The sequence below is a fragment of the Lacerta agilis genome, chromosome 6, assembly GCF_009819535.1.
Source record: "Lacerta agilis isolate rLacAgi1 chromosome 6, rLacAgi1.pri, whole genome shotgun sequence".
NCBI lineage: Eukaryota > Metazoa > Chordata > Lepidosauria > Squamata > Lacertidae > Lacerta > Lacerta agilis.
This window is the reverse complement of record NC_046317.1, coordinates 20723579-20856409: the sequence shown is the minus strand read 5'-3', so window position 1 is coordinate 20856409 and position 132831 is coordinate 20723579. Positions and strand designations below refer to the sequence as shown.

The following is a 132831-nucleotide window of genomic DNA, read 5'->3' as shown; positions in this document are numbered from 1 at the left end:
GGCAAATTGTTACTTAACTACACAGAGAATTGTAGTGTACTGCTATAAACAGAACAAGATAAGCAGGACAAATAAAATGCCAGTGAACAAAGGGGTGGGGGGTGGGGTTCCTACTTCCACAAGTTCTCACTAGGAACCTTTAGTAGAATATGTCAGCTGCTGCTCTCACTGAAGGTTATGATGATGGCACTGAGGACCCTTTTCTTGCTGGCAGCACCTCGGTAAACTTGCATTTCTGGACCAAGGTGATGAGTAAGAAAATGGAGGCTCTAGCCATCTGTGACTGTACAAGCTGCTTCTTCCAGAAGCTAAAAAGGAGAGGAACCACAGAATGGTAGCCAAATATTGTATTTGCTTTAATTGCGTGCAGTACTTTGTTCAGTTTGGCCTCCCTACACTGCCAAGTGATTGGATTCTATCCCAGCGTAAGTATCTACAAGTTGTAAATATCTTGGAGTGTGGGCTAGATTAGAATAAAAATATTTATGTAGATCTGTCTCCTAGAAATTACCTCAATGAGCCAAACATTAAGAATTATCCCCCCCCCCAATTTCTCTCCACATTTGTACTAATGTACCAAAATTAGTCACTGCCACTGAGCTAGCATGAGCCACCATTTCCAGATGTGGCATAGCGTCACAACACATTGCAGTTCCACAATATACAGAAGGGAGCAGAGCAGAGGCAGTGCTCAAAAGTACAGCTAGTATTTCACTTAAGGAGCAGCACAAACTTGTACATCTCGTTGATAGCAGTAACTTTCCATAACCGGATTGCAAATAACGGGCATCATCGCAAAGCAGACTTCATACATTTGTCTCACACGAGTTGCTTCTGCAGCTACAATAGCACAAACCAGTATACAGAATTTAACACCGAGGTGATAATCTGTAAAATTTAAGCTGAAACTAAAATTTTGAAAATACATAAGATTTGTAAGATAAAATATGTAAGACGCTTGGCCACAGACTGCTTTATTTGGTATGAATTACATTTTAGCAGCTGGGCATATCATGTAACATAAAATGCTAATCTGTGCAATTTAAGCAGAAACCAAACCTTTGAAAATAATACATTTTGCAAAGAGGTATTTGGGGGTGCATTAAAATTAACCTTAGATTTCATGACTGAGGGTACATCCAGAAAAACATACCTAAATTATTTTGAAATGCACGTTCACGCACAGTTGAGCATTCAAGTCCCATTCATTTCAGCTTTCTCTGGTTTGTGCCTACAGAATATTTTCTGTGGCTGCAGATTTTGAGTTAATAATAAACCAATGAAGATGGAAAGGAACAAATCTTTCAACCCAGGACATGATCATATTATGATTTAACTCTTCTAAAAGATTGAAGGTTTCTAGATTATTTACTTTTCTGTATTCACAATCACATAGGACTTTTATTTGTAGCTCCCAATTAAGCAAAATATTGCCTGATGCTGTATTTTAAACGAACTATTTTAGCATGTTTTAGTAACACACATATAATACCATCTTCCACCTGGTGGTGGTGCTCTAAGATGTTAAAGATAGAGTAGTTTCATTATCTGGACAAATAAAGATACAGTACAAGCTTTTTATGTTGATGCTTTATGCTTATGTTTATGTTGATGCTTAATTCAGTGCCGAAGCTACAGCACAAAGTTGGACATCCTTAATCTCATTGATTTTCATTTTTCTTGGATTGTGGCCATTTGTGCTATAATAAAATTACCGGTAGCTTCAAAGGTAGCACTTGATTCAGACTGTAAACAAAATGCCAGGGGAAAGAGAAATTTAACAACAACAACAACAACAACAACATGCACAATGTATGAAACACTGATTTAGTCCAACAAGAGACTTAACTTGTTCTGTCAGACTTCTGAGGACTCTTTTATTCCAAACAATGCTTATGTTAATTTTGTTTGTTTGTTGCTCTAAAAATGTATACATCACACCACCATCCAAAAGTGGATTTCAAGGCAATAACCATAAGGACTGAAATTCCATAATGCAACATTAGAATAACATACATCAATTGAACAGAAATACAACAAAACTGAAAGGAATAAACTATTCAACCAGCTAAAAATATAGGATGTTAATACAGTATTAATGTAGTTTAGAGTTTAATTTATTGGAACAAGGTTAGACATGTCAGACATATATGGTGGCTGTGATAAATGGTAACTCCTGGACCCCTTTGAGCAAATCTAGTCAGTTTTTTTTACTATTTAGTCTTCAGATACTGTACTTGGTTTGTTGTTTATTTTTCCTTACACTTATTTATAATTGTATTGGTTGTATTTGTGTTTTGCAGCACCTTCATATTTATGACCATGCACACCGTATTTTTCGTGCCATAGGACGCTCCGGACCATAGGGCGCACCTCGTTTTTAGAGGAGGAAACAAGAAAAAAAAAATTTCTGGTTTTCCTCCACGAAAACCCATGGTTTTTTTTTTTTTTAAAGAATCAGCTCACAGTTTTGCAGCTTTTTTGCAAAGGGAAAAGCCCTGCTTTTTTGAGGATCAGTTCAGATTTGTGCAGCTTTTGCAAACCAATAAGCACCAGTACAAACCAGTACAGACCAGTAAGCACCAGCAGGTAATAGGAAGCAAGAGGAAAGCAAACCAGTACAAACCAGTAAGCACCAGTACAAACCAGTACAGACCAGTAAGCACCAGTAGAAACCAGTACAGGGACTTCCAGTGTGAGCGCCATTCCGAGCGGTTGGGAACTGTCTCGGCTCCGAGACAGCTCCGGTTTCCTTGGGGGTAGGAGCGACCGCAACCGCGCTGCGGGCTCTGGTAAACCACGGGAAGAGCGTCCCGTGGTCCAGGGTTTCTAGCAGGCTCCAAGGTGCCGACCTGTTCTCAGGCTTCCCTTGTAAAAGGGAGGCTTGAGCGAGCGGGCTCCAGTACGGGGCTGAAGAAGCCATCTCCAACCGAGGAAACGAAGCGGCGGCCAGCTGCCGGATTTTGAGCACTCCGCTTTTTCTCAATCTGGATTTAAAAGAAGGACTCTGTAAGTACGGAGCTTAATTTGGATCTAAAGTATTGCAATTAGGATTATGGAGAGAAATTTAAAATGAGGAAATCTATCTCTCTCTGACAGCGGCAAGATCAAAGTAACGTCAATGCAGCTGCAGCCACTTAAAATTTGCTTGAAAGTTGACTGCAGATTTGGTGTGCCTTAGAAAACCCTGTTTGGGGGTAAAATTGTGAACTTGATTTATTTCTTCTTATGGACTGTAAGAAAAGAGATGGATAATTAACCCTCTGATTAAGGAGGAAATGGCGGCCAGGGTATGGTCTGTGAAGATGGAAAAATACTGAAACTTTATCACTTCCTGCCTACTCCTGCCTTCTCAGTTCCCACGGTCTCCCTGGTTAGACTCAACAATGATCCCAAGCCAGGAAAGAATCTTGCAGGAATTACTCTCAATAAATAACAATTTACAACTTTTGCAACAGAATGTTATTGACAAGTTTACTCAGATTCGAGATACTTGGAAGAACAGTGTTATTTACCCACTCAAAGGTAAAGTTGGAGAGAATGCTAATCCAGAGATACCATCGGAAGAAGAAGATGCACAAGTATGAAAACAAGAGTGGCTTTTTTCAAGACGTGAGAGGTCGGGAGCCGACAAATGGGACAGTATAGGGAGCTTCTTGGGTGGCAGCCCAGAAGCCATAGAACAACAAATCTGGAAAATGCAACATGAAGTGTAGAGCGGAGAAATGACACTTTGTGACAATGTTACTGTAATGATGTACCAAGGAAAATGTAACATTCTGGAAAAAGGAAGAAATTGCAACATTTTGGAAGAAGAAGAACCTGGACTGGGAGAATGCTGGGGGGAAAGGTGGTGGGAGATGGGAAAGGGAAGGGGGAGGATGGTAAGGAGGGGGGTGGGGTAATAGGAGAATTAATAGGATACTATAAAGGCTGACCACGGCGCTCCGACATCAGAGGGGAAAATGGGCTATGAGAATGGAAGAAATATTTAGGTATCTGTTTAAATGAGTTGGTTTTTATATTTTTGAAGTCAGAATCAGCAGGAATATTGGCAACAGCATTACTTGGTTGATGGAAAAGAGGATATAAGAAGTTAAGATTTGGAACTAGATATTTTAATGTTAAGTATAAGTTATATGATTTAAGAAATGATGATTATAACTGTATAATTAAGAGTAGAAGTAAGAAACTAGATTTTATAATGTTACAAAGTTACTAAAGAAGATCAGAAATGAACGCATAAGAGATAACGTGAGGAAGTCCCAAACCTAGGATTTTAATAGAAGAGATGGGTCATTAATTAATTGTTTTGTTTTGTTTGTGTGTTTTTGTGTAGTCTATGTAATGTGTATATTTTGTGTATTTTAATTTTGAAAATTCAATAAATTCTTATTAAAAAAAGAAACCACGGCAGACCAGTAAGCACTAGTAGAAACCAGTACGCACCAGCAAGTAATAGGAAGCAAGAGGAAAGCGAACCAGTACAAACCAGTAAGCACCAGTACAAACCAGTACAAACCAGTACGCACCAGCAGGTAATAGGAAGCAAGAGGAAAGTGAACCAGTACAAACCAGTAAGCTTACTTACTCAAAGCTACTAACTTACTCAAAGTTACTAACTTACGCAAACTTACTAACATACTCAAACTTACTAACTTACGCAAACTTACTAACTTACGCAAACTTACTAACTTACACAAACTTACGCAAACTTACTAACTTACTCAAACTTACTAACTTACGCAAACATACTAACTTACGCAAACTTACTAACTTACGCAAACTTACGCAAACTTACTAACTTACGCAAACTTACTAACTTACGCAAACTTACGGAAACTTACTAACTTACTCAAACTTACTAACTTACGCAAACATACTAACATACTCAAACTTACTAACTTACTCAAACTTACTAACTTACTCAAACTTACTAACTTACGCAAACATACTAACTTACGCAAACTTACTAACTTACGCAAACATACTAACTTACGCAAACTTACTAATTTACGCAAACTTAGTAACTTACGGAAAAGTAACAGAAAGCCCCAAATGGCTGAAAAACTCAATTTCCCAGGATCCTCAGCCCTCGCAAAGGAACTACTGTGCAAGGGGCCTGGGCGGGGCAGGAAGGGAGCTAGCTCCCTTATCTCCCTCCCCGATCTCTTGCAATCAGCTGTTGAACGGGTTCCTTTCAACACTCTCTTTCCCTCTTGTTAGCCTTTAGCTCTTTCTAAAACAGAAAAAGCAGGATCTGCCTTTAGCCCCTGGGCAATTTGGCTCCAGGGACCATGCATTTGCTCCATAAGACGCACAGACATTTCCCCTTACTTTTTAGGAGGAAAAAAGTGTGTCTTATGGAGCAAAAAATACGGTACTCTTCATCAAGTTATATGTGGATTCCTCACATTATTGAGGGGAAAGTTGACAGAAACTGAAGGGGAAGTCCCAGAAGTTGGAAAAGTGAATATCCACTGACAGATTTTATGGAAAAAGAATGAACAACTCAGCAGGAGCTGCCTGTGCAAACACGGAATGTCAGTGTTAAAAGATTTGTCCATTGTCTCAAGCTGTATGTCTAGGTGTGGCTAATACTAACAAAAGGTTTATGTAGAAGATTTGTGTTTGAACAAGTAAGCAATCATACCTGTTAACATCAGTTATCAGGTGGCTTTACATATGTCTTATTGAAAGATGCAGGAGATAAAGTAGGTGGCTACTTTTTTAAAAAATCACTTTATCAGCATGTCCTTTCTTCAAAAAGACCTTACAGCAGCATATCTGGGGCTGACCCTGTTTTAGCCTGCAATGTAAATTAGACTGACCATGGTGAGCCCTGCCATGCTGCAGGATGAGACAAACTGCTTCGGGCATCACTATGGGTGTGTGTAAATAAATGAAAGGATGAAGAGGTGTCTGAATGGTGTAGTAAAACCAAGCATCAGCCTAAGGCAGCAGAACATATTGCTAACTTACACTTGTATGCATTTCCAGAAATTAGGAAATGTGTGACCAAAAAAGGAAGCAAAAGAAGATATTATTTTGCATAATATTTGCATATGCTAATTTATATGTAGAAATGCAAATTTAGAAATAATTAAAAGGTAAAGGTAAAGGGACCCCTGACCATCAGGTCCAGTCATGTCCGACTCTGGGGTTGCGGCGCTCATCTCGCTCTATAGGCCGAGGGAGCCGGCGTTTGTCCGTAGACAGCTTCCGGGTCATGTGGCCAGCATGACAAAGCTGCTTCTGGCGAACCAGAGCAGCGCACGGAAACGCCGTTTACCTTCCCGCTGGAGCGGTCCCTATTTATCTACTTGCACTTTGACATGCTTTCGAACTGCTAGGTGGGCAGGAGCTGGGACCGAGCAACGGGAGCTCACCCCGTGGCAGGGATTCGAACTGCCGACCTTCTGATCAGCAAGCCCTAGGCTCAGTGGTTTAACCCACAGCGCCACCTGGGTCCCTTGAAATAATTACTAGAATTTAAATAGAAATACATCTCCCTATGGCGGGGACAACTGTCACTAGGTGACCTGTGTGCTGCTCAGTCTGCTGTCCAAATGCTAATAGTTGATGGGCTCTCCTTTCTTAGGGTTCTTTATCTCTACATCAGACTTGGACTGCACAGTCTTGGATTCCTTCAAACAGAGGGCTATTCTCTGGAAGTGCTGCATATAGAGTACTGTCTTCTGTAGAGTAGGGCACATCAGCACCCTTGTCCAAGATCACCCAGTAAGCTTTATAGCTGAGTAAGAACTAGAATTCAAGTCTTTTTGATCCCAGGGCAACTCTTGAACTACTGCAAAACACTGGCTGTCAAATTAACAACAGAATGATAAACAGGAACATCAACAGGAACAGATTTACCCATTACTGCATCTCTGTGGTGGGCTATGCAGGAATTTGAACCCAGTTCTTCTGGGTCCAAGACTATACAGGATAATGCAGTTTATAAAGATTGCGTTTCACAATTCTTTTCTCCTGAGCTGTTCACATCAGCACAGTTTCATCAGTGTCAGACTTGTTTCTCTATGTGTACACACAGGGAGACCTTGACAGGCCGGAGATGTCTTTACCCTATGCCAACACCTTAGAGAATGGTTTCAGGACTCCAGTCAGCATGAAGATGGTTTGAGAAACGATGCACCCAACAGCAGTATCTTACTACAAAATACAGGATACATATACATTTTGGATAATGCCATGTGAACACAGATTAAAAACCAGCACTGGAAATGCAGCAAGTGCCCAGTAAACAGGAGTGTGAACACAGCCTCAGTTAAGCCTCAGAAAATGTCCAGGATTTGAGTCTTAGTAGAGCACCTGTAAACTGTGGTAGCACCGGAAATGAATATTGACAGAGGACAAGAAGACACAACGTGTCTTTCTGAGGGTGAGAGTAGATGTGAAAAGTGCCTTTCTTTCCAAGGGTCCAACAGTGGGGTGGTGCATGTAAGGAGAACGCTACTTGGTGGGCAGATGCGCACCTTCTTGCTCCCTTCTACTGCCATATAAGCAGATACAAATCCCCTTCATGTGTCACTGATATGAAGGGGGCTGTATGTGTTGAAGAGGTAGCAGGGCTGTGCTGTCCATCACCAATGCCATGTGGCTCCCTTGCCTTATCCCCAGAGTCCATACATTCAGCAAAGACCCTATGTGATCAGCTGAATGGAAGTCTATGTGTGTAGATGTCTAAACCTGGTGCAGTTGTTCATCACCTGTATGTTGAGGGAGGGGGCCAGTGATGTCACCATCACTGCGCCTTCAACACGTGGAGACCATTATTGTGTGAGTAACACATGAAGGTGGCTTCATTGTTTTGCAGGGTGATTAGTCACAGGCAAACAATATACGGTATGCAGTGTATGTTAACTTTGATGCTGTTTTGCTTCTACACATAGGGTTACCAGGATCACAGCATAGGTGGCACAGCACAAAACCCCATCTTATTTGAGGTATTTATTCTGTTTGCAGGCTAGTGGATACCACTGTTTGGCATGATGAAGAAGTAGGCTTGGGCCCATGAAAGCTTATGCCAGAATAAATCTATTAGGGCAATATCCAATTAAATCATAGAGGCACACTGAAATTAATGGACTTTGAATGCAAGGGATTTGATGTTTTAGAACTGAGGAGTTTGGGAAAACAAAAGTAATCAGCACATATAATGATGATGTTCTTTTTAAAAAATTCCCACTGTTTTAAAACGTTTTAACTGCTACTGTTTTAAAGATGTTTTAAGCGAATGTTTTGACTGTTTTTGAATATTTTGGTTTGTTTTAATTTGTGAGGAAGAGTGGGATAGAAATTCAACGAATAATAAAAAAAGATTGCTGTCAAGTTTACCTTCCGTGCCTTGGATGCTAAGCGGAGAGGAGTGTGCCTTGTTTCATGGCTTGTAAAAACTGGCCAACAAACTCCCGTGGGGCTGCAAATTTCAGCATTGGCCTTGAAGGCTGCTTTGTCTTTTAATAAGCCTGGAAGGCAGGGAAAGAGAGCAATCCTTAATATGCAAAAGGTGCTCATGAGAAAGTGACCTGGGAAAGAAGCCAAAACTGGAGCTAGCCACCCAGCAAGAACCAACCACCAACGGGCTCTCTGACCACAGCAAAAATATATTTGGGCAGACACTTATCCCTGTTCAGTTGTGAATAGAAAGGGGACAAAGTGTTCTTAGCTGATAATGGAACAGAAATTCCAACAGCCAGCACCTATACTTGTCATGTGTTCATTTCAAAGGAATGCAGCTGAACTGGACAAGCTTCAGCTACTGGTGGCTATTTATTAAGTAAGAAAGCAAACATAGTTAAGAAGCAGAGAGCATAGCCCTTTATGTAAACATTGCTTCCCCTTCTTTCAGAAGCAACTGTTTTTTCTTCCAAATACATTTAGCAATTATAAGTTCATGGATGAAATTAAACTATGCGCAATTTAAAGTGATTGCTTTTACTTATAAACTGGTGTTACCAGACACCCCAAATGTTATATCGGTCCTGAATTAAAGAAACAGCTGCTGTGGTGACAGACTCTCCCCAGCAGGTGACAGCAAAAGACAGTATTTTCTATACTTCCCCATGCAATAGTTTGAAGCCTAGTTCTGGTGAGAAAATATATCCATGGGGTTTTGATGTGGTTTTCCCCCCTCTGAGAGTGGAAGTTATTGCTTAAGATTGGTAGTTAAGAAAGTTTCCTCATAACTGAGGGTGGGAAAATAGGCTAACTCACAACAATCTCACATTTGCTGGAAGAACAGGGAATGAAGGGGCACTTACAGGAGAATAAGGATGAGAAGAAAGGAGTGATACTTAACTAGTTCCACACCTGCCCATTCTTCCCTGCAAATGTTTCCCAGGCTCTTACACATAATGTACTGCCCTGCATCCATAGGTTCACTTTGGCTGCTTGAGCTTGGAGATATTTCACCTATTGACAACTTAAAGATGTTAACATAGTAGTCAAGTGGCCAATAAATGCCTAACATGTGTAAAAACCACGAATCTGAGTGAAACCATAAATCTGAGGGAAATGTTCCCACTTCAGAGATAATTGGCCTGTTTCCAAATACATGACAAGACAGGTCCAAAATCAGCAAAGGTGAAGCAGGCTGGTCTCAAGGCTTCAGGCCTACTTTAGTGGGGTGTTTTTAAAATTTTGTTTTGGCCAAGTTTGATAAATTTCTGAAGCTCTGTCAAGCTCTCCATAAAAAGAAAACACTAGCCTAGGGGGAAGGGGAGAGAGATGAGTAGGTTTCATCTTGTGACTGACAGCTGTGTAGTTCGCAATCAGGGAGTGACTTTACCAGGGACCTTTGATCACAGTGTGGAAGGAATGTTAAAGAAAATAATCAGGAACTGTTCAAGTGAATTTTCTTCTCTGTGAAAGTTGTCTCACTCTTTCTCTTAGGAGCAGTGTCAGGTGGCTTCTGTTCCAAAGAGTTTATTGGATTGGTGGTTGTGTTGAGTGATCTTTCCTTTTTCTACTCCAGACCAAGCCTTTCCTAAAATTCCATCCCTTCATCCTTTTAAAAGAATTATTTGCTTTTGTGTTAGAGTTTAGACAAGTCACTTCCATGGGAATCTTGAAAGCACCCAGAATATGATACAAAAGGATTTTTGTACTTCATGTCATTTCTAGATTACTCATTCCAAATAGATTGTTTTCAGCATTAAAACTATTATTGCATTTTGATACATTTTTTGTGGTATTTTGAACTAACTGAGCTTTATGTTTTACCTATATAAAGGCTATGTACACACGTTATCACATATGCACATTCTTTCCCTCAAAGGATACTGTAATTTACCACTCACAGAGTTACAATTCCCAGCAACTCTTAATGAACTACAGTGTCCAGAATTATTTGAGGGAAATAATGCTCTTCGAATGTGCTTTGAAGGTACAGCAGCTGTGCAAGCAGCCAAGGAGGTAAAAAGGCAAAAAATGAGATTTCTGCTTAAGAGAAATAGTTACCAGTTTATTTAATGCAGTGTTTTTCAACCACTGTTCCGCGGCACACTAGTGTGCCGCGAGATGTTGCCTGGTGTGCCGTGGGAAAAATTGAAAAATTCAAGAGAATTACTTTATATATAGTCAATATAGGCACAGAGTTAAAAATTTTAACATTTTCTAATGGTGGTGTGCCTCGTGATTTTTTTCATGAAACAAGTGTGCCTTTGCCCAAAAAAGGTTGAAAAACACTGATTTAATGTCGCATAGCCAAGAAGAAGAACAGAGGGGTGATATGCAGAGAAGGCCTGTATCATTTCTCAATGGCTTCCATAGAGTTTGATGGGATAAAGTAAATAGGCAGCAGTAGCAACATGGGTCAGAGTTAGGAGTTTGTCAAAGCAAAACAACATGCTCCAGACACTGGAATCAACGGGGACAGGTTTAACACTCACAATAACAAAGGGTTAATTACCCAGTATAGAAAAGAGACACCAAACACTGAGACAGTAGTGCAGGTTTGGTATGATCCACTACATGTTTCTAAGAAGTCTTTATGCAAGGGAACATTTCTGTATTGCTTAAGAAGAGAAACTACTTTGGTTTGCTGCAGCACGAAAGCTGAAGCTTCCCATAGAATGTGTTCCCCTTTGCAAGAATTTAACTATATTTCTGCTTCTTCTTAGAGCTGTCATGTATGCAACCACAGAGCAACAATTTTGCACAATCCCTGTCACAGGAAGTCTATCCGGAGGCTAAGAACCTCAGAAGGGGAAGCTCTTATTTTCAGCAGTCAGAGTAGCACGCTTTTAAATAGAAAAAATGTATTTTTGGTAACAGGATGTTGTGCTTCTTCATAATGAGCAAACCCCCAATCACTGACCTATAGCAGGGCCCTATGGCGATTATTACAGCACAGAAGCGAGCTGCTCACATCATGGGAAAATTATGTCATCCATAAACTGCTGGGGAAAACTCAGGAAAACAGCACCACAGACAACTCATGAACTCACTGAACTCTATATTCACTTACTCACATTAATATGTATTTTAGTGGAATACCCTCAATTGCTTCTGGAGTTCATAGGAAAGGGACGGCTGGTACCTATAAACTGATTCCACCCTTTAAGACATTAATCGTGTGATTTCCACCACTGAACACAACACACGCGAAAGGTTAAGCTAGTGCAACATCCTGTTTCCTGTGGTCCGCAGCGAGATACTTGGGGTAGCCCATTAGCAGGTAATTAATGTCAGGATTACTGCGATGGTGTTTGGCATGCACTCTGTCCCTTGTGTTTATTATTAATATTATATGAACACACTCAGCAAAAACAGTTTCGATTTGGGAGACCTGTTTTGATTCTGCTGTCCTTCCACTAGCAATTGGTATTGAAGCTCAATCCAGGTGAAATCCAGGTGAAACTGATACACTATTCGTGGGTGGTTCCTCTAAGTTCATCTTGTTCAAAATGAGATCGTACTCCCACTGAAGGAAGAGGTTTGGGGGTTCTGCTGGAACCTCTTCTGTCACTTGAGACACAGGTGGCCTTGGTGGCAGCAGAGTACCTTCAACCAGCTTTGGCTGGAAGCTCAGCTACACCCCTATCTGGACAGGGATAGACTGCTGCAGTGATCTATGCTCTGGTAGCCTGTATATTGGATTACTGTAATGTGCTATGTATTGGACTGCCCTTGAAGATAGTTCAGGAACTGCTGCTGGTGCAGAATGCTGTGGCCAGACTGCTGGTGGGGACTAGGTGAGCTAACCTAATAATACCAGTATTAGCACATCTACGCTGGTTGCCTATATGTTTCTGGGACCAATTCAAGGTGCTGGTTTTAAACCATGAAGGAGATGTGAGCAACCTTTGGCCCTTTAGATGTTGCTGAACTACAACTCCCATCATCCCTCATCATTGGTCCTGCTTGCTGAACCACCCTGAGATCTTTTGATGAAGGGCAGTATATAAATCAAATAAAGAAAAATAAAGAAACGTTTGGAGGGCTAAAAGTTCCCCACACCTGCTATATGCCTTATTGACCACATCTCCTGACAAGAATAATCCCAGACCTCAACATGTGTCATCTGAGGCCCTTCTTCATTGCCCCCTGCCTTCCCGAGAATTGTTCGGAAGGTGGCAACATGCCAGAAAACCATTTTGGCTCCCTATCTATGGAATGCTCTCCTAAGTAAGGCCTGCCTGGTACCAACACTGACCTCTTTTCAGCACCAGGTTAAGACTTTCCTCTTCACCCAGGTACTGGATGGAATTATATAAATTATAAAATTTGATTATAACCTCTGTGTTAGGCAACTAATGATACAATAATATTCAGTGGAACACTGTCCCAGAATGCAGACATTTTACTTGGCTATCCTGGCCTCCTGTTTAGTCCTTAAAATAATAATTAAAAAATCCCTTACGGCCAACCGGAGGTGACACTAAACATTGTATATGAACTGCTGAGGATAGTGGGAGAGATTTTCATTTGCAACACAGTGTATAGGGAACAGCAGGGTCCTAATAAAAATCCATCACCAATATATAGTAACTATCAGCCCCAAAATTCAATACTTTATAGGAGATTACCCTGTGAGGCTAATAGCTGCTGTGGGAGATGAATTTAATTGGAACTTTGGTGTGGGAGGAAAGGATCAATCGTCCCTTCCCCACATTGTTGTTGTTTAGTCGTTTAGTCGTGTCCGACTCTTCGTGACCTTCCCCACATACCATAGTCCTGATGAAAATCAGGTTCCCTACAGCAGCTATAACACTAAAAGCCATGACACTTGGAAGATATGCTTTTGTAGGTTCCTTGGAGTTTCCTATTGAGTGGAGCAGTGAGCAGCCACACATGCAGAATACTGCATGCTCTCATTCCTATTCCTCTCATTCCTCCTGTTGTCCTTCATGTAATGACTCCAGACTCTGGCAGCAGGCAGGACTCAAGCAACATGGAGGGGGAGGGACTCAGCATCATTCATTCAATTTGTGCAGGAAATGCATACACTGGCGTCAGCAGGTATGCGTCATCATGAATCAGGTGTTTATACTGAATAATGCCCAGAGAAAATAATTCTGCTGGCCTCTCTAAGAGATGAATGAGCTGGATGTCTGGTGCCATGTGACCATCATCTAAGACAGACACAATGAAAGACCCAATGGTTCTGACTGGTGACAAGAGAAGCAGAAAGCAGTGTTACAGAAAAAAAATCAGAATTGGATCCCTTCTGCTAAGGTTTGGACTAAGGGGAATGTCCAGAGGCTGAAAAGGTGAAAGGGTACAGATTCAGAAGAATCTGGAGGTGCCCTGAGTGATAAGGCATGATGAGTATTCTTTCCTCCATTTCCTTTCCTCTAAAAGCGCAGAGAAATCCAGTCTGCTTTGCCCCAAAGTCCCCCCACCCCCATGATACATCTACTGTGATCATGCCTTAACGGAATACGTTTGGTGTGCTCTGTAGTTTACACAGCTGCAATCCCCAAAGGAGCACTAGACCCAAACACTTGCAGTCAACACTGCTTATCACACTCATTATTCAATAATTGTGCATGAGCAACAACAAAGACACAGTCCAAACTAAATATTACTTTAGCATCTCTTCAGCAACATATATTCCGCATGTAGGAAGTTGTTGTTGTTGTTGTTGTTCAGTCGTTCAGTCGTGTCCGACTCTTCGTGACCCCATGGACCAGAGCACGCCAGGCACGCCTATCCTTCACTGCCTCCCGCAGTTTGGCCAAACTCATGTTAGTAGCTTCGAGAACACTGTCCAACCATCTCATCCTCTGTCGTCCCCTTCTCCTTGTGCCCTCCATCTTTCCCAGGAAGTTAGCTGGCAGCAATTCAGGCTTGTGGTATGTGGTTACAGTCCTTTAATTTAACATTGAATTATGCTGTTCTGTTATGGGAACCTCCACTTGAAATGACCGAACACTGAACTCTCAAGCGTTATTCCCCCAAAAGAACTCAAGCTATAGTTTATACAAAGGTTTAGTTACCATAATGTTCACTCCAACAAACTGTAGCTTATTTAATTCATTTTATATGCTTTCTGAAAAGCCCAGATACATTTGATTCAATATTTCAATAAGTTTTACCAGATTGCTTTGGTGGAAGCATTCATTCTGCCATCACTTGGCAGCAGCAATAATTATATTTGGCACAGGGTTACCTATCATCAGAAAATTGTAGATTTGAAATGTTCTCTTTTCTTGCCAGACTGCATGGAAGGAGTTTGTGTTGTTAACTCAACAAATTATAACATAAGCAGAGCAATATATGTCAGACTCTTCTTACCCCAGTGCAGCCTAAATAATGTGTAAAACACCACTTTATGATAATAACCAAGTCCTTGGGTTCCAGGAAAAGACACAAATATATTTCAGAATTGTTTTCTTTATAATTTGATTAAGATAAATAATAAAAGAAGATACAAAAAACAACAACACCAGTCATGCTATACATGGTGTCTGTGAACAAAGCAAAGGAATTATGTTCAGAAATCAAGTGACAGAATGTACATTTTATTTTGAAAAAAAGAGAAGTTTAATAGATACTGCTACCCAAAAAGTGACCTGGAAATGAACTGATTTGTTTCCAGAATAAATCAGAAACAAATTGGTTAATCTCTTGAGCCAGTCCAAAGGCCGTTCCCTTACTTATTTTCCAGTGGCGACAGCAGCAGCAATATTAGCAGCAAAGAACAAGGTGAAGAAAAGGTTAGAGTTGCAGACTAGAAACTCTTGGCAACTGAAGTCTTTTCAAGGACTGCTGCCATTGTAGGGGTGTCATATGAAAATGGTATAAGACATAAGAAGCAAGAAGCAAATATGAAATGGATGAGAGCAGTTTTTTTTGTTTTTTTGTATTCTGAACCAGTCAGTTTAACTTAAAGTGATGCAAGAAAAAGTTCAGGTTCTCTTTCACATAGGGTATCTTGTTGCACACTCCTGCTCTCTTTATCTCAGATGCTAACCACAAAGCCTGTCTCTACGTGTGCATTTTCAAAACCTCCAGATTAATTGCAGAAAGCTCTGGCACTGTAATCTCTGCTTTCATGTCTTTCACCCCACATTCTGAGATACTTCTCAGTAAACTCTTTGAAAGCTCAGTTGTACTAAAATGAACAGAGTTCTATCAAGACAATCTACAGGTGAAACTTGAAAAATTAGAATATTGTGGAAAGGTTCATTTCTTTCAGTAATTCAGCTTAAAAAGTGAAACTAATATATGAGATAGACTCATGACATGCAAAGCGAGATATGTCAAGCCTTTATTTGTTATAATTGTGATGATTATGGTGTACAGCTGATGAGAACCCCAAATTCACAATTTCAACTTGGGGGTTTTCATCAGCTGTACGCCATAAACATCACAATTATAACAAAGAAAGGCTTGACATATCTTGCTTTGCATGTCATGAGTCTATCTCATATATTAGCTCCAGTATCTAATGAAAACAATTGCTTACATTAATGGAGTTTTCCACGATATTCTAATTTTTCGAGTTTCACCTGTACATAATAAAAAGCAGGGCAAAGCAGCACTGCAAAAATGAATTCTCTCAAATCTTCTCTTTCCCAACTCATTCTTACCATCCTTGCTTAAAACAATTTCTTTAGCAAAATATATTTAAACCTCCCTGCACTGCCATAATTGCTCATTTTCAGTCTTTGATTTCCCTCAACCTTTGATTTAGTCAACTCTTTTCCGAGAATCCAGATTTGAAACTTTGTCACTGTTACATCCCATAAAAGAATGTTACACAGCGGTAGTTGCAGATAAGAATGTGGTTTCTCTGTTAAAATTCTACAGAGTAGGGCTGTGCACTGGATTCCGCTGAATCCCAGACCCAACCCACAACTGGATTGGGCTGAAGTAGTAACAAATCACTACAGGGCAGCCCAGTTCGTCCTAAATCAATTTGCAGATATTTGTGCAGATTTGTAGCTCCAGTCTCTCTGAAAGTCAGGTAGAATGTCTCTGAAATGTTGTGATTTTGCAACACCATGTAATGAGCATGCCAAGATGGGAAGAGTGGGAGGAAGGGATCGGGAGGAAGGCTAGAGTGATTTCACACTCCACCCAACACTCTCTATTTGCTTAATAAGAGCTGCAGGGCTAGCCTAGAATGCTTTCACTTCATTTAACATTCTCCAGTCTTCAGTGGTGTGTGTGTGTGTGTGTGTGTGAAGTCTTCAAAGGCAGAACTATCTTACAAGCTCTTATAAAGTAAAATGTTTTGTGTGGTTATTCAGCTTCAGCTTATTTTCTAACCAATCAATTCTTTTCCTAATCAACCCCTGTCCTGTCCTTGCTGTTAGGAACACCACGGAGCTACCTTATACCGAGTCAGACCTTTGATTCATCTAGCTCGGTGACTAGCAGGGTTTCAGTGACTCTTCATGGTTTCAAATAGGAGTCCGTCTCCCAGCCCTACTTGGAGAAGTCACCCTACCATTGAGCCTCAGTCTGTGCTTGTTTTTCTCCATAGCATAATGAGGTACAGAAACTTACTTTAAAAAAAAAACCACACAAATCTCCAGTTTACCCACAAGATCGTCTTATCCAATATGGTCCCACTCAACTGCTCTGATCTGTGGAAACTGGCACTTTTACAGGTGCCAGTCACATACTACCTGCACTGCATTTGTAAGATCTTGATCCTTTAGTGTGGCAGCACCAACATTTTGGAACTCCTTGACCATAGATATCAGGCCGGCACATTCACTGTATTCTTTTCAGCTCCTGCCGAAGGCATACTTATTTAGACAAGTTACCCAGATGTTTAGAAAGGTTGTGCAAGTTTTCATTTGTTTTTGTCTACTTTTTGTATGTTTTAAATTATGGTTGTAAATTTTTAGTGGTGATTTTCTTGTTTCATCTTTTTTGTAAACTACTTCTACAATCAAGTGGTATAGAAATTTTATGCAATAAATGAATAAATACTGAATTTTAATCGTCCAGGTTCTGCATTAAAAACTACCAAAGTTTCACTATCTCAAGCTTGATGGTGAAGCTATGCACATTCCTACCTGCTTCCCCTATTGTTAGGACCTAGTTTAGAAATTATTTAATGCATGTCATCACAAAGAAGCAAGATTTGAAGACTGAGCACAGAGTTGCCAACAATTATACGCATGCACAAAAAGAGATTCCCCCGTTGCCACCCTTTGAGTCACTCAGTTCATTCTCCTGAGAGACAACAGCATAATAAGGAGAGAGAATAGAGTAGATGAGCGAGGGGCCCCTCAATTTCCTCTAACCTTTCAGTTACATTCTTCCTCTGCTTCGCCTTTTGGATCTTTCTACCCAAAGAGAAAAGGATAGTTCAAACGGAAACATAAGAGGACAATTGAGGTGGAGAGGTGAACGTGTGGAAGGATTTGAGTCATCTCCACTTTCATCAAATCAAGGCTCGTCCTTACCCTCTAGTACTTCACAAAGGACCTTTTAAAAATAAATCCCTAAAACATTAAAATATTTTAAACAATGCTGGTGCCATGAAGCCCCCACTCTCGTGGAATATTCAGTTTTCTAAAAATTAGCTATGTCTCTAGGTTGTTTTTTTTTTTTTACTTTACTTTACTTTTGGAGATATAAAGAGAAACAAACAGCATTCATTTAGCCTACCGGTAATAGTTAACTTAGGGGCCAAAACAGAAAATATGTAAATATGCATAATTATATTTAACTTATCTGGGTTCCCCCCTTTTATGGTGGGACCATGATGCACTGTGTGTGCGCGTGCGTGCCACAGTCCAAAAAACCCTCTTCCCTAAAGCTCTTAATCTCCATTTCTCTCTTGCCACTGGCTATTCTCTAAAAGGGAAGCTGCTAATAGCATCGATGGCATTTTTCAGTGGGTACACAAGGCAGGTGTAACGGATCAGCCCTTAGGGAGGGTATGGTCAGGAGCCCAGCGTGTTAGGAGTTAACATACACTCTATGTGACTGGCGGCTCACTCGCAGGAGGCGGGACTTTTCACCCTTTAAATAGGGGAGAATGGCAGTTGGTCAGGAGGGTTAGAGGGTTGGAGAGAGATAATGAGAGGTTAGGCTTTGGGGGGGTGGGAGGAAAGGTCTTTACCATTGCTATATTATAACCAAGCTGAATTACATGAGAAGAAGATTTGTAACAGTAATAACTCTGGACATCCATGTTTTCAAGTTACCTAATAAAGTTAAATGTGTTTCAACGTTCGTTGACTCTGGCAGTGTATCAGTACCTTAAGAGGTGTGACTAAGAGGAGAGAACAAAGTTTTCCTGTGGAAGAGGAAACGGTTTGCTTATTCTCCTGTCATACAGAGGGCTGGACAGTGAAGCCAAAGGTGCCACGTAGTTGCTTAAAGGGAAGGCAAACTGCTGTAGTTGGGAACCCTGGTAGGGAGATCCCATAGGTGGCAAGAGGTTTTCAAACGTAGAGCCCTGAGGTACCCCAGAGACATCTCCCATATGAACACTTTAGGATTCATCCTAGTTGTCAGTGAAACCTAGGGAGAGTCACTGTTGGGGAAGCATTGAAGGGGAGGGATCGGGGATAGGATCCCTCACAGCAGGCAGTAGGATAGCCCACCCTCCAGGATTCTCTTGAGGCCAATCATGGAATTCTGACAAACCACCACTGCTATTTCACACCAGCAAGTGTCAGTGAGGTCCATGTGCAAGGTGTTCCTGCTCAGACATCACTAGTTGGCTGAGCCCTTAAGAAAATGATAGCACCACAGGGGGTTGTTAATTGCCTTGACTCTGGGCCAGGGCAGTGGAGAAACAAAGTGGCAGTCAAGTGGTCTGAGCAGGAAGGTGTAGGACAGGCATAGGCAACCTTTGGCTCTCCAGATGTTTTGGCCTACAACTCCCATGATCCCTAGCTAACAGGACCAGTGGTCAGGGATGATGGGAATTGTAGTCCAAAACATCTGGAGAGCCGAAGGTTGCCTATGCCTGGTGTAGGAGATACAGTACAAGGGGAACGATGGAAATCGGTCATGGGAAAACGTTGCCAAATGGATTAGGAAACTGGAAGAGGTGCTGAGGCTACCTAAAGAGGGACAAAGATGAGGAGCTGGGCCTTCATTCAGACTCCTAATTTTGGAGATTTGTTCATTCCACCAATAAATCTGTTTTTCTAGTAATTTCCTTTCAAACTAAGGGGATTACTCTAAACTGGTGGGAATAGGAGTGGTGGAGAGGTCTACTAGAATGATCTCAAGCCCAAAGCCCTGTCTCTGTTGCAAAGTGTAGCAGCTGCTGAACCAGAAGAAGGCCCCTATTTACAACATACTGGACACATGGTTTTTCTTTTTTAAAAAATAAATAAAAATAATTCAATCAGTGACAGACAGTGGTGGTGAAAGACATCCAGTGTCACAGTAATAATAGAAAAAGATTAGGTATTTGTGTGGTTTTAACGATGGATGGTTCAAGGAAGATATATTCAAAAACTGATTTCACAAAGTCAACACAGTTACAGCTGAAAGCACTCTATGCTGCAAACGGTAATTCAACATGAGGGAAGAAAAGCAGTGAGAAGCCACGCAGAAAACATAAAGCAAAATGAATCAGAGAACCATAAGAAAATAATGCCACACATCTTTTTTTTTAAAAAAAAAATACCCAAAGGAGACTCATCCCAGGAAAATCTGGTGACAATAACCACAGCACATCATGTTTACCACAGTGTTTCCCAGGATTTAATTCTGCAAGCCAAGATCATGCAAAGAAAATGCTCCCAAGAATATTGCCTGATTTGGAAATTGCAAATGATGATGGTGATAAACAAATTATGGTGGATAGATAAAAGTAATCAAGTATAACAAAATATATTGATAGCAAAATCTAGAACTTTTGCTTAAGGACTTGGATGGTGCACAGTCCCCCACCCCACATACCACAAAGAGCAGAATAAAGTCCTCCCAGTAATGGGTGTTACATTTCTATGACAGAGGGAATTAACTATGGCTTGCTTGATTTTTACAATGACAATGACAAGACAAGTTTAAACTAACCCCAGCTGGTCGTTTTTGAGGTGAGTCTCACCTGATGATCTCAATACACAGCTAGGTTGATGGGCGGGGAGATAAAAAAAGTCAAAAGAAAATTCACTGAGCTGCATTTGGAAATGGACTAGCAATAAGTGACATTCTTTAAACACTGGTATAATATGAACTCAACACCAAATTTCATTTGTAGTCTGGCCTTATAAGTGAAAACTCCCCCTGATGTAACAAACTGTCATTTCCCTCCTTCTGGTGTATTCCACTACACAGAATCAGGTCCGAGCAACCTGCACATGTTTTTCTGCACTGGTATTATTTGCACCATGGAATAATTTAATTAGCAGTAGGAATTAGCAGTCTTTCTCAATAGCTTCAAAACAGCTCTAAAACTATGACAGCAATTTACTGCTGAGGGCATCTTGGGAGTGACACTCCTGCAAATCACACACATAGCCAAGAAGTCTTAGCTGAATGCGATTGAAAATAATCTTAGTAAAACAGAAATAAGCATACTCCCTACTTTGTACTTGCAATGAAAACAACAGTTGCGTAACATTTGGACCTTGCATTCCACCATTTGAGAAGTGCTATACAGTGAGAAGAAATTGGAAGAAAGCAGACAACTGAGAAAGATACAGAGTAGCACTCACTTGCAGCTGAAACTTCATGAGGAGTTGACCCTCTCACTGGTGAAGGAAGGGGGGTGCGGTGGGTGGGAGTGACATCGCTGCCCTGCCCCCCTGGACGCTTGCCACAGTCAGCGCCCTCCTGGGATGCTCGTCGCTCACCACGGGTGCACTAGCTCCGCCTCTGGACCCTCTGCCTGTAGCTTTCACCCACAGAGTAAGACTGATATTATCATGCATCCTGTTTATGAAGTTGCCGTGCAACTACCTGATTGTGGTAGAGGTAATCCTGGAATTTGCCCATGCTGGGTGAATTCCTACCAATTTTAAGAGTTTATCAAAAACAGAGTTTTTGCATGATCAGGAAAGCAGAAGATAAAAGTGCATCAACACACCTATCATAGAATGAGACCTATTTTATGCCCAGTCTCGAATTAGTTAATCCTAAAGTTAGTACATTTCCATCAAGGTTGAAGTTGATATTCACTGGTAGAAGTTTCCTGTCATGTTATATCATCTCACATAGTGAAAGTCAAGTTTGCAAACTCTGCATAAAGTGTTAAGTAATCACCAGATAAAAAAATCAATATAGGAACATATATGTTCGATATAATATAAGTCCAGCATTCAATTTGCTACAGTGTTCTCTGGGAAGCCTGAAAGCAGGGCATGAACGTAATAGTCCCCTCTGACTGTGGTTCCAGCAATCGGTATTCAAATGTATGCTGCCTCTGATCCTAGAGACAACAGCACAGAGCCATAGAATCACAGATTTGTAGAGTTGGGAGGTTCTCTGAGGGTCATCTAGTCATCTGGAAGTTTTCTCCAGACTGTGGCCTGTGTGAAGTTTCTTCATGGTCACAGGAGCTCCAGTGGGCACAGAGAGCTCCCATGCCACACAAGAGTCAACAGCAGAAAGAGGTTGGGGTCACATTACTTTCTTAGAGTGGCAGCATGGGCATAGCCAGGGGGGGCAGGGGGAAGCTGCCCCCCCATCAGTAAAAATAAATAAAACTCAATACAAATATAAGCTTCTGGCCCCCCACAACAAAAATCCTGGCTACACCCATGAGTGGCAGTGAAGTTGTGTTTCTCTCTCCCCCTCCCCAGCATACTATATAGCCCTTTCTCCCCTAACTGTTAACACCTTGGCTAGAAGGGAATTGGAAAAGGTGCACGAACTCTAATCAGTGTGAAGCTGGTTTGAGAAACAATGCATCAAACCAGGGGTCAGCAAACTTTTTCAGCAGGGAGCCAGTCCACTGTCCCTCAGACCTTGTGGAAGGCCAGACTATATTTGGGGAGGGGGGGATGAACGAATTCCTATGCCCCACAAATAACCCAGAGATGCATTTTAAATAAAAGGACACATTCTACTCATGTAAAAACACGCTGATTCCCGGACCATCCACGGGCCGGATTTAGAAGGCGATTGGATCGGATCCGGCCGCCGGGCCTTAGTTTGCCTATCTATGCATCAAATCATACGCTCTTGTAACAAAATACAGGACACATGGGCACTTTGGATAACGTCATGTGAACACAAATTAAAACCCAGCCCTGGAAATGCAGTAAACAGGAGTGTGAACCCAGCCGGAGAAACCTGATCTACCCAGCCTATCAACACCAGTTACAAAGCAGAAGTGAGTCAGGGAAAAGGTGCCTGGGGTGATGAACGGTAGTTGGGTAAGGCAGTGGGAGGGGGAGAATTCAGGTCCCCTCACTCAAACACCTCCCCCCCCTTTTGACATTAAAATTAGACTCCACCCCCCACTTTACATATGATTGGGATAAACACATAATTAAGCAAAATGTGGCTTCCCCTATCTCCTTTAGTTTTACTAGAAAGGATGCTTACTGAGCATGGTTCCCAAGAAGATTATGCAAGATGATTATGCAGCGTAAAGGATGTGGGCTGAATTACGAAAAAGCAGAACCCAAAGATAGTGTGGTATTGCTGCATGTTACTTAGGAGCAATATACTGTATATACTTGAGTATAAGCCTAGTTTTTCAGCACATTTTTTGTGCTGAAAAAGCTGCCCTCGGCTTATACTTGAGTGAGGCGGGCGGTGGGGGGCGGCGAGAAAGAAGCCCTTTCTCTCCTCTTGTGCTGCCACCCGCTCTCCCCAGTCAACCATTCCTTAAGAAGCGTACAAAACAGTGGTTCTTTACTCTCCCCAGGCAGCTTGTTCCATTCCTGAACTGCTCGCATGAATGCAAACTTGGCAAAGGAGGAAGAGGAAGGAGCAGCCCAAAGGGCTGCTCGTTCCTCCTCCTCCTCCACAGCGGCAAAGGTGAACCGGCTTATACTCGAGTCAATAAGCTTTCCCAGGTTTTTGTGGGAAAATTAGGTGCCTCGGTTTATATTCGGGTCGGCTTATATTCGGGTATATACGGTAGTTCTGCAACATCTGTTCTTAATCCCACAGTTTGGTTTTCTGGTTCATTTTCCTTTCTTTTAGAAGCAGTTGTCTTGGGAGCAATCAAGGACCACAAAGAAGAAAACCCGTATGTTCCAAGATGCATTTCAGCAGAGAGCTAGATTACTTTCAAGACTGTCTATGCCTACATAATATTCAGAATGATGTATGCATCCAATAGCTGGGGAACAATTTTTTTCCTTAAATAAAACTGGTGACTCCTATTCAATGCCTCACTTTTTGAAATCTCCTCATAATATTTATCTAATTTTACATGCTTAATAAGTCTTTTATTGTTACCAATTTTTAATCAAACAGTGCGTGTGTCTTTCCCTTGTATTTGCCTTTGTTTTTTCTATGAGCTTAAAGCTGAATAAAATCGATTGGCTCACTTTTAGAATTATCCACCCAATACAAAGCCCACACCTGATTGGAAGGAGGCTAGCTCAGAGAATAAATAACTCACGTGGAGATGCAGTGGGCAGCCTCCTCTGAGGGTAATTCTGGTGCAGACCTCTATAGGGGATGACTGAATGATTCAGTTGCATCCACTTGGCTTAGTAGATGGGCATTCTATCCTGGAATGGTACACTGAGCAAACAGGGGCCTTAAATCAATCAACCAGATTCTCATGGGACACCAACACTTCTCTTGCAGCACATTAGTGTGCTCTGGCAAACCATTTAAGAATTACTGACTTAGATGATATATAAATCTGGTTTGATCACAACAAATTAATTGCCCAGTTTTGGTAGCAATGCAGTGATATTGAATCTGTGGGGCATATACCAACCCAGCTGGAGAAAGAGAACAGAAGTGGCCCCTTCCCCATCCTTTGGACCCCCTGGGAAACTTACCAAATCTACTGGAACTGGAACTGGGAAGGTGTGTCAGAAGGAAAATGAATTGATATTGATTTCTATATAAAGTAAATTTGTACTAATGGAACATTTTATATGTAGTTGTTTATTCTTGTAATATTTTATTTAAGTTGTCTATTGTTGCTTCAGTTTTTTGGTACACTGCTTAGAGATATTTTAAATATATTAAGCAGTATAGAAATTAAATAATCAAATCAAATCTTTATTTTGAGGAAACCAAACCCAAGACATGGACTGGGGCCCCTGAAATCTCTCACTACTTGGAGATTAGGGTGCACATAACAATATTTTAGCCTTACTGCACTGGTGCTGATATACAAAATCTTTCACAATGCAATCCTAAGCATGTTTACTTGGAAGTAAGTTCCATAGATGTAGGTGTGCATATATTTGCAGCCTTAGCATGCAGCTAAGAATCTTCTGCACTTTCCATTTTATTAGCTGCATCATGCTCAGTAAACTTATGGGTGTGTTTAAATAACAGTTGTTGTTTTTTTATAAAAAAAAAAAACCATGTTAAGTCCATGAAGTTTCTCATGCTGCAAAATCTGGAAAAGATTACACAACTGGGGAAATTATGAAGAAAAAAATGGGATTCCTGAGTCATTTAATGGACATTGTGGACTACAAGCAACTATCGAAATGATTCTGTGGAACTACAGTAATAATTATAGTAAATTGCTAGGGTGAAAAGGTGAGATGAAGATTTGACTTATACTGAGTGGGTAGATGTATGCTGCCTTTGCTTCCATAATAGAGCTTTTGTTCCAGAATATGCCTTTGTTAGTGGAAGAAAAGGGAAGGTGGTTTTTGCCAATTCCTCCTCACTGCTGCAGCTCAGTGTCCCCACACCCTTAAAACTAGTCCCAGGGAGTTGACGGGGAGGCTCCGCCACAGGGTGGAAAGTGGTGTGGGAGGTTAGGCACCAATTGGATGCCACCCGATGTCAGTCTCAAACATTCATTCTCATGGGCATACAGATTTCCCACAAGTTGTGTGTGCTACAGCTCCAAAATGTGTTGCCAGAGCTAATGGCACCATGTTACCTTCTCAGCATTCTTGGGTTAGTTCTGCTGCAATGTGCTTTAAATGTATGGGGTGTTTGCAGCCAAAGTTGCTTGCTTTGTGGCACTGCAACATTTTACTTTTGTGCTCTGTAGGCTCATCCAAAAGACCAGAGTAGAACAATTGCAAAAAGTCACTGCTTGGTGTTATCAGTGGTAAAAAGGATTGGGTGTTCATTTATTCACCATAGATTAAATTGCTGCTATTTGATGCAACATAAAATTATTATTATTATTATTATTATTATTATTAGGAATTATGTTTTATATATTCTGTAAGCCGCCCAGATTGGCTGTGGAAACCCAGTCAGATGGGTGGGGTAAAAAAAATAAAATTTAAATTTTTATTATTATAACATAGCCATCTCCATAAAATTCAGTATATTCACTTTACAAGATGACAGACTAACCTTAGTAATAAAAGAGTTGCTGTAGTCTGTATCCTGGTGGTTTGCGGGAAACCCCAGTCCTGGAAAGAATTTGAGTGAATAGCTTCCAAACTGTGACTGACTTGCTCATATACTATTTCTCCTGTAGTGTGGTCACTCCAAAAGATGTATGATCTTTTGGGGTAGTTTCTTGACATCTAATCAACTGAATTAGGACATGCAGTGGGATCCTCATTGCCTATGGGCAGTAAGGATGGCGCGGGAAGCAAGCACAGCACTTGGAGACTGAGAGAACCACAGATAAGTAAAAGTGAATGGCTGAGTCATAGGGAATTTGTGGTTGAAGATCAAGGAAAAGTCCAAACTCATGTGTACAACCACATCATTCATTTGATTGATTCACCATATCTGAACTCTGGGATGAAGAGCTAATGGCCACCAAAAGTTCAAATAGGGTCTTTTGTCCCACCAACCCTCCCAACCCTTGGTGTACATTTCCATGTGCCAACTTTGATTCCCACTGTAGTCCTGCAATTTCTTTTTCCAGGATGGCAATTTTCTCAATACTGCTGCAATTTGCAAGGCAGGGCAGGGCAGGGCGGGGCAGGGGATGCGCACAGACAAGAGTGCTGGACTAGACACAAACCCTATTGCTACACCTCCAAAGTGAAACGTTATGCTTCTACCCAAGGTGTGGTCTCATTCTTACTCTTGTGCAATGGAACTTCTTCTCTGACTTTGCCTTCTATTCTTACACACACCCAGACAAGATAAACCACCCTCATTCCCCTCAAAGATCTTCAGTTCTTAAAGGGGTTTAACAATTCATGTCTCTTCACAGGGAACTCCAGGGATTGTAGCTCTGTGGGGGGAATTGGGTCTCCTAACAACTCTCAGTTCCTTTAGCAAATTACAGTTTCCAGGATTCTTTGGGGAAAGCCATAACTCTTTAAAGTGGTATGATACTGCTTTAAACATATAGTACAAATGCAGCCATACTGAAATAGGATGAGATTGCACTTCAAATAAGTGGTTGCCGTTTTGTATTAATGAGGAAGTACATTGGCACTATAGAGTTGCATCAATACATTTTGAATCGTATGCTAGGACAACTTCTCAAGGGGATAGCAAATTCCTTCTTATACATGAACCCACGTAAAATATATCATATCTATTATACACTGACAAAATCAATATGAGAGTAGTATTTGGCTACCAGGCTAGTGACATTACTTGTTTCTTTTTAGGTTGTGGAAGTCGGTTCTAGGCAATTGATTATGTAGCAGAGGACTATGCTGTATGGAATAACTTGGTTACGAAAAACCTTGCATACTAAATTGAGTGAGTAAGCAAACACACACAGACATGGTTCCTGATGTTTAGAAGTGGGAAGACTGCAGCACTGCCACAGGCCTAAGAACAACTTTTCCCTACCAGTTCAGGCAAAATCTTAAAACTACAAACTTTTAGTATGAGCTCCCCTCTAAACAGTGAAATAAGTTATACTTACTACCTACTCATTTTCTGAGTGGAAACGTTCCTCTAGTATCACTTGCCTGATTGATTTTCTGTGGAAGCATGTCACTGGAAGCTATTGGCATTTGTAATATTTGAGCTTATTTATTACAAACGTGCAGCTTGAACATAGTTGGATCACAGTTTAAGCAAAGATTGGATTTTTTTTTCCTGTTAAGGTGATGCACCGATGGAATAACACTTGCTTTGATGCAATGCAACCTAGCTTCCCCACAAATAAATCAGGATGGATGCTCATTAAATAGACAACATAATCTCTCTGCAAACAAATGAGGCTGAAATCTCATTAAACAAGTAGTCCAGAAGTGACCTCCTGTCTTAATCGCATCTGAAAACTTCAGCTTTTCACTTCTGTTTCCTTCATAACACCTATTACAACATCTTTTGGAGAACGGGGTTGTATCTGTTTTTAAGCCAATCGTAGGAGTTAAGAAAGTTCATCCCACATTTAGTTTCCATGGAAATGGAATAGCCTGATGACTAACATTCCTTTTTTCAAGCCCATGAGTCTGGCCAACTTATTGTCTCACAGCAAATCAGAAAATGCATCTATTCAAAGAAATCTGACAGAACAGATGACTGTTGTGGTATCTTGGTGTGGTAAAATAAAAATGGATAGGGCTGAGTTTTGTCAAGGTGGGCTTTGTAGAAATTATTGATAGCAACAAATAGTAAAATGGCAGTTATGTGATGTTTCACAAACCCTTATTAGTTAAAAAGGGATTTGGTCACTACCTTGCGGAAGTGATCTGAGGATGCCCTTAAAAGCTGACAAAAATAAAGAGCGTAATCATCAGTTCCAGCAATTGCAACATGTCAACACATAGCATGCTCAGCCAAATAGTCACGGAGATACCACAAGTCTAAAGCAAGCAGCAACCAAAGCATAAAGCAACCTTTAGTTCTGTGTACATTCCTAAAGAATCAAGCTGACAGCATAATCCAATCATCCATCGTGCGCATGAGCAAGTTATGCTGCCCATAAGTCTGTTTGTGTTAGCACAACGCAGCTAGGACTGGCTTATAGAATTCGCAGAATCAAGTATTGAAGCTTTTCCTGGATCTGATTCCTCAATAAACGATCATGGCAGGCATACCTTCAGATTCATAACTGTTTCCTTACACATTAAACAGATGATGCACATCTCCAGCTATTTTGTGGCCACTTCCCAAGAAACATGGAACAGTAATATGGGAAGCAGCTCTCATGATTGCAACTTCAGCTTGGAACCAAACATTCAATGATTTTGAACTTGCGGCCAAACCTTAAAAGGAGCCAAACCTCTAATGACAGATTCCACAGTTGCCAGTGACTGCTTTTAAACCATCCCAAAATGACTGTCCAACACTCACTCACTCACTCACACTCACACAGTCTGAGTTATTAAGGAAGGAAGCCAGCCAGCCTACCTCAATTATCAAACAAGCACACAAATTAGGTTTGTACTTTTAGGCACTCCAGAACACACAGAATCTAGGAAGCAGAACACAGATTATATCCCTTCACCTCACTAACACATGCAATAGCAAAGGAACATTAAAGCAGCCACAGAGCAATGTCCAAAATTTTGATGGGATCATATTATACAGGACAAATGTGCCATGGAGTAGGTACAGCATATACATGTCTCACTGTAGGCATCACCTTGGTGAACAAAGTCAGGCCCTGTTCATGTGAACTGACACCTCTCACAAGTCTGTATTCATGTCTCCGCCACAGGGCTGGGGAATCTGTGACCCTCTAGTTGTTGTGGACTCTGGCTCCCAACATCCCTGACTATTGGCCATTACAGCTGGGGTGGATGGAAGTTGGAATCCAACAACATCTAGAAGGCAACAGATTTCCCAGCCCTGCTCTAGTGGCGGACCTAGAAGCTCTGAAAGGAGGTAGGTTATTCCAGGTCCACATATATTATTACTTACTGATGCTATCTGTCACTATTACATAGACTAGCAGGTAGTAGCACAAACCAAGAAGCTGAGTGGGGAAGGCAGGACAGGAGCAGACTTGCTCTGTTGGAATGAAGGGATCTGGTGTGCATCCAATTTAATAACTTCCCCTAGCCTCACCCAGCTTCTACCAGTGCAGAGGTGAGCATGAGGGCAAACACTATTACTTCTGAAAGATTCATTCTTTCTGTGGCAGCAAATGGTGAAACCCTATGGTCCACCCTATCACTGTCTCCTGCAACATCTTGCTGCTGTCCACAGGGCTGCTGACTCTTAGCACACCATGGAAGACACAGGCATTTTGTGAAGATGACTGCAGACTTGCAAAGTGTGAAATCACACCCGCTGACCTCGTTCCTGACTTCTGCATGCTGATCAGGTCTTTTGAACAGAGCATATGTGCATACAAGCCAGGTTTATCTACGCAGTTCCCCTCCACACAACCAGCACTCTGTATTTCTTGGCGATCTGCAGGAAGGGAGTGAGTTTAATGCAGAAGTTGGAAGAGTGGGTAGAATCAGTGGTGGACTTGGGTACTATGGTGCCCTGTGCAAGGCCAACATTTGGTGCTCCCCCCCCCCTCAGCCCATGTGCTGCCTTCCCAAAGGCGGGTAAGTAGGTGCTGGGCTTTGAGAAAGAGGTGCTACAAAGGCCTAGAACCCTCCCACCTCTTCCCAAAGGAGGGAAAGTGCTAACTAGTCTTCAGGAAGAAGGTGGGAGGACTCTAGGAGCCTGACAGCAGGGCCTTAGCTGGGGGTGGTGAGGAAGGCACCCACCAGGGGTGCAGGTGAGGGGGCGCACGCATTATGAGCTCTTGGCTGCAGCCTGCTGAAGGAAGATCCCACCATTGAGTGCGTCCCCTTCGTGGTGGCCGTCGGCTTTAAGGGTGAGGCCATCGGCGCCCCAAGGCAGCTGCCATCAGACAGCGTGTGCCCAGCCCGTCCCATTCACAGCCCCACGGCTGGCCAGGCACCCCCACCCCCTTCCCGCAGTGAGGTGAGACGAGGCATCACTGGCCCCGTCCTTGCCAGTCTTCCCTGGGGCTGCCCCCTCGGAGGCACATAGTTGTTTATTTCCTTGACATCTGATGGGAGAGCGTTCCACAGGATGGGCACCACTACTGAGAAGGCCCTCTGCCTGGTTCCCTGTAACCTCACTTCTTGCAGTGAGGGAACTGCCAGGTATGCCTCTGACCAATGGCCAGGGGCGTAGGGTGGGGGTCCAGGGGGGCCATGGCCCTGGGTGGACAATTTTTGTGGGGGCATGAACCAAGGGCCACATTGGCCGGCCAGACGTCCCCCTGGGCAGGTGAACAGCACGGCCCCACTTTGCTCCGGTTGGGGTGGAGTCACTCTGGTAGCAGCAGTTTTGGCTAGGCTGGCACCCGCCCACTCAATATTGAAATAGCACTGAGAATATTTTTCACTATGCCAGTAAGTGTAGCATCTTGTGAACATAGTTTCAATAAATTAAAACTCATAAAAACTACTTAAGATCAAGTATGAGTGAAACAAGACTAACAAATCCAGCAATCTTGTCCATCAAGTATGAACTAGCATCAATAACAGACTTTGATGAAATTATTACTGAGTTTTCTTCTATTAAAGTGAGAAAAATAAAGTTCTAATCACATCAGACTTCATTGAGGAGATTGCTGTTTAAAGCCAGAGTTGGCCTAACTTGACTTTAAAAAAAGAATTCAAATAACAACTTTTGTGAATAAGAACTTGTAACTTGTGAATAATACTAATAATAGTTTTCTTACTTTATATCAACCAAATTACACAGATATTGCAAAAGTAATGCCATTTTACATCATATAGTATTATAATGTAAAGTTATCATTGCGGAACAAATCAGCATGATATTGTTTGTATGTTTCATTTAGGCCTATATGTGTATTGTTTTACAACTGAATTACATAAAACCTGTCAAATGATATCAAAATTTCATTTTCTTTGCTGACACCTTTTATTAAGAATTAATAAATTAAATATTGGATTTTCTGTGAAAAAAATTACAAGGTGAAGTGCGTGAGGAATTGAATGGGTGGAGGGGAGAGTTGGAGGAGAGGCGAAAAGAAGAGCTAATTTGTCCGTGGCTAGGGGGCGCAATCTGGACAGTTCTGCCAGGGGTGCAAGATCACCTAGCAACGGCTCTGCCTGTCAGAGCCCTCCCACCTCCTTCCCTTGGCCCAGCGCCCCCTGAACTCAGTGCATGTGCACTGCTCACACAGGCCTAAATCTGCCCCTGTACAAGTGGTCTAAATAACTAAAGAATAAAATTAAACAGAATTAAAGCTTAGGAGATCTGCTTGTTTGTTGGTTTGTTTCTCCTTTTTATCAATTTTTTATATTGCCCTTCAATATAAGATCACCAGGGTGATTTACAGACAAGAATTACCTCATGGATAACTCTGGAATAACTCTGAAGAAGTGTGCATGCACACAAAAGCTCATACAAAGAACAAACTTAGTTGGTCTCTAAGGTGCTACTGGAAGGAATTTTTTTTTTTTTTTGACTATGGCAGACCAACACGGCTACCTACCTGTATCTGGAATAAAAGGTTCATGGATAGTGTTTTAGTAAGCCAGCCTGGTCTGGTTACTTTTGCATTGCAAGGGAGTGATTCACAAGCTTCCTACTCTACTGCAGTCCTGCTGTTATGAGTGAATCGCCCCCTCAGACTTCTGTCCAGCAGTGACTGAGAAGAGTATCCTCTGTAGAGAAAATTTCTCAGGACAATGTGTTCCATTCAGCATGTGGTTTGAGGAGGTGTGGTTTGGATAGCATTGAGTATGATGACCTCCAGATGTGCAAATTTCCATCAGCCAGCTTTCCCCCCTCAATACAAGGTAGACTCATACTCCAAGACACTATTCTCTGCTCAGCCAGAGTTATAAATAAACTCCTTAATTCTAAAAATATTTCTGATTAAAAACTATTAAGGTGTTTTTTTATAACCTCCCAAGAATATTGCTGCTCATGCAGAAATCTTTAAACACACAATCAAAAGATTCTGGAGTCAATAGTGTGATGGGTTTCAACTGTAGATCGCAAGTTTCAGGTCTCTGCTCAGCAAGGACAGTGACTTGGGCAAGTCAATATCTCTCAGGCTAATCCGAATGATTGAGAGGATTAACATGAAATAATGCATATCTATAAATCAACATGTGAGGTACTGGTCATGTGTTGTATAGTACCTTGGTTGTCAAACGTAATCTGTTTCAGAAGCCCATTCAGCTTCTGAAATGTTCAACTTCTGAGGCATGGTTTCTGATTGGTTGCAAGAGCTTCTTGCACTCAAGTGGAAGCGGCGTCGGACATTCGGCTTCTGAAAAATGTTTGAAAACTGGAGCATTTACTTCTGGGTTTTTGGCGTTCGGGAACCAAAATGTTTGAAAATGGAGCAGTTTGACAACCGAGGTTTGACTATAGTACATTTTTGCACAAGAGAAAAGTCTGGAAGACAATAGAGTGTTTTGAATGTTCTACAAGTACTCATGATATTGTGGGTTTATGACCATTTCTAGCAATAATAATAATAATAATAATAATAATAATAATAATAATAATAATAATTTATTTGTATCCTGTCCATCTGACTGTGTTGCCCCAGCCACTCTGGGCGGCTTCCAGCATATATAAAAACATAATAAAGCATTAAACATTAAAAAGCTTCCCTATATAAGGCTGTCTTCAGATGTTTCCCTAAATGTTATATAATTACTCATCTCCTTAACATCTGATGTGAGGGCATTCCACAGAGTGGGATCCAAGGGTGGGAAACCTTTGGGTGGCCCTCCAGAAATTACTGGACTACAACTCTCATTATTCCTGACCACCAGGAGTGCTGGATGGGGCTGATGGGAGTTGGAGTCCAACTACATCTGGAGGTCCACAGGTTCCCCACCCCTGATGTAGTGCAACCAATCAAGAAGCAGAACCTGGCTCTCATCAGTTTGGTTGCTTCACCTTCAGTCTGACCTCACCAAGAGATAGGAGCTGCTTTTGCCTTCCTGCTAATGCTGTTCCCAAGTGCGTCCTTTCAGTTCCTTCCTTAGAAGTGGAGAACTTGGAAACACTATTTGCAGGCAGGGCAGATTCTGCCTTCTTCCCCCCCCCCCCAGGTAGCTCACGTCTTAGGCTGTGCGCACATTGCTGAGTTAAAACGCAACAAGCTGAGTTAAAACTGCTGCATTTCAAAACACATTTGCATGTCATTGTACATATCAGTACAGCTGAATATGTCTCCAGATTTCCTGCTGTCTGTCCACACCAGCCAGTGAGGGGGAGGGTGGGTGTGGTATGTTCATGTAGTTTACTTTTGTTTGTTTTTTAATCAGATGGAGCTGCTATGAAGCAAATGCATCAAAATGCAGTATTTCTCAAGAAACTATTGGATAAATATGGACAAACCAGCAGCAGGAATGCTCTGGATGGAGAGTAAAAGGAGTGTGTACACAGCCAAACTGACAGCTATCCGTTTGCTGTCAGTCTCAGGGGCAAAGAGTGGGAAGAAAGAGTTAGAAGGAAGTAACAAGCAGAGCCTAGAAATTTTCTGACAGCCATTGCTATCATCTCGTTATGGCTTCTCTCAGGAGACAAACAGTCTTATTTTGCAATGACTGTAATTTTTAAACTGTCTTCATGCAAACCACATCACGTTAGTCAGTCCAAGAGCTTAGAAAAGTACAGATGACAGTCTGTTGGTCCCTCTCTCCAGGAAGAGGAATAGCAAGCAGAAAATTAGATGTATATGTTAAACTCTGGCTGTTGCTGACCCCTGGGGATCCCATCCAAAAACACTCCCATGCTGTGATCCTAAAACAAAATCCAACCATCTACAGCAAGCAATCTCATTTTCTCTCAGTTGATGGATCATCTGTCTTTTATGGACTCCAGGACTGAAACTGCTGGTCCTTTTTAGATTTGACTAAAAAGGATAACAGAGAGAAAAAGGAAGGGGGGAAGAAATTAACATTCCTAATGCCATGTTTTTTGTGTAGAACAGTGATGGTCAAACTTGGCCCTCCAACTTTTTTTGGACTACAACTCCCATCATCCCTAGCTAACAGGACCAGTGGTCGGGGTGATGGGAACTGTAGTCCAAAAACAGCTAGAGGGCCAAGTTTGGCCATCACTGGTGTAGAACATGTACTACACCGTGTATTCAGTAACCTGCCTGTTAGTCCTGTCCCATAGAGCTGAGCCAGGAAAGGAATCACAGTACTGGGATATGAAACAGTTTGAAATGGACAACCCCAAGCTAGCTAAACATAGTTGCACCAAGTCTGATGCCCTACAGGTCTTGTGGACTACAACATCCACTGGTTCCAGCCAGTGCTGGTTGGGGCTGATGGGAGTTGTAGTCCAAAGGATTTGGATAGCATGAGGTTGTCAAAGGTGATACTAAGTCCTAAGAAACCAATGTAATAAGTTATTCATGACTAACATTAAACCATTGCTTTTACAATGGGACTTGCAGTGAATTCCTATATACGGTATGTCTACTCAAAAGTATTGAGTTTCATGTGACTTACTGTCAGAAGAAGAATGTATAAAATTGCAGGCTTACAGAGCAATCCTAAACTGGCAGAATTTACACTGGCTTAAGTTACCCTTGTTCCAAACTGTTCAGGAGTGAGGCTACTCCTGGCTGAGCCTGCCTGAGCCTGGCAGAGGGAAAACAAGCCATAAAAAAAGAGTTTGAGTTATACTTCCTTTCTTGCTGGCTTAAGTTCCACCAGGCCGCCAGATCATGTGACTGAGCCGGAAGAGGTTTAGAATAAGTCTGTCTTTGCCCCACCACACACCTAGAACATCCCTTTTCTGGTGTAAATCCCCTTGGCTTACGTTCCACTGGCTAAAACAGCATAGCCCTGGCGCAGATGGGTTAATGGAGTTGAATTTGTGTATCTCTGGCTGAGTCATGATAGAGTTATGCTAGAGCAGCCCTTGTAGAGTCCCAGATCATATTGGATAGCCCAAGATCCACCTATTCCAATCTTGCTCATCATGGCAGATATTGGGTCCAGATTGCTATGACAGCTAATGTTAGCTAGATTTAGGGGGATTAAACTCATCAAAAGCCAAGTATTTCATCTTTACTAGGTTCAAGAATAGTTTGCATGCATATTTAAATGTTTCTTTCTTCAGATTATGTTTGGCATCTTTTTCACCGGAAAAACAGAGTTGTTACTTAAATCAACACTAGCAGCACTGGACAACACCCAGGACAATGTCTTCTAATAACAAACTTCCAGTTTATGATAAATCAACATATTGTACTACTTTAAGAATGGAAAATTCATGTGGGTGATCCTGCAGAGAACAAACATAACAATTACCGGTATGTAATTTTCATGAGCTTTCTGCCGGAAAAATTTATGGCAACCAAATGTATCTTGTTATTAAATTTCTTACCTCTTGTGACTTCATTGTAATGGCATGTATATTATAATATTTGGGGTTTTCCTTTTGCTTTCTGGCAAAGCCCAAAATCTTTGGCGACTTTTGCTTTGATTACCTAATCTGGATTTGTATTGGAGGGAATGGACTGAGTGGGGTGGGCTTTGGATCAGAAATAGAGGAAATTACATCAGGGTTTTTTCCCAACTGAAATTTATTATATGCTTGCCTAAAAAAAAAAAAAAAGTTCAAGGGAGATAATGATGCCCAAGCCCCCATTTGCTCTGATAGGCTGTGCTGCTTCATCCAACATTTAATACAAATAACCAACAGTACTTATTTCCCTAGATGTTTGACTCATGCACCACTACAGTTCCAAAGGTAATTTGGTTTTAGTTCCAGACACATATTATGAAATTCCTTAAAAGGCAATAATAGAAATATCACTTTGAATGAATTAACTAAAGTGAAACTGGTGTTACATTGCAAAAAAATTAAAAGCTGAGCATTGTTGGGAAGGCGGGAAAACCCTTCCAGAATTGTTGGCAGTCAAGGGATTTTGATTGATAAAAGAAAAGTTGACCAAGATTGTTTGCTTTTCAGTGCTGAAAATATTGAAATGGGACACTGATCCTTTGTACTGATTCTAAGGTTTTATTATTATTGTCATAAATTTGATGGTTCCAGCTGCTTTGGTGTAGTGACTCATAATATTCAGTTATTGTTAACCATCAAATAAAATTTTTAAAGACTGGCGTGAAGTATTCAAAAATAGGGCTTTGTGGATTATTATTGTTTAACTGCTGTGATGTGTTTATTTGGACACCCGTTGGACCATTTCACAAGACAATGGTGCACAATTATATCTCTCACACAAGACAGTTGTGGAAGTCCTTGTTGCTGGTTATCTGTCTTCAGGGGCAAATAAGACAATAAAGGTAAGGTAAAAGTAAAGAATCCCTGGATGGTTAAGTCCAGTCAAAAGTGACTATGGGGTGCGGCACTCTCATCTCGCTTTAGGCTGAGGGAGCTGGTGTTTGTCTGCAGACAGCTTTCCGGGTCATGTGGCCAACATGACTAAACCACTTCTGGCACAACAGAACACCATGAGGGAAGCCAGAGTGTACAGAAATGCCGTTTGTCTTCCTACCACAGCGGTACCTGTTTATCTACTTTCGAACTGCTAGGTTGGCAGAAGCTGGGACAGAGCAATGGGAGCTCACCCCACCGTGTGGATTCAAACTGCCAACCTTCTGATCGGTGAGCCCAAGAAACTTGGCGGTATAGACCACTGCATCCTTAAGACAATACATAGCATGCAGCTGTGTATCTTTCTCTTCCTTAACTAATTACAGGCATGGGGAACCTAATAGTTACAGGGAAGACAGCATATAGGCAGTGGAGACTTGTCTTTTCACTCCTTCATCATGACCAGAATAGAGATTGCTGTCACCGCCAAGTGTGGCAAAGAGCCTAAAGACCCCCCTTTGGCACCACTGGAAACCCCCCCCCCCACACACACACACCCAAGATTCCCAGCTGTGCAGGCGTTGCTCTTGGACCTGGGGAATTTTTTATTACACTTGGATGAAGTTGCTCACTTTCTGACACCTGGGTATGCCCGTTTATGACATAATTCTCAAACGACCTCATCACCCCTTGCTAGCAATAGACATCAATATGACAAATTGAACTTGAACAGGAAACAGACAAGTACGAAATAAACTTGACTGTAGACATAATTTCGTGAAATGTAATTAAGCTTTCCTGTACTTCTGTACCTGCAAAGTTAGTGACATGGAACATATTAAGAGAGGGAGAGGGGGAGAGAGAATAAACCTAGAGTCCAAATATGACACATTTATCTGCAGATAAGATATGTGAACTCTTAAAACTAAGTATGAGCTTGGGGATTCACATGTATTTACTGGGATTTTTATAGCAAAACAAATAATGATTGAGAAAAAGAAAGGGAACTAAAAGAAACACATCTAAAATGTCCCCGTCTATGGAGACTGAAGGATTTAAGTCAACAAGATATCATAAAATAGTCCAAGTTTACAGTCAGTCATCATTGATTTAAAGCTGTGAATAATGTTTCTTTATCTGTGTTTCTCTTGGCTTTATCAACAGGCCTTCCCATGAAGTTGCTACATCTTTCCAGTGAAAGGCTGCAAAGAAATGGACTCTTGGTTTTATCCATGGTGGGTTTGCCCCAAAGTCCATATTTTTTTTGTTGAATGGTCTTCATTTCATACATCATATCCAGCACTGACTCTTCTTTCTACCCCATTTATGAAAAAGGGGGTCAGTGCTGCAAGAAGAGCTGGTTACTTACCTCTTGCTGTGCGGCCAGAATGGAGGTTGCATGAGACTGGAACACCCAACCAGACTTTACCCCCTGAAAATGGGTTGCAAGGAGAGTTCAGCAATTAGCTGTGGACTCAGTAAAGGACTGATAGCACATAGATCCTTGGATGCCACTCAAATGGATGTCAGTAAGGGGTCCCTCAGAAATGTTCTACCAACCACTCACAAGTTATTCTGGAGTAGAGATATATACCAGTAGTCTGATTCTTGGTACTAGTTCTAATAATGTTATTACAAAAAATATACGCATCAGACTCACATGTTAATACTCACAAAATACAAGCCCATTTTTGTTACATTAATAAATATCATAGATCCACATTAAGACATAAGACAATGACTGTGATTCTGTGTGCATTTGGCTAAGTCACAGGGGCAAAAAAGTGAGAGAAAGGTTAACAATAAAACAATGAATGTTAACCAGGGTGTTTTTTTCAGCCAGAGCTCAGCTCCAGTGCCTCTCAAGTGGGTGCCATTGCTATTCTAATAGGACAAGGCAGAAGTTCATGGTGGCCTCCAGCACCTCTTTTCTAGAAACATAGCACTGATGTTAACGATGTTTAATGGCTAAGATAATCACCACAACAGTGAATCAATAAGATAGGAGTTAAAGTAAATGCACATTTCAGCAGTATCCAGTTAGCAGACAATTAAGAGCAAATGTTGATGATGACAGTGGTTGACTAAATTGTCATTGCATTAAAAAATAAAACAAAAATTGTTGTTGTTTAGTCGTTTAGTTGTTTCCGACTCTTCGTGACCCCATGGACCAGAGCATGCCACTGAAAACAAAAATGGCATTGGGGAAAATCTGTGGAAAGTTACTGAAAGTGAGACCACTTCAAGAAGAGAGGAAACACCTGGGCAATGTGTTTGTGCAGTGTATGTTTAATTAATTAAGCATGAATCCTTTTTCAAACAGGACCCAATGGGTCTAATAAACTACTGCTGCTAATAATAATAAAAAATGTCCCGACTGAAAATAGCATGAGTCTCACTTCCCAGAAAAGCAATGACAATGGCATGCGTATGAAGGCGGGCTGGACTCATTCTTTTGGTTCACTGGTTACAGAATATTGTTCAAGGCTAAGCTTTATTCTGGAAATACAGATACACTGTGGTTTTTACAAGTACAACAGCTTACACATAGTATTACAGTTATTTATGATGTCACTCTGCAAGCCAGCAATTCTGATTCTACTAAATATTTTCCAGGACACATGCTCAACTGGTTTTCAGAAACCAGCAAAATGTCATGCTTCTGGGGAAGTCTCTGTAAATTTCTTCCTGCACAACTCCTTGGATGAGGTTGCATGTGGCTTATTTATGATTATGATTGTGATGATTATAGGTTGTTAGTTGCTTTATCTTGCCCAGGGCAACCCAAAGTGATTAATAACCAATCAAATAAACAGACAATAAACCCAACATAGATACATTACAACCAAGAGGAAAGAGAACATTAAAAACATCCTACCCATTTTTAAAAGGCCACAGATAGTTAAGACCAAAGGCCTAGTTATAGGAAAAAGTTTTTGCCTGGTGCCTAAAGATATTTAACAATTGCACCAGGCAAGCCTCTCAGGAGAGAGCATTCCACAAATAGGGAGCCACTGCAGAAACGGACCATTCTTGTGTTGCCACCCTCCAGACCTCTTGTAGAGGGGGCACACGAAGAAGGGCCTCATGTGTCATCAAGAAAAGGGTAGCAGAGACTAGAGAGCATTTCTGAACATCTGTCACACTTTTTCATGGGTGCTGTGTGGTGACAATAGCACTACCCTATTAGCAAGCTTCCCCCTCCACCAGTAGAGCAGCACTTAAATGGTTTCCTATAGTCCCATAGCTGGCCCAATGCCTAATGTAGCATTTCACCCTCAGTCCAAGCTGCAGTCCTATACACAGTTCTTTAGAAGATTGCCCTGTTCAACTCAATAGAACTTACTTCTGTGTGGACAGTCATAAGATTGTATTCTAAGTGAAGAAGCTGCCAATAGAGAATCAGTTGTTGTTGATTGTTTTTTTTTAAAAAAACTATAAAAACAAAAGAGAGTTAGATATCATGCCTTTTTCCTTTCTGTATTGAACTAGTATCAACAAACTTATTTACAAAGACTGTTGGTTTGATCTGATAAGCCTGCCAACAGAAACCACCAGGCTATACAAAAATCTCAAGCAGAATTTTTGCCTTTGGAATACAAGCTTCTGTTTATTCAAAACCATGCAATGGTTTGTATTAAATGGTATTAAATAAACTGGAGATGCAGAATCAAAGCAACCTTGCTAGCAAATCCACAAAAACCTGTTAACCCGTGTTGGTCATTTATGGGCCCATCAACAGCCTAAAAATAAGAAACAAAACTTCCTATTTTGTGCTTGTAAAAGTTTTCCCATCTGGTTGCTTGGAGGCAATTCTTGCTGACCACAGGTTACCAGCTTGAGTGGCTATTTCAGAAGCCTGGGCGTAAATATTTCTTAAGGCAGGCACCCCCAAACTCGGCCCTCCAGATGTTTTGGGACTACAACTCCCATCATCCATAGCTAACAGGACCAGTGGTCAGGGGTGGTGGGAATTGTAGTCCCAAAGCATCTGGAGGGCCAAGTTTGGTGATGCCTGTCTTAAGGCATATTTGTGTATGCACCATGGGTAGGTTTGCCTTTTCACAAATCCTGCTGAAAAAAAGAGGCAACATTTTATCAGATACCATAACCACCACAGGAAGGTCAGGGCTGTCATTTAGTTTGGGAATTTGCATAGTAAGAAACAGAAAGAGGAAATGCTTTTGGCACCCATGGTGTCATCACTGCTTCAGCTTTTTTCTTCTTCTTCTTTTTCTTTTTTTGTGATAAGTCAGGTTTACTAGATGTGTTGAATGTACCAGGAAGTGGCAAGACAATGGAAATCCCACTGTACACAATTCCAGAGTTATGCAGAAATGGTATATAGTCAAACCTTGGCTCCTGAACGCCTCCATTTTGGAATGTTTCGGCTCCTGAACGATGAAAACCTGGAAGCAAATGCTCTGGTTCTCAAACCTTTTGGAAGCCGAACGGGCTTCCGGAACGGATTATGTTTGACAACCAAGGTTTGACTGTAAATGAATTTAACATCATGATGGAAATATATATTGGATTATCATAATGTGGAAAAAACCTGCAAAGATAAGGCTTCTTCCAAATTTCACTGCTAATTGTGAGGGTAGTGGGAATCTAACCTTACAAACAACAATTGTCTCATATAGCCACATGCTTTCAGCTAACAACCAGCAGTTGGTGTCTGAATGGAATCTTTCTCATTCTTGTGATATCTGGAAGCATTTAGGACAAAACTAATTTGTACTAATTTTGGAAAGCAAATGTGTGGAGCCCCACAAAAAAATGTTGCAGGAAATTAATTTAGTGACTGCAAATATGTGAAAAGCAAGCATGTCAAAAATGGAACCATTGATAAATCAATAAAATGTCACATTAGCACCCGCAGTCCTAAATGCATTGTCTATCGGAAGCTGCTTTATAGCAAGGCAGACACGTGATACCTCTAGCTCAGCACTATGTACACTGCACTGATTAACAGTAATTACTGTATTTTTCCATAGGGCACACCGAACCATAGGGCGCACCTCGTTTTTAGAGGAGGAAAACCAGAAAAAAAATATTTTTTTCTGGTTTTCCTCCTCTAAAAGGCTGGGAGGGGGAGCGCTGAAGAGGGAGGGGATGAGGCAGCGGTGCCGGAGAGACCAGTCCGGTGAAGGGGGCGGGGGAGGCAGGGGGAGCCCGGTAGCACCGCTACAGCATCGCTACCGGGCTGATCTTCCTCCTCCCCGCCACCAGCGTGCTCCCTGCCAACCCCGTTTACGAAAGCAGGCTTGTTTTTGCGAATGGGGTTGGCGGGGAATAACCAACAGCATCCCTCCTTCTTGCTGAACACAGCGGAGGCGGGGGGAGGCAGAGGAGATGCTTTACGGAGCAGGGAAGGGGCAGCGGGCATCTGCCACGCGCCCCTCCTTCCCTGCTCCGTGCAACATCTCCCTCCCCACCCTGCCACCGCAGCTTGTAAAAGCAGGCTTTTGCAAGCCACGGCAGTGGCGGGGGGCAGCGGAGGTGCTTCACAGAGCAGGGAAGGGGCAGCGGGCAGCTTGCTTGACAGGGAGCCTTCGCACCATAAGACGCACAGAGAGTTTCCCTTACTTTTTAGGAGGGGAAAAGTGCGTCTTATTGTGCGAAAAATACAGTATCTAGGGTTTCATTTCCCCCAATAAATTTTATTAAAGTTTGAAATAAAATATACAAAGGTTAATATGAATTTTTTAAAATAAAATAAGCTAATCAAAATAAAAACACAAACCTAGAGGATGCATAGAAAAAGGGGGTGCAAGAAAGAAGAAAAGGGGAAGAAAGAAGAAAAAAAGAAAAGAAGAAAAAATATATTCTTTGTCTGTCAGCTATATATAGAAAATTATTCAAAACATCCACTCCAAGAAAGCACCCAACAATTCCACTTTCTATAAACCAATACTTTCTTCAGTCCTCAAATCCAGATATCATAAGTTCATACAGATGCATAGGTCCATACAGATGCAAGAGTCTCCCCCATATCAGCACTTGTGGAAGCAGATCGTTACTATTTAACTCAGTGTTTTAGCTAGAAGTCCTGCTACTGTGGAGATTAGTGGTTCAGGCTAGTTTTTTTAATATGAGACAAGGTAGGGCAGCAGCACCCCAGCTACTGAATATTCACCCACAACAGCTCTTTGCCAGAAAGAAGAGGAGCGTGTTGGTGAACCAGGTGCTTTCCTTCCTTTGCTGTCTCTCAGGTGCACAGGCATGTGTAGGAGGCATGCTGGGTGTGCCAAGGCACACCCTAATATCTTTTTTAAAAAAAGACTTTGCAAGTCCCTGAACTTGCTCAGCTGTAGAAGGGCTCCACCATGGCATTCCCTGCCTGTGCACCCTAATTAAATGTGCTGTGCAGACCTCTGGATCAGGTGCGCCAATCTATCTAACATGCTCCTCTCAACTACTAGAGAAGATTGGTAGCTTCATTCACAGATAACAAAGGATTTCATCACTTATTAAAAAATAGCACATGAACTGGGTCTGGCAACATGATTCTTTTAAACCTAAAGATTATCTGAAGAGCTTCTTTGTGCAAGCATATTGAACAAGAGCTATTACTGAACTGAAGCCTGTTACAATCTTTGGCTAATGGCAGAGCCATTTTTCCAGTGAAACTGTGAGCACGTATTTAATGTGTCATTAAGCAACAATCATTTTCCTGGTAGTGTTTGATGTTACTAACGCGAAAAGCTTGCAGACTATTTCTAGTGACGTGCGTACTCAAAGAGTCTCAGAGTTCATGTATTATTGTGATACAAGCACATAAAATCTCTCTTATCTAGCACATAATTGAGGTGCTATCTTATTCATCAATCTGAGATTAGTTTTGATACAGCTGGTTTCAGCATTATTCTGTCACTGATACTTCCCACACTCCAAATGCCATTACTACAGGTAAGTAACAGTAAACACTAATATTTGTATTTTATGAAAATCTCCATTAACTGTAGAGTGATTTAATATCAGGTATAGATATATAATTCCTATAGAAGATTCAGGATGCCACTTGAAATATAGTGTGCTTCCAGATGATTCCTTAATATTAAAAATGGGCTGTTCAGATATTGCAATTGGACTCTGGCAACATTTTTTATTTATTTATTGGATTTCCCCCAGAAAGAGTAAATCTGAATTAAATAAAGGAGAGATTAAAATACAAGTTGGCATTTTCTATACATGAAGAACACTCATCCTACAATGAATACCAGCCTGACTCTGGAAGCATGTCTGTAAGGAAAAAATCCTGTGATAAATACGTTATCTTGTTGATGCCCAAAGAAGTAACAGGTATATAATAACTATGTATTTCTAGACCAACCTCTTTTGAAGAGGAAACTTCAAGGCTTTCATGTTACAGAGAACCTTTTCTGAGACTAGCTGGATTTAACTCTTAGCAGAGATGGCACAACTAAATTTCTGTTGGGCTACATCAAGAGCTCTGTGTAGCTTACGTCCTTGCACTTGCTACTTGGTGACAAGATTTTCTATGCTTAAAAAAGACTGTTCAGCAATTGCTACAGAACTTTAAAACAGAAAGTAGGGTTGTATATTTACACACACACACACACAACCACCACCACCACCAAGTACCTGAGGGACAGACACTCATTTATGGGCAGGAAAGACATAAAAAACAGTAGTGTCAAAATAGATGTGGAGATGTTTCTGGCTGCTGTCAGGAGTAAGCATGGACCAATGGTACCAAGTAGTATGGGAAACAGCCCTACTAGAAAAATTAACCAGCAACCTAAAACTAGCACGGGGACAAACAGAATAAGACACCTTCACCCCCGTATGGTCCCCCTTCATCACACACACAGCCCAACAAGACAATGACAACAATCTACCGACAGCATACAAATCAATATGGCTAACCTGATCCAAAACACCCACCCACCCCACTCACACAGGAAACCAAAGATCACCACAGCCAACCACAAATGAACAATCACACCCTACGCCAATCCCGACCTCTCACCGCCAAAGAAACACAAGCAAACAACAGAGAACCAACACAAATGACACTGACACCAAATCCCACATATATTAAGGAAAACAGAAACATGGTCTTCCCACCCCACCCACCTCCTTCCCCCTTCTCTCCCTAATGTCTCAACAACCAAATTTGATCTGTAAAAATACGAGAGACATTGCAACACTTTCGTAAAACAAGAAAATCTTTAATAAAAAAAAGATGCACATGGAGATTGAATTATACCAATCCACAGTTAGCATGTAATGGGAGCAGCAGCACAGGTGTGGACAGATTACTATGTCTATAAATCAATGCATGTACAGTTCAGCCGAACTGCTGCATTTTTTGTTCAAGGTTATTGCTTATTTTACTATAACTTTTTAATACTCTAATTACATATATACACTACCTGTATTTATTCATTATGCTCAGGAAGAATAATTTTGAAATATGAGAACCACAGTGATGTAGTGAATGGAGTGGTTTAAAGTCACATCTCTTTCCCTTTTCTAAGTCAAAATAGGATGTCTACTGTTACAGGGGAAAAGAGATCTTATTCATAAAAATTATGACAGCTACCACTGCTGAATTGCTATCAGATTGGTAGATACTTATACAGAGGAATTCTACTCATCATGACATTAATGCCCCATGTTTCTTGGAGGAAAACGTGTTTTGCTGACTTGTCTGAAATAATCCAGTGATCCAGCAAAACAGGATTTTTTAAACTTGGAAAATCTTACTGTTTTGTGATTCCATGCATCATTTTTTTATGCATGCATATTCTATGATATAGATTTTTTAATTGTTCCTCTGAACCAATACGCTTTCTAACACCTTCAAAAATCTATAAACAGCACCCTAATTAGCTTCCTTTGTTGCCTAGAACTATACAGGTTCTCTGAATGCAGCATAAATATACTGGGAAAGTGCAAAAATTTTGATATTCCAGCTGTACTGTACTACAGAAAGAAACATGGGCGGATACCCTTAAGTATGACTAGTATTTCTAACAAGTACTGTAGTAAACACTGAAGAAGTGTGCATGCACACGAAAGCTCACACCAAGAACAAACTTAGTTGGTCTCTAAGGTGCTACTGGAAGGAATTTTTTAATTTTTTAATTTTGTTTTGTAGTAGACACTGTATGGTAAAGCTCGAGAGGCTGCTGGGTGTGGGGCAGTGATCTAGGAAAGAGCTATAACAGTGATCTAGGAAAGAGCTATAACACCAGTTTGTTAAAGCATTAAACTGTCATGCAGCATGGAATAGGGTAAGGAGGGGCTTGAAATGGTATAATCTACTTATCTCAATATCAGAAAAGGGGGGGCTCACAGTAGCCTCTTCCTCTCTTTACACTTGACTGGATCCATTCTTCGAAAGCCCTATGCGCAAAAAGTTATATGCAAAGAAGTGCATAGTACACCTGTGCTGCCTAAAGGTTTCCCTCCTCTGCCACCACCACATGCTTCCCTCTCTCTCTCTCTCTCTCTCTCTCTCTGTGTGTGTGTGTGTGTGTGTGTGTGTACAGGGAGCCATTGCTCAGTGCTGGAGCAAAAGGTCAAAAATCCTTGAGAGCCCTATGCCCAAGTCTTTGTGCAGGAAATGCAGCAGATCATAGGAATGGACTTTAAAGGGAGTTTTAAAATCATGCAGGGGAAATGTTTTTCTCACTGGCTGCCATTTGTTTTCATTTTCTTGCTCACATCAAACAGAGCTACCTCTGCAAAGAAGCCCCCCACCCCAAATGTGAAAGGACTCCAGGTTTCCAAAAGAACATTTGATCATGTTGAAACTAGCGAAGAGGACAAATTTTGTTTGCTTTTCGTCTGTGAAATATGAAGGTTTGAAGTGGATCTGCAGGGAGCAGCAGGAACAAACAAACTTGACATTTTTACTCTGTTTATCTTTCAAATGGAGAGCTCTTGAAGATACATTCTCACTTGCATGATTCATTATGTTGGCACAACTGCAATCCTAAGCACGCTGACTCAAAATTAAGTGTCACATTGGAACTTAATTTTCTCTTAAGTGTTCAGGTCACACAGCCTAATCCTAAACACTATGGCAATCCTAAGCATTTTTACTATGCTGGAGCTGTGGGTTAAACCACAGAGCCTAGGACTTGCCAATCAGAAGTTCGGCAGTTCGAATCCCTGTGACGGGGTGAGCTCCAGTTGCTCGGTCCCTGCTCCTGCCAACCTAGCAGTTCAAAAGCTCGTCAAAGTGCAAGTAGATAAATAGGTACTGCTCCAGCAGGAAGGTAAACGGCGTTTCCGTGCGCTGCTCTGGTTCACCAGAAGTGGCTTAGTCATGCTGGGCACATGACCCAGAAGCTGTACGCCGGCTCCCTTGGCAAATAAAGCAAGATGAGCGCCGCAACCCCAGAGTCGTCCACAACTGGACCTAATGGTCAGGGGTCCCTTTACCTTTACCTTTAAGTACGTCCCATTGAACTCCATGCAATTTACTTCTGAGTAGTAACGTGAGAAATTTGTTCTCACTTTAAGGCAAACCTAATTTTCTAAACCTGTGAACTGAAGCACAGCTGTTATTTAAAATCTGCACTTTTCCAAATTTTGTGGCAGTTTCCCAGTCAAAAATACAAAGAACATATATTGTTTTAATTTTATATTGGTTTTATATATTATATTGAAAGATGCTTTGAGTGAAAGTATTAAGTGCAATAAATAAGAATAATTGATGATACAGTCTTAAATCATATTCATCCTAAGCATACCCAGTAGTTCATAAAACAAAACCAAAGGCTATAGAAGCCCTTTACAATAGCAGTCTGTGAATCTGTTATTTGGTCATGCTCATCTCATTATTATGTGATTGTATCCTACAGTTTGTGAGTTCCCTTGAGAGCCAGTGTGGTGTAGTGGTTAAGAGCGGTAGACTCGTAATCTGGGGAACCGGGTTTGCATCTCTGCTCCTCCACATGCAGCTGCTGGGTGACCTTGGGCTAGTCACACTTCTCTGAAGTCTCTCAGCCCCACTCACCTCACAGAGTGTTTGTTGTGGGGGAGGAAGGGAAAGGAGAATGTTAGCCGCTTTGAGACTCCTTCGGGTAGTGAAAAGCGGGATATCAAATCCAAACTCCACCTCCTCTTCTTCTTCTTCTTCTTCTTCCCTTATCTAAGGACGCTGGCCCAAGAATTCTCCTGCTAGGTTTCTGCTGCTATTTGGTCTGCTTTGAGTGTGCAAAGGCCCACCCATTGAACTTCCATGTATGCACTGAAGCACCTCAAACTGAAGTTCCCTGGCCTCCCTGAAAATCTGGAGCACTCCAATAACATTGATGTCTAGTAATTGCATGGGTAATCACTTATTTGATGGATGAGCAAAACTGGTCTCCACGTTGTTCAATAGCTGCTGAACTACACCAGCTCACGCACCATGCCAAATTCCCAAGAAGGACACAGCTCTGTTTTATGTCAAGGCAACTTCAACAGGGTGCCTCAAGGCACATCAGCACTACTGATGACTGACCGATAAGACTGTCCTTTCTGGAATTCTTCCCTCCCTTTTTCTCCAGCAGCTTTTCCGCCCAGCTGCATTCAACTTCTTGTATTTGCTCAAGAAGAGTAAATTCTACTTACGAGATTGCAAAAGAACAAACTAAACTTTTAACCTAACAAAAACAGGACACAACAGAACCAGTATGTGTTCTAAGCACAGGCCAAACATACAGGCTGTTTTGTTTTTCTTCCCAATTTGGGGAGGGAGGGTTGTCTTCTAAAGCAGAGACCTGCCTTGTCCTCATAAGACAGAATCTCTATTTTTTTTAAAAAAAGTTTATCACATTACTTAAGGCTAGATCGGGGATGCGGGGAACCTCAACGCTATGCCACACCCTCTTTCCCCAGGCCACGCCCTCTTTGAAGTGTTTTTGCCTGACAAGAATGTGTCCTTTAACTCTAATATTGCAGATTGTGCAATCACATTATGTGCTGAAATGAATGCATTATATGAAGATGTAAACACCGAGTTTCCAAAGATATAAACCATACCACGTCTGTGGAAAACATATTGAGTATATGCAACATATGGGAAGTGACAATGCATTTATCACACTAAAGATGGACCACCTTATTTCCATAAGATCTTAGTGCCTGACTCCACCAAATAAGCAGGCCATTTGGTACAAGAGAAGGTAATAAGTTCAATAAAAAAGGCAAACATGTCCCAATTTATACCAGAACCTTAAGGTAAAGACAAAGAACCCAGAGAGGAAGACAATATGAATCAACAATATAGCTGAAAACTAATGTAGACATTGCAGAACTCAATGCAATTATGATGTAGCTAGGTGAGAACAGATGTGTTTATTGCAACTGGAATAATTGTGTGTTCTACTTTATTACCAGAAGGCAAAAGGGAATGAAGTTTTAATGGCTTAGTCATTTAATAACATGACTCCCAGCTCCACTAGCCTCAGCCTTGGTAAATGGCTAAACAAACCATCTCAGGATTCATATTATGTGCAACCCTAAAAACTATGTGTGCACAAACACGTTTAGTTAACCATATTACAGAACATTCTGATAAAATAAAACTCATTATACCTCATGCTGTAGCACAAGTATGCAAGTTAAATGCTAATAGCTTTCAAAAGAAGCAGTAAAATACATAAAGGCCACCCCTTAATTCTCCATCTCCTGTTGTAAATTCTTTTGGAAGAGTAGTTGATAAGTGGTGATAACGGCCATTCTCAGAAACCTGGTTTGAACAAAGACATTGGATTCTTATCTCATTATACATAACAAAGCCATCTTTAGCCATCTCACCCCTTGCATTTCCCTGCAAGACTAACTGCAGCCGTTTAGAGTCGTCAACAGGTTTTCCACACTTATCAGCCTATCACCCATTCCCACCACCCTTCTGAGTAATACCCCTCCCCACTCCCCCACTATATTTAAGGATCTGGTGACTTCTGTTTCAGTGTATCTGAAGAAGTGTGCATGCACACGAAAGCTCATACCAGGAACAAACTCAGTTGGTCTCTAAGGTGCTACTAGAAAGAATTTTCGATTTTGTTTTGGCCATTCTCATGTAATAGTTAGAGCAGAGTCTGGGAATCTCCAGCCCATTGGTCTAATTACTGGTCAGCACCAATCACAATACAGGTGCTAGAGTGCAACTTCAAGGAGGTCCTCTCAGATCAGCTGAGAGGTAGCCTCATTGAAGTCCATTTTGTAGGCAGGCATGGTCATGTTTTGAACTAGGCTGCCAAGAGAACCAGCTTCAGATCTCCAGCTCATCCATGAAACTTTCTGGCTGACTTGGGCCAGTTGTTTTCTCACAAGGTGTCTCTAATGATAAAATGGGAGAAGAGAGCCATACTGCGCTGAGTTTCTTAAATGTAAATAAGTACAAACATTTTTTAAAATGCAGATTAACCCATTGTTTCTTGCCACACAAGATTTATCCTTTTCTCTTTCTCTTTTTTTAAAGGATCAGATAGTATGTGCTGGGAAAAACCTCTGTATGATGAGACCCTGGAGAATTGGCAGATATAACAGACAACACTGCAGGGGTAAGGAATCTTTTTTCTTTCCCAAGGTCATGTTTGCTTCTAGGCCACTTTCCATTGGTGGGCAGTGTCAGAGAAAAAAGTTGGTGGACTAATGAATGCAATGTTCTATTTGGCAACCCAAATGAAATTGTGCAGGCATAATAGCACAGTGTTGAATTCCAGTTATGAAATGGAGCTTGAGCTAGGAGAGACTGGCTGGGTAGTTACGTTTTAAAAAGATATGTTAATTAATATTTTAAACTTGGGAAACTGGGATAGAAGAATTAGGAATTTCCTTAGACTAATGAATGGGAGAGAAATTTGATTCAGTTTACATTTAAAGGTGGACCTATCTAACTTGTACTTTCTGAAACAATATGTTAACTGAAATGCAGCCATTCTTTGTACATTTCTGAATTTTGCAGTACATAACTCTCCAGCCAAGCAATGTGTAAGAATAATATATATTAGTGAAAATAACATACAAAAATGCATTATATTAGTGAAATTGCAACCACAGACCAAGTCTGCGTTCTGCAACATTTTTACTCGATGTTTTCCCATTAAAGTCAACAGAAATGATCCCAAATAACTAGGCTGCAGGGTTACAACTGAAAGGATTAGGTCATAAAGGGTAAGCTATTACAAGATTTAGAGCTGCAATTAGCATTAACACAGGTGCAGCTATGGTTCAGGCCATGGGAAAAAGGCAACTCTAATTCATCATATAAGTGCTCATCACTCACATATTCAATTTCCATTCATCAACTCTTGGGCTGAATGATATTCCATGTGTGGGTGACAACATATTTGGAATTACCCCAGCCATGTGTTTTTTAGATATACTGAGTTCAATTCTGCTTTTGGATATAGTCAGAGAATTTGAAATACAACCATGAGTAATCCTTCAGATTTTTATTTTTATTTTTACAGGTAAAACCTCTGAAAAAGAGGACTGTGTTTACCCATAATCCATTTTTTCACTAGTTATTGGAATACAGCTGCAACCAGGGAAACAAAGTCAAGGCAAGGGTTCTATATTGTATCTTAGACACAAGGAGTCTTATGACACTTTAATGTGCAATCCTAGGCATATCTACTCAGAAGTAAGTCCACTGAGTTCAGTGTAGCTCACTCCTAGGATAGAGTATAATGGATAAGCTTTCATTGTCTAGCATCTACTTAATCAGATGCAGTAAGTTATTTTCAGCTGGCAAGTTTATATAGCCCATGAAAAAATTAAAATAAATTTAGTTGTTTATTTTAAAAGTTTTCATCCCACCTATTGTCCTAAGTCCCCAGGGCCCAATAGGTCACAACAGTGAAAGACATAAAAACATTCAACAAGATATTAAAACATAATAGGAGCTTTTCTTATACTGTGATTCACCATCCAAGCCTGCATTGTCTACACTGGCTGGCATCAGCTCTCCAGGATTTCAGACAGCAACCTCTCCTAGCCTTAACTGGAGATGTCAGGGTTTGACACTCCCTCTGGCTCAGATTCTGAGGACTACCAGGACAGAGAACAGGAGGGGCAAGATAGCGGTGAGTTCGGCACAGTGCAAACACACCAGTGGAGCCAATCCGGTGCCCCTGCCTGTGTGTTTGCACTGTACTGACCTCCCCCACTTCTATCCCAGAATGCAGCAGCAACTCACCCAAAGGGAGATAAGTTCAACAGAATGTATTCCCAGGTAAGTATGTCTAGGATTGAAGTTGTACTGCATCTTACAGAGATGGACAAATTTCTCCTTTCACTCAAAAACATTTTTGCATCAAAATTCTGCTCTGGCTGTCTGTAGGTAACTTTATATTTAAAGATGCAGCGATGCATGGAATTCATTAAATATACTGCTTAAACAAATGTGAAACTTGAGAATGTCATTGTCAGCAAAAGACTCCCTGAAATCCGGTTAGAGAAACACTCCCAAGAGAAACAAAGAATGGCTCAACAGATATGTTGTTATGAAATACAGCAAGGGTGGCAGGGACAGAAGCACAAAACAAAAGGGTTAGCAAGTATATAGACAAATACAGTGGTATCTTGGTTTAAGAACAACTTGGATTAAGAATACTGCAAACCCGGAAGTAGGTGTTTTGGTTTGTGAACTTTGCCTTGGAAGCAGAACATGTTTTGCTTCCTGTTGAGTGTTTTCCATTTGTAAATTGAGTCCCCCACTGCTATGGGAAAGCACACCTTGGTTTAAGAATGATTTGGTTTAAGAACGGACTTCCGGAATGGATTAAGTTCGTAAACCAAGGTACCACTGTGTATCTGTTTCCAAAATGGGAACTAACAACACATCATTCCTTAAGTTTCTAGTCCTTGATTTAAACTGAGTGGTTTTTAATAGGAGTGATTAAAAGGTAAAATAGACATTTTTAGAATTTGATCAGCTGCTTATGCAGAAAAAGATCATTATTTTCAAACTACCTTGCCAGTGCAAAACCCATTCGATGAAGCAACACATGTCCAAGAATGTCCAGAAATGTTCCATATCCTTCAGAATGAAGGCGCAGAATTTTTCCTCAAATGAAACTAACATATGACATGATAAATAAGTATTAAAGCTAGGGCCTTGACTCTCATTTCTTCTACAGTGATTCCTTTTTAGCCCCCCCCCCCCAATTTTTATTCATTCCTGCTACTTAGACAAATTTGCTTTCTTTAGATTAGAGGTGGGGAATCTCAGGGCTGGGGGCTGAATGTGGCCTTCCAGGGCTTCTCAGAACTCCCTGAATCACAAGTGTTTTTGCTTGGCTACAATGTATTTGGAATGCCTGGCCAGAATTCTGATAATGCCTCTTGCTTGTCTGGATGGAGAACAAATAGGTGTGCGCAGAAACTAGATAAGGGTAAATTTTACATTTGTTGTTTCACTCACTCTTGCCTTGCCCTCCACTGGCATGTAACCCTCAAAAGGCTTTCCTGAAATTAATGTGGCCCTTAGGTTGAAAAAGATTTCCCCTCTTTTGCTTTAGATCATGCATTTCTCAAGATTTTGTAACCTAATTGTTGACAACGGCCAAATGGTCCTTCCCCCAAACACTTTGAATTTTAACAAGTTTTCCTATCTTATCTTTACATGTCTTAATTTGTAATAGTGCTTTTCCACAGAAACAGGAAAACGAAACAGAATCTCTATATTCTGAAGAATTTGGAACAGTGTAGCAGAAAGATGCAGACTCTAAGTAGGAGGCTAAATTATTGAAACTTCAGACCAAACCCAGAGACTTTGCAATTGTAACAGTAAGATCAACAGGTGTATTAAGCAATGTTTCTTAAAATGATATGCCCTTTGTGGGGTACTAATGCCACTTGCTTCTGAAGCCACTGCAAGACAGACTATAATGAGTTGAAAGAATGCAGTGGATAGCAGGCAAAGAGCAGTCTTCAGCCAACAGTGATGAGGGCATCAGCTACCATGTGAATGTTGTAACAGTGTGGTGGTTACAAAGACACAAATGCCCCTATTTTCATCTGTGAAATGTTGGAGGATATTAAGGATCAGTATTTGGGAAGGCACATTTTGCAGCTAGCAAATGGGGAAGAAAAAATAAATAAAAGCTAAGCAGGTCTGAACTAGTAGTAATGGTATCAGCAGCAGAACATCTCACGGCACATGACCTCTTTGTTGAGCATTTTTCTTGATTTGTTTGCAGATGGATTAGTAAACACTGGCTATTTAAGAAGCATTCTGATTTGTTTGCCGGGAGGTTGGATGATCCCACACTTTCCAGTGCACTGTCCTCTCACTTTCCTGATAACAAAAAGTCCAATGAAGGGGGGGAATGAATTTGCTATGCAAGACCTCCTAATCAACTATAACTGTGCAATTTGCTGCTCTCCAACTGAGTCCCAGACTCAGAATAGTAACAATGTGAAAGAGCCCCAGGACAAGGGCTGTTCATACAGCCCAAGATGTTCATACAGGATTTTCTTTGCATATAGTGCCAAACTAGAAGCAGATACTACAGTTGCATAACATGAGAGTCTTTGAGTTCCAGAACTATAATCATAAATCTAAATACAATAGTGATTACGCTAACAGAGAAACTTATAAATCAGCAACAGAGAAACTGATATCAATATGAGATCAAGGCCTGAGAGACAAGAATATTAATGCATGCATTCAGTACACACAGAAATCATGTTCGGCTCCTGCAAAAGATCAAATGAATTATTATAACACACCTATGTTGCTTCACTGATAATCTGCAATATGTTGCACAACTATACTTTCATTTTATGACTGCTCACAGCATCTGTTTTTAACAACGCCATAGCACATAGCAATAAACTGTGTCATTTCCTTAATAAACCCTAGGTGTTTACACAGTCTGCAAGTTCGCCAAGTAAACAGACAGCATAAGGAGGAACTTTAAACATAATTATTTTAGCTTTCAAGGAAAAATGAGCTTCAAAATGCATTATTTAAAAATAAAATTAAATACCTAAAACTGCATTTAACATTCTACATACAAGTGATTTGCCTAAGACATATGTATAAAAAGGAAAACCCTGCATTTTGCACTCCATATTTTCAACAGATCATTAGATACTGGATTAAGAAACAGAAGGCAGTATAGCTTCACCCCTCATCCCTTAAGTTTGGTTGGCCTTCATCAGAGACAAGCCTTTCATATGGCAGGCCCTATGCTGTAAAACTCCCAGTCTGTACAGGTTCAGCAGCAACTATCCCTGCCTTATTTTAGACATCTTCTGAAAACTACACTGTTCAAACAGGTATTTTCTTTAAACAAACCAGTACATAAGAACACAATAATCGCCTGCTGGATCAAGCCAATGGCCCATCTAGTCCAGCATCCTGTTCTCACAGTGGCTGACCAGATGCCTGTGGGAAACTAGGGAGCAGAACATGAGCATGAAAGATTCCTCTCCAGCCATTGGTATTTGGGAGCATTGCTGCCTCCAGCTGTGGCAGAAGAGCAAAGCCATCATGGCTAGTAGTCATTAAGAGTCCTCTCCGTGATTTTGTATAATCCTCTTTTAAAGACATCCAAGGTGGAATCTACACACATACTAAAAACGTTCTGAAAATGCTTTTTTAAAGTGTTTTTAAAAATACATTGTATTTTCCCTTGCCATCCAGTGTCACATTGTATATTGAACTTAAAACACACTAAAAACGTTTCATTTGCTGCTGTATAGATGAGTCTCAAGTTGATGGCCATCACTGCATCCTGGGGGAGCGAGCTCCATAGTTTGACCCTGTGTTTGAAGGCTGGGAAGAAGGTAAATTCCATGCTATGGATCATTAGGAAATAAAACTGCCAATATCATAATGCCGTTATGCAAATCTATGGTGCGACCACATAGGGACAAGTATCATTGCCCTTCCATAGGTTCTCAAAACCTATTGCTGTATTAAGCTTGCTTTGTTGCCAGCTTAATTTTTCATTTATTTAAGCCTGAGCAGTTTTGCCTAAGGCTGCAAACCAATTCACACTTAGAGTGCTTCCCCAAGTGGCTGTTAATTGCAGACCTAAAACTGCTCAAGTGCACATTTAATCCAGATTTACAATTTCTGCAGAAAATCCAGCAATTAAAATCCATGGAAAGAGTGGATCTGAATTAAATGGGGAGGGATATGGGACAGCATTTTGATGATGATGATAATGATGTTGTGTAGAATATGCAGAAAACTTGCAGGCACAAGCAGCACTGAGTGCACAGTAAACTGTATTGTGGAAGTGTTCTTACTTGCAAAAGAATGTGCATAAGACTGGGTTCTAAGGGGAGAAATTCAATTAAGTTCACATTTAAAGGTGAGCCTACATAATTCACACTTTCTGAAACAGTATGCAAACTGAAATGCAGCTGTCTCTTTGAAATTTGTACTTCTTTAAATTTTGCATAGCAGTTCTCCAGCCAAGTAATGTGGGCAAGAATGATATACTAGGGTGAAGTGTCCATAAAAACCTCATATAAATGAAAATCCACAGAAAAATGCATTTTTTAAGGGGAAACTGCTTTGCAAAAATGTATGTGTTTGGTAAAATTGCATATGAAAATGTGCATATTAGGAGATGTGCACATTAAAACGATGGTGAATTTTCATGAAGACTTGAAAAAAAGGCATGTTGATGATGTAATGCAGAAAAATTAGAAACAGTGATAAATGAAATAGACAAATTTGCCATCCCTAGCTGCAAGTGGTTTTATTTCTTTAAAACACTGTCCCTCTGCCCTCTGCCCAGGGTGCAGCTAAACAATTTCCCGGAATAGTACCCTGCAAAGAAGAAAATCAGACAAGAGGAGCTTAAGAATACTGACTCCACAGTGGGAGTGCATATTAATCAAAAGGAGCAATGTAATAAGGAGAGAGGGGGGAAACAAGAAAAACACAGCAGCCACTGTTTTATTCCTGGCATTGAGCCCACATGGACACAATTTCACAAGACAACATTTTTACTAATGCTGGGCTCCAGCTTTTGCCGTGTCCACAAAAAAGTGATGCCAATTCACATCTGTTTCTGAAAAGCAAATTACCTAGGATGTCACAGGTTTTCAAGCATTTCAGAATCCTGCAACTGGATTAAAACAAGCAATAGATCATTTGGCATGTTCTATCTATGTACTTTCTGCCATCAAGGTAGTATCATCAGCATATCAACAACCTCAGATATGCTGATGATACTACCTTGATGGCAGAAAGTGAGGAAGAATTAAAGAACCTTTTAATGAGGGTGAAAGAAGAGAGCGCAAAATATGGTCTGAAGCTCAACATCAAAAAAACTAAGATCATGGCCACTGGTCCCATCACCTCCTGGCAAATAGAAGGGGAAGAAATGGAGGCAGTGAGAGATTTCACTTTCTTGGGTTCCATGATCACTGCAGATGGTGACAGCAGTCACGAAATTAGAAGACGCCTGCTTCTTGGGAGAAAAGCAATGACAAACCTAGACAGCATCTTAAAAAGCAAAGACATCACCTTGCCGACAAAGGTCCATATAGTTAAAGCTATGGTTTTCCCAGTAGTAATGTACGGAAGTGAGAGCTGGACCATAAAGAAGGCTGATCGCCGTAGAATTGATGCTTTTGAATTATGGTGCTGGAGGAGACTCTTGAGAGTCCCATGGACTGCAAGAAGATCAAACTTATCCATTCTCAAAGAAATCAGCCCTGAGTACTCACTAGAAGGACAGATCCTGAAGTTGAGGCTCCAGTACTTTGGCCACCTCATGAGAAGAGAAGACTCCCTAGAAAAGACCCTGATGTTGGGAAAGATGGAGGGCACAAGGAGAAGGGGACGACAGAGGATGAGATGGTTGGACAGTGTTCTCGAAGCTACTAACATGAGTTTGGCCAAACTGCGGGAGGCAGTGAAGGATAGGCGTGCCTGGCGTGCTCTGGTCCATGGGGTCACGAAGAGTCGGACACGACTGAACGACTGAACAACAACAATCTATGTATCATATTCACAAGACCACATCCAGCCTCTTGGGCACCATAGTCAAACCAAACAACAAGCCGCATTATAAAATGGTGACTATAAAGCCTTTGCAGCTAAATAAATTTTCACTCCTGCACTGGAAAAGGTTGATAATTCTAGAAGGAGGGTTATTGTTTTTGTTTATTACTATGTTATGTATTTTTGTGTTTTTATATTGTAAACCAAATTGCTCAAACAAGGCAAAGTGCTCCTTGCATGAATATTTGTATGCAGAATACATTGTGAAAAGAAAAGGAAAAAAGCTCCAAACCACAAAGTATTCAGTGACATGAAAAAATGCTGAGGAAAAGGGCCAAGGGATTAGAATAAAAAGAAGTGGCTTTCAAGCACTAAGACATAGTTTTGCACATATTAGAGATAGCTAGTCTAGACAGGAGTAGGGTGGTGTGGATTCCAAGTGCTCCTTCAAAACCAGACCCTGAGTGGTAGTGGTGACATTTTTCTGGTCAATATTAAAGGGCAAATGCATATTTCCTAGTTTTTTCATGTTTAAGGGAATTCCTTCTTTTTTCTTTTTCTTTTTAGTATTTTAAAGATCCAAAGGAACAGCAATCTGAACTGAATGACACATTTGAGTATGCATTCCCTATTGTCAAGCACCTTCTTTCAGTGTATAAGTGACTGAGCACTTTAGCCTGAGGAGCTGTATTCTGTTAGCATTCAGCTGTTTAGATGCTTCTCAAACACTACAAATGGCAAGGCTTTTTCCCAGAGCAGCTTCGTAACTACCGGTAACTGTAGGTCTGTGAAAGGTCTCAACAATTTCTAAGTGATTTTTCAACATCTATAGCAAATGTCAGTTCCCATAATTCTTTGGGGGAACCCATGACAGTTACTCTAGTATTGTAAAAAACCCAAAAGTGTGTATTTATTTTATTATAAATATTATAAACTGGACCAGCAGTATAACAATAAAACATAAATCACATTGCATATCATTGCATATATGTTACAACATATAATCTAAAACTAATAAGAAAGCCCCTACAAAATCCTGTAATACATTGCAATTTAATTTAGCTAGCATAAAACCATTTTCAAAGCCCCAGAAGTAAAATAATAAAATAGTAGCATGTCTAACAGACACACTGCTGTAGATATGCTATGAGAAAAAATGCAATTAGTTGTTTCTAATTAAAAACAAAGGTGGTTGTGTTGGTCCATAAGAAAAAGCTGCAGTCCATGGTTGGGTAATGCCTTTATTATAGGTAGGGATGGAGTAGGAATTTGTACTTTTTGAAATGACAAGCCAAACACAATCATCCTTAAAAATTCACATTCCTCTGAATTTTGTGATGCAGTCCTCCAACCAAACAATATTTACAAAAAATGGATATATTAGGGGAAGGTGTGGACAAAAATAAATATATTTATGAAAATAACATAGAAAATGTATTGTATCAGAGAACATTAGTTGTAAAAATATGAAAATTAGTCAAATTGCAAATGAAAGTGCTGCCAAAAAGTCACAAAAATAGGACTTGAAAATAGAAAACTTGAGTTTTCTAGAACACTTCATGGGTCAGGATGTTACTCAAAGCAAGGAGTGACAGAATGAGAAAAGACAACAAAATAACAAGGGTACAAAAATAAAGCTAGAAGTTGTAGCAATGAGGTTGGTTTGTTCTCAGGGCTATGACATCTAGCCTAACTGTTGTATTTCCTTTCTTCTTCTTCATTTCTCATTCCATCACTTCCTGCTTCACATAAGATCTTGTCTGATTAGGACTTCTGTCACATTTTTGTGACTTTTGGTTGGTCCTAATGAATGCACAGTATCTTCATCTAACTGTGGACTTCATAGTAGATTCTACCCTGCTAGCCACCCTGAGGATATAAATGCATGTTGACAGTGTAGGATATAAAATAAATAACTAATCTTTGCTGGTATTCTTGACTTTGACTAAATATTCACTCTACTTCTTTTATTCTCGTGATAGAACTTTGTGGTCAGAAACCACATGAAATCTTGTTCTGAATGTCTCTTTATATTCCTGTCCTTTTATTGTTGAGGCTAGAAACAATATTGGAACATAGTGCCAGGAGAAGCTTGATCAAATAGGCGCTATTCTATTTCAATAGGTACCTAAGTAGCTAGGAAAGGCTTAGAAGCATGGCTAATTGTATACAGATTAATGTGGATGTGTTTGGGTAATTTATGGGATATCACATCTATTTTTATTTTTGTAAAACTGAAAGAGCAATTAGTAATAATCACAAGCAAGATTACAGCTGTTGGAGAAACCACAATGTGGGTTGATTATTTCCTTCATGACTGCATATCTTTAAACTCCCATTCTGTGTGTAAACCTTTGAAATGCTCTTCATGAAAACAGCATTTTACGGGATTCTTTTAGAAGAAGAAAAATGCTTCTTTCATGAATTTATTTTCCTGAGTCTTTATTTGTGTGCACCAGATTATTTTGTATTAGCCATAAGGTTGAAGAGAGAAAACTACAGGTTGTACCAGTGGAATAAATATTTTGTTTGGTGCCCTGAGCATTTGGGTAGCATGTTACTTTGGGAAGCACACTATGAGTGAAATATTTTTAAAACAGTGATAAGGCTATCCCTTTAGGTAGCTGTCCTATTTTCTCTCTGTCTTCACCATTCCTTCAACATTTCCAGTTAATCTACACCTATAAACATTTCTGAAAAACCTAAAAGCACAAACTTTCCACATCCCAGCCTGGTTTATAGGCAAGGGACAATATATGAACTAGAATTATAGAAAATGCATTGATCCATTCCTTCCAGTGTCCCTACTATCACTGTTGCTCTCCAACTTTGAACACAGATACATTGCCCTCAATAGCCCTGCTTTGCACATTTAGCATAATGGAACAGGTGTGTTGGACTGGATGAAGGGGATGAATTCAATTTTGTTCCATTTTAGTGAGAAAATCCCCAATCCACGCTCTCAGAACCAATGTGTGAACCAAAACACAATTATTATTCAGAACTTGCACTTCTCTGAATGCATGATGCAGTGTCCATCTACATAATGACTACAAAATGCATATATTAGGGGAAAGTGTATAGAAAATGCATGTATTAATGAAAATTACATACAAACCACATTAAATTAGGGGGACTTGCTTGCAAATATGTGGTAACATTCCAAACTGCATACATACAAAAATGTGGTTTCTAGTAGAAATTTACACTTAAATACTGGTGAATTTTCATGAGGATTAAAACAACAACAAACACAAATTATTGCAGAAATATGAAGGACTGGATTCAGAGCCGTCTTAAGGGGATCTGCCGCCCTGGCGCGGCTATCCCTCCGGCGCCCCCGCCATGCCGCCTCTCCGCCGCCTCCCTCCCGCGCTTGCCGGCCCTTGGGAGGGGGGTGGGCGAGCGGGGGATGAGGGGCGTGGCGCTGGAGCGGCGCGGGGCTCTGCGCGCCCTTCCAGCGCTTCCGGGATGGGAGGCGAGGGCGGCCGGCTCGCGCTCCCGCGCGCAGCCGGGCAGCTCGCGCTCTGCGCGCAGCCGGACGGCGCGGCTGGGCAGCTCGCGCTGCATCGGGCGGGCGGCCGGCTGCGCGCGGAGCGCGAGCTGCCCGTCTGCGCCGCGCCATCCGGCTGCCCTCGCCTCCCGTCCCGGAAGCGCTGGAAGGGCGCGCAGAGCTCCTGTGCTCTGCTGGGCAGCCAGAGGGCGTGGCGTGGCCGGCCAGCTCCCTTGCCGGGAGTCAGAGGGCGCTGCCGGCAGGCGCTGCCAGCGGGGCTGGAGGGCGGAGGCGCCCTCCAGGCCATTGCGCCCTGGTGCGCCGCGCCACCAGCCCCAATGGATGAGACGGCTCTGACTGGATTTAAGATTGGAAATATTAGAAACTGAGAGAAACCAAAATGGACAGATTCATCCACCCCTAGCAAGTTTACAGTGCCACGATACTTTCTTGGTATCACATACACAAGTACACAGTCACACAGAGAAAGGCTAGCATTAACTAAGCCTTATCATTTCAGGCATTTTATGTACATCTTCTCCATGAGGCCTGATGAATGTGCACAATGGCCGGTTATGCACAGAGACCACTCAACTCACATTACCCCTAACATATACACACATTTTGCTGGGCATGTTCACACTTGTCACTTTTCCAGAAAGGTTGTAAAAAGCAGATTATAAAGAACAACATTCATATAGAGAGAGAGAGAGAGAGAAGAAGAGAGAGAGAGACGATTTCCTCTTTCATGTCTGTTTTGGGTGAGTTACGTCAGCAATTTCCGAGTCACAACTAAAGAATGCTTTACTATTATATGGTCAAACCTGGAATGTTTATGAGAATGTAGTTTATCGTGCCAGTAATCCATACTCATGATTACTATATCATTGGAGAAACAAGAGCAAATCCAGGCCTGAACAGTTTCTACCTGTGGGGCTGCCTGGATTTTGACAGCTAACTATTACAGTATATCTTGTATGCGGAAAGAATCAGAAATCATCATAGTAGTAGGAATTTGGCTAAGGGTGACCGCATCACATGTTCATAACATTGCATTTAAAAATAATTAACACAGAATATTTGCCACGTTATCCTAACTCAATCACCAATCGTTTTGTGTTAAACAGTACAGAATGTATTTTCTGCTGGTGCACACACAGCACTCAAAGACTATGATATAGGTAAGGGATCAGACAATAGGAATAAGCTGTCCCTCCACTGTTGTTCAGAAAGGCCCCCCTTAAAACTGCTTTATCCTCTGTGTTTTTAGCCACATTTTGACATTAAGTCTACACTGACATTAAAACTGGTAAATCCTAGCTCAGTTGGGCTTCAGGCGTAGTTGTTGACTTGGATCTGTACTGGTACATGATAGGCTATGGACTGCAGCCTTAACTACATTATCTAAAATAAAAGAGCAATCCAGACCCTTGATCCACTGTACTGGACTCCTGGAGGGAGTTTGGATGCTATAATAATAGGAAACAGAACTCATCAATCATTAACAGCACATAGAAGTCACCATCCCTGTTAAAGGTAGACCTGCTCTCATAAGACTACTGGGGGCGGGGGCAGAAGTCCCAGCATTAAAAAAACCAAAACAATTCCTAGTTAGCTATGAGTGTAGGAAAGAGGGGAATGAGCACCAGGTTTTAAAATTCATAAGTGTTGAGGTCTGCTCCAGACAGTGGGTAAAGAATGCCCCAGATCTTATTTTATGTACTACAGTAACATGGGTCTGGTAGTGCAGTAGTACCAGGACTCCCATATACAGCTAACGTGGCACAGGCATGTGGAAGAGGAATGTGTTATTCATTATTGGCAATATCAAAGACTACCCCGTAGGAGTCCATAAAACTTGATACAACTATATTACATTAAGTAATGTGGGTGTACTAGTTGGGAGGGTACTCAAAGTGGGGCTGGTGGACTTTGTCACTGTTTGGATTCTGAGAACTACTTTGAATCAAGATGGCAGATCAAAACATGCTTATGTTGTGACTTCACATTTTTTTGGCATATATTTGGCCGCCTTTCAGTATTTTGGTACCAAACTTGGCACAAGGATCTTGAAGTGAGGTGGCAAAGTTTGTTGATGTTTGATCAACAGCCACCATTCTGAATTAAGATGGTGCACTGAAAAATCATTTTGGTATGGCTTTACCCATTTTTCAGCATAGGTTCAATTTGTCTCATTGCCAAACTCAACACGAAGGTTGCTAACGTAGGGGCAGTGAATTCTGATACCATTTAGATTCCACATGCCATTTTGAATCAAGATGGCAGACTGAAGTGGAAGACTTTGCCTGGTTTTTTGCCATAGGTTCAGCTGTCTCTCAAGATACTAGGCAAGGGGTCGGGGTTTGGGTGCTGGACTTCACTGATATTTGGATGCCAGGCACCAATTTGATTCAAGATGGTAGACTGAAATATGTCTTTGGCATGACTTTGCCCATTTTTAGGCATACGTTTGATCACTTATTGATATATTGTTGCCAAACTCAGCACAGGTTTTCCTGCCTGCAGCAGCCATGGTAACTGAAGTAAACAAAGTAAGCTACCTTATAAAAAGTTAGGCCATTGGGCCATCTAACTCAATATTGTTTACACTGATTGACAGCAGCTCCCCAGGGTTTCAGTCAAGAGTCTCTCCCAGCCCTACCTAGTGATGCTAGGAATTGAACATGAGACTGTTTGCATGGAAAGCAGATGCTCTACCACTGACTTACAGCCTGAAGTAAACTAAAGACTGACATATCATGACAACTAAGTGACAATTTTGCATTCATAGTGTATTAAAAATATTTCTTGGCAAGACTCTGAGCAATGCAGTGCAAAGCACAGACAGTGTTTAGCTAGCATACTGAAATTTAATCTCAAATTTACATTAATTGGGATTATATTAGAATTTTATGCACAACTGAATTTATAAAGCAGTAAAATAAGAGCACATACCAAGATTAACTGGGCATGATCCATTAATGTTTTCTTTCCCGTAAAATGATGCTGAAGTGACTATAAAGAATTTTACATTAAAGAATGTGCTGAGCCTTCAAAGGAATGTACCAAACACTTTGAAGAATATATACCAAGAATGCAGATCTTTTCCCTACTTCTGTCTCCCTTTCTTCTCCCACACATACCAATAATTAAACTTTACTTAATTCTACTTAACTCACTTTTTATTAGATTGGAATCTAAAGAAGCTTCCTATAATTATTTTGATTTTTTCTTTCCTTCAGCATAGGTTCTATGGTAAAGTGCTGTATTTATTTTAACTTTATCTTTTAACGAACATATGAAGCTGCCTTATGGTGGCACTTTATCTTCCACACATGTATATCTTTAAACACCTATGTATCTTTTTAGCTGCAGCTGAGCTAAAATGATTATCCCATTATTTTAAAGGCATTTTGATGAGGCAATATATAAGTATTCTATATAAATAAATAAATTCACAGACCTAATTCTTTGAATGAACATTCAGTTGGAAATATTCACATTCTCTCTACTTCTTTCTCAGAGGTCTTTAATTTCTGGAATGGCATCATATGAAATGAATTCAGCAAAGTTCAATAGGATTTCAGAAGCCAACTGTGTACTGGACTGAAACAGAAAATATTTGCATCATAATCAGCCTGTTTAACTGATACTTATCTTCCATTACATCTCATAGTTTTGTGCAGCAAAAAAAAAATTGGCAGTTTTTCTAGATTCACAGACATTGATATTTAAAGATAACACCTTACATGTTTGCATTTTTTATTATATTCAAAACAAATTTAGCACCATCCTACTACCTATTCGCACAAAATCACAAACAGGTGTATGTCCCTTCCAACAATACAGCCAAATTTCTCTCCCCCAAATCCATGAAATAAATGCTGTCTTTCAAGGGTTTGCCCAACAGGTACTGCAACCCATGGCCTGAATCAGGTCAGCCTCCACTACTTTAACTGGCTGCGTAGTAGTGAGAAATTCCTCAGTTACTGCTTTTCACAGCTTGGAGATACTGAAATAAGTGAAAAAGCACCTAAGAACATACAACCAAACTACCATTTGAGTGAGTCCTGAGAAAGTACAGGTACTTCCAGGTGGCTGTTATTGTGGGGTTGGTGCTCCTCACGCATATAAGCTTGTTACAGTGTCCACATAACGTCGTGGGTCTCAAAATACCAAACTCTTTCCACCCACCTTGTACCACTTTTGACTTTTTGTGATATAGCAGTATTTAAATATTTTTATGGTTTTCCCCTCCCCTCTGTATTCTCATTTTATTTTTCAATTTGTATTTTTACATTCATTATTCTTTCTGCATTTTGTATGTGCTTATATCAATAACCATTCTGTATGAAAAATGACCATGATAATAATAGTTTCTTACTGATTTAAAAAATAAATAAAATAATCGAATCCAGATTTGCCCACCATAGAAAAATCCACCCACCCACAGAATCATAGAATTGTAGAGCTGGAAGGAGCCCTGAAGAGTCATCTAGCCTAACCTCACCGTCTCAACACACCGTCCCCAATCCAATTTGAAACCATATCGGGGCCCTGCTTAGCTTCGCAAGTTGCGCTTGCAGTTTTAATGTTGCAAAATACCTGCTGCCAACGACTCAGATCAACAGGTTTCATTCATAAGCCTCTCTAGGGGGGAAAAAACAACTAGGAAATTTATGGAAAAGAAATTTTCCCTGGGTGGGATTTGCTGGACTGGACCCACTCGAGGGGAAGAAATTAGCGAGGGGAGGGTTGGACTAGATGACCCTCGAGGTCCATATGGGTGTCTCCTCCCCCCTCCCGGCAGCGGTTAATTTTAGGACTGCCTAAGGGAAGATGTCGAGTGGCCGCGCCCGTTTCTATAGTGCCGCCGAGGTCGTGTCCTTCGCTGCTCGTTCAAGGGGAACTACAGGGGGCGGATTGCTCTCTAGGCTAGGCAAAGCGCCCGGCCTCAGTCGGAAGTTCTCCTTCTCTTTCCTCAAAGAAAGGCGCCGCTTTGCTTCGCCCCCCCCCAATATCTCCCTCAGCGCTTTCTTTCCCTTTTCGCCCGCCGTTGCCAAGGGACCTGGGCAAGAAAAAAAAGGCGGGAAGCCTCGCTCTCGGCCTCTCCCTCACCTGGCCTACGCGCGGCGAGGGGCAGGGAAGGAAGGAGCGGCCCGCTCGTCTGCGCCGCGGGGGTGTGGGAGCTGAATCACAGCCAGCCAGCCACCGGGTGACTCACGCAGAACACACTCCGTCCAGCCATCCCTCCCCGTCTAACCCCGGACTTTCCCGAGGTGGGGGCCGGTAGTATAAGAGAGAGAGGCGAAACTTGCTTCCGCGCCTGATTGTTTTGCTCGCGCGCGACACGTACACCACACGCGCAACGGTTTTTTTTTATTTTTTCCCCTGTCGCCGGACGTTCGAAGGGATGGCGGGCGCCACCAATAGCAGCCGGGCGCTGCTTCTCCTCTGCGCGCTGCTCTGCCTGGCGCGCCTCAGCTCAGGTGAGTCGAGGAAGGCGCGAGACCGTCGCAGCCTTCTCGCTCTTGCTCTCTCTCTCGCTCGCTCTCCTTTCTGGAACGCTTCGCCGCACCAGGTTGCGCGGGCGCACAATATTGCGCCTCCGAGGGAACCAGGCGGGACCCCGCTGGATTTTTGCGTGCATGGACTTGCATAAGCTCAGCCCTATGCATGCCAACCTGGGGAAGAAATTTTTTCGCCGTTTTTCCAGCCGAGCTACTTCCCGCTTGTTTATAGTACCTCGGACAGAGGGGGGTTGTGCATTAAAGGGGTGCGCTCTGTTCTAGTTTGGGCAGACTGAGGCCACAATCCTATATGCAATTGTAGAGTTTGAAGGTACCCCGAGGATAATCTAGTCCTACTACCCTGCAATGGAGGAATCCAGGGGTGCCAACTTGAATAAAATATTTGGGGGCCCAGGTAAGCTGTGCCCCGCATAATCGATCAAATGATGGGGCACACACACACACACACACGCCCATTTGTATGGCAGTGCCCATCAACTTGGAGGGGGGCCTCCACTATTATATTGGGGCGGAAGGGATCTCAGCCCCTAGGAGATGGCCCTTGTGCACAAATCTCAACTGAAGCATCCGTGACATGATGGCCATCCAATCTCTTGCTTAAAAACCTGCAAGGAAAGAGAGTGTGTTCTTGTGGGAGTCCATTCTGCTGTCAAACAGCTCTTACTGTCAAAAAGTTGTTCCTGGTGTTTAGTCGAAATCTCCTTTCTTGCGATTTGAATCCGTTGGTTTGGGTCCTAGCCTCCGGAGCTGGAGCTACCTGGGTACAAGAGATAAAGTGGGAGGATGAAATAGTGTGAAAGGTATGGAGTGTGTTGGCTGTGTTTGGAAATATGGTGGTCGCTTTAAATTATTACGAGGGATGTTCATGACGTTCAAGGACAATATTTATAGATATGCAAGCCTTTCAATATTAATGTTTTCCCGGTAGAACCTTTAAAAGAAAACTAACACAGAGACACAGGTTTTCAGGCATTTCCAATGGAGGCTCAAAACAGATTATTCATACATTGTGAATGGGTTGCTGGCAACAGGTGTTTTTTATTTCATTGGATTTTGTGGAAAAGGTAAATCCAGTTGGAGTGGGGGAATAAGGGCTAGCATTTTGATGCTAATGTCACGTATAAAATATGCATGCATTAACAGCACTGATCCCACAATAAGCACCTGTCTACACATGTTCCTCCACCCCATTTCCCAACTTTTTTCTACAAGACCATTTTCTACCTGAAATCATTTGGCGATTCTGTGGCTTAATGGCATTGTATTTGTCTAGTTCTATGTGATGTGTGAATTTGGTTTTTGTGGATATCACGGGAGCAAATATACTGAGGTATTGTCCTATAAAATAAATGCATTGCTCAGAACAGACAGTAGAATGTGGAATTTTTGGGAATTTCATTGAATTATTAATTGTACACATACATCACAGACACAGGCTAGAATTATGAACTAAGATTGTTGGATGCCTCAGAAGTGTACATTTTTAGCTGTTTTTGTTATAATGAGTTTTGTCTGGAAATGATTAGTGAAATCTTAATATTGTAACAGTCCTGAAATAAATATTGAAGAACAATATTTTAAACAATTTGCACTGTTAGTTGCAACAATTTTATTGACAAAATGTCTGTGCTGTCTTGCCTCACTTTCTAAAGCTAGCTAATTAGGTCACAGTGTTGTCGTCTTTAGCTGGATCTAATAAGGGTATTAGGGTACCATTCCTGCCAGTTCTCTAAACCTGAGTTTTTTTGTTCTTAATTACATAGCAATTCACTACATTAAAAAACCCAGTACAAAACACTTAAACTTGATCATTACCTCCTAATACCTTGCTCTTCATTTTCTGAAGTGTATATATTTGTTTGTTTTTATTTAATTTTCTAATTTGGGTATTAATACATCTATTCTATAAAGAATGATTGTTAAGTGGATATACTAAGGAGTACATGCTCATTGTAAACAGAATTCAGTTTATGTATAGTTTTAGTTTGTACAGTGTCTTTTCTTGCAATTTGTTTTTCAACAAGAATGGAAGCATGCATAACAAAAATAATAATTGATGGCCCATATAGCTGAATGTAATCTGCCAGTTTTTAATGACCAAAATCTAAATTATTGCTTCTAAAGCTTGGGAACCCTCTTAATAAAACATTTTTGTCAAGCCTTAGAATGGATTTAAAGCTTGAGGAAAATTACAGACTGTTCCCAGAATAATAAACAATGTTGTGAAGCTGAGACTGTGAGGAGCATATAAATATCCCTGAATAGAAAAGAAATCTGACTGGAAGTGGAGCATAAGTAAATCAACCTTCTCTGCATATTCAGCATTGGAAAAAGGGTTATTTTGCTAAGGTCCATTGAGCCTACCATCCTGTTCCCCATAGTGGCCAATCCGATACTACATACAGAGATGCTCACAAGCAGGACATGAAGTCAATACCCCTCTCCCATTGTTTCTCCCCAACAGCTGGAGGCTTCAAACATCCAGCCACTTATAAGACTAACTCTCCATGAATAAATACAATGGGAGTGTGAGTCCACATTTTCCTCTGCCAAAATCTCAGGTCAGAAATGAGAAACTTGTGGCCCTCCGGGTGTTGACTCCCAGTTCCCATCAGCCCAGCTAGAATGGCCAATGGCGGGGGAATATTGGTTCTTCTGGCACAGCAGCATATCCCTTTTCTCTTCTTCTCCCACATGCTCTCCAAAATCTTCTCCAGAGCTGATTTTGAGGGCATGCCAGGGTTGGGGCTTGGAGAAGAAGGGAGGTTCTCTTCTGCCAGCACAAATCTCTTGTTCCAGCGGTATGGAAGCATTCGGACACTGCCCTGTGGAAGTTGTCGTCCAGCAAAAGTACTACGGCAATACTGCTAAAATATTTTGGGCATATCCACCATGCAGATTCGGACTGACTTAACAGTCACTCCTGTCCAACCCTGGGAACTAGTCATGAGAAAGAGATTGGGAATCTTGGTACCATCTGTAAGCTTTGTGAATGGCCATGAAACTGATAAACTGATACGTTTTGTAGTTAAACCCTTAGCCATTTGTTGCACACAAAGAACTGCGGGCCATGGGGTAAGCCATATATTGCCTGACTAATCCTTGTTCTATTTCTACTTTTAAAGGCAACTCTGAAGTAATGAAAGCAGTCAACATTACCTGGTCATCCATCAATTTTAAGACAATACTACAATGGGAGCCCAAGCCAGTCAACTATTTTTATACAGTTGAAATAGATGGGTAAGTTGAACATAAACATGGAGATTGCTACCATGCGTCTAGCCTGGTCTTAGTGTAGCTATTTGAAAGTAAGAACAATTGGTTTCACTGACTTTGCATAAGGCTGCAGTTTAATGCATACTCTCTTACCTCCCTTCACACACACACATACCCCCCCCAAAGCAAAGCCACAGTTGAATGCAGATTTGAGGATGAAGACTTGAGATCTGAACCTTTCTAGTCCCGTTTAAAAAAAAAATCCACAAGGCCTAATTAGTCTGTTTGCATATTAAGTAGAATTTGTTCCTAAATAATTGGTAAGTAACTGGTAATTTCTTTTTCTCTCCACATCCTCCTGTTGCCTCCAAGGCAAAAAAAAGCAATTTACATGGGATTACCTTTAACAAGGGTGCTTGCACATGAATGCAAGTCACCATTTGGTAATTGTAGTAGCTTTGTGCCAGTCTATATCGCTGACCTGTGTAATATGCCCTGTGCTGTAAGTTGTGCATGCTCACCAGTGTCTAACCGAACTATGGAATCCCAGCAGCAGAACTTGGTACAATTGCTAATATTAGACCAGGAGTGGGAAACCTGTGGCAATGCCAGATGTTGCTGGAATACAGTTGCCATCATCCCTGACTATTGGCCATGCTGGCTGCGGCTGATGGGGAGTTGGAGTCAAACAACACCTGGAAGGCCACAGGTTCCCCATCTAGACTCTGCATGAGTTTCAAAGTGCCTTCGGGGGCACTGTTTTTCTTTTCCACTAGATCAGCTAAGCTAAAGGAAATGATGAAGATCGATAAGTTTTAAAATGATTACTTTGGGTGCTGCTTTTGTTTTGTTTTTAAGCAAAGAGAACTGCTCAGAAAATACTGATGTAAATAGCATTGTACTTTGTATCTGACAAGCACTGTATGGTGGTGCTTTCTGCTAACTTTTGGCAAAAACAGGTTGCCTAGAATTGTGCCTTATGTAAAATACTTACTGTTGGTGAATCTTTCATGAACAACATGGTATTTCTGGGGGGAAATGATCTAATTTTGATAAATACTGTGCTGCGCTTACTTCAGACCTTTGTAGTTAGCTACCTGTCATTGCTAATATGAAATTTCATACTTAGTTATGTGTAATATCTAGGAATTACACTAAGGTTGTTAATGATTAACAATTCAGGAAGGAATGATAGCTCAGTGGAGAGTACACAGTTTGCATTTGAAAGTCACATCCTGATATTTCCAGGTAGAACTGAGAATATCACCTGTCTGACACCCTGGAAAGCTGCTACCCATCATTGTTGACAAATGCTGAGCTAGATGGACTGTTAGCCGGACTTGGTATAAGGCAGCTCCCTATGTTCCAGTATATCAACCAAGATATCAAAGCTATGCATTGTCCTGCTACCTACTGTGTTTTAATTAACAAAGTTGCCCTATAAGTAAAGTTATTGGAAGTGGCTATTTCCTATTAATTCGCAGGCGTGAAACTTTTATCTCCCTAATTATACTCTTCATTGCATATTAACAGACACAGACAAGCTCACAGCTGGTTTTGTTAATTTGATTGGGCCTGCTTACAAAACACAAAACAGGCAAACTTCATTATAGTGAAATACTTTCATTGTATGAAATATTAACTAATGCAGTATGCTCTTGATCTTTACAGGGACCGATTAGTTCGGAAGAAAATATGCATTCACACTTCAGCAACAGAATGCGACGTTACAAATGCGCTGAAGGATGTAAAAGATGTCTACGTTGCTCGCATATATTCTGAAGTGCCAAACAGGGACCCTGATGATTTTGATATCCCGCCTTATGAAGTGTCTTCAGAGTTCATACCTTACGCCCAAAGTAAGTAAAAAAATATTAGATCCTATTTGTTTTTTTTACAGCATGGGGCTCTGCATACAGATTCTAAGTCTTACAACGTGTTGAGATACTTGTGCATGCACCAGACCCGTATGAAAGTTTATATAGAGAAAGCATCCCATCTGTCCGCTATGCAGTCCTGAAATTCACAGTTAAGGAACAAAACATTAGTTGTGCAGGAAATCCATGCATTAAATGCAGCTGTAGGCTAATTTGACTAGGAGCAGCAATGGTGAGAATACTTCCTCTGCACCATTCCCACAGTCAAAATCGCCTTTTCCTTTGCTGCTCCTGCTGCCTGCACCATGGTGAGAAAAACTGAGGACAACCCTGTACCTCTTTCTTCCGTGTGTAGTACTATTGGTAGGGAAAATGGCACAGCAGAGGGAAAGATTAAACCTCTTCCCCCTCCTCCGCTTCAATTAAACTGGCAATCCCCTCACAGCACACACATATTGTTTAAATAATGCTGAGATACTAACTCACATAAGTGGCTGTATAATGTGTACTTTCTCACTAGACCATCCTACCTGGGATACCATTTTGGTCCTGCGTTTTGTACCATAGCTTGCAGAGTTTGTATCGTAGGATTCTTGTTGATGTACATTGGTTCTTACGCAGACAGGCATGCCAACCAACATGCTGGGCCCATGGAACGAGGAGACATAGCCAAAATCTCCCTCCCATACAAAAGATGCCAAACAGTGCCACCTTTCATTTCTCTCTTTCTGTTGTTACTAATAACATCATGATTTATGACACACTGTGGTGCACCGCATTGTAAGTGCTTGTACGGCAAGCAAACCAGTCTTCAGGTCAAGTTTTGTGACAGGAGTGGGGAACCTCAGGCCCAGCTACCAAATGTCACCCTTTAGACCTAACTGCAGATTCTCCCAGGCCCCACACTGGCTCTGCTGTGTACCCTCAAGTGCTTTTGCCTGGTGAAAATGTGTCCTTCAATTGTGATCATGCTTCTCACTTTCCTGAATGGGAGAGATGGACATGTAGAAACCTTTTATTTTTCTGTAGCTGAAATGTAGCCTACTGTGAAGAGTGAACACTGTTTAAATTGCTCTGCTTGCTCCACTGGCATGCGGCCCCTGGAAGGCTGCCTATGAGAAAGTGTGGCCCTCAAGCTGAAAAAGTTTTTCCTCTTGCCCTTCTCTATGATGCCCTAAGTCAGGGCTGTCCAACTACCAAGAGACTGCAATCTACTCCCACTATTTAAAAAAAACAACAACTGGCAGTGATCTACACATTGGATTGACCAGAGTTGTTGAACTTTTTTTAGGAAGCCAGAGTTGTTGAGCTTAGGCCTCCCCTAAGTCATCTCCTTAATTATGCCATGAGAATATAGCGCAGCAAAGCTTTACAGCACAGTCCTGAAAGCTTACTGTGGATGTTTGGTAATAAAACCCGCTAGGAAGTCCTTTCTGCTGGGGATAACCAGGACTGAAATTCCCAGGTGCCAGAAAAGGTTATTTACGTATGCAACAATTGGGGCCCGTGTTTTCTTAGTCCCAAAATGGATAGTGAGCGAGGTAACTAAAGAGGATTGGCAACTTAAGTTGACAGAATATGCACAACTTGCAGATCTAACATACATAAAAAGAGAGCAAGAAGAACATATGTTTAAAGAAGATTGAAAAACATTTTTTGAGTATATGGAAAATAACTGTGTACAGCTGAAAACGCTGGCAGCATTAAAATAAATTCAACAGAGTAAATAATCCTTGATGGATGTAAAAGTGGGAAATTGATTTGAATGGTTACAGTAAAATATGCAGGGATGTATAATATGTAAAATGAACTATGGAAAGAGAAGAAGGGAAGTCGTCGTATATTTTAAAGTTTGTTAAATGTTTATTTGAAATTGTAAAACAGAAAAATTAATTAAAATTTTGAAATTTGAAAAAAAAAAAAAAACCTGCTTGGAGTTGATTTTTAATCAGTAAAAAAACCACTTCTCTTCCAGCTGAGATTGGCGTTCCAACAATCAAAAGCTTTGAACAAAAAGAGAAAACTTTGAAAGTGGAGATAGCGGATCCTCTAACGCCTTACAGATTTGAAGGAAATGGGAGCTTTCGAAGTATTAGGGACATATTCAAAGATGATCTAGAATACACACTGTACTATTGGAAAGATCAAAGTACAGGAAAGGTGAGCATCTGTTTTCAATATCCCAAGTCTTTAATTTCTTTAATGTTTATAATAAGTACAAAGGACAAGTTGGCAATCTGAACTAAATTTCTACTTAAAAGAAATGGACTATAGCCTTAAAAAGAGTTCAGTACTTTAATATTCTCGTCGGAGGTTCTTCTCCAGATCCCCCAGTCATCTGAAGTATGGTGCTATTGAAGAGAGGGACTTAGAGGGGCAGCACTCTAATTTTTGGAATGCTGTCCCAAAATAGGGTTTCCTGGTGCCTATTCTGGCGGAATTTGCTCCCACAAGAGGTAGTGATGACCCCTGACTTGGATGGCTTTAAAATATGACCAGATAAATTCCTGGAGGATAAGGCTATGTTCTTCCTCTGCTGTTGGAGGCAGTGTGCCTTTGAATGCCTGTTCCTGGAAATCTCAAAGTGGGGGAGAGGTTCTGCTTTTGCGTTTCTCATAGATATAAGCTTAGAAAAGAATGCAGGACTAAATGGGTGCCAGCAGAGATCTTTTTAGGTTCTTATTATGCCTTTCTAGCCCTAAGTAAATACCTTCTTATCTTTACAGACTTTCAGATTAGTGTTGGTCTGTTTTTATTTGGACACTACTTTTGCAGAACTGCTGCTTTTAGCTTATTTCATATTTTATTGTCAGTGTGCCCTGATATTGTATTTGAATGGTATAACCCTGCAAACTCTATTATTTAAACCATAAAGTTTATGCCTTTGCATAAAAAGTTAAAGGAGACCAAAGTTAACATATATTTATCTTCTTTTGTTTTTGACGTTAAAATTTCAATCCGTATTAAGTATTGACCTTTTCATATTGCAAAAAGGTTAATGTTAGGTACTTAAAAGTAGAGGCTGATGATGATACTCTTCCTTAAATTTGTTACACATTTACAAACAGATCTGTCTTTATCTTAACCTAGTATATTTAAGTATTTGAAATATGTTGAAAGCTGCTTTCAAGAAAATGGTGTTTCCAAGGCAACCTTCATTAGTAACAAATACACAATTTTATGAACGTCAGACATTAAACATACAGTTCAATTTACAATGAAACAATCAGTTTAAACAAACCCAGTACAACAAAATTCAAGAGTTAACAACCACCACCAGCGTACAGCTATTAACTTCCTGTTCCTACAACCACTTGTTTTTATTTAATGATATGACTATTAAGATGAAAGTACCTTTTCACCTTTGAGCCTTTAACTTACTATGTACTTTGGACTTGCATAATCTGTATTCAGTGTGAAAGAACTACATTACTTACAAATACATCTTTAAATACTTTTTTTCTGATTGTAGAAATCGGTAAACACAAAAAGCAACCTCTTTGAAATCAGTATCGACAAAGAGAAGAACTACTGCTTCTATGTTCAAGCTACTGTTCCGTCACGTTCAACAAACCGTAACGGCCAAATAAGCAGTGTAAAATGTACTAGTGTTAGAAGAGATGAGCTGGATGGTATGTATCGTGACACCACAAACTTAGCCTTTGGTATATAAATCATTCCTGTCAAATTACTTTAAGCCCTTGCTGACGGATTTCAGTTTAGACTGCTTTCTGTGAAAGCTGTTGCACACTGATCTCTAGGTGCATTCACTGTTTTACCTATTTCTTGCTGCTGCAGAGTTGGCACTGCAGATAGTCAGAAGTAGTTTCCTTTCCCAAAATTATGTTTTCATCTGGTCACTTTCTTCCTTTCACAAGGATTGTCCATCCCCCCTCCCGAGCCAAATTCATATCCAGAAGTATCACCATCCCAGGAGAACTTTATCACTCATATATGCCACAAATTTCCATACTATTTCCCAATGCAAAACATCTAAGGCATACATATGTTAACTATGTAGCACAATTCTTTGTAAGCTTTAATCAGAAGCAAATCCCAATGAAACTTGGCTGTGCATATGGTTAAAGCCTTAAATGTGGAGGACCTGAAAGTCCTAGAAGGGGTGTATCACATTGTTCTGAACATGTAGGCAGGTTCTAACCAACTTTTGAGTCCTGCATTGGAGCAAATCTATAAAAAAATACATCCTGCTTGGCAGAAGGACTGATTCCACATTAAAGGGGTGTGGGCTTTTTTGAGGACTACAGACCAATTAGACGTCACAAGAATGATGCGGGCTGCTTGGTTTAAGCAGCAAACATGGGGAGCTGCGTTAGAGAAAGGTTCAGTTCCATTGACCACATTGTGTATCCCATGTTAAAACACCAGCCCTGCTTTATATATGATTGTTACAGACACATAATTAAACTAACGTGATGCCCTGCTTAGGACTCTTAAGATGTTAGCCTTCAAGAGAAACAGCTCAATGTATTTCAGGTTTAGAATCCAGATTAGTTTTATTCTGAAAACACAGCCAATAGCTGTTGGGTGAAAAGCATTTCCTTGAACTGACTTTGTGTCTTTTTTTTCTTCTTCTCCAGGTCTTGAATTGGAAGTAATTCTTATAATAGCGGCTGTTGCGGTTGGAGTCATCGCTCTAATTATTATTTTATCTGTGGTTGCATATAAATGCACAAGATCAAAGCCTGCAGCAACAAATAAAGAGAGTGCACCCCTAAATGCATAAGGGGGAGAAACACTAAAGATAAATCGGCGTTATTGCTGCAAAGGCGACAGCTCAGTCAGTAGAGCATGAGACTCTTAATATCAGGGTTGTGGGTTCAAGTCCCATGTTGGGCAAAAGATTCCTGCATTGCAAGGTGGTGAACTAGATGACCCTTGTGGTTCCTTCCAATTCTATGATTTTATAACTCCATAAGAAATTCTCCTGTGGAAGCAATGACCACAGACCCTTCAATCAAGGGGCATTTGTTGTTTCTGTGAAACATTTATAGTTAAAACACTATTTTAAAAACCTGTTTTATTCAGCAGCAACTGTGATAACTTGTTTTAAAATGTGTTAGCTGACAGATATGGTGCAAATACTACTGTTTCTTTTGCACTTTGGGTGTATATTTAGATGGCTCTGGGTACATTAGCTGGTACGAGTTATAAGATGCTGTAAGTGTAAGGAAAGGGTTTTACACTCTTGCCAGACTTTATATAATGTGTTATGGTGCGAATCAATGTAGAACATTAGAATGTGCCAGATCCAGGTACGTGCTGTAAAGTTTGAAAGTTCTGAAACTGACTTTGAAGTTCCCCAAAGTTGATGACCAACGTTATCGGCATCCACCTTGAAATACCTGAATACGTACAGCATATCATACCTGTTATGTATAAGCACTTTAAATTTATACTGATTATTAACTGCTGGACAGAGACAAAATTAACTATTTAAGATGGCGTATGTCTATAAACAAAGTCGATGTAATTTGAGATTCTTTGTGTTACTGTGTACAATCAATGTTATATTTATGATTTTTATGAATGGGTGTTTATTTTTGTATATATTGCACTAACTTATTATATCTAATTTTTACAGAAATAAAGGTAAATGGGAATAATGGAAAATTCTTGTTTCTTGAATGGAGGGAGGGTTTTTCATTGCCAGATGCTAAATGCTTATGGCTTAACGGCATGCCAGTAAGCACTGTACATTTAATCTCAGCAAGGGCTCCACTTGCAGGCTTACTGTGGAAATGCATGGGTTGTATACAAGTCTATTTATACTCTGGGTAGACCTACTGAAATTAATGAACTGAAGTTAGTCATGCCCATTAACTTCAAAGAGTAGGACTAGCATTGGATAGAACCACATATAACTAAAATAGAAAATAGAACAAAACCAGAATAACAAACTTGGCTGTGATATGATTAACAAATGGATTTTAGGTACATTCTCCCCTTTTTAGTGGTACAACAATAAAACTGCTGGCATATTTGTAAAGCTAAGCAGGGTCCAGTAAGGTTTCAAATTGGATGGGAGACCCCGTGTTGAGATTTCTGCATTGCAGGGGGTTGGACCCCGTGTTGAGATTTCTGCATTGCAGGGGGTTGGACAGCTCTATGATTCTATATCCTTTCACTATGAGCCAGCTCTGCTTTTGGCACTGATGCAGCACCAACCTGAGGGGCAGCAGGGGACACCACGGAGATCAGGAGAAATCATGCACAGGCAAACAGATTTACAAATTATTTACAAATTATTTCTAGAGCAAAAAAAAAAAAAAGCAAAGTGGAACAGCTCTTCCCCAGTTCCTCCCACTGACAACCCCTCCCCTTTTAAGCCTAGTACATCTGACCCAAAGGAACAGTCCCCCAAACCTTATTAACTACCCTGCAATAAAAATTTATAGAGCACCAACAATAAAATGCCAAAGGAAGCTGCCTTAAACAAAGTCAGGCCAAAGTCAAAGTTCATCCAGCCGCAGATCTCTCCTTGACAAGGGACATGTCCAGTCCTACCCAGATTTTCCAGCTGCACAAATAACCTGGCAGTCACCCCACACTAAAAACAAGTGGACACCAGCTTTGCTCCCTGCTTACACCCTGTATCAGTAGTGGTTTCTCCATAGGAGTCAGTAGTTCTTCTCTACTAACTATACTGTCACCAACAGGACAATCCAATGGCCACTGTGGTTTATAGCACTGCTGTAAATATTGGGCATTGAGTGTGTGTGCTCCATGGCCTTGAGGAACAAAGTCAAATTCTTTGCAGGGTTGCCAAATTACAAGAACACTGCTATGATTCTTGCTACCATAGTGCCATTGACTGAATGAGACATCAGACCAACTGAGGCTTTGCACTAGTTGTAGAAGGAACACAGGATGAAAGATTGGCCTAAGTTGCAAAACCGGGAGTAGTTTAAGGCTATTTACAGAGATGTGACAAAGCATTACGTGCCTGAAGATGAAGTAGAAGAAGCAATGCATTAACAGCATATCCTTGCACCTGTTGATACAAAACACCATAAACAAGCTATTTTACGTATACCTATGTTTTGCAATGCGGAATTTTATATTTCCTTGGGTATGTTACATAGCTAATTGTTGCTGCCATGTTGGCATTCATATAAATCTAAAACTTTGTTTAGGAGCAGCAGAGTTTCACTAGTGTGTTGCTAGCACAGTAGATGGCAGACAGGCTGCTGCCAAAATGCATATAATGAAAAGAATGCGATTATGAGCTTAAGTTGGAACATGGCTCATGTGACCATTTAGGACAAAGAGCTTATGGCATTGCACACAAGTCTCTCGCACACAAGTCTCTCACACACAAACATTTCAAGATTACCAGGCTACTGCATTTCTGTTGCTTAAATCTCTCACCTGCCTCATAATCCTGATGCTGAAGTGGTGACCAGTTCAACCAGCACATAGTACAAAAAATGCTATTAGACCAAATAGTTTTGATTTGATTTGGTTCAAGTTTCACAGATCCCTAATGACTTGGTACAACTGAACTGTTCCCTTGCATCCCTTGCATCAGTTGAATTGGCTTTGCAGGCAGCTGTTTGCCAGGTTGAAGCTCTCAAGCTGCACACATAGTCTTCATAATAAAAATCAAGGCAATCTCACCCACCTAGAGATTCAAGCCCTCTTCCTGCCACCTGGAGGGGGTCAGCCAAAACTGGAGACTTCAGGTCAGCCCCGGAGGTTTAGCAACCCTGTTTCTTGTACTTAACTTTTATAGGCATATTGGATCCCATTTTATTTCCTCAGTACTTTCTCTATATTTGCGGTACTCAGATGAATGTTATGCCTCATTTTTAAGGGCAGATTCCAACTCCCAATATGACAGAAAATATAGCTAGGGTCCTTGTTGCAGCCATCAGAATGGATCACAATTATTAAAGGGAAGATTTCTAAATTTCAAAGTCCATCTAAAAACAGAGAGGGTGTTTGACAGATTTTCCATTGAGAGTTAGTCATGGCACCACCACTAAGAAGACACTTTTTGGGGTGGGAAGTAGTTGAGGGATTGGGAGGCTAGCCTCTTCTGTTCCCTACCTCTCCCAATTAAGCTGTCTCCAGGGCTCAGAGGTGAGGAGCACAGTGGGGGCAAATTACCAGGACCCGCCCTGTGACATCACCAGGGGTTGTCCCTAGGACTTAGGCTTCTTAGGTGCAAGGCAACACAGTCAATTGCTCAGTAACTGCTTATGTTGAAGCATTGAACATTAATATTTGTGGCCCCCCCCTTTAAAAAAAGCAACCAAGCTTCTTTACAATGAATGCGTAGCTGTAGCCATATTATGGGTATATATCAGTTGAAGAACATTTGGTCCTACGGATGCTGTTGGGACTATAGCTCACACTATTCCTCACCATTGTCCTTGCTGTCTGGAGTGGATGGGAGTTGGCTTCTCACAACACGTAGCAAGAGCTGGGTTGGTAAGAAGATGCCATGAGTTTCAGCCGCTTCTATTCCAATATGGCAACATACTGAGGCCCACCCATTGCTCTAAGACCAGGCGTTCTCACAGCAGTGGTAGAGGGCGGATGCTGTGGTTGTGTTTTTGTGACTGGGCAGGAACCCTTTGGGAGCCTCATGGAAGCTACTCTGAATGCTCTAAAGCAGGGGTCAGCAAACTTTTTCAGCAGGGGGCCGGTCTACTGTCCCTCAGACCTTGTGGGGGGCCGGACTATATTTTGAAAAAAAATATGAACGAATTCCTATGCCCCCAAAATAACCCAGAGATACATTTTAAATAAAAGCACACATTCTACTCATGTAAAAACACGCTGATTCCCGGACAATCCGCGGGCCGGATTGAGAAGGCAATTGGGCCACATCCGGCCCCCGGGCCTTAGTTTGGGGACCCCTGCTCTAAAGGGTGAGTGAGATACATGTGGTAGCAAACAAACAAATATGGCAGTATCCGAAGCAACATCTCCTTGCTGCAAGGAGTGTAGAAGTGGAATAGATGTATAGGTGCCATCTCTGCTGCTGCTTCCAGGAAAAATTATTTGCTGAGTGGGAAGTCTTGTATGCAGTTGTGTCAGAGCAAGATCCAGATCCAGAATTCTCCAGCGCTAAGATGGATGGTGTGTGCTCACTGCAGTTACCCTTTGCTATCTTTTATCTGTAGCTAGATGTGTGTTCAAGCAATCATATTATCCTTTGACTGCAGCCATTGCATGCCTGAATCCTTGCTCCAGTAAAGTTTAAGTATACAAAGCATTGCCCCTTTTCCCTTCCTGGCCCCCTTTCTAGAATTTAGATTCTGGGAATGTAGGCTTCACTTTACAAGCCGGATGAACTCTGACGGGAGACGACAAAGAGTATATTAACATTCCTGTGGTCATTAGCAAAGATAATCTTGCCTTCATTTGCATGCCGAGGCTGATATCTGGAGAGAGAAAAGCCTTATTAAATTCCCTTTATAAACAAGGTATCTGGTTCCCGTCAATGCTTTAAACAAGGCAACCTTGTTGAAAAGGCAAATAATTGCATCATGACGCTGGTATTTCTTAAACAGAACTCGTCTGCCTACAACTCTGCAGCAAATCAAAGCACACTCCACCTTGGGTGTTTTAAAATAACAGGCTATTTTATCACTAGCTCTTGGATATCAAAATAGCAACTGCAATTGATAAAAATACTACTGAGATGTACTTTTGTGCAAGTATGATTGAACTGAAACTATGATTAATAATAATAATAATAATAATAATAATAATAATAATAATAATAATGTTATTTATAACCCGCCCATCCGGCTGGGTTTCCCCAGCCACCCTAATATTCAGCAGTGGTGTGTGCATGTGGAAAGCAGAGCAACAACAGCACACGTCCAGCAGCAGGACAGGACAGGATGAGATGGCAATGGGAGAGGTCTAAGTCTGAGACAGGCCAGCACCTGTGAAACAATGATGCTGGCTGCTGCCTCACCCCACCACATCCCTGTCCTTGTGAGTGGGGATGCTGCTGTCATTCTGCCCATATCTAAGCCAAACCATGGTTAAGTGAGAAAGACTGGGTGTGTGGATAACTCACTATAAAAATCACAGCACTCCGCTCCTCATCCCCCTCCCCATATCCTGCTGCTGTACTACTTGGAAGCAAGCTATGGTTTGGCTTAGCACTACATCTGAACCAAGGTTCCTGGTTTGCCCTGTTCCAAACAAACCATAACCTGTTGCCAGTGTTTGTTCCTGGCTTGCAGCTCACTGTGTATCAGGAGTGAGACAAGCCACAAACCCTGGTTTGTGCATAATACTAAACCAAACCATGGTTTAGTTCCAGAGAGCATAGTAGCAGGATGATCATGTAAACAGCAAAGCAGTTGCAATTTTTACTGCGAGGATTTGCATGCTCGGTTAGCTGCTAAGCCAACCATAGCTAACTGGCCATTGTCTGGGCATGCTTTAAAAAAAAATGCTTACAGGAATAGCCAGCACAGTGCTTTACATATTCCAACTTCCATCATGCCTGGCCATTTGTCATGCTGGCTGGGGCTGATGGGAACTGGAATCAAACAGCATCTTGATGGGCTATGTCGATCTGGAAGACATTAGTATTTCCTTATAATGACCATTTGAAGAAAAAGAAGAAGAGTTTGGATTTGATATCCCGCTTTAAGGGGCATATTGAAAAATGTACTTAAAGAAGTTAGAACCTCTGCTGGAGATAGAAAGAGTACCAAGTTGGGAGAGCAGGCCAAGCTTGTGTGCAGGCTGTAGCACCACAGAGCTGGCCTACAAATTGATGACGTAGCAAGGATAACATTACTAGAATAATCTTCATCACCCAGCACCAATAGGGTCCATCTTAAATAAGGTACCGGTATCTCTCCCCTTTCTTCTCGCTCACACCAATGAAGAAATGCCATCACGCTCAATCAGATTTTTGAAAATCTGCTGCTCATAAATCACTTAAACATTGCAACCGCTCTTCAAAGCAGGAGAAACTAAATTTGGAAAAACCTTGGAAAAACCACGACTTTACAAACCGGTTAGTCTTTGAGCCAACTTGTGAGATGGGAGCTACCATCTTAATCACCGCCACAGTAAAATGGCTTCATATTTGAATTGAACTCTCAGAGATGACAAAAGGCAGCAAACATTTCTGTATAACCCTTTGTTTTTAGAAAAGGTTCAGTGAAAACTTAGCTAACCCTCATTTTAGCGCCAGTAAGGTAAAGGTAAGGGTACCCCTGACCATTAGGTCCAGTCACGGACGACTCTGGGGTTGCAGTGCTCATCTCGCTCTATAGGCCGAGGGAGCCGGCGTTTGTCTGCAGACAGCTTCTGGGTCATGTGGCCAGCATGACAAAGCCGCTTGTGGTGAACCAGAGCAGCGCACGGAAACGTCATTTACCTTCTTGCCGGAGCGGTACCTATTTATCTACTTGCACTTGACGTGCTTTCGAACTGCTAGGTGGGCAGGAGTTGGGACCTAACAATGGGAGCTCACCCAGTCGTGGGGATTCGAACTGCTGACCTTCTGATTGGCAAGCCCTAGGCTCTGTGGTTTAGACCACAGCACCAGTATTTGAAGGCATTCTTTCAAATAATTTAGAAAGACCCAGTTGGTTTAGACAGCAGTTAGGCAATTTAGGGTGGGGTGGGGAGTACATGCCGAGATAAAGCATATAAATCTGAACATCATCGGGTGATAATTTCATTCCAATGGGATGTAGCACATCCAAGTTACAAGCAGAACTACAGCTGGGTATCCTATGGAAGATTATGGGATGTCTGTCCTTTACAAATTACCTATTAAATGGAGGTCCTTTGTCCAATCTGTCTAAAATTTGGCAGATTCAATGCGTTGGAGCAGAATACTTGGATCAGACATTTCAATGGCACCCAGACAACCCATTAAATTACCAGCATCAGAAAACTGAAATCAACTGAAAAACTAGAATAAAATTATAACTGAAAGGACAAACATTAAAATGATTTGTTTAATTATTTATTTGCTCTAGTCTAGTACATCCCTACACAAGATGATAAGGATCAACCACGGCTTTACCAAATTTACACTTGACTTCAACAAATCCACTAGGATGTTTGCCAGCACAAGCCCCTTTTTGAATGAACAGGGAACCTATTTGATGAGAAAACTACCATGTCATCCAATGTATTATGAGGATATTTGAACAGTTGCAGCCAAAAGCAGATGACATGACTGGGAGAGTGTGCTACAAAGCTCAATTTTTACATAGTGGCTTCTGAAAATAACACCTCCTGGGCTAACAGCTGACATATGCAAGGAAGAAGACCCCCCCCCCCTTAGCTCTGCAAGCTGCCCTGTTTCTCCGGCTTGCATAAGCAAGCAGAAGGGACAGGTCAGCTTACAGAGCTGAAATGCAAGGAATAAGCTTCTCTGCGGGTTGGCTCTGCCCGTCCCACGGAGCTGCCCTGTCCCTCCTGCACCTTTTTTTTTCCTAGAAAAAAAGCACTCAGTACCCTGATGGCGTCATTGGGTGTAGATAAGATACACAAGCACCACTTTCATGTATAAATTTTCTTTACACACACACGGGGGGGGGGGGGTTTAACTCCATGGTAGACTGAAGACATGCTTGCCATAGTAACATGGTAGCAATTCAGACTTACGAGTAACAGTTTCATTTAAAAGTATGATTGCTTGTCATTGTACCAGGCATTAGGCTCTTAAAATAGGAGCTACTGATTCCAAATTTGTTGGGATATGGACACCTATCTGTAAAGCTTGGGTAGAGAACATGGTGTCCTCTAGAAGCTGTAGATTACAACTCCCAACAGTCCCAGGCAGCATGGCCAACGGTAAGGAATAATGTTGCAGTCCATAACATCTGAAGAGTGCCACCGCTGGCTGGTCTTGCTATGAGCTTTAAAAATGTTCAGAATGAGACCAGTTTTTTGAAGCCAAGGATCTTTGTCTCAGATTTATTATTCCAGAGGCACTTATATCGAAAAATCTTACATTTAGATAGTGTCTTTCCTCTCAAAGGGCTTTACAAGCTACAATATATTAAAGTACAGCAATTATGTCCCAATGAAATGGGAGCCATCTATGATCACCAGAGTACCAAATATCACCAGAATGAAGACATGGAGGTGCTTCATTTGTGCTGACCTTCCCATCACCCCAACAATTCCAGTTCAAGCAATCATAAAAGCAGCAATCAACATACAAGACTATAGCACAAATTCATAGCTGAACCATGTTTCTGAATGATTACTCACCACATCTCAAAAAAATTATTCAACTAAAAAGCATAATCTCAGACACTGCTTCCTTTGAGCACTGCTCTGGTTCATTTTGCATTCATATACAGTACTTACTATCTCATGAGGTCAGACTATTTTTTATGACTTGATAAAAGTAGGGTTATTGCAACTTGAGATGTTGCAAAAGCCAAGACAATTTCTGAATACGGAGTTCCCCTGGACTTTGTATCTGGTGTTTAATTCAAAGAATCAGTTTTATTGGTTAATGGTTACTGAAGTTAATTTTGTCTATCAAACAGAGCAGATAAACAACGGTTGTGCTCAGTGTTAAGTCTCAAACTGCAACACCTTTTGGCTATCTGCAAAAGATGTTCTATAAATAATGGGTACTTTCTGCTAGTTAGTGACAAAAAAATACAACATTCTTTAAAAAAACCTCGTCTACTACTACTCAATTTTAGTGCAGACGTCTCTGAAAAAAGAATACAAATATTGAAAAAGCTGCATTTTCCATTCTAAAAAAATTATAGTTTTTTTTAAAAAAACAGATGCATTCAAGAAAACCACTCCCTCTCAAGAACAGCCACTACATAATATCAACTTGAAAGGCAGGTGTTATTTGGGAAAAGGAAGCTTCACTAGCAGCCGAGCTACCTGATTCTCATAGGTTATATGTACCTCTGAATCAGATCACCACTAAGCTGAAACTGCTGGGCTAGATCATCTATCTGTGGAATCAGTTTAACATCAGCCCTTGCAATATGATCACCTTGCAGTAACCACATGTTGGCTATCACAACCAGTATCAGAAGCAGTCTGCCCAAGTTGTTCAAACAAACAAAAGTGGGAATACAGAAGGGCAACTGCTTGCCATACAAAATACAGCCGTACCTTGGTTTTCGAACAGCTTAGTTCTCAAACGTTTAGGCTCCCGGATGCCGCAAACCCGGAAGTGACTGTTCCGGTTTGCGAACTATTTTTGGAAGCCGAACATCTGATGGGGCTTCCTGCAGCCAATCAGAAGCCACGCTTTGGTTTCCGAACATTTTGGAAGTTGAACGGACTTCCGGAATGGATTCCATTCGACTTCCAAGGTACGACTGTATGGAGAAAAAAATTGAAATGATGACAGATAAATTAGTTCAGTTTTTAAGCTGCTTCCTAGCTCGATCCTTCTGTAGCTCCCCACCAAAATTATTCATATAAAATACTTTAAGAAAAATGGCATTTATAAGCACCATATTGGAAGCAGAAAGAGGAGAACAAAAATTTGGCAGGCGATATCTTTCTGTGAAAGGGGGATATTCAAGACTGGTGTGTGGTCACTAAAAACATATGTTGATTATACAGCAAAGGGGGGGGAGACAACGACCACATTTATTTGCATATGTAGTGAAAGCCTTCATGTAGTGCATTTCTATGTTACATCACATGAACAAAGACACATACCTAGGCCTCCATGGGTTTTCAGAAATTCCTATGGGCTAAATGGCAGGCTATTGACCAGCCGAACTAGTTAGGCACTGTCTTCCCAGTCCCATCTATGGGGCCACCTCTAAGGAATGATCCCATAACATCATGTAGCAACAATAATCGCTTCACTTGGAAAACCGATACTCTTTAAAGCCTCAGTTATATGTGGTCTTGCCAGCATCTATAAGTTTGCGATTGGCTTATTATCAGTTTGAGAACTGCTCATGTAACATTAAGCATTAGGTAGTTGGCATGGAAGTTATTCCTAAGAGGCAAACACACACAAAAATGCTCACATAACAGGAAACAGTTCTGAAAGGCTTTGAACTGCTGTGTCTCAGGCAATGAATGTTGAACATACATACACACACACCCCAGAAAGAAAAGCATGTCACCCTGTAAAAGAAAATAAATCTGAATGGGGCAGGTGCCCGTGGCATTTTATTAAGAACCTGTGCACAGCTTCCCAAAGCTATCAAATGGATCAGACCCCCTTCTAAATGTGAACATCGTGGGTCTCTGTTTTGAAATACAGAACGTGAGTTCCTATATTTAATTTTTTCTTTCTCTTTGTTCTCCAACTTTCCCAGCTTCCCCATTCCTCTTCCTTTCACCCCACTTCCCTTCCCAGAAGTGCAAGAAGCACAGGCAACAACAGAATAGGATTTTAATTTATTATTTTTTTGAGCCGGATAGAAGACTGGGGCCAAAAGAGCAGTGGGAAGCTGTGGACAGAGACTGAGACAAAGCTCTTCACTGGAATAAGCTCAGATCTTTAGCAGTTAGAAATGTAGGTCCAAGGTTCACTTCTCTCCCAACGCTGCTGCAAAGCAGAGCCTCACCCACACTTGGCCAAAGGAAAAGCTTGCTGCCCTACGTAATGATGCAATAGAACAGGCTAGTACTGCCCTGAAAAAAGGTATGATATTCAGTACAATGAAATGATGCATCCGGATATGACACAGAAATTCACGTCTCTTTGCACTGGGAGCAGAGGAGGTAGCGACCCTAACTTTAATAAGGGTTCTTCCCCAGAGGAAGCAAAAGTCAAGCAGAAGTCGAATTAGTTGACTTCAGAATGTTTACATCCCAGGATGAATCAAAGTTACAGTGATTTAAGCCCAATTTAATTTAGGCAGGTTTTAAAAACCACAAGAATAAGGACATTCTTAGTACATAGTAATATTTAAACCAACATATACACAAATTAGTAATATTCTACATTATAATAAATGCCTCGACAGCTTGTTTTGGACACTTTGTTATCCTACACTCAGTAATTGGTTTAAAGAATGAGCCATCTGTTAAATTACATTGTACTCTGTGTCTTTCTATGCCCCGTGCTGTTTTCAGTCACTGAAGTAGGTTGTAGATTTATGCATTATTGTTGTTTTTAAGAACCAAATTCAATTGTATCTTCAGTAATCCTCTTGAACTCATAGTTTCCTCTTCCGTCCATGTGAAGGTAGAACTGAGGAGAAGGAAAAATACATATTAGCTAACTTGATTTTAATATACACTCTCTGTTTAAATAAGGATTGTCTACAGAAACTCCTATCACCACGTTTCTGCTTGGAAAGAACACTGTAAAATGTTGCATGTCTTATACCTCCATCTGGTGGCAATGACAGGAGCTCAGACTATTTATTTTGTGATGATAATGTCATCCGGTTGCTGAAGTTTGGTCTCATAATTCTGACTATGTGTTCAACTCTTTACTACTGAAATATGCAGACAAATAGCTAAAAAGAATGCTGAATTCTTCACATATTTAAAATTGGTTACGAAATCCTGGAGGAATCTGCTTTGGGAAATTAGGTACAGGATGGTTGTGCTTATTGCCTTTTAAACTATTGTTTCAATTTACTATGTGCAACCGCCGACTATCACAGGAAAGTCATGTAACAGTTCCTCTGAGCAGCCGCTTACCTGATCACCCTCACTGTGTCTCAGCTTCATGATCTGTGAGTGGGTCTGCATAGCATACATGTATGTACCGAAGGTGAAAAAATTATCTGAAACACTTCAAGCACTTAGGAGACCCAGCATTTTATCAGCCTTGTAACTAAGCCAGGGAAGTTACTACTGTAATCTGATTCGCCTTTTGAACTACCCTGCTGAAAGTTATCTTTTACCAAGCAGACTTGCACAACGTCTCTGTTCAGCTTGGTTTTACCAGCTGAGTGCCTTCTTTTGCTGTCAGCATGCAAATGCAGCAGGCTTGCAAAGGGTAAACAGAACCATTTGTCCCTCATCCACCTGTCTACACACTCACCTGCACAGAATTTCAAGTAAGTTATAGTGAGTGAGACAAGTAGCTGGAGTTAAGGATAAAGATTATTGTCAAGTGTTGTTGTTTATTTTTATCTTAATCATCAGGGTAGCCACAATGGAATGGGGACTCACTTTTCATTTGCAAGAAAGCTATCTGATTGGGATAGCGACAGCTCATAATTTTTAAATGGCTGTTTTATGGTGGTTTTTTTAAAAATTTCTCTCTTTCCTCTTTTCATTTTTTAATGGCTTCCTTCATGTTTTTAAAATGGCTAATTACCACCTTGTGGTCACTGAGGAAAAGTGAGCTATAAATGTTTTAAACAATTAATACGCTTCAGCTGGCACAATTATTCTGTAATTTTGCAAAAGTGCTGTGAAACTGTTCGTTTTATTATCGAAAACACTTGAGCTGGTAGGAACTCAAGGTATATCTTAATGAGCGAGGTACGAATTTCAGACATCAAAACACACAACTTATGTTTAAACAAGATAAATCTTACCTCATGGTGTTTCCAAAGTGATTTTCTGTGAGATACAGTGAAGAGGGTGATACCAACCTAGAGTGACAGAATATAAGAAAAAGTAAGCTTTAAGCTTCATCCAAAGAAAATAAACTCTCAAAAGCTCCACATTACATGATACAGTGGTACCTCAGGTTACATACGCTTCAGGTTACAGACTCCGCTAACCCAGAAATAACGCTTCAGATTAAGAACTTTGCTTCAGGATAAGAACAGAAATCGTGCTCTGGTGGCGCAGCGGCAGCGGGAGGTCCCATTAGCTAAAGTGGTGCTTCAGGTTAAGAACAGTTTCAGGTTAAGAACGGACCTCCAGAACGAATTAAGTTCTTAACCCGAGGTACCACTGTATAGGAAAGCTGTGATTTGATACCCCAAAGTCTATTTCTGAAAGCAGCTGCTGGGGCAGGCCGGGGCAGGGGGGGAACGCAATTTGGAAGAGGGCTACGGCATTGGGGGTCGGGGTGTGGACCCTTTAGTTCAATACCAGCTCCCCACTGCAGAGTGCCCCTGTCCAGGTTATAACATGTTTATTCCGCTGCCTGTAAATTTTCAGCTCCACAGCTAGTAGCCGCTCTAGGAAGGGGTTTGAGGTGCCAAATGGTTAAGCTCCCCCTCCCTGTGACCCTAATTCAAAATGCATCCCCCCCAGCTGCTTTCAGAAAATGCTTCTCTGTTCTAATCATGGCTCTCATATGATTTGGCTTTGCTATTAGACATATCACATATATGGGCTCAATTTTTAAGTCCCATTCATTACAACTGGGGGGGATTAAAGATGCACGCTATCTTTCTGAGAATCAACAGAATTTGATTTTAAGAGAGTTAAACTTTGACCTGCCTTCTAAGGAATTGTTTGCAACTCTATATATGTTGGCAAACTGACTTTTACTTATCACACAGTAAGGAATGTATACCGTCGTGAATGTGCATCCCAATGCACCAAAAATGTGCAGAAAGTTCCAGGTAATAAATTTGCTAATTTGGATTCCTTCTTGCTCTGGGCATGTTTTGAGTATCCTGTGTTTTAGTCTAGGAAATGGTTGACCCAATCTTGGTATATGAACATAGGGCCATTATAGTAATAAAATCTTACTGATACTTCTTGTCAGAAAAGTTCAAAGTTAGAGCTTAACTGACAATGCAAACAGGCAATGGAATCTGAACAACAGAAAGCATGAATGCATACGTACTTTCCGACAATGGCTGTAGATGTAGCCTTCCACATCGACGCTAACAGCGCTGGTACATTCATCCAGAATTGCAAACTGGGGCTTATGGTAAAACAATCTGGCCATCTGCAATGCAAAACCAAATGCAAAAAAAGATCAAGCACACAATATTGCGACATATTTCTCGTTTACGTTTTTATTAAGCATATTGCACCCAAACTAACTTTTTGCATACAAGAAAACTTTTTAACTAGCCAAATAAAAATGTCATGTTATATGGAAGAGATAATTCAAATTATAGCACTGGCATAGAAATACGAATTCATCCCACAATCCTCAAGAGGGCATCAGTGTCCTTATGATCTTTACATGTGGCACTCCAGTAAACACATTCTGCATGTAGAGCCAGGGTGGAGAACAAAGGACCCTCAATATGTTGCTGGACTATAGCTTCTATAATCCCTGACTACTGGCAGTGTTAACTGTGGCTGATGGGTACTGGAGTCCAACACCATCTGGAGAGCCGCAGGTTTTAGGTTTCTCCTGCCGTTAAAAGGGTGAGAAAGCAGGTGATGGAGAGAACCTTGGGTGAGATCCTGGAGAGCCAGTAAATATTGGGCAAGATGCTCAACTAGTCTCACCTGGAGAAATAAACCTTCCTAAGTCATCGTTCTTTCAGATATGCCAAAAGAACATGAGCACAAGAACACTTTCCCTTCCTGTGGTTTCCAGCAACTGGTATTCAGAAGGACCGCTGCCTTCAACTGTACTCATATTTAATACTGGACAATTTTGCTCATATTTAATATTGGACAACAGCTTTGCTGTTGCCAGGCCTGAGGAATTTCCCCGCTCCCCTCCCGATGGTTTCAAGGAGCCAGGAGGAAACAAGATAGCTTTAATTATGATTTATTCAGTCTCTACAATAACAGACAAGAATTCACGTCTTGCCACCATAATGACGTTGCTCACTCTGACTCCTCTCCCTTTCCTCTTTCCCAGCAACACGTGCGCTCCTATGGAGTCTTCCCTTGGACAAATTCCTCTGCACATGATGCTCTTGTATCCTTAAAGACCTTCGTGTTTGAGGGGAATGTGGATCATCTATGCTGTCTGATGAAGAGTTCGCAGTCAGCCCCATTTCTGTTCCTGCTTCTGTTAAATCCTCATAACTAGGCTGTTCGCTAACCTCTGCCTGATTATTTTGCTCTGAGCTTGGCTGTAAATCAACACTCTCTCCCTCTTCCCTGTCAGTGGCAGGAGAAGCAGGAGGCGATCTCATCCACCTTTCAGTGTCTGCATTCCAGTCCCTGACAGCTGTTTTTAAAACAATTAATGCCTAGTCCTCAGTCAAAAGGGGTGCTGGAAAATATAAACATTTTATAAAACAACATTGTAAAAACCACATACGGCCATCCTCTGTTTCTCTCCACCACTGAGAACATCCATCCAGTCCTGAACACTATCCCAGCCTCCTTCACGGTCCAGGATCTGACCCAGCTGGACGTTGTCCAAGTACTCCTTTAACACCTGGAAGCAAAACAGTATAGGTCAACAGGCTTGAAAATGTACTTGTTTTATGACTTCTTTCAGTTTTCTCCACTATCTCCACCTCCAAAGGATGCTGAGATGGTCAGGATCAAAATGTTTTATCACATACTGAACAATACCAAGCCCTGCCAGCAAACTGGAGTGCGTACTTTTCCTTTCTGTCCATCCCTGGCACTGGAGCTGAATGGGAGTTCACGCCGCTCATTATGCCAAAAAACAAAAACCTCACAGTAGTTCTAAAAATTGTTCGGCCTTTAACACTACTGCCAAGAGGAAGCCTGGCTGCCACTTTCTCCTGAACCCCCCCACCCACCCCCGAGATGAGCAAAGCCATCCACACTAAATCTCTCACCTTTTGGATTTGAGATAGGCATTTAGAACTTCTGCTTCACATGCATTTTGGCTCCCCAATTAGGGACGCAGCAGTGGGGAATCGGCCCTTTTGTGCATCTTGACTCCCATCTCAAGTGGAAAGCAGGGCACAGGGACCAGGAGATTAAAGGATGTAGCAGCAGCCGTTATGCCGCTTCTAGGTTGGGCTGCATGTGGAGCTATCTTGCTTCATCTGCCGTAAAGGCCCAGTAGCACTAAAGGAGATGTATTACACATGCCAACAACTATAAAGGAGCTTGCCTATCCATCTTTCCCCCTTTCCTAACTTCAGTGGTGCACAAGCCAGATGCTATAGCATTCACCACACTGTTGTTAGAAAAATGCCCTGGGGGTGTCTGCAAGCCCCCGAAACTCTGAGCATCCTCCAATATGCGCAGCTCTGGAAAAGGCACCTCCCTTCTCTTCCAGTGCGCCTCTAGAGACATACATGAGAATGATATATGCACACTAAGCTTCTGGCAGAACACAGAAAGAAGCAACAAACCTATACTGTCAAACACTGTATGAAAGTTATGATTTTCCTGCTGTTTCTAATGATTACCTAAGTTTACAGTGAACTTCAGCTTTTACAGCAAAATAGTAATAACTGGGACATTGTTTTACCTGGTCAGAGATTCCTTTCCTTCTCTGGTCATCTATGGTATCTGGATAGATGACTTGGTCTCTGAGCGTTCCAAGAGTCATATATGGTCTCTGAAAGTTAATTGCCAGGGATCAGGACAACTTGATACACATTTTTAAAAACAACGAGAAATGCCAAAGGCTATGGCAGCTGGCTTTACCTGAGGAACATAAAACAGCTTTCCTCTCTCAGGCTTAGTCAGACAGCCACCAAACAGGGGCCACAACTGCAAAGATAAAATGAACAATAAAATACAATGAATTGTGATTCTGTGCCTTTTGATGTTAAAGGTATACTTACTCCTGCATTTACTTACCTCACCAAGGACACGGAAGAGAGAACTCTTTCCACACCCATTTGGCCCACAAATCAGAACATTTGCACCAGATCGTACCTGGAATGCAAATCAGATCAGCATGTATTTAAATATTTTTTTTGGGGGGGGGGGGAAGGACTATGAGAAATATGGGTATCTGCTTAGGTTTTATTTGCATGTCAGCTCAACCTACTGTATTAACCAGGTCTCCTTACTCTGTGAATCAATATACCACTGAACAAAATTGTTGCTCCACGATGTTCTTTCAAGCATGAGCACTCAAAATGGAAAACTTCAAATGAGTTGCAAAAAACCCCAAAACAAATTAAAACAAATTCCGAACCCACTGTGTTCCTTCAAGCTAAAAAGTCAAATTCCTCAGTGTAACCTTTGCTCGGTATCAACAATTGGATGTCTTTAGTTAAACTTTAAAAGCTAGCAACTACTTAACTAGGAATCTGAGGATGCAAGAAATTACAAAAAGCAATCAAATGAAGACTGCTTCCCCAAGTGAACTTACTAAAAAGAAAATACCACTAAATTCAGAAGACTACTGAGTAAACACATTTTGGGTTGATTTGTAAGAGGAGGAGGCATATATGAAAGAATAAATTGGCTTGCTTTCCCATTTTATAATTAGTACAGCATCTCCCTATATCCAGGATTATTCTAGATGTTTAAGAAAATGCTTGAACTCCCATGTGATTATAATAAAGTTTCACTTTAGAGTCGCCCAACAGTGACACCTAGTGGTTTATAATTTGTTAAGATTATGATTCCAATGCACATATAATCCCTGTGATTTGGCTGGTGCAGCAGATTTGCACATGGAGCTGCCAATAATACTTACGGTCAACAACAAAAAACTTGTTAACTGTACAGAAACACTGTTAAAAACCATATGAACTGGACTATAAGGCAAAAACTAAGAAACCATGAGTTGACCACATGGGTTCCTGATCAATATTGTTCTATTCTCACATGTTCTGATGAGAAAGTTTAGATTTTTCTACCCATCTACTGAATGCTTGGCGTTAGAACCAAACTCTATGTGAACAGATGGCTGATAGTATATGGATCTTTACCATTCCTTCTTGCCCTTCCACAGCCCCGGAAAAGCTTCTCTGGTGGGACGGGGACCCTCCTGAACAACATGGTCTATGTTAAGTGGACAACATTGGGAGAGGAGGAATCACCCCAAACCAGGCAAAGCTCTGCTAGTCCAAAGTGCCTCCACCCAATTTTGGGTAACACAGGCCCTCTGATACTGTTTTAGGAGTGGGGTCCCCTGACCTTCCAGAGAAGTTTTTCAGGAGTAGGGAATGGAAAAGAAATTTGCTTCCCTCATGCAGACAATGGACGTATCCCATTCTTTCAAGACGAAATCGCTCACGTCATGACATACCTCGAAGTTGAGGTCTCTAATCAACATATCGCCATTCGGTGTTGCCAATGGAACATGATCAAACCTGCAAGGAAAAAAAACCAGATACTTTGCTGTTAATACTAAGAGACCATACTTTCTGAAGATGCACAGGCACAGCCCTACCATGAAACAAACAAAGCAGCGGGTGATGTAAAGTCAAACTACTATGCTTTCAATCAGATGATCAACGTGGGCAAGCGTGAACCTAGTCCAAACCTGCCTTACACAAATAACAATAAATAATAATAATAATAATAATAATAATAATAATAATATAACAATAATTTATTGAATTTATATACCGCCCTATACCCGGGGGTCTCAGGGCAGTTCACAGAATAAAATCAAGATATAAAACCACAAAATACATAATAAAAATAAAAACAACAACCCAATAATACCCCCCAAAAGTATTTATAGGGCATAGGATGTCAAACAGATCAAACAAAGGCATAGTTAAAAAGGATATAATGAAGGCACCAGGCGAACCTCCCTGGGGAGAGCATTTCCCAGAGCCACCGCAGGGAGCCACCTCCCTGGGGAGCTACTGCAGGGAAGGCCTGTTCTCGTGTTGCCACCCTCCGAACCTCTCGAGGAGGCACACAAAGGAGGGCCTCAGAAGATGATCTCAGGGTCCGGGGTAGGTTCATATGGAAAGAGGCAGTCCTTGAGGTATTGCAGTCCTGAGCCGTTTAAGGTTTTATAGGTCAAAACCAGCACTCTGAATTGGGCCTGGAAACTAATTGGTAGCCAGTGCAGTCGGACCAGGATTGGTGTAATATGCTCAAACTGTCTTGCTCTGGTCAGCAACCTGGCTGCTGAATTCTGCACCAGCTGAAGTTTCCAAACCATCTTCAGAGGCAGCCCTACGTATACCGGTAACTCATTGCAGTAACCTTGAGGTTACCAGAGCATAGACAACAGTAGTTAGGCTATCCCTGTCCAGATAGGGGCATAGCTGGGCTACCAGCAGAAGCTGATGGAAGGCACTCTGGGCCACTGAGGCCACCTGAGCCTCGAGAGACAGCAAAGGATCCAGGAGTACCCCCAAGCTGCTAACCTGCTCCTTCAGAGGAAGTGTAACCCCATCAAGAACAGGCAACTTCCCACTCATCTGGTCTAGGGAACCACCAACTAACAGTGCCTCAATCTTATCTCGATTGAGCTTCAGTTTGTGGGCTCTCATCCTGCAGATCATTGACTGATAATTGCCTGTGCCAACTGGCTGCAACTCTCCAAGATCTCAGGCTATACAAATTATGTAAGTTATCTGCAAGCTTGTACAATTTGCATTCAAGTTCTCCTTAGGTATAATCTTACATAGTTAACGTTTCTTTCCTTCTTTCTTTCTTTCTTTCTCTCTCGCTCTCTCTCTCTCTCTCTCTTTTGCCACATCATGCCTGGTAATGACTGCCGGAGCAGTTCTTTTTGCTCCCATGCCACACTGAACTAGGACAAGGTTAGCTCAGAGCAAACCTTGGCTGCACAGAGAGTGCTCAACCACATGTCTGGGATTAGATAACGCTCTAAATCAAATACTGGTTTACATCAGCATGGCCCGGAAATTAAAAAAAAAAAGATAAACGACAAGGGAAGAGCAAAGTGGTTGGGGGGCTGCTGCAGAGCAGCATGTACATTCGCAGAGTCCTGCATAGTGGAAACAGACCAGTGAGCACTGAATTAAAAACAAAATTGTAAAAGTGTGGGTGCGTAGAAGTGAAGAAGGCTAATGAGAGATAATCTAACAAGAGAATAGATACTTTTACATACTTGATAATATTGTCTGCGATGACTATTCGCCCGGAGCCAGGTATCAGTGGCACAGCTTTTTCTAATTCTGAATCTTAAGTGAAAAAGAAACACATGCATTAGAAAGTGCACAAGTCTGGCTATGAATTTAAAGACACATCAAGTCCGTCATTTACCCTTTTCTTGGGCTAACATAGTCCGCTGATATTTGCCACTGTTCAACTCCTTCAGAACTTGCATTAATTCTGTAATTCGAGCTGTGAAACTAAAAGTTAAAAAAGGACACCTTATTAAACTGAAAAGGCATTGCTAAATATTCTTCAAAAATTAAAGTGTTTCAAGAAGCTAATTAAATAACCAAAACAACTTAAAATGAAGGTGCAATAATGCAAGCAAGTCATATTTACATATTAGACTAGTTCACAAATCGCATCAAACTATTTCCACTCCTCCCCACCCCACTGGGAAACAAGCCAGACCATGGCTTGTCACGATGTCTGAACCTCAGTTCATGATTTGTTTCCCCCAAATAAACCACAAGTGGTAAGCCAAAAATAAACCTTGGTTACCATTCATGGCTTGAATAGAAACAAACCATGAGTCCAGGTTCATACACCCCAACAAGCCACACCCTGACAGCTATACATTATTGGGAAGATAATGGCAATGGTACATATTAATGGTCTTACCCAGCCAACCGTGTCATTTCACGGCCTGCGAGAACTATCCTGCCAAGTGCTTGAGACATTCTCAGTAACATTCTTCCACTTTGGTAGTAATCCTTAAAGTGACAAAATGCGGGGTTGATCATGAGTAAGCGAGCAAATTGCATGGTGTCCACTATAACTCATCTCAGAAGCTTATTGCTCACCTCCAAAAGTTCTGCATGGGTACTATTCTGATGGCGAGGATGAGACAGGTTCAAAAACGGACGGCTAACAACCAGATAGCCAACGACAGTTGCAAGGTCTGAAATATTTTATAAAAGTTTATTTCAAAGACAGCTATGCATACATGGTTACAATGATTTTGAGGAAGATACATGAAGCCAACACTAAGCAACAGCATGCAACTCTTTTCTTTACTTCTCGTCAAACCCACCTGTTACACTCATTTCAGTTGGGTTTGCAGTTGTTTGGATCCAAGAAAGTGTGAGTGGAACTATGCTTGTCCAAGGCTACTTTTCCATCCCCCCTCCTGACTAAATAACCCCAAACATTTGTTCCGAGGGTTGGGGAGGACCGTCTTTGATGTGACATGATAGAGGTGTTACAAAGGAGTGGATTATCTGTGGAAATAGGATAGCGGAGAAGTACCCTTTGGCTTCTACAAGGCGCTTTTGGATCTAAGCTAACCAGCAGTATTGTCAGGACAGGACATTGGGGCAGAAGGGATTATCACACAAAAGTCGGAGACAGGGCCAGTGTGTGTGTTATGCACACTTACATTTGGAGAAGTTATGCACACTTACATTTGGCAACAATGGTATCTATGAAGCCCATAGTAAACCGGAACAAAATGAAATTGTGCAAGTGCTCTACCTAATGAAATGGAAAAAAGGGGGAGAATTATTTCAAGAGATTCTATGTATTTAAAACACTGAATCGATAGCTTCTGAAACTGTAGTTCTCTGCCAAACCAGCATTAAAATATATGTACATTTGTAGGAGCAATAAGCAAACAAATGTTGAAACACACTACAGTGCACAAGAGGGAATTGTTCCTCCAAGGTTGGGCACTCCATATCCAATATCCCACTTTTGGTAAGCTTGAAAATCCCAACTTTCATTTGAAAAGGATGACTAGTCTTTTCACAAATAATGCTAAGAAAGCATATGGGAAAGGGTAATATATATTTGCACACACAATAGTATATTAGGAGTGTGCAGTGGATTAAAAACAAACAAACCCAAGTCCTTGGCCAAAGCAAGGTGCTTCAGAGGGAAGTGTCAGCTGTAGGAGGTGCCTCAAAGTGAATGGGTAAACACCTCCTGAAACACTTTCTGGTGCTTCAGCAACTTGGATGCCAAAAAAAACCTGCTGCAGGCAACTTGTCAGCTAAAAGTAAAACTAATGAATCTAAGCATACCATCTCAGAAAAAAGGCAGGGTGGAGTGAGGCAGTGCAGACACCAAGGTGGAGAGAGAGGACTGAACAGCAGTGGGATGTCTGTGAGGAGCATAATTTCCCATGGAGTTATGATGGGTGGGTGCTCAGCACTTCCTTAGCCTGCTTCCTTTCCAGCTAGGCTCACTTCCACTCTTAAAGCCCAGTTGGGAGAAAAACAGCTGGGGGAGAGGGAAGCAGCAAGCAGAAGGGCCCAGCACCCTGACTCACACCTTCATTGGAAAACTCACCCCTATCATTTACTGTTGTTGGGTGGTAAAACATGTTTGAAAGCACAGGTCTGCCACTGTCTTGTTCAGTTCTGCCCATATTCCAATATAATCCCCAAATTCCTGCAGGTTTTCTTTGAATCAAATATGTTTACACCAAGTCGAAGGCCATACCATCCAAATGATAAAGCTATGCTATTCCCCCCCCCTTTATTCTTTTGTGGAAAACTTAATCCTCTTTCAAACCTTGCTAAATCCTTTTGGGTACAAAGTCACTAAGCAACTTCTGCTTCACAACATTCAATTATCTAAGCAACCTTGGGGTGGGTCACTAAATCGAACAGGACGATACAAAATGGTTGGCAGATTGCATCCTTTTTAATGGTTAAAGTGTTGGGGTAGGACTTGAGGGATCAGAAATCAACCCATCACTTAACCATGAAACTCACTCACTGGGAAACAGTTACAGGTGGGTAGCCGTGTTGGTCTGCCATAGTCAAAACAAAATCGAAAATTCTTTCTAGTAGCACCTTAGAGACCAACTGAGTTTGTTCCTGGTATGAGCTTTCGTGTGCATGCACACGAAAGCTCATACCAGGAACAAACTCAGTTGGTCTCTAAGGTGCTACTAGAAAGAATTTTCGATTTTGTTTTCACTGGGAAACCTTAGGCAGATCACCATCTCTCAACCTAGCCTATCTCACAAGGCTGTTGCAAGGACAGAATGGGTAGGGGGACAACCATATATGCCAAAGTGAATTCAAAGAAAAGCGGGCAATACATGCAATAATGTAGTACAGTATATAATAATATAGCCTGTGGCAATACATTCCACGAAGTAATTTATGCACTGTGTTTGGGGAAAATATAGATTTTTTTTTAAATGACATAATTTCATTAGATAATCATCTCATTAAGATATCCGTCTAGTTCTTCTGCAAAGAGCCATACACACAACATTCTTCTTCATGCTAACTTACCAGTTTGTGGAAAGCTTTGTGAATTGTTTGTTTTTCCCTTTGATTCCCATTATAGAAAGCAATTTCTTCACTGCAAAAAGGGAAATGAAAAGAAGAATGATGATAATGCATGGACTACCTCCAACAAGAGTGAGTAGAAATCAAACTACCTGTCCAGCAGAATGAGGTAGAAATCTGGTGAAAGAGTCAAGGGGTGGCAGAAGGGACTGGTCCCACCACTTTCGTCTGCAGGTAGGTGATCACAGTTCTGAATGGCCCCCCCACCCCACCCTGGTAAAAACACACACAAAAACACTCTCACAAAAAAACCTTCTTGCTAGTCAAACATTAGAATAGAAAAGGGTGAACCTCTCTTCTTGCTAGGCTAAGTTTCTATGTGCAGGATTAAAAACACACACCAAATACCACATGGGAGAATTCAAAAACATGATCCCCACCATTTGCAGAGTAAAGCACTACTCTACCCTAACGCTTCGTTCTATGTGGACTATAGCGTCTGTAGAGCACACTTCAAAGCTGCTACAATATCAGTCCAGGAAAACGGTCTCTTCTTTGAAATGGCCCAATAAGAAGCATTAAATAGTTCAGAATTTTTTAGTTGTTTTAACTACAAGGAATTCAGGAGAACAGCTGGTCTTGGGGATTGTGATAAGTGCAAGTTTACAAAATTTTGAAAATAAAGAAACACAGAAAGGATCTTATTTCTTAGTTGGTCTTTATGACACACCACTATCACGGGACTGCCAGAGAACACCCTGGAGCCGAGGGAGGGGGCAGAGGAGAGCGAGGAGTTTTAAGAAAGCGACAGGCAGGAAGGGAGAGGAGGAGCAAACGGAAGGGAGTCCAGAGGCGGAGGGGCTCCCAGATGCTAGCAGAGAGCAGCAGCACCGCTCGACCAGTTCAGGGACTCAGGGAGAGGCGGTACAGGTCCCTTCAGCACAGGAGAGGAGGGAGTTAAAGCGCCGGGATCAGAGGAGGAGGGTGGAACTTCCCAGGCTCCTCTGTTGGAGGCGGAGTTGCAAGCCCCCACTTCTGGGATCTGCGAGCGAGGACTCAGACACATGAACGATGAGCTGTAACTTGTATATATGTATATAATAAAAGACTGTAAATATATCTCTGAGTGAGCAGAGGTATTTCTTGCGGAGGGCTTCTACACCCATCACACACACACACACACACACACACACACCGTTTGCCTTGAAACAAATGCATACCTATTTGTAATGAGCCGGGAATTGACAAATCTGTACTCTCCTTCATATTTTTGTTCTGTGATAGTCATTTTACCAATGGGCCTTCTTAAACGTGTAAGGAAAAATCCTGAAATAATCAAGTAGCCCATCATGGATGCAGGGCCCTATAAATATGTAGGAAATATGACAGGAATTCCAGAACAAACTGGTTAGCAACCACAATTTTTAAAATTAACATTTGCACATGTATGTGTGAAGAAGACATATATAAGGTGTTTTTTTTCAAGGGCAACTATCTACAGAAGGATAAAAACACACTGTTCAAAGGATATAACATTGAAGACACATTTGCACAGAAATTACTTCATAACATTGCCTACAATTGAAATCTCCAATGACACACAAGTTTCATGCAAGCAGACCTGCCCCATTCAATATTGGTGAATTAGCTGCATGCAAAGAGCACTTTGCAACCTTGCACTGATGAAGTAACATTTATTTACTCTCAATGCACTGCTGGAAAATCATAAAACATTAAATGTGACATTTAGTACAATTTCCTAAGGAAGATAAAAGAATTTAGGTGTGCACACCTCACATTATGATTTATTAGATTAGAATAAATCAATAGCATAAAATGGTTTAATTACTTTATTTACTTCAATTATTATAATTAATGTCTAACAAATGAGTGCATCCAAAGAGATCCAGTTCTATTTTTATGAATTACTAATGCCTGTAAGAGATTTATTGCATTTCATCTTGTAAAATTTTACTTTGAAAAATCACATTGTCCTGGTTTGAGCATCATGTTAAATCATAATTTAAACAAGCTATGGTTTAATGTGAACAAATACCGGTAGTATGCACTAGCATGCTGCTCATTTTCACCAAACAGTAGGTCATTTTAAGCTACAGTTTAATGTGATGAGCAAACTCTGCTACTGATCTCCAAACAGAGTTTTCCAAAGTTAAGCTATGCACAACTCTTCCCTTTGAAGAAAATAACTAGGCAACTAGGTTTTTAAATCTTTATTCAAAGCTCAGCCAGACTAGTGTTCTCATTCAATTTATTGAGTTCTCCCCTGCTTAAGATACTTGATTTTCCCTCAAGTATCTTAAGTAGGGGAGAATGCAAGAAAACTGAATAAGAGTTTTGAAAGTTTTAAAAGTATCTGTGTGTATAAAGGTAAAGGGACCCCTGACCATTAGGTCCAGTCGTGTCCGACTCTGGGGTTGTGGTGCTCATCTTGTGTTACTGGCCGAGGGAGCCGGCGTACAGCTTCCAGGTCATGTGGCCAGCATGACAAAGCCCCTTCTGGCGAACCAGAGCAGCGCACGGAAATGCAGTTTACCTTTCCACCGGAGCAGTACCTATTTATCTACTTGCACTTTTGACGTGCTTTCGAACTGCTAGGTGGGCATGTGTGTATGGCTCTCTGTAATAAAGAAGACTTTAGGAATACTTGTACAGTATTATTTTATACTGACAATAATATATTCAAATCCTTTCTAACCTAAAGCTGAAATCGTATTCACGCTTAACTGGGAATAAGTCAGCATCCATGTATTCAACCGAGAAAGACTGTTACAATCCTCAGCTGCATGTATCAGAATAAAACATTAGTATGGACAGCCATGGCTTCACTTTTAAGGTACCAATGAATCCATTAAGATGCAGAACCTTAGCCTGAGGTATTTCTGTTGTGCTGAATTATGAGACAGATGCAGTATAGTCTTATTACCAGAAAGGGATAACAATAGGTTATTTAAAGTCTACCAGCTGAAATGTGGTAAAATACACTCTTAGCACACAGCGAGCTGAACCACACACTGGAAAGAATGCAGTCATTTGATAATTTCTTTTTTCACATGGTTGAATCTACCTCAGACTGGATAAGGGGTTTTCAGGACAAACACTTCCACAAAAAGTGACATCGAACTATTGGCAAACTATTAGATCCACTCAGAAATTGAAGCCAATGAAAATTCAACAGCTTGGCTATGATACACTGGTGACTTGTTTGTCCATGTGTTATGAAATTAGCCTATAAAGTTTCAACTGCTGCTTCCCCTCATCTTTCAACATATTACAGTACCAGTGACATCAGCATTGACTTGAGAAATTTTCAAGAGCGGTTGCATAATAAAATGGCCTGGAGTGTTTGTTTATTTTTTAAATGCTTTGGTTCCAAATGTTTCTGAATACTAGATATATAGAAAGTTCCCTGATAATACATTGCTTGTGCTGTAGAACAAATGGGTCATTTGCACAACAATTACTGTACATGACGAAAAATGTGATCTTACCTGAGCTCCTATTGCACTTGTTAGCTTGAAGATATACAAAACGATATCCAAAAATGGCTGTTAAGAGAAGGTTTAATATTAGTTATCATGAGGCCAAAAAAAGACACAAAAAGTCCAAAAAGTACACAACTTCTAAACAGTCTTGTTCTGCAAATAAACACAGCTAGATTAGCCCACACAACACTTAAATATAAGATTTATATTCATTCTCCAAGAAATCAGACATTCCATTCAATTTAGAAAACAAAGAATTCAAAACTTAAGACAATAATATGACCACCCTATCTATTCAGCCTATCTATTCAGTTTATGTCGTCTGCTCAACAGCTGTCTACAAACTGTCTCTGAGAAAGTCTTTCAAGTTCACGAGAGGACTGAAACGAGAGAGAAAACAGTCTGGGTCTGGATGTGGCTTGGCAGACAAGAAGCTATAGACTGCAAACATGGTGTTGCAAGCTGCTTAACAGAATGTGTGGAAAGAAGCAGCAGCTCAACTGAAACTACTTCAGTTGCATGTAACATGCCCTAAATGAAAGACATTGAAGTCATTTGCAGTGTAGCTAATAAGTAATGTGCTAGACTTAATGCAAATGATTATGCTAAACAGTTACATGCTGATATTAATATACTTCTATCCTACAAATATTAAAATGAAGTTTAATTATGCAGATCATGGAATTACCAAAGAATGGCTCCTCTTTAAACTTACCTTGCTAAGGTTTGAATACAGGTCTACTACACTGTTACAAAACTTTTCTACATCTTGTGTCAGCAGCTGATCTGGATTGGCTATTCTGTTGTCCAGATTCCCCATTTTGTAATAGGTGTAAGTCCTGAAATGTGTGGAAAACAGCAAGCTAGATTAATGTGGCATTTTCTACTGAATCATGCATTTTATAAATAACTGATAGCATTTTTAACAATTAAGCACATGATTTATGACTGGTTTAAATTTAAATTTACAGTATATAAAATCATTAAAAATATTGCAGGGAGGGAAATTGGTCACTTACTGAAGATATTGCTCATATAGGTACTTGGTGAGTCGAACACGGAAACACAACTTAAGCTCATTTAGCCCGTACTTCAAGAAGTTGTTCACCAGGGAAATCTATGAACAGCAGCAGTACAATGTTACACAAACTCAAATAAATAAGCTAAATAAGGATTGCTTCTTTGCATCAGTAAGAGGGCAAAGTCTAAGCTGCATGAAACCCTCCACCTTAGGTTAGCTCAGATGGCATGTTAAAAACCAGGATCATCACCCAATTAAATAAATCTTGGGCTGCAATCCCATACTCAGAAGTATGCTTCAATAAACTCAGTAGGAATTACCTCTGAGCATCATGCATGGGATCATGCTGTCAACCTACATAAATTTGTATTCAAAATAGTTATAAACAACAACACAGGCTTGGATCCTGAGTGGAAGTTGTATTAGTGCCATTTCCACGAAATATCATGTAAGGTAATAGAAAACTTCCCACTGACTATGTCTACTAGGGCTGATAGGAGTTGCAGTTCAGCAACATCCAGAGGGCGAAAGATTCTCCACTCCTGGATTCAAATGATGTTGCTTTATTACCAGTATGCTGCCAAAGCTTCCTGTGTCTGTTATGGGGTTTGTTTTGCTTTTATGATTGATTGATTGATGGATGGATGGATGGATTTATGGTTGGCTGTGCAAGAGTTTCCAGAAATGGAAGAGGTTATATTGGATTTGGGGCTACATTTCTCATACAGCACTTTCCCCCAAGGTCAGAAACAGCTCTTTGGTGAGCAGTGAAGTTTTCCACTAGTAGAACACCACCTCTCTATACAAGCCATGCTCTTTTCTTTTAGATGATGCACACAGGTGTCATTGAATTATCCCCTCTTCTCTCACATATCGGAGAGAATGGCTGTTTTAAGATGGCACTTGCCATCTGCAAATGGCAAATCTGCTCATCTGTGAATTAGGGACACCATTTCAAGTCCAAGTACTCTTAAATATATTATTAAATTGATTAATCTGATCCATCAACTACATGTGGCATCCCTAGTCTAAATCCTGCAGCCACAAAGTGATATCACTTCAAAGGCTGAAAAGTGCATGTACTTCATCAGAAGGAAGGACTATTCAGTTATTTTTATGTTGGAACATATTACTTTAATGTTTTATCACAATATTCATATTATAATAATGTAGACGTCTTAAACAAGTAGATCAAACAAGAGAAAAGGTATATGGGTATTACCTTGATTTACAAATAAACTCAGTTTTTTGATAAGGGCTTATTGGATGTCATTCAACTGTTTAATGGGGGAAGCTACACACAGTATGCTATTTATGCATTTTAGAAGGGTGGAAAGGTTATTGAGGCTTTCCACCAAATTTGAGTTAGTAATCTAACTGCTCTGTATACATTAATGCCTGTCTATATTTTTGCAGTCACAACACTCTAGAACAAGAATGCATTTTTCTACAAAACCGTCTAACACTTGTAAAAAACACTTTCTCATCTGACCTTGAGGCCAAAAATGCCAACAGAGTCATATGTTAGGAAAAAGATGAAAGACACTTAAGAAGGTATCTACTTCTATTTCTTAAAAAAGAAAATTTATAAAGTTGTTTTTCTTTCCTCTCCCCGCCCCTTGGATCTCTAATGACCACTTCTCACCAGTTGCCAATACCATATTTATGTACATTTTTCTTCAACTAAAAATCTTGTAGAGGGATGAATATAAACTAACATGAATAGCTAACATTTATTCATCTTAGCTGCTGTCTGCATTAAAAAAAATACTTATACCCCTAAATACTCTGGATGTGGAGTATTTCACACACACCCTCAACCTTTAAAGTGGAGTCAAATTTATCTCACTGCCTTTAAGTGAAAGCATTCTATATTTCTTACAGCACTTTGGGATTAATTATGACCCTAGATGCATGTGCAAGTTTTTTGTTTTGTTTTTTTAAAAAAGATATAACATGCCATTTCAATTTTGAAAACACAACAGCTAACTTTGGAGCTCATCTGAGAAGTTGGAATTGGTCATGTTTACAAAAGCGATGTCAACACTTACAGCAGGCATAGCAGCGATGAAGTTGAACAAGTACCTCTTGAAATCTTTTCTGCTGCGGCCAATGATAGCACTGCAAACCACCACATGCAAAATGTTAGGCGTAAGGGAAGCAAAGCCCATCCCACAATGGTTCCATGAAGGCAAAGTAGAAAGCCATTTAAGGTGAACACAGGACAAGAAGTTCAACAAAGAAAGCAGCAGGACTCTAGTTCCACCATACAGGCATACAGATGCGCTCCCACATCTGCTGACAAAGCAACAGCTGGTCTACTGAAACTCTTCTCCACGTTTCCACTGCAGCTCTAAAACAACTAACTATAGAGGCTGTTAACATGGGGAGGGCTGCGGGGCTTCCAAGAAGCTTTCTCTCTCCATGGAAGGAAACAATAGGGCTGTCACCGAACAAGCTCAGTGTTGAATTCCACCCCTCCACGATGTACAGTTGCCCAACTTATCACTATGTCCTCATGTCCTCTCCTCATTCTCTATCGTTCAGCTTCTGTTGACAAAGAAATATGCATCCCAATGACCTCAGGACACTGGGATGGGAGGAGGAAGGAGCTATAATGGGCTACCACTTGACGAGGCAGTTTCGTTTCCTTTGGAAATAAATAAATAGCATTTGGCCCACTGAGCCCAAATGTTTTGATTAGCAGGATTAGAAATGATGAAATGTATGTTCCCCTCCCCCAAAAATGTGAGGAGAAACCAAAAACAGTGGAGGGTGGAGAGAGGGAAATGTCAGGAATGGGTAGGTGAATGGTGACAAGGGTTTAAAAATGTAGTGAGGACAGAGAAGTTCTGACCATTTGGTAATGCCTTGATCTAGAATGAGAATTAAAGAGAGGCTGGGGAATTGTTTATTTTGTTCTCTGTTCTACCTAGGAAAGGGATTTACTTTGGAAGAGGTAGAAAGCAACAGTGAAGATAACCGACACCATTCAGTACAACTTGTAAGACCATACATTCTGAAGCAATTAAAATAAAAAAATGAAAAAGCCACAGGAGCACCATAAACTGTACAATTTAGTTGACGTTATTCAAACTAAATTTCTGAAGACATAAACTGGAAGGATAAAAGCTAATTGCTTCAGTTATGTATCAGTTATTACAGCATGAATGTAACAGGTGCATGCTAATATTAACAATATCTGTTTACCAGTGGAATGGAAACTACAAATTTAAAAAAGGATTTCTTGAATAGCGACAGATCCCTGCTTACGATTGCACTGCAAGAAAAAATGTACATAATTTAACAGCTCTGCTAATGACTGAAGAGTTACCACCATTATATATTTTTACAGTGTACAGTGATACCTCGGTTTTCGAACGTAATCTATTCTGGAAGACCGAGTTCTGAAACATTCGAAAACCAAAAACTCAACACAGAAGCCTCAAAACGGAAAACTTGATATGGAAGTTGCATGGCATGACTTCCGAGGCACGTTTGAAAACAGAAGCATTTACTTCTGGGTTTACGGCGTTCGAAAACCAAAACGTTGGTCAACGGAGACATTCGAAAACTGAGGTACCACTATACCAACATTACTGCTGACATGACAGACATGCAACCAATTTAGCAGAGAACTAAATGTGCAAGATAAAAATAATAAAGTCAAATGGCATTCTGTGTACAATTGGTTCATTTTTTGTATTATGAAACCCAAACAAGAAACTGAAACTCAAGCACATTCCTCTTCTTTTAAAACACAGAAAGTCTCTGAATATCACTTCTGCCTACAAGACTGCATTTTATTTGCAGATTATACCCCACAGAAATAAATTATCCTGGATAATATTTTGTACAACAAATAGGAAATTTGCCACAAATTGGTCCCTCCCCACTACCAACTGTCAGCTTGGTTTGAGCTTTCACTCATGAGAATTATAACTACATTGGCTTGGTTCACACATCACATTAAATCAACAGTTAACATTCCACACACACCCCTTGAGATGTCATGGACCAGAACTTCCATCAACTCCAACCAGCATAGTTAATAGCCAAGGATGATGCGAGTTGTAGTCCCACATATCCGGAGACGGACGGACCATGTTGGCTATTGTTACATTAAACTATAGTTAAACTATGCTGTAATGCGAATGTGCAGCATGATGCTGAAGAGTTCTCACTCCACTCCTGCTCATGCCATGTTGATGGGAAACAAGATGGTCTGGCTTGTCTTGATGTCCAAACACAGAGTGTCATAGTTTGTTCATGCTTTATTGCATCCCATTTTGTATTTGGAGAAATCGAAGAAACCAGGTTTGGACATCACCACAACCCCGACACTTTTCACAGTGGTGTGGCGGCAGCACAAGTCGAGGATGAACGAAATAAGAACTTTTCAGCAGACACACCCAGCATGCTACTCATTCCCATTAAGCATACTTAAGTTTAAAACTATGGTTTAATGAGATGTACGAGCTAGGTCACTGACTGCATAATGGATGTATCGGTCCCTTTTGCGCAACACACTAAATCATGGTTTAGTGAGAGATGCATAATCTGGAACAAGCCTGAGCAAAGACTTGTGCTCCCCCAACTTCTGAAAACAAGTATTTCTGCAGCGTTTAATTTCCCTGTCATGTAATCTCAGTTTGTGGTGTAAGAACTGGCTGTTGTGGTTTAAAATAAACTCTGTTTCGTATTCTTCAAAACGATCCAGCTTCAAGCCACAGGGGATAAATCTGGAATGTTTAAGTAACTAGAGTTTGTTTTAAACCGCAGTCCCTGAAAAAGTGAAACTAAACACACGAGAGCAGGAGATTATGCAAGCCAAAGTTTCACTCAGGTTCATGTGGGAGGGGGATGAAGCTATGCTTAGTCTTGTTCCAGCTTGGATATATAGCACTAAACAATGATAAGCTATTATATGCAAACAGGGCCAGAGGGAAGGCATGGTTTCCTGCTACCAGAATGAGCTGTGAGAAGAACCTGAAAACATCTGCATTTGAATTTAAACTAGTCACAGTTCCCCATGACTTCTGAACTCTGTAAATTGAGATTTCTTTTAACTATTGTTAGTAAGAACAAGACATGATCAAACTGTGGTTAATTTAGAATTCACAGCTTCTCTTCCACACAGCTATGAGAACGAGAAGAAAAATAAGAGCCAGAGGCTTTTTTTGGTTCATTCTCACAGCAGGAGCAATAATTTACCTTCCCATCCCATTATCTTTTTACATCTAAGTCAACTGCCAATCCATTTTAGGCAACCTTTGTCCCTAGTTATTGCAATCTTATACATCACACAAATATATCATGCAAGGGTCAAATAAGGAATGCTTACCTCTCAATAACGGTTCCATTCTGAATCATCCAAATATCACAGTATGTGCGAAGTATCAGCATCATGGCAATAAGTACCAAATAACCTGTCTAGTAAAAGTAAAGTGAGGTGTCAATGTTCACAGATGATCATTCCTTAATGAGTTTTCTACAAACAGCCTAGAGTCTTTCTTCAATTACAAAGGACAGGGCACAAATTTTAGTCATTTAGTTCAAGGTACTTGTGTTAATCCACAAAGCCCTAAATAACTTTCATCCAAAATACCTTAAGGACCGCCTGATTCCTTATGCTCCACCTTGGTCACTAAGATCCTCTGAATGGACACTTCTGGAGGCTCCCTTGCCCCTGAGTTTCAGTTGGCCTTCACCGGAGACTCAGGAAAAGTTTCTTTTAAGAAAATGGCCAGTAAATGTCTATGTGTTGGACCCAGACTGCCTCTGGGCAAATCTCTACCCATGAGATGCTATGTGGAACAATATTAGCGGACTCCCTTTCTCCCAGTGTGCTGGAAAAAGCTGTTCAGCCCCCTCCCTAAACAATGCTGCTCTAAAGGGTTAGGAGACCCTTCAGAAAAGTCAGAGGCAGTGTTGGGGGCTGCAAGTAGAAGGGGTATTGGCACAAATTGTCTCCCCCTCCCCTCACTGGATTTCCCCACTGAAATAGAAGGACCCTTTCATTCTTGGAAGGGCAAATCTGGACACAATGCTGTGAAATTAAATAAAAAGCTGAAAAACATTTTAACCTGGATTAAACAGAAGGCCAGGCTAAAGAAAAATCGTAGAAACCACCCTATGCAAATGTCATCTATAGCCACTGAAGTGTCCCATATTTATGAAGCTCAGTTCTCACAGCAGGTCTGTAGTTCCCAATTTTCTTGATGTTCTCAATAGATATTCAATGACATATGAATAAGGTGTCATAAACGTTATGCAGCTGGGGGGAAAGAGAAAGGAACGAGAAAATGGGGGGGGAGATTGTGGGGAGGGGATAATGATATTTAGTTCTATTGCATAGTGTTCGTGCAGGGTTTTTGTGTCGGCATCGCGTCTGTAGGTTCTTTACATATATATATTTATTGTTGCTGGCATTGTGAGAGATTGGAGGTCCACAGCTTGGTTGGTTATATTCAGTTGGTTGCAGTCGGGTTTGTTAGTATGTGTGCAGGAGGGCAGGTTGTATAGCCATATCAATTCATATGCTGTTGAGTGGAATAAGTCATTGTCTTATTGTGCTGAATGCAAACCAACTGTGAAAAAGACTATGATTTGAAAGTGGACACACTATATGTACTTTTTTTTTGTTTATTTGCTAGTAACACAAGAAAATCTTTAATAAAAACTATTTAAAAACTTTTAAAAAAGGAATAAGTTGTGGGCCTATGGTCCTCAATTTTTAAGTCACCAGATATATGAGAAATAATGTATATTGAAACCCATCAATTTGAGTCTAAAATGCATATAGTAAGCCATTACTCTGAGCCCAACTTAATAATGGTAACTGAAAAGGCTGCATGGAAAATAGTCCGATATAAATGACATCAGAAAGTGATCAGATTATCAGAATTATGGTGACAGGTAAAAGCAACATAATTAGACAGGTTGATTGTTCTTCATTTGCAGCTTACCTCTTTACAAAATGTTCTAGGGACCATAACTCTCAGGATTTGTCGTATTCTTGCAAAAAATACTCTGTCTACTACAGCTCGTTCTTTCTTGACTTCTTTCTGCACATGAAAAGATAACACAAGACAATTATCTTGCTGGTTTTTTTTTGCATTCCATATTGGTCAACTGACAGCACAGTATTAGATGCCATGCACACAACTCTATTTTAATCACTCTGAAACAGTCAACCCATTCTACATGAATTGCTGTTGGAACCCTAAATCTGCCAAATACTACATAAGCTTCCATTTTTCAAAGAGGAAAATGTTTGCCTGCAGTCACCAGTGCTTACTCATGAATGGATCCAATAGCTTGGAGGCTCCAGTTTGCCGCATAAAATTCTTGCTGGCCAATAAAAGGCTGAAGAGGACCTAGCTGAAGAAGGTTCTACTTCAAGAAACAGTGGGCTACAGCACTACCAATCAGATCGACTCATGAGTAAGCAAGCAGTCTATCCTGTTATCTTCCAAACGATTATTCTGCTGCTCATTGCAGATGTAAACTGCATGGGGAGGAGGAAGGATTAATGATCTCTCCATATCCTGGCATCAAAACCCATGGGTGCATGGCCCTTCTATACATCAGAAGCAGAATTGAACAATACACATAGGCATCACATTTTGCAATATTTCCAAACTAAAGCTAGATGGGGAAAAGTCACCCAGTGGTAAACAAACTAAGCAAAAAAGCATCAGAAATGTTTACTTTACGAAACATGGACAAGAAAGAAAAACCAGTATTATTTAATATATTTCAGAGTGTTAGGAAAAGAAAGGTATAGTGCCCAAGCATTAGCATTACTTAAAACATACTTTCTTTTGTCCGTACAAAATGCTCTAGAATGCCTTCTTGATTTTATTAATGTTAACTGATACAAATTTTAATAAATTTTAAATTTTATTGAATTTATTAATGTTAACGGATACAAATTACTTTCTTGGGCTCCATGATCACTGCAGATGGTGACAGCAGTCACGAAATTAAAAGACGCCTGCTTCTTGGGAGGAAATCAATGACAAACCTAGACAGCATCTTAAAAAGCAGAGACATCACCTTGCCGACAAAGGTCCGTATAGTTAAAGCTATGATTTTCCCAGTAGTAATGTATGGAAGTGAGAGCTGGACCATAAAGAAGACTGATTGCCAAAGAATTGATGCTTTTGAATTATGGTGCTGGAGGAGACTCTTGAGAGTCCCATGGACTGCAAAAAGATCAAATTTATCCATCCTTAAATAAATCAGCCCTGAGTGCTCACTGGAAGGACAGATCCTGAAATTGAGGCTCCAGTACTTTGGCCACCTCATGAGAAGAAAAGACTCCCTAGAAAAGATCCTGATGTTGGGAAAGATGGAGGGCACAAGGAGAAGGGAATGACAGAGGATGAGATGGTTGGACATTGTTCTCAAAGCTACTAGCATGAATTTGGCCAAACTGCGGGAGGCAGTGAAAGATAGGCATGCCTGGCGTGCTCTGGTCCATGGGGTCACGAAGAGTCGGACACGGCTGAACGGCTGAACAACAACAACAGAAAATCCACATTGATATTTTAGATCAGGGTGGCCAACTCCCAAGAGACTGTGATCTACTTACAGAGTTAAAAACTGGCGGTGATCTACCTCCTTTTGCGGGTTCAGGACAAAGTTGTTGTTGAGCTTTTTTTAGGGAGAAGGAAAGCCCTGTTTTTTGGGGGTGCTCAACAACTTCTTTGGGGGAGCCAGTGATCTACCACAGACGTCCAGTGATCTATGTTCACATACCTGGTAAGAAGCCCCATTGAGCTTAATGAAACTTACTTCCAAGCAGACATGTATAGAATTGCACTGTCAATCTATCGTCATCACTCAAAAACAACAGGAATATCGTTTTCCCACTCTATAAAAATCTAGATATATAACCCCTTTTCTAAGCTATTGTTTACTGAATTGAACAAAGACTATACTTCAAAGCAATTTATTGAGCTGTTTGGTGGAATTACTAGATTTTAGCAACCACCTAATCTGCATTAAAAAGTAATGGGGATTTGAACCACTGACCTTCTGATCAGCAAGCCCTAGGCTCTGTGGTTTAACCCACAGCGCCACCCGCGTCCTTAATCTGCATTAACATTGCTAAATTTAGTAAGACTCACCTCATTGCCAGGTAATGTTTTTCCACTTTTCTTTCTGCAAACAGAATAATTATTTTAGTTATTTTCTTGGTTCAGAGGAAGGGTTATTCAAAAGACATCATATAAAAATATTAAAAACCTTAAATTGTTTCTTTACTAGGTAGAGCAAGAATAATACACAGCAGTTTTTTGGAAATGAAAGCAGTTTAGCACAAGGCATACAGAAGCCGATTTTCAACCACAGAGGAAATGCATCCTTTATGCATTCCCCCTTGCTCCCTGGTTTTGTTGTTGTTTTGTCATGGTATGTAATTCTAGTATAAAATTCAATTATTCAGCATAAAAGCTAGCAACATTAAAGCGGTCAAATATTCTACTGGAAACTTTTTCATTTCAATGACATTATTTATACTGTCTTCGTGTACTGCAGACACCCTGCTCTAATTTGCTCCTATGCTGGACTGGGGGGGTGGGGGTTGTTATACATCCTTACAACTTCCATTATTACCAGGGAAGAGTCTGTTCTTAAAAAAGGTATTGAAGCCTGAAAACTGAACCCCACACTTTCAGGTGGACAGTTATCAGAAGCAACCACAGGATTCATATGGGGATCAGTGTTCAATTTTACAAAATTGGCATAAACAGCTGCAGGAATATTTTGGGATTTTAATGGTTCTACATTGTAAGTCTTGAGATAAGCATTATCAGCCCAAATAGGTGAGATTTGCAGGGCAGAAAAGGACATGAAATACATTATGGCTGGTAAGTTGTTCTCCTGATTATATTCAGGGTAGTGGGGGCAGAAAGCATAAATTACCACTGTCAGGGTTATTTTGCAGAAAGATAATTTTCATTGACATATTCCCTCCTGCCCTGGATATATATTATCCAAGAGCTATGATCCAAAAGAACCCACCACCATAGAATGCTCAAAGATTTTAATGAATACCTAAGGGAAGATTATAAATTACTTAAGAACATACACAAAAATCAATGGTATTAATGAGAAAAATAATTTGGACAATTGAGCACTGAATGTTCCTTTGATGTCTCAGCCCTCGTTCATATGTTATTAGCATTTATGTGTTCCATATAAAGAATATAGACTTGCGGTGGGACATTTACAATCTCTCTAAGTTACACCCTGCTGGTATTGCCCCACCCCAGCACCCACACATTTGTGTATGAGCATGATGCGCAGGGACAGACAGGTTAGGCTAGAACAGCACTAGCCCTAACTTAAAATTCCTGCCTGGGGGAATTATGGCAGTACTCTTTAAAAGATTAAAAGTACAAGACGCATAGTTAATCAGTCTGGTACAACCTGATTCACTGGTTGTGGCACCAGTTCACAGGTTATTTCTGACAATGCCACCTACAATGTGCAACTCAAGTTACGAACACAATGAGATCCTTTACTCCCATTTAGGCAGCAATCCTATACTCCCTTAGGTGGGAGAAATCCCCAATGGACTTGGTAGAATCTACTTCATAGTACAGTACTGCACATATAAGGTTATACTGCTAATCAAGATGTAGCTGTTGGAAGGCCTTTTTTCCATTAAAGGGTCTTTAGTCTAAGTTTCAAGAGAGAGCCAGAAGTTACAATTCTACCAAAGGGCACAATATTTGGAAGTTTGGTACCAATTTTAAAGAACGTGAGGAGAGCCTGTTGAATCAGACCAATTTCCCATCTAGTCAAGCAAGAGTCTCGCAGCGGCCAACCAGATGCCTGTGGGAAACCCCCCAGCAGAACCCAAGTGCAACACTGCCTTCCTGGGATTTCCATCATTGCTGCCTCCAACCATGGAGACAGAGAGTAGCCATAATGGCTAGTAGCCTTGAGCATTGTTTTAACTATGGAAAGGCGGCATACAAATAGAATGATGATGATGATGATGATGATGATGATGGGCAGCCTTATTGTCCATGAATTAGCCTAATCCTCTTTTAAAGCCATCCAATATTTTAAAGCCATCCTATCACTTTTTCCTGTGGGAGTGAATGCCATCGTTTAACTCTGAGCTGCTTTAAGAAGTACTTCCTTTTTGTTGGTTAGACTGACACGGGGACAAATAGAAAAATACGCCTTCAGCCTGATATAGTTACTCTTTATCACATACACAGCCCAAAAAGACAACAAGAACCTGCCAACAGCATTTGAATAAATCTGGCTACCTGATCCAAAAACACATGCACACCCCACTCACACAGAAAAACTAAGTTCACCACAGCCAATCACAAATGAACAATCACACCCTAGGCCAACCCCCAACCTCTCTCAACACCAAAGGAACACAAGAACACAAGCGAATACCAAAGATAACCTGCACAAGCGACGCTGACACAAACCCCACACATACATTAAGTAAAATAGAAACATTGCCACCTGACCCCACCCCACACACAATTCCACCCCCCAGCTCTTTCCCCCTTTTCTTCCCAATGTAACACTAATGTCCTACAACAAAAGAAACTGATCTGTAGAAAATGTAACTTGAAAAGGAGTCATTGCACATACTTTTGTAAACCAAGAAATCTTTAATAAAAATATATTTAAAAAGAAGAAGTACTTCCTTTATGTGTTCAGAATCTTCCAACATCATGTAGTGATATGATTCCTCCCTTCATACTCACTTATTGGCAATCCTCCCCCCCCCCGAAAAACAGGTGCCGGTACTCACCACGACATTGTTACAATAAGCGTTACACTTTTTAACAACAACAAAAAGAGGAACCAGTACTGGGTACCCTTGAGTATCCCCGGGGAAGCACTGCTTATTGGCCAGCTAGTGACTGAAGTTTAAGCAAGTGACTGTGTTGAGATATCAGCAAATAATTCTGTTTATATTTAAAGAGAACCAATGAATGATAGGCGTGCCTGGCGTGCTCTGGTCCATGGGGTCACGAAGAGTCGGACACGACTGAACGACTGAACAACAACAATATTTTATTTTTAGAATTTAAAACACTGTAGAATAGGAGCACAGAGATAATCTTATAGTCAAAGGTGAGTAGCAAAAACAAGGTTCTGTCATGGTAAGCCTCAAAATTCTACAGCTTATAAAAACTGCATTGAAATAATGACTTGAAACCTGCCAAAACACTGTCTACTTGATGAGGTCTACAAAAGTGCCACATTTCAAACCAATTAGATAATAATTGCCTCCAATACATCAAGTTTAAATGAGCTGCGAACACTTTGACCCTCTTTTCCGAGTTATTAAGAAGGCACATAATGCATTACTTACCCATTTTAGGAAGAGCTATTGATGTTTGCTGATGATGATACTACCTTGATGATACTACCTTGATGGCAGAAAGTGAGGAGGAATTAAAGAACCTTTTAATGAGGGTGAAAGAGGAGAGCGCAAAATATGGTCTGAAGCTCAACATCAAAAAAACTAAGATCATGGCCACTGGCCCCATCACCTCCTGGCAAATAGAAGGGGAAGAAATGGAGGCAGTGAGAGATTTCACTTTCTTGGGTTCCATGATCACTGCAGATGGTGACAGCAGTCACGAAATTAGAAGACGCCTGCTTCTTGGGAGAAAAGCAATGACAAACCTAGACAGCATCTTAAAAAGCAAAGACATCACCTTGCCGACAAAGGTCCGTATAGTTAAAGCTATGGTTTTCCCAGTAGTAATGTACGGAAGTGAGAGCTGGACCATCAAGAAGGCTGATCGCCGAAGAATTGATGCTTTTGAATTATGGTGCTGGAGGAGACTCTTGAGAGTCCCATGGACTGCAAGAAGATCAAACCTATCCATTCTCAAAGAAATCAGCCCTGAGTGCTCACTAGAAGGACAGATCCTGAAGTTGAGGCTCCAGTACTTTGGCCACCTCATGAGAAGAGAAGACTCCCTAGAAAAGACCCTGATGCTGGGAAAGATGGAGGGCACAAGGAGAAGGGGACGACAGAGGATGAGATGGTTGGACAGTGTTCTCGAAGCGACTGGCATGAGTTTGGCCAAACTGCGGGAGGCAGTGGAGGATAGGCGTGCCTGGCGTGCTCTGGTCCATGGGATCACGAAGAGTCGGACACGACTGAACGACTGAACAACATTGATGTTTGCATTCAGGCTTCATATGGAGACCATGTTTTCATTGGTTTTGTGAAGTTTTGATCAGTGGTTCAAGTTATTCAGGTTTTCCAGCCCCATTAAAATATATGTAAAAAGTTCTGGAAAAATGTGTTGCACATGGCTGAAAGCAAAAGTAAAGCTAAAATCCTGCAAGGACTGAAGTGTTTGCAGACAGAGTAATCTAGTAGATGCTATGTCCAATGACTATGTACATACAGTGGTACCTCAGTTTACAAACTTAATCTGTTCCAGAAGTCCGTTCTTAAACCGAAACTGTTCTTAAACTGAGGCACGGTTTCCCTAATGAGGCCTCCTGCTGCCAGTGCCCTTCCACTGTTCGGATTCCGTTCTTAGACCGAGGTAAAGTTTGCAAACCAGGACACTACTGTACTTCCGTTTTTGCGGAATTCGTAAACTGAATCATTCATAAACAGAACTGTTCTAAAATCAAGGTACCACTGTATCATGAAAAACTGTATCAGAGTGGTACAGTGGTTACAAAAGGGTTCATCAACCTTTCTGGGTCCGTGGAAACATTTGGAAACTTGACAAATTGTCATGGGAGAACCACATCTACAATAGACACACATGCATGCAACCCACTCATACTGCAACCATATACATACGCCCACATCCTACAGTGAACACCACACTCAGAAGTTCCCCTCCCCAATGAAAGTTTGCCAGGAGAAAATTGCCATTCTTTTCCAGTATTTAATTTCACAACATATGGGGAGAGAGAATGACTGCGGCAATGCATACATGTGAGATAGAACCATAGACCTGGAAGGGACACAGAGGGAATCTCTGTGCAATGGAGGAATCTCAACTAAAGCATACATGACAGATGGCCATCCAACCTCTGTTTAGATGTCATGTGTTTAGTTGCTCAAGAAATCAAATCACTAGAGGTGCCCACACCCCACAACCAGTGCCAGATTTACGTATGAGCTAAACATGCTATAGGCTTAGGGGCCCACTCTCTTGGGGGCCCCAAAAAAATTAAAGGGAAAAAAACACCTGGATGTACATTTCCAAAATATAAGATAAAAAAACAAATAAAATAAAACCTACATGCAGAACAATGTTTTGTGTTGTGTATGGACCTATTAGATCCATAAATTACCATACAGCATACATTCAACACAGAAAACAGTGACAATTTGTTGTTGACAAAGGACAGCTGTACATATAAAGGGCCCCATTACCTTCAGTAGTTTAGGGCCTCATCAAACCTAAATCCAGCCCTGCCCACAACCCACACTCCCAAACTCTGACCTACATTGAACACCAACTCTGCCCTACACTGAGATCCCCAACAGCACCCGTAAAACAATGTTCCACACTTTGACTCATATATATCCTGCAACAGACTGAAGCCCACCACATACCACCCTAGCAACACAGGGCTCAGTTGCTTCATAAAGTAATACAGGACCAGTACTATGTGGGACCATCTCTGCTGGTCCCAGACACTCCATCCTCTCCATCTAAATTTGGGCATGGGTGCATGCAGGGCAAGCTATAAGCAAGTGCAATTTGTGATGCTGCGCAACATCACTGCTGATCATAGGCTATGTCTCTTAAGACAGGTGACCCAAAGTGCTGAGGGCTCAGATTAGTCCCTTCAACTAATCCTTCCCAGAGATTGGAAGCAAGGTGGCAAGGTGTTCCCACAGCCCTTTTCCAGGACTGGTCACTCCCTCTGTTACCATTGTTCTTCTCTCCCTTCTCTTCTTAGAAAGTTTCTGGGAGAGGAAGGAGGGTTGACAAAGTGGAGGCATTTCTTCTCCTTCTCCTACAAATTCCACCCAAGTTGCTATAGCCAGGTAGAAAGTAGAACCCTGAGTGCCAGTGGCTGGACTGGTTGGGGGCAAGGAGACACTGCATTTGCAACTGAAACCAGTGTTGAGACAGGAAGCTGCCTATGTATGATTCCAGGTTTCCACCAAATGAAGCATGTTCATTTTTTAAATGACAAGAAGCCCAAAACATTTCATTTCTGTTTCTGGCACTGGCCATTGCGATTTGTTATGCAGTTCTTTTTAGCAATTTTTTATATTAAGGAAAACACAATTTTCTTTCTACAATAGCCAAGACTTATGTACACCTTTGGCTGCTCTACCACATTTCCTTTTCCTTCTGTGTAGCATGACAAGTACAGGAATCAAAGTGCAAAGATAATGTAATAAGGTAATACATTACCTTTTACCTAGAAGAGCTTTCTTCTAACTATGCTATGCCAGCAGGGAAATGAGCATACAGTTTTATGCATCAGAACAGCACACACAGTCACTTGCCCGCAACTGCAAATTCCTTCAACGGTTTCTTCTGGGAATATTTTGTCCTTGTTGGGTACTTACTACTCTCCAAAAACCTCTCTTGTGATGCTTCTAAAACACTTTAAAAAGCTAGGAAAACAATGTGCTAAAATACACAAACCACTGTAACAAGGATTGTGAGCCAGCTAAAGAAAAATCTTAAGTCAACTGACTGAGTTCAGTCGGTGGATAAAATCTCAATAAATTTACGTACAACAAAAATAGTTCTAAATAAAAGCAAAGCTTTCTTTTTCCGTGATTTGCGCATGTCCACAACAAACACATTTTCTCTCATACGTGAAGGAATGGCTCTTTCAAGACAGCACTTGCCACATGCAGTTTTTATAAGTACTTGCATTAAGAATTGACTGGGAGCACATTTTTAGTTGGTCAAACTGTTCTGAATCATTTATTTTAACTGATTAATGAAAAAGTTGCAGTCCTCAGTATAATAACTTCACTATCACTCCAATTGTATTATCTCCCCCTTTTTCCTGTTCTCTCTTTGTATTCCACTGCACAATACAACCTTTGGGCTACAGTGCCGCACATTTATGCAACATTAAGCCACAGGAGCGAACAGTAGGCCTTTGTGCAAGTTATGTTCTAAGACCTCTGTGCTAGTAAAGTCTCATGATATTCTTTTGGGAGAGACTGTGAAAGGAAGAAAATGCAGGAGTGCTTTTCAGCACTACAAAGAATTTCACTACTAGCCCAGAAAAAATGGTGACCGAGAGTGGATGCTGAGGCCACACAACAGGAGAGACCACAGTTGCCTTCATGGCCTGCAGGTATAGGTACTTCCCCAAAGAACCTGACTGCAAGAAAGAGAATGCTGGACTAGATGGACCTTGGGACTGTGTCCGCACATAACACTAAGCCAAATCATGACTAGTGCAAATGTATGGGGTTTGTAAGGAGGCGATTGCAGCCACTTTGCTCCTCTCCAGTCCTCTTAGCTTACATTGACTGAATGCGCCATTAAAAAAAATTCCTGGATCATGGTTAAGCTCTCTCCTCCTTAACCATGAGCAGTAGCTGAGGTTTGCTTTTAGTCGCAGGTAGTGATTGAGGAGAGAGCTTAACCACAATCCCAGGTTTGCACAACATGCAAAGCCAAACCTTGGCTTACCTATCAAGGGTTTATAAAGTGTATCTTTTTACTATTAGTTTATAAAGCCCTTAACAACTTGGGACCGGTTTACCTATGAGATCGCTCCACCCTACATGTGACCACGCAACCTCTTTGATTGGCAGAATGGGCACTACTGCAGGTGCTATATAGCACCCGTTCTGCATTTGTAAGAACTTAATTGTTTAGTGCAATGCCGTGGCACCCTGGGGTGCCATGAAAGATGATGGTCAGCGGTGTCACAGGCATCCCTGGCATCTGTCCCTCTTTCCTTCCCTCCCTCCTCTGATTCCCTCCAAAAGGCTTGCACAGCTGTATGTTGCAGCAGCCCTTGCTACAAGCACCTCAGGCGAATGGTGCCACTAGGCTGGCCAGGGGGTGCTGGTTGCCAGGAGCTGAATTGCTCTCGGAGTAAGCAAGCAAATGGGCAAGGGACCCCAGCCAGCCAGTCTGCCAGCCCTTGCTGTTGGGAATGGACAGAAAAGTCCTAGGCCCTATGGGGCAGTTTGAGGAGGCACCTCTCTTTGGGGCGGGGGGGGGAGGCAGCTCAGGGGCGGCAGCAGTGGCTGCCCAAAAGACTCCCAAGGATCGGGGAGAGGAGAGAAGGCTGAGGGAGCACTCCACAAGGAAGGGTATTTGAGAAAGGGTGAGAGGCTGCCAGCTGTGCAGTACAGGGGTGGCATAACTGGGCTCCCAAGCCCCACAGGTGTGCCACAGAAAGAATGTAGTTGTCAATGGAGCCATGGACTCAAAAAGGTTGAAAACCTCTGGTTTAGTGTGAAAGTACCTGTACTTTGTAACTCCCTGCCTATTGACACCAATAAGTGACAATCCCTGCACTCTTTTCGCCGCCTGAAAGCACGTCAAAGTGCAAGTAGATAAATAGGTACCGCTCCGGCGGGAAGGTAAACGGTGTTTCCGTGTGCTGCTCTGGTTTTGCCAGAAGCGGGTTAGTCATGCTGACCCATGACCCAGAAAAACTGTCTGCGGACAAAAGTCAGCTCCCACGGCCAGTAAAGCGAGATGAGCGCCACAACCCCAGAGTCGTTCGCAACTGGACTTAACTGTCAGGGGTCCTTTACCTTTACCCAGATGCTGAGAACGTTGATGTCATTTAAATCTATTTTAGTATTTAACTTTTGTATGTTTTAAAGTAGGGTTGCAATTTCCCCCCAATTTCCCTGTTTTACCTTTCACTTTGAGGGTTTTCTTACAATCAAACGGTGCACAAATTTTATGAAATAAATAAAATTAAATAAATTAACTGCCTTGCCCTGCTGAGCTGAGCTAAAAGGACTGGGATGCGAGTTCTGCTCCAGAAGCCAGCACACACATGCAGTACCAGTCAGCCATAGTTTGTATTACCACATTGTGCAAGCCAAGCCATAGCCTGACCTAGTTGGACAATTTTTATGTTCTTATGAGAGAAGCAGAATGTGACTGTCACTTAAAAAAAAGAAAAAAGCCAAAGTCTTCAAGGTGTCAGCTAAGGCCTAAGCTTACTGATAGCAGACAAGAAGTGAACTCTCCCTTTCACTGACTCAGTTTTCATGTACCTTTAGGAAGAAGGAAGTCTCACGCCATTCCGCAAATCATTTGAAGTATTTGCCGAATTCCTGACACAGGTACCCAGTTAGAACGGTTCTAGGGTTACCATACAGCCGGTAAACTCAACAACTCCCCCCCCAAAAGTAAACAACCTTTGTGTCCGGATTATTTTCACTTTTTGAAATATGGCAACCCTAAACAGTTTGATCTTTACGTGGAACATCTAGCACTAATGCAGGCATGGGAAAACTTTTTCAGCTGAAGGGCCAAATTCCCACATAAAACCCTTCTAGGGGGAGTGGCTTTGACTCTTACCTTTGTACAGTATAGTAGGTTACATTCCGAACACACAAAAGTCAGGTTTACACGCACAGACATGCTCCATTCAGGCAAGCAATGGATAGTATGGATAGTTCAAGGACACATTCCAGTTCAAGGACCATCACTCAAGGAGAGTGTGAAGGCAGTGAGGGGGTTATGGCCATAGAAGAGGCTACATGTGCCAGGGAGAGATCATGACCTAGGGAGGTCCTGAGGGCCAGACACACAACCCTGAGGCTCCCCACCCCTTTTCTAGTGAAATGAAAGACCCAATGGCTTCAGAAAGCATGTAACCTGCAAACATTCAAGGACATATACCCTGCAGTGCTACTATTTACAGGCCGGTCACAACAGTATTTCTCAGATTGTCTGCCCTCAACTTTCACCTCGTTCTCCCAATGCCATTGGGGCAAAGAGTAAAGTGCCTTGAATGACTCATGTTCACCAATATCAAACTTCCTACACTGTAATAACCAAGCAAAATTCCTTTCAGCAGGGGAAAGGTCAATACCCTTGCTTGAGCTTGCATCACCATTTTAACACCTACGGAACTCGGTTATCATGATCAAACTCTTGTCAGGGGGGTTGGTAATATAGACTATAAAGCCCTTTACAATAAATTGCACAATATCCTAATCAAAGTCAACATCAAACTGCGGTGAAACATTTTAAGCAAATGGATTAATTAAAACAGGTGTCCTAATCTACAAATATTTTCACCAGTAACAAGTGCTTCTTTCCTCCAGCAAGAAGAACAACAAACAACAACACACATCCTTTCCTCCCAAGCTGTTTCTTACCTTCTTCAAGGGAGAGAAGATCCCACATGTCTCTTTAAACCTTTGTGTCAGTTAAACAAAAGTTTAGTGTTATGGGCAACCATTGTATGATAGTCCTTCTGCTGCAGAAAAGGTGTTTGCTTTCTAACGCTGAATCCAGATCAATCATTTGTAGGTAGTGTGGTAGGGATACTAAAGGCCTGGTAAAGCTCCCTAGCCTTAAGATTTGACAACTTGGGTTCATTATTACTTTGACTGGAAATTGCCATTTTCTATATAAGAACTGTCACTCAGCAGTTCATTTTCACTATTTATGCCTCACAATATACCGATTCATATTTCTTTAAGATGGACACACACACAAAAACTTGGGCTGCTTCCTTTAATTCTAAATTATACACCTCACAATCCCCAAATAAAAAATGATATCCACAATTTCTTAGAAAACTTACCCATATCTTCACTAACTCATAAGAAAACCTTTTTAGTTAGTCCCATCTCCCTAGAAGAAATTGACTGTTATTAAAAAATTTAAACCACATAAAGGCTCAGGACTTCCTGAGTTTTATAAACTTCCAAGTTTTATAAACAAGTCAAACAAACATTATTACCTATATGGTCTGCTTATTTAACAACCTAATGAGAAGGGAACCCCTCCCCAAAACATGGTACCACTCCAAGATTGCAGCTATCCTAAAACCATTTGAAAACCAGCAGAAGGTAGAATCTTTTCGGCCAATCTCTCTGATTAACCAGGATTACAAAATCTTTACATCAGTGCTAGTCAACAGGACTAGTATATTTTTGCACAAACAAGTAGCCCCAGACCAAGCTGGTTTTGTCCCCCATTGAAACATCACTGAACCAATCAGAAAACTTTTAAACATACCCAGTAATCAAATGTACTATGGTCAACTTCCCCTATGGTAGTCCTGGACATTCTCAAGGCCTTTGACTGCCTAGAATGGGACTACTTGCTGGCAGTTCTATCTAAATTGCTATATGACCTGAAATTTATACACATTTTGAAACAAATGCACTCTGAATCATCTACCACAGTAAGAATAAACACACACACAGCTTTATTGCAGTCCATGGACCCAAAATACGCAGAACAACAATATTATATATCAACAGAATAAGCAATAAAACTTCATCCCTGGTAGGGATTTGATAAAGAACAAAGAAAGACTGTCTACCCTCTACCTTTTTGTTCATCCTAACTATATGCCTCTGAATACCACCAGACATTAAGAGAGTCCAAACTGAAAAACAAAACTGCATGATCGGGCTATTTGCTGATCATTTAATTATTATGACCCACCTGACCCATTGAACACTGGGGCAGCCATACTTCAAGAGCTTAACAACTTTGCAACGCTAACAGGCCTGCAGGTTAACGTCTCAAAATTGGAAGCTTTATGCTTCAATGATCCAAAAAATTTGGATCCTAAGATCCAAAAAGCATTCACAGAATGCACAGGCATTAAACTCTGTCACACAAAGCTTAGCTATTTAGGAAAAAAATGCAACAAGAAACCTTAGTAGACTGGATTCACAAAACATCCCCCTGTATGGCAGACAATTCTTCAAAATTTGGGGAAAAAAAGAGCAAGACCCATTTTACGCTCAGAAACAGTTTAGCAATGGAAAAAATGATGATCCTACCAAAACTGTGATTTCTATTCCAATGACTCCCACTTTGGATCCCACTCAACCAGATACAAAGGTGGCAGAAAAAAATTAAATTCATTCATTTTTTCCTGCAAAAGACTCAGAATTAATGCCAAACTCCTGTACCTCCCCACAGTGGAAGGAGGCTGTGGTATCCCAAACCTGGAACTACCGGTATATTTTATTGCTAACTAAGTAAGACATGCCATCCACTTTATTTTAGATAATACCTTAAAACAATGGGACCAATTGGAAACAGAACTAATCAAGGGAATTCCAACCTCCGCTGTTCCCTCCTTTGTTTTTGTTTAAACCAATTTACAAACCAAGAACTTATACACTGACCGCTAATAATGAACCATATGTTGTAGATATTACTGCAAATTTATTATGCTATTTTTGTGATATACAAATAGCATGAGAATATTTGGTCTATTTATTATTCCTATGTTTATTATTATTGTTCCTATATTCCTTGTTTATGAAACCCAATTAAATGTTATTTAGTAGTAGTAGTTTGTTAGCTTCTAAAAGCAGAAGGGTCTCAGTTACTGAAGAGAGGATGCAAACAAGTATGTGACAACCTACTTTGGACTTTGTATTACAACATCTGATTGCATGTTATTTCAGTTTGGCACTTAAATCAGCTTGGCAAACTGGCTCTGGGGTAGAAATAAGGTTATTTTATTCAAGCAAATGTTCATATAAGTAAACACTACTGTACTTGCAAATAGGAGGTAATGGGACTATTTATATACTCTACCAGGATATACAAGGTTACCACATGGCATTTACAAAAAGTATAGATATGTTTCAGCTTCTACAGGCGAGAAAAGAAACTTTAAATCAATGAGTTCAAAAGCTAAATTAACTTTTTCATGGACTTGCAAAGTGCTTCATCAAGCTTACTACATCTGCCTCAGTTACAGGTAGGTAGACATGTTGGGTCTGCCATAGTCAAAACAAAATAAAAAATAAAAAAATTTCTTCCAGTAGCACCTTAGAGACCAACTAAGTTTGTTCTTGGTATGAGCTTTCGTGTGCATACACACTTCATCTGCCTCAGTTTTCAATATTCTTATTTTTTTATTTCATAAAATCTATACTCCACTTGATTATGAAAAACCCCCTCAAAGATAAATAAATAAAATGCCATACTTAAAAACATATGAAAGTTAAAATACTAAAACAGATTAAAATCACCACAACTTTCTAGGCATCTGGGCAGACTTATCTAAACAAGAAAGTTTTTAGCAGGTGCTGAAAAGAGTACAGTGAAGACACCCGCTTGATCTAAATAGGCAGGGAGTTCCAAAGTATTGAGTGCTGCCATACTAAACAATTGAGTTCTTACAAAAGCGAAACAGGTAGTATGTGGCACCTGTAGTAGTGCCAATTCTGCCAATCAAAGCAGTTGGACAAGTCAATAACAATAACAATAATATTAATAACAATTATATCCCACCCATTCATTTCAGTTGGACATCACTCACATACTTACAAGTTTATTTTTTATCATTTGAAATACTTATAATCAATAATGAAGCAAACATGATAAGCATTGGGCGGTGAGCAAAACACATCCTTGCTACAACACTGTGCCAGTAATTTTGCCACTCCTGGCATAAGTTGTATCTCAGTAGTAACAATGCACACCAGCATCCAAAAAGGTGTTATCACCTTAGGCATTATCACCTAATTTACTGTGACAATGTTATCCCCTTCTTAGGACCACTGTCTACAGGAAATTTGTTCCTAAAGGAACAAGACACATGGACATCAGTTTTTTTGCATATCATGGTGATGCACCAGGAGGCAGGGATGGGGATTGCTTAAGGCCTTTAGTGTTTCACTTTCAAAAGATGGCTACTATTGTATTTTAAAAAGGTAGAGACCCCTGACCATTAGCTCCAGTCATGTCCAACTCTAGGGTTGCGACGCTCATCTTGCGTTACTGGTCGAGGGAGCCGGCGTACAGCTTCCGGGTCATGTGGCCAGCATGACAAAGCCGCTTCTGGCAAACCAGAGCAGCACACAGAAACGCCGTTTACCTTCCCGCCAGAGCGGTACCTATTTACCTACTTGCACTTTTGGTGTGCTTTTGAACTGCTAGGTGGGCAGGAGCTGGGACCAAGCAACGGGAGCTCACCCCATCGCGGGGACTCGAACCGCCAATCTTCTGATCAGCAAGCCCTAGGCTCTGTGGTTTAGCCCACAGCGCCACCCATGTCCCACTATTGTATTTTAACATTGGATAAAGTATTGTTCATAGCATATCAATATATAATACTTCTCTTGAAACATTGCCTTACAGACTGTACCTCAAGACAACATAGTATTGTGCAAAATATAAAATATATAATGACATAAAAGCATTTTGAAATATAATAAAACTGATAATTGCCCAATATTTATGAAACTTTTGCATCAATTGCATCCAACCTTTCTCCCAGGCTTTGACAGTCTAAATAATGTTTGTTATTATTTTGTTGTCAAAACTTTCTGTGCCTATAGGGGCTGTCTTCCGTTTTGTTTTGTGGTATAATATATTTATTTGTGTCTTTAACAATATTGTAAGTTACTTGGAGATCATTTGATAATAAGTGACATTAAGAAAGAAGTGACACAAACATGATCTAGATACAAGTGAGTCTATCTTTTAGATCTATCACTCTGATTATGCACACGTGCAACTTTGAAACCAAATGAAAAGTATTTCATAAATATCACTGCCCAAACGATTATCTTATTATCCCAGCTATGACAGCTGTCAACCTGCATACAATATATAAATATTAGTCTTTGTTTATCCCAAGCTGCATTTCCCCCCCAAACATTTAGGATCTCTCCTAGGCTGAATACATCTGCCAAGTCATTCTTCAGAATATTCATAAGGGAATTAAAATCCAGAATCACAGGTCCCCGTTCCCCCTTTGAACTCATGCATGCTTACACACTGTCTTTACATTCTGCACACATACTCCTTGCACTTCTGCAACTTTCTCTTTGGGAAATCTTGGCCTGGGCAATTTAGATAAATGAAATTACAGGAAAAAATCCAGAGCTACCTGCGCTTCATGAAGGCTAACTAACAAGTGCCCATAAGGCAATGCACATGCCTCTTTAAAGAACCCAGGTGACAGTGCTCCCTGTATCCAAAGAAAAGTATAGTCGTCTTTGTTTCCTGTATAAAAGGGAACCTTCGGAGCAAACTTCAGTAGCAGGGGGCGGGGTCTGTCTAAACACTAACAGCACTGGAAAGCTTAATTCCCTTCTCAGCTGAACTTTAGTGTTTCCATCTCTTTAAGTAGGACTTCCTTAAAAAACTGTGTGACAGGCAGAAGTTCAGCAAATAGTACTATCTTACTGTTACATTTTGTACATTGCAATGGCAAGGAATTCAAAGCTTCAGCCCCACAGATTGACCCAGCTTGCCAGTTGCTGTCACAGTCATCAAAGCAGTGCATGTGAAAATATTCTGGTACTCTAAAATGCTATGTAAACACCAATTATTAATATTACGTTCTCCTACAAGCCAATCTCTCAGATGTTTGAATGCAGCCAAGGGTCTAGTGTGCCACTAGATATCATGGGCTACAACTTCCAGCACCCACTGCCCTTGTCTGTGCCGGCAGGGACTGATGGGTGTCGGGAGCCCAACAATATCTAGTACCTATCCCAGATAAGAAACACAGCATGGTTAAGGTAACACAAGCGCAGGGGGGGCCCTGTTGCACAGCACCTGTTTTGCAGGTCTACCTGCCGCAACAGGTGTGCCATCGATCGGACCCTTCATACCTGTGCAACAGGTGCAATGTGCGGCAGGTTGCCATTTCTAACCATCCCCGAGAAAGGAAGAGCCACGTGCATTCCCAGGTTGAAACTCTCCAGGTAAAAGGATCTCAAGGTAACAAAGAGGGCATAGAAAGACTTCGGAGCCCTTGGGCAAAGCACAGTGCGGTTTTGACTCGGTCGATATGGAAGAGTTTCTGAATGCCACGCCTACGGAGTCACTGCAAGGCTCCCTCTGGAGTCTCCCTTTGTTTCCCACCCCCTCTCGACCTTAAATTACCCCCTCGACTACTGGGGGCCACTTTATTCACCCCAACTCTTCCTTTTATCCTGTCGGCGGAGGAGGCAGCCGGGAACTTACTCTCTCGGCTGCCCCCTACACACACCCCACACCCAAAGCTCCCGGCCCCCCATGAATCGCCCCCGACTGACCCGTGCAGGGCGGCCGCCTTCCTCCGCTTGCTGAGCAGGCAGAGCACCGCGCAGGCGGCGGCGGTGGCGCCGGCAATGGTGGAGTAGCGCGCAGTGAGGAACTTGCTGTAGGCGGCCATGGCGGCGGAGGCGACGGCAAGCGCAGCCCGAGAAGCAGCAGCAGCAGCGGCGGCGGCCGACCGGGAAAGAGGCTCGCTGCAGCGCGGAGGATGCCGGGGGGAAAGAAAGAGGAGGCGCCTGTCAGCTGAGGGGTAAGGCCGCGGCGGCTGAGGCCCTGCCCTCGCTCTCACTCCTCTCCAGGCCCGCCTCAGGCCCGACTCCTCCTCACACCGCCGCGGTTGGCTTCAGCCGAGCGAGAGGTGCCCTGCCAACAACGGCAAGCGGCCTCTGAAGGAATAAGAGCGCTTGCGCTGGGGCCTAGCTAGTGAAGCTCGTTCGCCTCTACTCAGGCCGTTATAGACGCGTCGTGTGTTGTACGAAAGGGTGTTATTTCTTTACCCCCCCCCCCATTATTTTAGTGAATTGAGGGTTTTTTTTAGTGAAGCGGATTCTCTCCACGCAACGGCGGGGCCCTTCCCATTGTTTTGTGTGTGGTTTGTTTGGACTACAACTCCCGGCAGCCTCAGCTAGAATGGCTGCTGGTGGGGCATGACGGGAGTTGTAGTCGCAACAGCTGGAAGGCTTACAAGTTCCCACCTTACCAGGGTTTAGGGTGCGAGGTTGGAATTTTAGAGCGGGCGCCCGCTGTTATGGGCGAGCAAAATGCCCGTTGTTGTGTGACAGGTGGGTTTTGTGTGTATGGATGTGCGGGCACATAGGTACATCTTTACCATGTGTCTTTACACTTGCACCTTCCTGTGGCACCCCTATGAAGACAAATACTGTAGTTATCTCCCATTTGGAAAGTTGTATATTTATCCTGTTTTCCCCCTCCCATCCCAGACACATTATACCTACAGCTTACAGTTGCACAACAAGATAGGCTCAGTTAAGGTTAAATAAGAGATTCAACTTGTTCTACAGGTTTCTCTTCTTTCTTCAGGTTTGCAGTCTTGCAAAATGAATAACTGGGCTAGTTAGTTTTCTTGTTTAGCAGGAAAGGCAGTTCCAAGGCTCCCAAGATTTTGAAGGGTAACTGTAGTAGTTGCTTAAGCCCCCACTCATTTCATTTTATTTCACTTTTAATTTGTACACCACCTTTCTATATTGCTATAAACAAGGCAGTTGACAAGCTGAAAAAACAACAAAATATACAACAAAGATCACACATCTTATAACAATCTGATTCAATACAAATAGGTCAAAATGGAAAATGTGACACTAAAATAAGCAAGAAGAAGAAGAAGAAGAAGAAGAAGAAGAGTTTGGATTTGATATCCCGCTTTTCACTACCCGAAGGAGTCTCAAAGCGGCTAACATTCTCCTTTCCCTTCCTCACCCACAACAAACACTCTGTGAGGTGAGTGGGGCTGAGAGACTTCAGAGAAGTGTGACTAGCCCAAGGTCACCCAGCAGCTGCATGTGGAGGAGTGCAGACACGAACCCGGTTCCCCAGATTACGAGTCTGCCGCTCTTAACCACTACACCAAACTGGCTCTCAGCAACTTATATCAAATAAGGTAATATGCAATAATCCATTAGAATATAATAGCACACGATAATATTAACTCTAAGAATATCAGTGAATAATAATTAAACAGAAAATCACAAGATAACTTACAAAATAATTTTAATTTAAAAAAAAAATCTGAACTCCCCAGCCACTTCTGCTGTTCTTAAAGCCATGGCTTGGGAGAGGCTGTTGCTCAGCTGGTCTCAGTTAAGGGTGTGGGAGGCTCTTTTTCACTTCTTCACACTAACTGAGGGAGCTGGCAGGATGCTAGGGTGGCTGTAGCCGTTAAAGTAAGACAGAGTAGCAAGCTGTTATGGCGAGTCACATCTCCCAGCCTCTCTTGGGTTGTGCTTTTTGGTTTTAGTTGTTGGTTTTAATGCAAGTCGCTTTGAGTTGTCTTGTAAGAAAAGGAACTAACAACTGCAATTCTTAATAATGCCTCCTTTTTTAGAACTGCAGTCCTTAAAGGGCCAGCCCTCTAGCTGCAGACAGGGCCTTCTGCACTCCCAGGCATCCTGCCTGGTGCTCTCTCTGTGCTATTGGATCAGTGAGGTAGGCCTGGAGGCACTCAGTTCCTTGGGTCAAGGGGAAAGTGGACTCAATGAAATCTGATTCAGGGGGCTGCCTGCTAGCCCCAGGTTTAGTGCCCACTAGTAACCAGCATCAGAGTCAAGAACCTAGTCTGCCTCTTTAGCTGGTGACTGCAGCCTCTGACTTAGTGTCTTCATGGGATTATTTCCCCATCTGACCCAATATTGTCTACTCTCAATGGCAACATTTCATCAAACCATCAAGCAGTTTATTGGGTTCATTGATACAAAAGAGGGAACCTGGGATCTTTTGTGTGCAAAGCATCTTTGGATCACAACAGCTGCAGCTGAGCTCATATAAACTACCGTGAGTAGCAAAGGCCAAAGGGATTACAGTATTAGTACTGACCTTGAAACCAATTTGGCATCCAAATGATAATGAATGTGAGTGACTGTCTGCACATTGGTTGGCAAATAAGTCATGGTAGGCTGCTGTATGAGTTCATGAGCGAAAAAGATGGCTAAGTTTTTCAACTACCTAAAACAGCTCCTTACGATGATAACATGGGTGCAGTGCTGGAAGAGAAGCAAATGTATTCAGTGCCAGCAATGCCAATAAAAGGAATTAACATTTAGTCCTATTATTAGTTTTCGATCACAACCTCTTCATCAATAAAAGCCCCCACCCCTAAAAACCAGAGATCTGCCTTTATTTTAGTGAGTGAAAGATGGCAAAGTAATTCAGTATTGTACACCCAAGAATCCAAGACTTGGTAGTGTGAAAGTTGATTAACATTTCCTGTATGACTCAAACATTTCAGTTTACAGCATATTTTCTTCATACTTAGGTTGCTCAATTGTTAGGAGTTGTCCATCTTTCGTGTTTTGGCTTGCTACTTAAATATTCTTTTTATTACAGAAACTTCAGAGTGTTAATTAAACAATAGATTTGTGTCTATTGTTTAGAGTGTATTCAAGCCCCAAGGCAAGATTTAAGCACCATTTTTGCAATGCCACCATTTTAGAAAGCTGTCATTGTCACATTCACTATTCTAGCTACTGTAAGGTAAGTAAAGTTATGGGAAATGTCCTTGGTGGCAACAAAAATGAAGTTACACACTCCTACTTTTGAGGGCCACA

General features: G+C 41.2%; 2 protein-coding genes across 3 annotated transcripts; one reads left to right on the top strand and one right to left on the bottom strand.

The window, feature by feature from the left end:
• The first annotated feature begins 66504 nt into the window (after positions 1–66504).
• On the top strand, positions 66505–76645 carry F3 (coagulation factor III, tissue factor). Its single transcript, XM_033151564.1, has 6 exons — positions 66505–66649; positions 69817–69931; positions 71579–71766; positions 73760–73944; positions 75257–75416; positions 76386–76645. The coding sequence occupies exons 1-6, from the start codon at positions 66574–66576 to the stop codon at positions 76529–76531; spliced, it is 870 nt and encodes a 289-aa protein (XP_033007455.1). The 5' UTR covers positions 66505–66573; the 3' UTR covers positions 76532–76645.
• A 10813-nt stretch (positions 76646–87458) lies between these two features.
• ABCD3 (ATP binding cassette subfamily D member 3) lies at positions 87459–129845 on the bottom strand. Of its 2 annotated transcripts, none has more exons than XM_033151563.1 (23): positions 129550–129845; positions 113483–113516; positions 111314–111412; positions 109690–109778; positions 107556–107625; positions 104344–104441; positions 104040–104163; positions 103331–103387; positions 101042–101184; positions 99825–99894; positions 97980–98049; positions 97380–97477; positions 97198–97289; positions 96685–96773; positions 96530–96602; positions 94739–94802; positions 93334–93411; positions 93178–93243; positions 92999–93088; positions 91862–91981; positions 90473–90577; positions 89262–89318; positions 87459–87955 (listed from the first exon to the last, which is right to left on the bottom strand). In XM_033151563.1, exons 1-23 carry the CDS (start codon positions 129666–129668, stop codon positions 87878–87880), a joined length of 1983 nt encoding a protein of 660 aa, XP_033007454.1. In that variant the 5' UTR covers positions 129669–129845; the 3' UTR covers positions 87459–87877. The 2 variants fall into 2 exon arrangements, with proteins under 2 accessions (XP_033007454.1, XP_033007453.1); XM_033151562.1 differs by lacking the exon at positions 107556–107625 and adding an exon at positions 106397–106466 and having other exon boundaries at positions 129550–129842.
• Positions 129846–132831: the final 2986 nt, after the last annotated feature.

Coding starts and splice junctions, on each gene's coding strand:
- F3 (XM_033151564.1), top strand. CDS start 66,574: ATGGCGGGCGCCACCAATAGCAGCCGGGCGCTGCTTCTCCTCTGCGCG. Junction 66,650..69,816: donor CCTGGCGCGCCTCAGCTCAG/GTGAGTCGAGGA, acceptor CTACTTTTAAAG/GCAACTCTGAAGTAATGAAA. Junction 75,417..76,385: donor TAGAAGAGATGAGCTGGATG/GTATGTATCGTG, acceptor CTTCTTCTCCAG/GTCTTGAATTGGAAGTAATT.
- ABCD3 (XM_033151563.1), bottom strand. CDS start 129,668: ATGGCCGCCTACAGCAAGTTCCTCACTGCGCGCTACTCCACCATTGCC. Junction 97,478..97,979: donor AGATACCATTGTTGCCAAAT/GTAAGTGTGCAT, acceptor AAAATATTTCAG/ACCTTGCAACTGTCGTTGGC. Junction 90,578..91,861: donor GAGAGAAACAGAGGATGGCC/GTATGTGGTTTT, acceptor TTTGCATTGCAG/ATGGCCAGATTGTTTTACCA.